This window comes from Tachyglossus aculeatus, chromosome 16 (genome assembly GCF_015852505.1).
Source record: "Tachyglossus aculeatus isolate mTacAcu1 chromosome 16, mTacAcu1.pri, whole genome shotgun sequence".
Classification (NCBI taxonomy): Eukaryota; Metazoa; Chordata; class Mammalia; order Monotremata; family Tachyglossidae; genus Tachyglossus; species Tachyglossus aculeatus.
The window spans coordinates 44,219,634-44,357,595 of record NC_052081.1 but is presented as its reverse complement, the minus strand read 5'-3'; the positions used below and the strand labels follow the sequence as shown (position 1 = coordinate 44,357,595).

The following is a 137,962-nucleotide window of genomic DNA, read 5'->3' as shown; positions in this document are numbered from 1 at the left end:
AGGTGTCAGTGTATATCGAGGACCTGTCTCATAGTGTACATGAGAGTCTATGTGGGTGTGCCTCTCCGTGTCTGAGCATATGTATTAGCGTTGCTGTGTGTGAGCTGTGTGTCTACCAGTGTGAGCGCTTCTGTCGGTGTGCATGTGTGTGTGTCTCCCCTCAGGCAGCAGCCAGAGGAAGCACAGGTCACAGCTGCCTTTCCCTCACACTAAGATTTCCTTCCTCCTATTGAGAGAAGCCTCAGAGGTGATAGCCAGGCTGTGGCCACCGGCTGGGGAGACCTGCCTGTCCTGGGGGTGAGGGAGCTGCTGGGGTGAGGGGCAGGAGAAAGGGGGGAATCCTGTCACTCAAGAAGAGACCCCATGGGCCTCAGACCTCCGGGCTTCCTCCCCCTCTGTGCCGGGTCACTGACTCTCCTCCGGAAAGAGGAAAGAAACGGGAATCCCCCAGAGTGGCCTTTCCTGAACCGTCACATCCGGGGTCTGGATGTGGCAATCCCGGAGGGGCCTCTGGGCCTCCACTTCCCCTTTGGAGGGGGCTGCCTCCCATTCATTCATTCATTCAATCGTATTTATTGAGCGCTTACTGTGTGCAGAGCACTGGACTAAGCGCTTGGGAAGTACAAGTTGGCAACATATAGAGACAGTCCCTACCCAACAATGGGCTCACAGTCTAGAAGAGGGGCTCCCAGGAGCCACCCCCACCCTGCCTGCCCTATCTCATGCCCCTCGGAGGAGCCCTGTGGCAGCTCTGGAGTCAGGGTGCCTGGATGCCGGCCCCCCAGAACTTGCTGAGCATCTTAGGCCCAGTTCCTTTCCCTCTCTGGGTCTGTTTCCTCCCTCTAAGGGAGAAGCTGCTTAGTTCTCCGCCGGCCCCACTCCACCTCTACAGCAGTGCTCACCCCTAGGGCCAGAACAGGGGAAAGTTCCCTGTTGCCACATGGGTTTTTTGTTTTTTTTTTTTTAGGGGGGGGTCATTTCCCGCTTGTGCGAGAGAAGGGATGGGAAAGTGGCGCAGCGGGGAAGGGAGGGATGGAGAGGAGGAGAAGGGAGGTGAAGGGGGAAGAGGGGAAAGGGAGAAGAAAAGAGAAGGGAGAGGGGGAGGGAAAGGGGAAAAGGGGAGAAGGGGGAGGGAGGAGGGGAGAGGGAAAGAGGGGAAGGAAGAAGGGGAAGGAAAGGGGAAAAGGGAGGAATGGGGAGGGAGAAGGGGAAGAGGAAAAGAGGGGAAAGGGAGAGGGAAAAGGGGAGAAAGGAAGGAGGGGAGAGAAAAGGCTCTCTGGGGGAGAGGGAAAGGTGTTTTCCCCGAGCCCCGCGGTCTGGTGTGGCCCAGGCCGTCCAGTTGCCTAGGGCCCACGTGTCTCAGGAGTCCATCCGGCACTCCCCGCACCTCCCACTTCCCCCACACCCCAACCAGAGGCCCCAGGAAACCCCTATCCAGTGACCCATGGATACGTAGGGAGGGAAGAAGCTTCTCCTGTGGGCGGAAATGGAGCCAGGCCCTGGGCAGCGAGCTCCTTCAGGGCCTGCCCACACCGCCTCTCCAAGCGCCCTAATGCAGATGGTGACTGGAAAGACCACCCCCCCTGGCGAGGATCCCAAAGCACTTTCTAGATGACCTTCCGGGGTCACTCCCGTGCTACTATCCCCGAGAGGCCTGGATCCTCCTTTCCCCGCACCCTGACAGGCCCACTGGGCCTACGGGGTCCAGCCTCAGCATCAGAGGTGGAGGTGACCGATAGGCAGGGAGGGCGGTGGGGGGAGGTGGCGGACCCTCGCCCTCCCTGGCCAGCCCTCGCCTGCCCCCGCCCACCCCTGTCCGGTCTCGTTGATATTCCGGGCAGGCCCCGGGCTAGCTGCAGAAACCATGGTTATCCAGCTTCCGCGGCTCCCCCCGCCCCGGCCCATGCTCCCCGCCACAGCTCCGGGGGTCCAGCAGGCCCATGCCTTCCACTCCGGGCACCGATTGCCTCCACCTGAATACCGTGGGCCTGCTCCTTTCCCCATGCCCCACTCCGGACCATAGCAGGCCGGACCCCAGCATGCTTTTCCTCCCTCCTGACTCATCTCCCCCCAGTTCCCTGTCTCCCCAGGGGCAAAAAGATCTGAGACATTCCCTACCCCCTTCCCACTTCACACCCACAGTGGGGCCCGCCTGCCCATCCCTGGACAGGGTGAGTCACGGGAGGGAAATAGCAGAGACCAGGGGAGGGGGCTCCTTCCCAGGACCCTGAAATAGAGATGGGGCAGCTGCTGCTGGGATTTCAGAATGGTTGGAGGGGGTGAAGGACGGTCCCAACCTGATCATGTCACCTTCCATCTCGGTGACCCCTTGGGGCTGGCCTAGGGACCGTGGAGAGCGTGCCTCCAGCTTGAGGTGGTGAAGCCAGGGGTAGGCTGGGCCTAGGGTCTCCTGTGTACCCTTTGGGTGGCACCTGGGCACTTCAGTCCAGGTGGCCATCTCCAGACCCTCAAGCCAGCTTTCTGCATCTCTCCTGGGGTCGGGGCTGAACAAGGGGGCCAAAAGGTGTAGGGAAGGGGAGGGGTCTGAAAGCACACACTCTATCCAAAAGCAGAGAACTCCTGCCTCACAGTCCTGACCCCAAATCCTTGCCAGAGAAAGGAGTCATGAGGGCAGGGTGGCTCACCTCTCCATCTGCTATGGGCTCACCTGTCCCCTCAACCACAGAAGGCCCCAGATCTGTCTGCTCTGCTGAGCTCTGTGGGAGAAAAGGGGATTGGTAGGTGAGTGGGCCTGCGTAGAATAGTATCATAAGTGTGTATCTGTGAGTACTGTATCTACCTGTGAGTGTGAGTACATGCATATCAATCAATGCTATTTACTAACACTATCCTAAGCGGTTGTATGATGTAACAGATTTAGTAGACAACTTCCCTGCCCATAAAAGCTGTAAATCATCTGGATGTGTAGGAGTGTGTGTAGTGGGGGTGGGGGTGAGGGGGAACCTGTCAGACAGACAGGGCCCAGGCTGGGGGGACTAGTAGGTCCCCCTGGCCACACCGAGAAGGGCCTGGACCCTGGGAGAAAAGCAGTCAGAGTTAGGCAGGCACAGAATTGGAAGCAGAGCTCGTCCTGTGTACTGGTGGAAAGGGCAACTCCAGGCGGGCCGCCTTCCCTTTGAAGTGTGGCTTTGGGGAGGGGGTGAGAGGGGAGTAGGTGGGGCCCGGAGAGGACCCATCACCCCACCTCTGCCCATCGAAGGATAAGAAAGCCTGGGACCGGTTGGGCTGAAACCTGAGGCTGGAGCTACGGCACAGTAACGGCCCCCAGGGAGGGGGCAGAGGCTGGGCTGGAGTCAGTCTCCCCTTATCCTGGGCAGGGGCTGGAGCTAGATTGAAGCTGAGGGTGCTGGACACCCTCTCCCCCATGGTCATCTGAGGAAGGCCCTTCCCAGCTTACTTCTCTGTCTCGTTGCCCCAGCCCAGAGGAGACAGCCCTGCCCCAGCCCATCCACCCAGCTGACACATCTTGCTAAAAACTCCCTCTCTCCTCTCTAGGGGAGTATGGGGTTTCGGAGCTGCTGGAGGCCAAGGAGCTCTGCTCTCCTTCTGCCCCACTTCCTGCCCCCCACCCGCCACCCCCTAGCTGGGCTATTAAAGTTGCAGAAGGCTCCTCAGAGCTCAGAGGAGACGGGGCCAGAGAAGTTAAGTGGAGACATGATGTTTCCCGAAACGGCCAAGTTTGTGGTCAACTACCTGCTGTCCAGGTGAGTGAGGGGTGGGGAGCTGGGGGTGGGGACTTGGAGACCAGCAAGGTAGGGGGGTCCCCCAAAGAAAATTTAAAGCTCCTCACGAAAGCAGAAGTCCATCCCTGGGGAAAAGACTAAAAGACAGGGTTCTGGAAGAGGAAAGTACCCATTCTCCTGGCCGTACCAGGGCCCTCACTACCCTGTTGCTGCTGCTTCCTCCTCCTCCCATCCCAGCAGCCAGACTTTCCTGATACCTTAGACTCCCATCTCTCCTTTTTCCAATCTCGAGCATCCTCCATGCTAAGTAAACTGCGTCCTTGAAACTCCCAGTGCTGTCGGGGCACAATTTTGGACACCCCTCTCGGGCTCGGTTCCCTTGGGGCCCCGCTGCCCAAGGCCAGAATGGCCTTCGACCTCCTTGAGCAGAGCCACCAACATGCTTGATCCCCTGAGCGGCCCCTGGCCCGACCGGTGGGGAAAGGGGATGGGGCAGTGGGGAGGGTGAGGAGGACAGGAGAGAGGGGTCCAGGCCCAGCCTGTCTTCTCTGTACCACCCAGGTGGAAGTACCATTGGCAGAGCCTCAACCACCGTTTCTTGGGCAAAAGGACGCGCCACCTGATACCACTGTACCTGTGACCAGCCCGGTGAAGGGGTGATGGGCTTGGAGGCAAGGAGACAAAGCATGCTTGTACACAGCCCAGCCCAAGGCCACGTGTGTGCTCTCTCCCCCACCCACCCACACTTCCAGGGCTTCCTTGCCCCCCTCCCGATTCCCATACCCAAGTGGATGACCAGCGGGTCCCTGTGTGTGCCGGGTGGGTGGGAAGGAGGGTCACCTACATGGGCACTCTCCCTCCCCCCACTCCGGGCCGGGCCCCCTCTGCTTCCCCGTTTCCTGTTGACCTTGGCTCCCGCCAGCTGTTTCCCGGCCTGGCTCCCGGGACTCCTCCTTCCGGCTCCAGTTCATCCCCGCCCCCCCCCAACCCTGCCTTCCCACAAGCTTCTCAGCCACTCCTCCCACTCCCTACCCTCTTTCGACTCACCCCCCCAAGGGTGCTGGGGGTGGGGGGAGATACCCAAGGGGATAAATTCCCACCTTGGGTTGGACCAGACATCCACTCCCTTCTGATTCTCTGAAGTTAACACACACACACTCACTCATCCACCATACCCACCCACACATGTACATGCTCACACCCTCTCTGGAGGGCAAAAGTCCGTTTCCTTCCCATATCTGGAGCCCTTTCTTCTCTCCTCTCCCTTCTTCCCTCTCCTCTAAGCCTCTTCCTGTTCCTTCTCTCCCTCCTCACTTCTCCCCAGGCTGTGGCCCAGCAAGGATGAACACTGTGAACTTCTCTGGGGGGTGGAGGAAGCGATTGTGCCTAGTATCCTTGGGGCAGATTCCGGGGCAGGACCAGGGATGAGATTGTATTCCTCAGCTAACCCCAACATATTTAGTGTAAAAGCCTCCACACTTACAGCCGAACTAGGTTGGCCTCCAACCTAGATGTGGTGTCTCTGTGCAACTGTGTGCATGTGTGAGGTGGGGGTGGGGGGGGTGTGAATGCATGTGTGTTTGTGGGTGTGAGTGTAAGCATTGCTGGAGGGCTCGGGGCAAAGAACCCGGCTCCGGGACTCAGGAGACCAGGGTTCTAGTCCCGGTTCTGCCTGCTGGGGCTGACCGGAAACCGCCTCGAGGGTTCTGCGGGTGGACGGGGCCGGCAGGAATTGGAAAAACATCTGGCTAACGTAGGAGGGTCTAAAAGGAGTCCCCCTTTTAGACTGTGAGCCCACTGTTGGGTAGGGACTGTCTCTATATGTTGCCAATTTGTACTTCCCAAGCGCTTAGTACAGTGCTCTGCACATAGTAAGCGCTCAATAAATACGATTGATGATGATGACGACGAGGGGAAGACCACGGCGACCACCGAGGCGGCCGCCTGTCGGGTCGCGGCTCTGAGGCCCAGCGTTGGCCTGGGCTGCATTCGCAGATGAGTCCTGCATGGCAGAAATCGTTCTAGGCGCTTCACCATGTGCTGCACCCCTGCTCGCCTACTCCCTCATTGCACTCCGACCCCCAGACGGGGGGGAACTCGACTGGCAGGAACCAGAGCGTCAGGGGGACTGCACGAGACTCCAGTGCTTGAATAACATCCTCAGGACAGGTTCTCGGACCTGAAGCCCTGGGACTGAGGTTCTGCCAGTGCTCCTTATGAGAGACTCCATCCCCCACATCATGTGGGTGGGACTGTTCTGCGTCTGTCTGGGTACGTGTGTATGTGTCTATATATGGATGAATGGGTGGGTCTGCCGTGGCTGGCACCTCAGTGTATATGTTTTACAGTTGTGTGTATGTGCCTGTGTGTAGGAGTGAGGTGTGTGTGTATATGTGTCCATCACTGCAGGATGGGGAAGTGGGGCTGGCCAGCCTAAGTCACCTGAGAAACCGGCAAGAGGTGAGGGGTGGGTGAGACCCGTTTGGGGGAGCCAATGGGGCAGGAAGTAGGGCGGAGGCCATCATCATCATCATCATCATCATCATCATAATAATAATAATAATAATAATAGCATTTATTAAGCACTTACTATGTGCAAAACACTGTTCTAAGCTCTGGGGGGTACAAGGTGATCAGGTTGTCCCATGGGGGGCTCAAAGTTTTAATCCCCATTTTACAGGTGAGGTAACTGAGGCCCAGAGAAGTGAAGTGACTGGCCCAAAGTCACACAGCTGACAATTGGGGGAGCTGGGATTTGAACCCATGACCTCTGACTCCAAAGCCCGGGCTCTTTCCCCCTGAGCCACGCTGCTTCTCCATAGGCCACGTTGGGCCAATATTAACAACTGGTTGGGTTCCATAATCTCCTGCTGGCAACCCAGCCACCAGCCTCTTCTCCATGTGGTCCTCTCCAGCCCCTCTCTCCACAACACACACACACACACACACACCTCATATACACACCACCAACATGCACATGAACCCCTCAAAATATACACACACACACTCACCCAGAAACCCCTGATCACACACCTACCCAAACCTGCCAAACATTCACATAAAGACTCACTAAGACATATTCACACACAGATTACCCACCCTCTCCCTCAAACCACACTCTCACATGCACAATCCCCCAGAACACAGGCTCAGCCCCCTGGGGCAGGAAGCCCACCACTAGGGCCATACCCAGTCCCCCTCTCCCCATCCCCCTCCACCAAGCTGAATCACACCCAGGTCATTTCCAGGTCACTGGCCCTGGGGCCTCTGACGACAAGAGGAAACAAGAATGTCAGGGCTTCCTTCCTCCTCAGGGGAAGTGAGTCCTGGAGGGGTTCTCAGAGGATCCCTCTGCTCCTGTCCCAGCCCAGAGAGAGCAGCGGGCTGGGCGGAAGGACACTTGGGCCCTGAAAACGAAGATGCCAAAGTCTTGTGCGGGCCTGGGGCCTTCTCCTGACAAAACTCGGATAACCCTGTCTTAGTGTGGAGGCAGGGGCTGGCCCCAGTGACCTCTGGAGGCCATATCCCTCCTAGGGTCCACTCTGTCCCTCCTCATCTGGATGATTTTCTTGGTGTGGAACCTCAATTCTTCTGACTGGGCCTGGCAGAATGAAAGGCAGGTTCCCAGCCTCCAATAACTCCCCCCACTCTGGCTTCCAGGGAGACCCCTCCCCATTACCCACAGCCTCCAGCAACCCCTCACCCTGGCCTCCAATGAGCCCCCCTCTCTCCAGCCTCTAGTAACCCCCTTCCACCAGGCCTCCAGTAAGCCCCCTCTCCCAAACTGACCTTCAGTAACTTCCCTACTCTGGCCTGCAGTGAGCTCCTACCCTCAAGCATCCAAAGAGCCTCCTCTAGTAAACCCTCCATTCCAGCCTCCGGTGAGCCCCTCCCCATCCCGCTTAACTTCCCCCACCCTCAGGCCTCCGGTAAGCCCCCTCTCCCAAACTGACCTTCAGTAACTTCCCTACTCTGGCCTGCAGTGAGCTCCTACCCTCAAGCATCCAAAGAGCCTCCTCTAGTAAACCCTCCATTCCAGCCTCCGGTGAGCCCCTCCCCATCCCGCTTAACTTCCCCCACCCTCAGGCCTCCGGTAAGCCCCCTCTCCCAAACTGACCTTCAGTAACTTCCCTACTCTGGCCTGCAGTGAGCTCCTACCCTCAAGCATCCAAAGAGCCTCCTCTAGTAAACCCTCCATTCCAGCCTCCGGTGAGCCCTTCCCCGTCCCGCTAACTTCCCCCACCCTCAGGCCTCCAGTGAGCCCCCTCTCCCCCGCAGCCTCCAATAATCCCCCACCCTCAGGCCGATAGTAACCTTTAGAGAGGCTGAAATTCCTGCCCTTCTCTCTCCCCCACCCTCTGAACTCCCTCCTTGTTCTCCTCCTCCTTCCTCCCGCAGCCTTCCCTTCTCCCAATTCCTTCCATCACCAGCCCTCTGCCTGCTGGGTGGATTCTGGAGCTGTCGCCCAGGCCGGGTGTGTGAAAGGGAACGCTGGACTTCAGGGGCAAGGGAGTAGTGGCAGAGGGGTCTTTCTCCTCTCACCCAATTTCAGAACATATGCCTTAATCTGGAGCCCTTTCTTCTCTCCTCTCCCCCTCCTCTTCTTTCTCTCCCCTCTTCCCTCTCCCCTAAGCCTCTTCCTGTTCCTTCTCTCCCTCCTCACTTCTCCCCAGGATTATGGCCCAGCAAGGATGAACACTGTGACCTTCTCTGGGGGGCAGAGGAAGCTCCAGGGGCAGGAAGCCCCACTGTCCTCCCCCATGCCCTTCTGCCAACCCCTGTCCGGACCCCACCCCTGCTGCCACCGGTCTCCCACACGCAAATGCACACACACACCCAAACAAACAAACCCTCCCCTCCCTCCTCGATATAGGGACATCATCAGCCACAGACAGAGGAAGGGGAGAGTGTTTGAGGTCTGGAGCAGAAGGAGAGGGGGCAGGTCCAGCCAGCCAGAGCTGGGGATGCCAGAGGGCAGCTGTGCCCAGCAGCCAGTCAATCCCCCATTCATGGGTGGCTTCTGGGCTCAGGACAACACCTTAAAGAGACAGAGTCCTGCCTGCCTGCCTTCCTTCCTCCTCTCTCCCACAGGCTGCCCCTCTTCCCTGCCGGGATCGCTCTTCAGGGCCCTGCCCAGTCCGATCCGGCCCAGGCCAGCAGCTGTGTATGGCGGCCGCCAAGGGGGAGAGATGAAGGCCCTCTGTGATTGCCTTTTCCCCTGGCCAGGATCCTCTTCCCACCTCCCTTAAAGAGGACCCCACCCCACCCCTAGGGCCGAGTAGAGATTCATTAAGGTGTTTTCCAGGTGGATGGATCCCAGAAGATCCCATGATGATCCTGCATCTTGCTCTTTGGGGATGGAGTTTGCTCCTCTGACCCGCATCGAGCTCTGTGCCCCCTCCCTCCCCTGCCCCGTCACACAAATAAATCAGCTTTGATCAGCCTGGTTCTCAATGGGGAGAGAAGGTGGCATGTGAGAGAGGGGACTGAGGGAGACCCAGGGCCCTAGCCTCAGGTTAAGGGACATTAAGCCCCCTCTTACCAGGACCCCTCCCTCAGTGAGAGCTGAGCCCCAGAGAAAAGAGCTCCTTCTCCGAACTCAGAGTTTGGGAGTAGAAGAGGTCAGGGGTCAAGGGGCATCACCGGGGCATCGGGAACCTCTAGATCTCCCCACTGGCTCCTCCTCTCCCCGACTCTCCGCTGCCCACAGCTCCCCCTCCCCGCCTTCCCCCAGCCCAGCCATTGTTCCTGGGCAGAGAGCTGGTGGGGAGGAAAAAATCAGGGTCTTGGTGGTGCCTGGGGCTTGCACCAGGGCAGATTCCAGCACTGCCAGGAGAGGGGGAGAAATGAAGTATTGGTGGGGGAGAGTGGGGGGGTTCCCTCTCCCCATGACTTCTGACCCCAAGATCTGAATCATCATCAATCGTATTTATTGAGCGCTTACTATGTGCAGAGCACTGTACCAAGCGCTTGGGAAGTACAAATTGGCAACATATAGAAACAGTCCCTACCCAACACTGGGCTCACAGTCTAAAAGACTGAATGAGAGTTCTAAGGGAGGAGGCCTGGAACTGCTGTTTCTTCCTCCCTCTCTGCTTCCCACCTCCCAACCCTGCCACCTCAGGTAAAGAAGGGCCCACCCACACGGGTACATGGCCACCGTGTTGAAGCGTGAAGAGGTGCCCAGCCCTGGCAGCTGGCAGCACTAGGCCTCAGGAGGCAGATTCCTGGGGACCTTGGGGCTCCCAAGGACCTTGTGAGGGGATAAGCCATGCCCAAAGCTGCCAACTACAGAGCCAGACTGGGAATCAGTGTCCAGCGTCAGGCTGGCAAACGACAATCCATCCCCCTCCTTGTCCTGGAAAATTAAGGGGGATGCCAAGGGTGACGGGAGCGTTTGCTCAACCCCCCACCCCGCCCCTCCCCGTTCCACAGCACTTGTGTGTACACATGTACATATCTATAACTCTAATGCCTGTTTACTTGTTTTGATGTGTATCTCCCCTCTTATAGACTGTGAGCCCATTGTGGGCAGAGGTTTTCTCTCTTTGTTGCTGAATTGTACTTTCCAAGCGCTTAGTACAGTGCTCTGCACACAGTAAGTGCTCAATAAATTCTTGCTAGAGGCAGCAAAGACCAACCTCTACTCTCCCTCCCGGACCCCGCAGTTATCCCCAGGCACCCACTCCCCTACCAGTCAGACCCAAATAAGATTAATCTTGATCTCGTTAGCTATTAGTGGTTGGATCTTACCAGCTGTCCCTGGGCAGACAGGTTTTTTGGCTCGTACAAAGCAGGGTAAGAGGCGGGCACATCCTGGAAGGCTGAGAGCAGGTTTTTGGCTACTTCTCCCTCAAAACAGGGCTGGAAAAGAAGGATTCAATACAACTTGAGGGGCGCGTACCACCAAGCCAGGGACTTCTAGACCCCAAGCATCACTGGGGTCTCTGAGATAATAATAATAATAATAATGTTGGTACTTGTTAAGCACTTACTATGTGCCAAGCACTGTTCTAAGCGCTGGAGTAGATACAAGATAATCAGGTTGACCCACGTGGGGCTCACAGTCTTAATCCCCATTTTACAGATGAGGGAACTGAGGCCCAGAGAAGCTAAGTGACCTGCCTAAAGTCACACAGCTGACATGTGAGGGAGCCAGGATTAGAACCCATGACCTCTGACTCCCAAGCCCATGCTCTTACCACTAAGCCACGCTGCTTCTCAGCTCTTTGAGGACAGAGATCGTGTCTACCAATTTTATTAGATTGGAGTCTCCCAACTGCTTAGTACAGTGCTTTGCACCCAGTGAGCGCTCAATAAATTCTGCAGATTGATTGATTGATTGGGTGCCACCTTCAAGACATGACCACATCATGTTTTGTTTTCCATCTCCCCCTTCTAGACTGTGAGCCCGTTGTTGGACCGTCTCTATATGTTGCCAACTTGTACTTCCTAAGCGCTTAGTACAGCGCTCTGCACACAGTAAGCGCTCAATAAATACGATTGAATGAATGAGGACGATCCTGTCGGGAAAGGAGAGAGAGTCTCCTCCCCTGGAGAGGGGTGGGACTAGTTGAAATGACAGCTTTCCCCCACACCATCAAGCAGCAGCATGGCCTAATGGATAGAGCACAGTCCTGGGAGTCGGAAAGACCTGGGTTCTAATCCCGGCTCTGCCACTTATCTGTTGAGTGACCTTGGGCAAGTCGTTTCGCTTCCTCTGTACCTCAGTTACCTCATCTCTAAAACGGGGATTAAGACTGTGAACCCCATGTGGGACGGGGACCGCGTCCAACCCGATTTGCTTGTGTTCACCCCAGCGTTTAGTACAGTACCTGCCACACAGTAAGAGCTTAAATATTATCATTGCTCACCCATCTTCAGTGCCAGGCACGCTGCTCGGTCCACGTCCTGCCGTGTCCGTTCTCATCTCCACTCCAGGCTGCTCCCTAAATAGGCACCAGCCTCCCTGCCCTCCAGCCTGTCGGGCACCCTAGTCCTCCCCTCCCTCTCACAATGGAACCAGGTGGGTGGCATTTAGGAGGTCTGGGATGTGCCAGGGGCAGGAGATCCAGGGAGGGACCCTGGCCCGATTTCCCCAGGGGTCAAGAGGGAGTGGGAAGGGTCTGCCACGGCAGGTTAGGGTGCGGGAGGGGAGGCTCAGGGTCAGCGCTAGGAAACAAACGGACATCGTCTCTGCTGAAATAAAAGCTCCAATTGTTTGCTGGAGCTGGGACAGGGTCCCCCCTCCCCTCTACTCCTCAAGCGTGCAATGCCACCGGCTAAACAATCTGCTCCTGTGAGATGTTTTCACCACACTGGGCACTGCTGCAGCAAGCGGGATGAGGCTGGTGGTCACCAGCCACGGTTGCTGGCCACCCAGTCCACGCCGACCTCCCTCTCTTTCTCCTTCTGGGGCCCACGTGCCCTCGCTCACAAACACCGGGCCCTAGGGACTCCTTGCCCAAAGTGCCCTTCACCGGGGCATCCTTCTGCATCACCACCCCTCAGCTTCCTGGTGCCAGACATAGAGGGTTCTCCCAAAAACTTGCCATGGGTCTAAAGTCCCATCAGAACCCCACCAAGTTCAGGAATAATAATAATAATGGCATTTGTTAAGCGCTTACTATGTGCAAAGCACTGTTCTAAGCGCTGGGAAGTTACAAGGTGATCAGGTTGTCCCACATGGGGCTCACAGTCTTCATCCCCATTTTCCAGATGAGGTAACTGAGGCCCAGAGAAGCAAAGTGACTTGCCCAAAGTCACCCAGCCGACAATTGGCGGAGCGGGGATTTGAACCCATGACCTCTGACTCCAGAGCCCGGGCTCTTTTCACTGAGACACGCCACTTCTCTAATGATTGTAATGTCTTGACTTGCAACCTAGGAGGGACAGCCCAAGAGACCAGTCGGTCAGATTTACTGAGCACTTAGTGCAGAGCACTGTACTAAGTGCTTGGGAGAGTACAATAAAAGAGGCACATTCCCTGCCCACAACAAGCTTACAGTCTAGACTAGGAGACAGACATTACAGAGAAGCAGCGTGGCTCGGGGGAAAGAGCCCGGGGTTTGGAGTCAGAGGTCATGGGTTCAAATCCCAGCTCCGACAATTCAGTCATTCATTCGATCGTCTTGTAACCTCCCCAGCGCTTGGAACAGTACTTTGCACCTAGTAAGTGCTTAATAAATGCCATTATTATTATTCAGTTGCATTTATTGAATGCTTACTGTGTGCAGGGCACTGTACTAAGCGCTTGGGAAGTACAAGTTGGCAACATAGAGAGACGGCCCCTACCCAACAACGGGCTCACAGTCTAGAAGGGGGAGACAGACAACAAAGCAAAACATGTGGACAGGTGTCAAGTCGTCAGAACAAATAGAATTAAAGCTAAATGCACACCATTAACAAAATAAATAGAATAGTAAATATGTACAGGTAAAATAAATAGAGTAATAAATCTGTACAAACATATATACAGGTGCTGTGTGGAGGACTGTGTGACTTTGGGCAAGTCACTTCACTTCTCTGGGCCTCAGTTCCCTCATCTGTAAAGTGGGGATGAAGACTGTGAGCCCCCAGTGGGACAACCTGATCACCTTGTAACCTCCCCAGAGCTTAGTAATAGTAATAATGGCATTTATTAAGCACTTACTATGTGCCAAGCACTGTTCTAAGCCCTGGGGAGGTTACAAGGTAATCAGGATTCTTAGAACAGTGCTTGGCACATAGTAAGCACTTAATAAATGACATCATTATTATTACTATAAACTACAGCTGTGAGTTCATTGTGGGCAGCAAATGACACAGTTTAGTGTTGTACTTTCCCAAGAGCTTAGTACAGTGCTCTGCACCCTCATATGGGCAGCAAATGGTGTAACTTAGTGTTGTACTTTCCCAAGCGCTTAATACAGTGCTCTGCACCCAGTAAGCGCTTAATAAATACAACAATGAATAATCTGTGTCTTCCACTCCCACCTCAGCCCCTCTGCGGAGCTCACCACTAAGGAGGGCAGAATCAATCAATCAATCGTATTTATTGAACACTTACTGTGTGCAGAGCACTGTACTAAGCGCTTGGGAAGTCCAAGTTGGCAACATACAGAGACGGTCCCTACCCAACAGCGGGCTCACAGTCTAAAAGAAGTGGGGTGGAAAGAAGGGAGTGGGAGGAAGCAGTGGTGGTGGGAACTGAACTGGCCCATCTCTACCCGCACAATTAATTGCCTCTCACCCCCACCACCCACGGCAACCATGCGCACACGGGTGGTTATAAATAGCCGCTGTCTATTTAACGCCCCAGCTGAGGTGTGAGTTGGAGGAGGCGGCAGCTGCCGGGATGCAAATCATCCCGGAGGGAAATCAGCCACCCTTAACCACTTCGGGCTTCATACTGTGAGCCTGTTGTTGGGTAGGGACCGTCTCTAGATGTTGCCAACTTGGACTTCCCAAGCGCTGAGTACAGCGCTCTGCACACAGTAAGCGCTCCATCAATACGATTGAATGAATAAGAAGAATCAGAATTGTGCTACTTGTTAAGCGCCTACTATATGCCAGGCATTCTATGAAGCTTCTCTGTATTAGAGAAGCAGCGTGGCTCAGTGGCAAGAGCCCGGGCTTTGGAGTAAGAGGTCCTGGGTTCAAATCCTGCCTCCGCCAGCTGGGTGACTTTGGGCAAGTCACTTTGCTTCTCTGGGCCTCAGTTACCTCACCTGGAAAATGGGGAAAAGGAGGTGTGTGAGCCCCCCGTGGGACAGCCTGATCACCTTGTAACCTCCCCAGCACTTAGAACAGTGCTTTGCACATAGTATGTGCTTAACAAATGCCATTATTACTATTAAGTGCTTACTATATACCAGGCACTGTATTAAGCACTGGGGCGGATACCAGCAATCCAGTCCCTATTAATAATGATGGCATTTGTTAAGTGCTTACTATGTGAGAAGCACTGTTCTAAGTGCTGGGGCGATACAAGGTGATCAGGTTGGGCTCACAGTCTTAATCCCCATTTTCCAGATGAGGGAACTGAGGCTCAGAGGAGTTAAGTGACTTGCCCAAGGTCACACAGCAGACATGTTGCCGACATACTTCCCAAGCGCTTGGTCCAGTGCTCTGCACACAGTAAGCGCTCAATAAATATGATTGAATGAATGAATGCGGCAGAGCCGGGATTAGAACCCACGACCTGACTTCCAAGCCCAGGCTCTTTCCATCTCTGAAATAGAGATAGAGCTTCTTATTTTCACAAAGGAAATGGGAAGCCCAGAGGCACCTGGGCTGTGCACTGGAGGCAAATATATGTTTGTAAGTATTTATTCCTCTATTTATTTATCTTACTTGTACATATTTATTCTATTTATTTTATTCTGTTAATATGTTTTGTTTTGTTTTCTGTCACCCCCTTCTAGACTGTGAGCCCACTGTTGGGTAGGGACCGTCTCTAGATGTTGCCAACTTGTACTTCCCAAGTGCTTAGTCCAGTGCTCTGCACACAGTAAGCGCTCAATAAATACGATTGAATGAATGAATGATTGAATAGGTGTGTACGGCCAGGTGTGAGCATCTGTACGCCTGTGCGTGGCTCAGTGGAAAGAGCCCGGGCTTTGGTGTCAGAGGTCATGGGTTCAAATCCCGACTCCGCCAATTGTCAGCTGTGTGACTTTGGGCAAGTCACTTAATTTCTCTGGGCTTCAGTTACCACACCTGTAAAATGGGGATTAAGACCATGGGACAACCTGATCACTTGTAACCTCTGCAGTGCTTAGAACAGTGCTTTGCACATAGTAAGAACTTAATAAATGCCAGCATCATTATTATTATTAGACTGTAAGCTCGTTGTAGGTAGGGAACGCTTCTACCAACTGTGTTGTACTGTCCTCTCCCAAGCCCTTGGAAATCAATTGTATTTATTGAGCGCTTACTGTGTGCAGAGCACTGTACTAAGCACTTGGGAAGTTCAAGTTGGCAACGTGTAGAGACAGTCCCTACCCAACAGTGGGCTCACAGTCTAAAAGGGGGAAAATAAGACTGATTGATTGAAAGCCAGTCCTGATTGACTGATTGAAACACAGTCCTGGTGGGATAGAGAGGCGGTTTCCCCAGCTCTCCCACCTGGAATCTCCGAGCACTCTGCTCCACCCTCTGGACCCATCATTATTATTATTATTATTATTGCACGTGTGAGCACGTGTGCAACCGACGACTGCATAGGATCTCTGCACAAACCCATAGGATGGCGGTGCCTGCGTGGGAGGAGCGGGTGTGGGAAATCGCAGCCGGCCGTGTAAGGACGGGCCCGGAAGGGGAGTGTGTCTGTGTGTGTCTCTGTGTGTGTCTGTGTGTGTGTAGTGTGGTGTGGGGGTGTGTGAGCAGAACCTGTGAGTCAGCCTGGGTCGGCCCTGGCTTTCCCGGGAACAGGGTTAGTGGGTCAGTCCCGAAAGCAGCGGAGGAGGAGGAGGCTGGGCCAAGAGGAGGGCTGCGTGGAGGAGGAGGCTGGCCCCCCATCCCAGCTCTCCCCACCTACCCCCTGGGAAAGCCTCCTGCTCCAACGCACCCTTCCTCTTTCCTGAGAGGAAGGGGGAGGGACACAACCTGCATAATTATAATAATAATAATGTCATTTATTAAGTGCTTACTACTACTACTACTAATAATGATAGCATTTATTAAGCGCTTACTATGTGCCAAGCACTGTTCTAAGCGCTGGGGAGGTTACAAGGTGATCAGGTTGTCCCACGGGGGGGGGCTCACAGTCTTTAGCTCCATTTTACAGTCGAGGGAACTGAGGCCCAGAGAAGTGAAGTGACTTGCCCAAAGTCACCCAGCTGACAAGTGGCGGAGCCGGGGTTTGAACCCATGACCTCTGACGCCAAAGCCCGGGTTCTTTCCACTGAGCCACGCTGCTGCTCTCAAAGCACTGTGTGAGGCTACAGAGCGATCAGGTTGTCCCACGGAGGGCTCACGGTCTTAATCCCCATTTTCCAGATGAGGTGACTGAGGCACAGAGAAGTGCCCAAAGTCACATAGCTGGCAACTGGCGGAGCCGGGAGTTGAACCCATGACCACTGACTCCAAAGCCCACGCGCTTCCCACTGAGCCACGCTGCATGTGAGGTGGGGGGGGTCTTCAGCCAGAGGAGGCCCTGTGGAAGTCCCAAGCGCTTCGTACAGTGCTCTGCACACAGTAAGTGCTCAATAAATACGACTGAATGAATGAGTTCAGGGCTGCAGCTTCAAAGCCCTACTGAGAGCTCACCTCCTCCAGGAGGCCTTCCCAGACTGAGCCCCCTCCTTCCTCTCCCCCTCCTTCCCCTCCCCACAGCACCTGTATATATGTTTGTACGGATTTATGACTCTATTTTATCTGTACATATTTATTCTATTTATTTTATTTTGTTAATATGTTTAGTTGTCTGTCTCCCCCTTCTAGACTGTGAGCCCGCTGTTGGGTAGGGACCGTCTCTAGATGTTGCCAACTTGGACTTCCAAAGCGCTTAGTCCAGTGCTCTGCACACAGTAAGCGCCCAATAAATACGATTGAATGAATGACACGTGAGGGGACACGTGTTCCTGGAATGCCTAGCCCTAACCACCCCCACTCTATTCAAGCACTCAATTCATGCATTCATTCAATTGTATTTATTACGAGCGCTTACTGTGTGCAGAGCATTGTACTAAGCGCTTGAGAAGCAGCGTGGCCCAGTGGAAAGAGCCTGGGCTTGGGAGTCAGAGGTCATGGGTTCTAATCCCGGCTCCGCCACTTGTCTGCCCACTGTTGGGTAGGGACTGTCTCTATATGTTGCCAACTTGTACTTCCCAAGCGCTTAGTGCAGTGCTCTGCACCCAGTAAGCGCTCAATAAATACGATTGATTGATTGTGTGACCGTAGGCAAGTCACTTCACTTCTCCGTGCCTCAGTTACCTCATCTGTAAAATGGGGATTAAGACTGTGAGCCCCACGTGGGACAACCTGATCACCTTGTATCCCCCCAGTGCTTAGAACAGTGCTTTGCACATAGTAAGCACTTAACAAGTACCAACATTATTATTATTTTTATTACAAATCGGCAACATATAGAGACGGTCCCTGCCCAACGACGGCCTCACAGTAAAAACGTTCGGCTGACTACAGTGCTCGACACATAGTAAGCACTTAACAACACACACATCCCCCCAAAAGTCTCCTCCCCAATGCACTCTCACTGTCTCACCTCGTCTTTTTCTCCCTCTTAGCTCTCACTCTGTCTTTATTTCTCCCTCTCTCCATCTTCCCACGCCCCACTTCCCTTCTTTCCTCCTTGGCATCGGTATCTCTGCCCGTCTCTGTCTCAGCTTCCTTCTCCCAGTCTCTCTCAACTCCACATCCCCGGGTCGCTCGGCAGTGGTTGCCATGGTTACGTGCGGGTGAGTCTCTGGGATGCAGAGCCTCCGCTGAAGTTTCCTGGGTGCTGGAGAAAGGGGGTGGGGGGGCAGAGCTTGGAGGCTTCGGAACCGAGTGGTAGATTCTAAGCGCTTAGTACAGTGCTCCGCACATAGTAAGCGCTCAATAAATACGATTGATGATTCGGATTCAACGCCCTTCCCCAGGCCGGGGGGCAAAGAGGGAGCTGAGGTAGAGAGGAGGGGGCTTTTTCACTTCCAACTCTTCCGTTGAGGGGGAGAGGAGAGGGAGGAGTTGCTAGGCATTGTTGTATCGTACTCTCCCGAGCGCTTAGTAAAGTGCTTTGCGTGTAGTAAGCGCTCAATAAATATGAATGAATGCATTAATGAATTGGCAGGATGGACCAAGGAGCCTCAACGTGGCTTCAGTGACAAGATGGCCTTATTTAAACGTCTCCGGAAGACCCGCTGTCGGTGACCTCGGCACTCCCGCTTCACGTGGGAAGAAGAGGTGGAGGGGAAATACTGAGCCAAAATCACCTGGCTGTTGCAAGCACCTCTGTGTTTCCCCCCCCCCCCATGCAATAAAACAGAGTAATTTCTGGCTGAAAAATGCTCCTGATCCCCTCTTTCCCCCATTCCCTGGCCTCAGCTCGGCCGTGCTCCGTCTCGTTTAGTTCTCTGAAAGCTTGTTCCATCTAGATCAGTTCCCTCATCTGTAAAATGGGGATTAGGACTGTGAGCCCCCCGTGGGACAACCTGATCACCTTGTAACCTCCCCTGCGCTTAGAACAGTGCTTTGCACATAGTAAGCGCTTAGTAAATGCCATCATCATCATTAATAAATCAGGCCTGCTTCCCTCCCTTCCCCAGAGCCCGGCTCTTTCTGGCCTCCCTCCCTCCACGGGACGTTACTGGAGTTCGGCCCGCCTGCCTGTGTTGCCGTTACTGCGTTACTCTGCCCTGCTGTGTGATCAAGGGCGTAGCTTGTGCCTCTCTGGTCCTGCCTCTTCCCTGCCTTCAGAGATGGCCTGAAAATGGAGAGGGGGATGAGATCATGAGAGTAAAAGGCTTTGAGCTCCTTGGGTAAACACACAGAGCTAATTGGTCACCAGAGTCCATCCCCAAACTCTCTTCAGGAAAGAAGTGGGCAGGGGCTAGAGGCCCCTGCCACTTCCAGTACCACATCAGTGCTGGTCAGGGGTGGAAATGATGACTGTGAGCCCACTGTTGGGTAGGGACTGTCTCTATATGTTGCCAACTTGGACTTCCCAAGCGCTTAGTACAGTGCTCTGCACACAGTAAGAGCTCAATAAATACGATTGATTGATATGGGTGGAACAGGGGTTATAAGGGTTGCTCCCAGACACCAGATCCTAAGCAGGGGTGGGCAAGAAATCTGGGGCTGGGGGCTTCCCAACCTGTGGAGCTTATACTCCCCAGATTGTAAGACTATCCTCTCCACGGTAGCCTTAGAAACAACTTTCGATGCCCGAGGATACCAGAGAGGAAGACTCAGAGAGAGGGGCAGAGTCCCAGAGAGGTGCCAGAGACCTGAGACAAGTTGTTGCCAACTTGTACTTCCCAAGCGCTTAGTACAGTGCTCTGCACACAGTAAGCGCTCAGTAAATACGGTTGAATGAATGAATGAATGAGACCACCCGAAAGAAAAGAGAAGGGAGAGATGGATGATATTCATTCAATCGTATTGATTGAGCACTTACTGTGTGTGGAGCACTGTACTAAGTGCTTGGGAAGTACAAATTGGCAATCAATCAATCGTATTTATTGAGCGCTTACTGTGTGCAGAGCACTGTACTAAGCGCTTGGGAAGTACAAATTGGCAACATTATAGAGATGGTCCCTACCCAACAACAGGCTCACAGTCTAGAAGACAATACAGATATAATAACTGCCTTCCCCTCTTTTCCACCAGAGCCAGATTGAACCTGATCAGTGAGAGGGTATCATAAATGCATGAATTTGTGTACATTAGAGTGTTTATTTTCTGCGTGCACAGGCATACATGTACATTTAGCCCGTTGTTGGGTAGGGGCTGTCTCTATATGTTGCCAACTTGTATTCCCAAGCGCTTAGTACAGTGCACTGCACACAGTAAGCGCTCAATAAATACGGTTGAATGAATTTATTGGAATATTGTGTGTATTACTGTGTGTGCTCGTGTGTGTGCATGTGTGTGTCTGTTCTACATCAGGGGGTGTCAGTGGCTGAAAACACATCCTCAATACATAGACTCTGTAGGCGTACAAGCCTGCTTGAATCCCCGTGTAAATCTTATGTGTGTGTGTTTGTTTGTGTGTGTGAATGTATACTGCTGTTTTAGTGACTCTGTATGTATGTAAACTTCCAAGTGTGTGGGTGTCTACTCCACGAAAAAGATTGTGTCTCAGGGGTGAATCTGGAGGTACTGAGGGGTGTCTGGAAAGGTGTGTTTAGAGTGTAGGTGTGTATGAGGTTGTTTTGGGGAAGTTATGCCTCAGAAGGATGATTGTGGTGGGGTGTCTGGGAAAGGTACAGGTGGGGAGAATGGGTTTCTGGAGGGTGGATATGAAAAGCATTTAAGTTTTATAACTGGGATGAGTGGTCTTTGGTGGAAGTAGCTGCGCTGTGTTCAGGAGGTGTGTCCAGGCAGGTTGCGTCTCTGAAGGGGAGAATCGGTTTTGATTCCCATTTCTCCTTATATGGACTCATCTTGAAGTCTAAAAACTTTCTTCCCCACTTAGCACCAGTGCCATTTCCTTCCCCGGCTCCCAGAGACCGTCACCATGGGAACGGATGCCTCGTCAACCCTGTGCTCAGCCCTGCGACGGGCTCCGGCGCCCTCGCCGCCAGTCCTCCGGGGCCCCTCAGGCACTCAGCTACCTTGGGCAAAGCTGGGGGGAGCCCGGATGGGCTTGGGAAGACCCCTCCCTCTGGCTCACCAGCGGGCCAGAGCAACAGGCTACTCCAAAGCTAGGGAGGGAGAGACACTCAAAGCCTCCTCATGATTCTGGGCCCCTCTCAGGCCCAGACCCCTAATTCGCTGCCCCGTAATCCCCCCTTTCTCCACCCACCCTGACTTTTAGACTGTGAGCCCACTGTTGGGTAGGGACTGTCTCTATATGTTGCCAACTTGTACTTCCCAAGCGCTTAGTACAGTGCTCTGCACACAGTAAGCGCTCAATAAATACAATTGATTGATTGATTCTTGTGTCCGGCCGTGAGGTCTCCTGATCTAGGACCCAGGGGTCCTTCTCCCAAGTGCTGGTCAGTCCCTTCAGCCACCTGAGAAAATAGTTTCCCTGTCTCTGACCGGACAGTGGGCGGGAAAGCCGGAGCCTTTGAGTCCTGCACCCCAGAACTGGACGTCCTGGTCTTGCTAAAACAGAAAACTTTGGATCGGCAGATGGGTTGGTGCCGGGAGATGAAGTGGAGGGAGGGGGAAGAGGAGGGAGAGATGGCGGGGGCAGTGGGGGTGTAAATCCTGGCTGCTCCAGGCTTGGAAGGGGGCTAGAGCTCATGAGACTTTTAGTTTCGTTCTGAGTCACGAGGGACTTTCCCTCCTAGGCTAGCATGGGGTGGGGAGGGACAGGGGGTTTTGGTTGGAAAGTTGGAAACAATCCTGCTCTCTCTGTGGGCAAACAGGAGGGAATTCCTGAAGAAAACAACCCTCTCCCCTCCCCATCCACTTTCTATTCCTCTCCCTGCCTCTCCCACCCCAATATGCTGGCCGGAGAAGAGAAACACAACTCAACTCATCAGTCCACCAACCAGTCGTGTTCACTGAGGGCTTACTAAGGTGTGCAGAGCACTGTACTGAGCTCCTGGGAGAATACAAGCAGAGGAGGTCCTTGTAATCAAGTGGTTTACAATTTATCTGGGGGAACAGACAGTGAAATCATTTACAGATAGGTGGAAGACGTAGTGGGTGTGCAATTGAGTTAGTGCTTAACGAGGTCCTTGTAATCAAGTGGTTTACAATCTAGTGAAGGGGGGAACAGACAGTGAAATCGTTTACAGATAGGTGGAAGATGTAGTGGGTTTGCAATTGAGTTAGTGCTTAAATTGTGGGGTTTGAAAATTAATATGTACAAAAGTGCCACTTAAGTTGTGAGAATACAACCCTCTAGACTGTCAGCTCCTGGTGGGCAGGGAACACGTCACCAACTGTTATATGCTCCCAAGTGCTTAGTACAGGGCTCTGTACACAGTAAGCGCTCAATAAGTACAGTTGTTTGGCTGGTACACATGAGCACAGTGGATGCAGAAGTACTGAAGGGGAACCTCAGGGTTGAAGATAAATTATTCGGGGATATAATAATAACTGTGGCTTCTGCTAAATGCTTACTCCGATGCCAAGCACCGTACGAAGCGCTGGGATAGATACAAGCAGATGGAGAAGCAGCGTGGCTCAGTGGAAAGAGCACGAGCTTTGGAGTCAGAGGTCATGGGTTCAAATCCTGGCTCCGCCAACTGTCAGCTATGTGACATTGGGCAGGTCACTTAACTTCTCTGTGCCTCAGTTACCTCATCTGTAAAATGGGGATTAAGATTGTGAGCCCCCCCCATGGGACAACCTGATCACCTTGTAACCTCCCCAGCACTTAGAACAGTGCTTTGCACATAGTAAGTGCTTAATAAATGTCATCATTATTATTATTGTTACTGAAGGGGAACCTCAGGGTTGAAGAGAAATTACTTGGGAATGTAATAATAACTGTGGCTTCTGCTACGCGCTTACTCCTATGCCAAGCACCATACGAAGCTCTGGGATAGATACAAGCAGATGGAGAAGCAGCGTGGCTCAGTGGAAAGAGCATGAGCTTTGGAGTCAGAGGTCATGGGTTCAAATCCTGGCTCCGCCAACTGTCAGCTATGTGACATTGGGCAAGTCACTTAACTTCTCTGGGCCTCAATTCCCTCATCTGTAAAATGGGGATTAAGATTGTGAGCCCCCCGTGGGACAACCTGATCACCTTGTAACCTCCCCAGCACTTAGAACAGTGCTTTTCACATAGTAGTGATTAATAAATGCCATTATTATTATTATTATTATTATTACTGAAGGGGAACCTCAGGGTTGAAGAGAAATTACTTGGGAATATAATAATAACTGTGGCTTCTGCTAAATGCTTACTCCTATGCCAAGCACCGTACGAAGCGCTGGGATAGATACAAGCAGATGGAGAAGCAGCGTGGCTCAGTGGAAAGAGCACGAGCTTTGGAGTCAGAGGTCATGGGTTCAAATCCTGGCTCCGCCAACTGTCAGCTATGTGACATCGGGCAAGTCACTTAACTTCTCTGGGCCTCAGTTACCTCATCTGTAAAATGGGGATTAAGATTGTGAGCCCCCCCGTGGGACAACCTGATCACCTTGTAACCTCCCCAGCGCTTAGAACAGTGCTTTGCACATAGTAAGTGCTTAATAAATGCCATCATTATTATTATTATTACTGAAGGGGAACCTCAGGGCTGAAGATAAATTACTTGGGGATATAATAATAATTGTGGCTTCTGCTAAGCGCTTACTCTATGCCAAGCACTGTACGAAGCGCTGGGATAGATACAAGAAAATCAGACCCCATATGGGGCTCACAGTCTAAGTAGGAGGGTGAACAAGTATTGAAAACCATTTTTCAGATGAGGGAAATGAGGCATAGAGAAGTTGTGACTTGCCCAAAGATCCCAGGTTCTCTGACTCCCAGACTCCTGCTCTTTCCACTAGATCACTCATTCAATTCATTCATTCAATCGTATTTATTGAGCGCTTACTGTGTGCAGAGCACTGTACTAAGCGCTTGGGAAGTACAAGTTGGCAACATATAGAGACGGTCCCAACCCAACAGTGGGCTCACAGTCTAGAAGATTATGCTTCTTCCCTGTTAGCGGATAGTGACTGGCACCTTCTGGGTGCAGTGAATCCTTCAAAGTGCTTGGAGACCAATACAAAGAGGTTAAAGCGCTTAGTACAGTGCTCTGCACACAGTAAGCACTCAATAAATATGATTGATTGATTGATTGATTAAAGACCTGATCTCTGCCCTCTTGGGGCTTACACTCCAAAGGGGAGGTAGTGGGTATAAATAAACTACTTGTTTTGTTGTCTGTCTCCCCCTTCTAGACTGTGAGTCCGCTGTTGGGTTGGGACCGTCTCTATATGTTGCCTACTTGTACTTCCCAAGCGCTTAGTACAGTGCTATGCACACAGTAAGCGCTCAATAAATATGATTGAATGAATGAATACTACTAAAAATAATAATAATAATCATGGTATTTGTTAAGCGTTTACTATGTGCCAAGCACTGTACGATGTGCAGGAGTAGATGCAAGATAGACCAGAAAATCGCTATCATTCATTCATTCAATCGTATTTATTGAGCGCTTACTGTGTGCAGAGCACTGTACTAAGCGCTTGGGAAGTATCCCATAGAGGGCTCAGTCTAAGTAGGAGGGAGAACAGATATTGGATCCCCCTTTCACAGAGAAGGAATCTGAGGCCCAGAGAAGTTAAATGGAAGCAGCGTGGCTCAGTGGAAAAAGCACAGGCTTTGGAGTCAGAGGTCATGGGTTCAAATCCCAGCTCCTCCAACTGTCAGCTGTGTGACTTTGGGCAAGTCACTTAACTTCTCTGGGCCTCAGTTACCTCATCTGTAAAATGGGGATTAAGACTGTGAGCCCCCCCCGTGGGACAACCTGATCACCTTGTAAACTCCCCAGCGCTTAGAACAGTGCTTCGCACATAGTAAGCGCTTAATAAATGCCATTAAAAAAAAAAAGGAGTTGCCTAAGGTTACCCAGCAGGCAAGTGGCAAACCGGGATTAGAATCCAGGTCCTCTGCTCTCCAGGCCTATTGTCTTTCCATAGTATTTAAGAGTGACAGAATAGAAATAATTCAAAAGCCTGAGGAAATAAATAAATTACAGATAAATAAACAGCTAACTAGCACTGAGGTGGGTGGAGATATGGCCTAATCAGGAAGCTGGGGGAGGATTATTCAGGGAAGACCTCCTGGAGGAGGAGCTTTTTTAGAAGGGCCTTAAAGGAGCTGAGTTGAGTGGTTCAGACAGACTCTGGGGGAAGATGTGAGTAATGGGCCAGAGGCAGGAGTGTAGAGTCAGCCAGTGGCATTTATTGAGCGCTTACCGTGTGCAGAACACTGTACTAAACTCTTGGGAGAGAATACAGCAGTAGAACAGCCGCAATCCCTGACCACAACGAGCTTACAGCCTAGGAGCCTGAGAGGCCAGTGGCCATAGCCAGAAGCTGAAGGACTGATCCCAATCCCTCAATCAATCTATCATTCATATTTATTATTATTAATAATAATGATGCTGGCATTTATTAAGCACTTACTATGTGCAAAGCACTGTTCTAAGCACTGGAGAGGCTACAAGGTGATCAGGTTGTCCCACGGGGGCTCAGAGTCAATCCCCGTTTTACAGATGAGGTAACTGAGGCACAGAGAAGTTGTGACTTCCCACAGTCACACAGCTGACAAGTGGCGGAGCCGGAATTTGAACCCGTGACCACTGAGTCCAAAGCCCGTGCTCTTTCCACTGAGCCACGTGGCTTCTCTTTTTTATTTATTGAGTGCAGAGCACTGTGCCAAGTATCTAGGAGGGCAGAGTATAACAGAGGTGGTAGACATGTTCCCTGTCCACAGTGAGCTTACTCATGAGGGATTGTTAAAGAGGTTTGCTTGAGAAGAGTGGAAACCACTGTGGGTACAGAGGGAACTGAGGAAATTGAGGCACCAAAGCCACTGTGGGTTCTGAGGGATTGTGGTGACTAAAAGGCATTTGGGGCATCAAGGGCACTGTAATACAGTGTAGTGGATAAGAGCGTGGGTCCGAGAGCCAGGAGGTCATGGGTTCTAATCCTGCCTCTGCCACTTGTCTGCTGTGTGACCTTGGGCACATCAGTTCACCTCTCTGGGCCTCAGTGACCTCACCTGTAAAATGGGGATTGAGACTGTGAGCCCCACGTGGGACAGGGACCATGTCCAACCCGATTTACTTGTGTCTACCCAGTGCTTAGTACAGTACCTGGCACATAGCACTTAACAATTTTACCACAATTATTATTATTATTAGACACTGAGGGCCACTTGTGCTACTTGAGCACAATTAATTCACCCACAATGTAAACTGCTTGTTCTTCCCTGGCTGGTCCCCAAAGCCTAGAGCCAGAGGGAGCCCAGAGAGGTAGCCCTGGACCCCCAAGTCCTACCAGGAGCCCTTGGGCCCGACCACCTCATTCCAACTTATTATTAATAATAATAGTACATATTGAGCACTTATTGTGTGCAAACCACTGTACTAAAGGCTTGGGAGAGTACAATATAACATAAAACAAAACTTCCACCCTCCTCTTCCCCCATGCCTCTGGGGGGAAGGGCACAGAGAACTAGTTCTTCTGCTGAGTTGATGAGACGGGCATGGGGGTGTGAGAGCCACGGCAGTAGAGGGGTTGGTGGTGCTCCCTCTGTACCCTATATTGACTCTCCCCACCTTTCCTGCCAGCCCTGCCCAGGCTGGGTGGGTATGGAGAGGCCGGGACCCCCAAGGCTGAGCCCGCCTAGCCAGGTTAAAGTCCGGCATCTCCAGCGCCAGGCAAAGAGCGAGCGAGAGCTCTCTGTGCGGAAGGGAATCCAGGCGGGGTGCAATGTGACCCCGCGCCTCGTCCCGCGGTGCCCTGGACACGTGACTCGTGGGCAAGGTGCCCAAGGCGGGGGAGGAGAGAAGGACCTGATTCTTCGAAACCCGGCTCTTTCCCGGATGGGCACCGGGAGCGGGATGAAGACTTCGCTCGAGGCCTCGGAGACGAGGCCCCGCGGCGGCGGGCGGGAGAGCGGCTGGCACCCTGGGGTGGGCATCCCGCTCGGGTCACCCTTCAATCAATCAATCGTATTTATTGAGCACTTACTGTGTGCAGAGCACTGTACTAAGCGCTTGGGAAGTACAAGTTGGCAACATATTGCCAACAAGTTGGCAACACCCTTCAGGGGTGCCGTCCACCAGCTGAGGGCACGAACGGCGTGCACCCTCCTCCCCCTCTCCCCCCATGGACCCTCTCTCTCCCACCTCCCTTCCCCTGCCCCTCTGGGGTGCACACACACACACACACACACACACACACACACACACACACACACAGAGTCACCCAGAGCCTCCCTCCCTCCATCAGATGTTGCTGAGGGGGAACAATGGCCAGAATTGTCTCCGGCTCCAGGCCTCCCCGAGCCCAGAGCGCAACAAAAAGCCACATTGACTAGAGCGGAGAAAGGGACCCATAGATGGTGGAGCCACTTTGAATGGAGGCCCAAGACACACACACACACACACACGCACTCCAGCTCCCTCCAGTCCCATCGGGGAGGCAGGAAGGATGCTCCCTCCGAGGAGCTTTTGAGGCTCCGATCGTGGGCCCTGGGAAGCCGAGGATGGTGATTTTGGAGGGGTAACTCGGGCGGACGGTTCCTTCTGCCCCGGTTGCCAATGGCCAGAACCCCCCCACCCCAGTTCCACCCCTGTTGACTCTCCCCCTAGTCAGGTCTGCAACTGTCCAGGGAAACGGGGTCTGGGGTCTGAGCGTGACTGGTTGTCTTCCTACCGTGTGCCTCGGTTTCTCCTTCTGGAAAGTGGGAGCAGGGCATCAATCAATCAATCATATTTATTGAATGCTTACTCTGCGCCTAGCGCTGTATTAAGCGCTTGGGAGAGTACAATGCGATGGAATTAACAGACACGTTCCCTATCCATAATGACCTTATAGTCTAGGGGGCATCAAGGCGGTCTGAAAAGCATTAGACTGTGAGCCCGTTGTTGGGTAGGGACTGTCTTTATATGTTGCCAACTTGTAATAATAATAATAACGAAGGCATTTATTAAGCGCTTACTAGGTGCAAAGCACTGTTCTAAGCACTGGGGAGGTTACAAGGTAGTCAGCTTGTCCCACAGGAGGCTCACAGTCTTACAGATAAGGGAACTGAGGCTCAGAGAAGTGAAGTGACTTGCTCAAAGTCACACAGCTGACAACTGGCGGAGCCGGGATTTGAACCCATGACCTCTGACTCCAAAGCCCGGACTCTTTGCACTGAGCCACGCTGCTTGTATAATAATAAGAATAAGAATATAATAATGGCATTTATTAAGTGCTTACTATGTGCAAAGCACTGTTCTAAGCGCTGGAGAGATTACAAGGTGATCAGGTTGTCCTACGGGGGGCTCACAGTCTTAATCCCCATTTTACAGATGAGGGAACTGAGGCTCAGAGAAGTGAAGTGACTTGCCCAAAGTCGCACAGATGACAGTTGGCCGAGTTGGGATTTGAACCCATGACCTCTGACTCCAAAGCCCGGACTCTTTGCACTGAGCCATGCTGCTTGTACTTCCCAAGCGCTTAGTACAGTGCTCTGCACATAGTAAGCGCTCAATAAATATGATTGAATGAATGAATTGGGCCTGGGAGGGGTCAGTGAATTCTGGGCTCAGGGAAAAGGGGAGCCTGAGAGAGTGGGATTCGGTCTCCCTGGGCCTGTGGGGGGATTCCTGGACCGAACAGACACTCACCTGGGCTGGAGCCCACGGATGGCCCCGGGAGAGGGGCTACCTGGGTCCCTAGGGCTGGAAATTGGAGCCGATTGGCGTGACGCTGAAGAGATGATCTATGATTAGAAACGGGAGTCCAGGAGGCAGGGAGTGGGAGGGCCAGGACACCACAGGGCAGAAGTTGGAGTGCGCCCTGGGCGACAACCGGGCATCCTCAATCTGGGGACCACCGAGTCAGGGCCGTGCCCTCCGGCCCGCGTGTGACTTTGGTGTTCCAGTTGCCTCGGGAGAGAAGGAGGCAGGGCGGGGGCGACGGTCTGGCGCCCGGCCCGGTTGCCTGCCAGGGCTAGGGTGGGCAAGCGGGAATCTCTGGGACCAGGTTCCCCGGGATGCGGGGGTGGTTCCACCCAGACATCCCAGTGAGGACAGCGCCTGCTCCCGCCCCCGCCCCCTCACCTCCCCCTGCCCGAGGCCCAGCAACTGGTAACTTTCTGCTGGTCAGGGTCAGGGAATCGTCCCAGGATGGACTGAGGGAAAGGAGATAAGGGCTGGGGGCTGGGCAGGGATGCTCTAGGCTAGTGGTGTGAGCCCTGGGCAGGAGAAGGAGCTGGCCCGAGAGGCCTAGCCTAGCTGGGGTCTTAGCAAGTCTGCGATAGGGAAGGGAGGGAGAGAGAGGGAGAGTGTCTAAGGACACAGGACGAAGGAGAGCCATACCAATCTCCCCTGGAACAGAATCTGCTCCAGTGGCTCCTTCATTGACCCCTCACTGAGAAAAGAGAGGTACTTCCTCCCTGGATGGTGGGTGGACTGATCTCAGACTCCTTAATCGATGCGTACACACACTCCCAGACTCCTCCCCTCCATCAGTGTAGCCTTCTTCCTGGCATCTCCTGCCTTGCCCAGGAGACCTGCTTCCTTGGCATCTTTAAGTCGGTGTTGGGGCAAGGTGGGTACCTGGTTGAAAAAAGGAGATAGGAGTTGAAGACTTCACCCTGGCCCCTGGCAGAGCTGAGACTGTGTGGGGGTGTTCCCACTGCTCCAGGAGGCCTTCCCAGACTGAACCCCTTCCTTCCTCTCCGCCTCGTCCCCCTCTCCAACCCCCCATCTTACCTCCTTCCCTTCCCCACAGCACCTGTATATATGTTTGTACATATTTATTACTCTATTTATTTTATCTGTACATATCTATTCTATTTATTTTATTTTGTTAGTATGTTTGGTTTTGTTCTCTGTCTCCCCGTTCTAGACTGTGAGCCCACTGTTGGGTAGGGACTGTCTCTATATGTTGCCAACTTGGACTTCCCAAGCGCTTAGTACAGTGCTCTGCACACAGTAAGCACTCAATAAATACGATTGATTGATTGATTGATTGCTTCCCTGGCCCACCCCCACCCCCCCAGCCTTCAGAACCTCTCCGGGTTCTGCCCTCCCAGCCGTCCATGGTGTCCACCGCCCCCCAACCCCCAGGACCCTTACTTTGCACCTTCCCGGAAGAGATGGCGGCTACTGCCGTTACTGAGAGTGAGAAGCAGCGTGATTCAGTGGAAAGAGCCTGGACTTTGGAGTCAGAGTTCATGGGTTCAAATCCCGGCTCCACCGCTTGTCAGCTGTGTGACTTTGGGCAAGTCACTTCACTTCTCTGGGCCTCAGCTACCTCATCTGTAAAATGGGAATGAAGACTGTGAGCCCCCAGTGGGGCAACCTGATCACCTTGTAACCTCCCCAGCACTTAGAACAGTGCTTTGCACATAGTAAGCGCTTAAAAAATACCATCATTATTATTATTATTATTACTGCTGCTGCCCTCTAGGCTGAGCTCATTATGGGAAGGGAAAGTATACCTGCTAATTCTGTTGTATTGGACTTTCCCAAGCTCAGAGCATAGTGCTCTGCACATAGTAAGCGCTCATAAATGCCATTGATTGATGGATTGCTCAGCTCCAGCCCAAGTCAGAGAAGCAGCCCCCTGGGCTCACCCCAGTCCAGCTTCAGAGACCAAGTCACACCCAAATTTCTGTGGTCCAGCTCATCATTACCAGCAAGGGTCCTCCCGGAGTTCTTCCTCCCTGAATGGACAGCCCCCCTACTCTGGGCCCTGCCTTTCATTCATTCGTTCATTCAATTATATTTAATAATGATAATGGCATTTATTAAGCGCTTACTATGTGCAAAGCACTGTTCTAAGCGCTGGGGAGGTTACAAGGTGATCAGGTTGTCCCATGGCGGGGGCTCACAGTCTTAATCCCCATTTTACAGATGAGGTATCTGAGGCACAGAGAAGTAAAGTGACTTGCCCAAAGTCACACAGCTGACAATTGGCGGAGCTGGGATTTGAACCCATGACCTCTGACTCCAAAGCCCGGGCTCTTTCCACTGAACCACGCGCTTACCATGTGCAGAGCACTGGCTGGACTTGGGAGGGTCGCAGCACCTAGGTACACGGAGCTCTTATGTACATAGCTGTAATTATTTATATTAATGGCTGTATCCCCCTCTAGACTGAAAGGTCATTGTGGGCAGGGAACGTATCTTCCAGCCCTCTTATAATTCATTCAACTGTGTTTATTGAGGGCTTACTGTGTGCGGAGCACTGTACTAAGTGCTTAGGAGAGTACAATACAAGAATAAACCGACACATTCCCTGTCCACAGTAACAGTCTTGGTGCGGGGAATGTACTCTCTCAAGAGTTTAGTATAGTGCTCTGCACACAGTCAGTGCTCAATAAATGCGATTGATTAATTACTGAGGTTCCTCTGACCCCCTTATGTCTGGTCAGGTGGAGTCAGAGGGAAGGTGGGGGCCTGTTAGAGCTGGGGTAGGACTCTTTAAGAAGAGGCAGGGATGGGGGCTCAGGGTCTGAGATTCCCTATTCCTCTATCCCAGCCCTTCTCCTGTCTCCCCTCTCCCCATCTAGCAACAAGAAACCAGCAGACCGTTCCCCCACCGCCCAGCGCAGCCCACTCCCTTCTGCTTTACCCTGATTTGCTCCCTTTATCCAACCCTTCTCCCAGCCCCGCGGCACCTACTTCCATATCCGTCATGTATTTATTTCTATAAATGTCCGGCTCCCCCTCTAGACTGCAAACTCGTTGTGGACCGGGAATGGGTCTGTCGGAGTGATGTGATGTACTCTCCCAAGCACTTGGTACAGTGCTAAGCACACAGTAACCGTTCAATAAATATGACCAACTGGCTGATTGAAAGAGAAGCGGTTGGAGGGTTGAGGAGCCAAGATGCCTCCCTGCGGGCTCCGGACTTCTACCCTGCGGTCAGGCCACGCGAGTTTTTTTCCGTCGAGGGTCGGAGGTCGGCTTGGAGGGGAGAGCAGCCGTGTGGATGCTTGCAGCAGGGGATGGGAACAGCTGTCTGGCCGGCTCTGATGCCCTTTTGTTCTCTTTTTCTGCTCTCGCCCTCCGGGAGTGGCGAGTTTGAAGGGGCAACGTCTCGAGGGGGGCCTGGGAGGGGTCGCCCGAGCCTCCTGGGGAGACCCCCAAGGAGGTAGAAGCCTCCCTTTCTGGGCCATCACCCTCTGTCCTTTGCGAAATGAGTCCCTGAGGTTGGAGAGAAGGCCTTGGGAGAGGCAAGGGATGAGATAATAATAATAATAATAGCATTTATTAAGCGCTTACTATGTGCAAAGCACTGTTCTAAGCGCTGGGGAGGTCACAACGTGATCAGGTTGTCCCACGGGGGGCTCACAGTCTTCATCCCCATTAAACAGATGAGGGAACTGAGGCACGGAGAAGTGAAGTGACTAGCCCAAAGTCACACAGCTGACTAGTGGAGGAGCCGGAATTTGAACCCATGACCTCTGACTCCAAAGCCCGGGCTCTTTCCACTTAGCCACGCTGCTTCTCTGGATGAGATGGGGACGGGACCCCAGGGAGGGCCTCAGGACAGCTTGGGGGGCCGGGGGGCACGGGGTAGTACATCCCCCTCCCCAAGTGACTCTCCAATCTCAACTCCAACCCGAGCCTAAACTTTAATCCATCCCCTTCCCACCACGGGGGCTGCTTTGCGGATGAGGAAGGGAGAAGGGGATGAGGAAGGGTAGAGGAGGGGGCCCTGCGGGCTCTTTCCACTGAGCCACGCTGCTTCCCTCTTCGCTGCTGCTGCTTCTCTCGGGTAGAGAAGCAGCGTGGCTCAGTGGAAAGGGCACGGGCTTTGGAGTCAGAGGTCATGGGTTCAAATCCCGGCTCCACCGACTGTCAGCTGTGTGACTTGGGCAAGTCACTTCTCTGGGCCTCAGTGACCTCATCTGGAAAATGGGGATTGACCGTGAGCCCCCCGTGGGACAACCTGATCACTTTGTAACCTCCCCAGTGCTTAGAACAGTGCTTTGCACATAGTAAGCGCTTAATAAATGCCATTATTATCATTATTATTATTAGAGGCCTGGCAGGAGCGCGGGTCTGGGTTAGTAGGCGGCTCGGGGCTCATCATCATCAATCGTATTTATTGAGCGCTTACGATGTGCAGAGCACTGTACTAAGCGCTTGGGAAGTACAAATTGGCAATGTATAGAGACAGTCCCTACCCAACAGTGGGCTCACAGTCTAAGAGGGGAGACAGAGAACAAAACCAAACATACTAACAAAATAAAATAAATAGAATAGATATGTACAAGTAAAATAAATAAATAAATATAGATAAATAAATAAATAATGAATGCTCATCCCGGGAGGGGGTGCAGTCGTCGGTTATATTAGAAGGTGGGCGGCTCGCGGTCCCCAGCAGACCTGGAGGTGACCCAAGTTGGGCCCACGATCCCGGCACGTAGGAGTAGCCCATTCTGACTCCATCAATCAGTGGTATTGACTGAGCATTTAGCAGGCAGAGAGCACTGTACTAAGCAGTCAGGACAGTATAATGTGGCAGAGTTTGAGGACACATTTTCTGCCCGCAAGGAGCTTATAGTCTAGAGGGGGAGACTGACGTTAATAGAAATTATGGATTTGGACATGAATGTGAAGAACAGGACAATAAATACGAGCGAATGAATAATATGTCCCCTTCTAGACTGTTGGGTAAAGACCGTCTCTATATGTTGCCATCTTGTACTTCCCAAGCGCTTAGTACAGTGCTCTGCACACAGTAAGCGCTCAATAAATACGATTGAATGAATGAATAATGGTGTTACTGATGCCTATTTGCTTGTTTTGTTGTCTGTCTCCCCCCTTCTAGACTGTGAGCCCGTTGTTGGGTAGGGATTGTCTCTTTCTGTTGCCGAATTGTACTTTCCAAGCGCTTACTACAGTGTTCTGCACACAGTAAGCGCTCAATAAATACGATTGAATGAATGAATGAATAATGGTGTTACTGATGCCTATTTGCTTGTTTTGTTGTCTGTCTACCCCCCTTCTAGACTGTGAGCCCGTTGTTGGGTAGGGATTGTCTCTATCAGTTGCCGAATTGTACTTTCCAAGCACTTACTACAGTGTTCTGCACACAGTAAGCGCTCAATAAATACGATTGAATGAATGCCCCTCCCCACCCCACAACACTTGTGTACATATGTACATATTTATAATTCTATTCATCTATATTAATGATGCACCATCTATAATACTTTTCATTTATATTGATGCTATTGATGCCCGTGTACTAGTTTTGATGTCTGTCTCCCACTTCTAGACTGTGAGCCCATCGTGGGCCGGGATTGTCTCCATTTGCTGCTGACTTGGACTTCCCAAGCACTTAGTACAGGGCTGTGCACACAGTAAGCGCTCAATAAATATGAACGAATGAATGAATGAATGTACATATTTATAATTATATTTATCTATATTAATGATGCGCCTCTATCTATAATACTTTTTATTTATATTGATGCCCGTGTACTAGTTTTGATGTCTGTCTCCCCCGTCTAGACTGTGAGCCCATCGTGGGCCGGGACTGTCTCCATTTGCTGCTGACTTGTACTTCCCAAGCGCTCAGTACAGGGCTGTGCACACCGTAAGTGCTCAACAAATACAAACGAATGAATGAATGTACATATTTATAATTCTATTCATCTATATTAACGATGCACCTCTATCTATAATACTTTTTATTTATATTGATGCTATTGATGCCCGTGTACTAGTTTTGATGTCTGTCTCCCCCGTTGCACATCTATCTATAGTACTCTTTATTTTTATCGATGCTATTGATGCCCGTGTACTAGTTTTGATGTCTGTCTCCCCCTTCCAGACTGTGAGCCCATCGTGGGCTGGGATTGTGTCCATTTGCCGCTGACTCGTCCTTCCCAAGCGCTCAGTACAGGGCTGTGCACACCGTCAGCGCTCAATAAATACGACCGAATGAATGAATGTACATATTTATAATTCTATTCAAATGAATGAAAGGGTCCGGGGCTGGTGGGCTGGGGGGGATGAAGACCCTCCACTGTCCGGCCCCCCGTCTCTGCGTCTCTGGGGGTAATTCGGAGGGGAGCCGGGGGGGGTCCCCATTGTGCGGGCGGGGGGGGCGCCCGGAGGCCCCGCCCCTCCTCCCTGATTGGTCGGTGCGCGCCGGGAGGCCCCGCCCCCTCCCCTGATTGGTCGGCGCGCGCCGGGTGGCCCCGCCCCTTCCCGCTGATTGGTCGGGGGCGCTCTGGGGCCCCGCCCCTTCCCCCTGATTGGTCGGTCATTTAAATGCCCGGCCCCGCCCTCCTGCCCCGCCGCTATTTAAGCGCGGCGGTGGGGCGGTGCTCGCATTCCGGCGCGGAGCGGCTCGGGGGGCGCCGACGCGGAGGAGGCGGAGGAGGTGGTGGTCGCGGCCCCTCCCACCGCCCCCTCCTCCATTGGAGCCCGTTCTCCCCTCCTTCCCCCCCGGTCTCCCCCCACTTCCTCGGGCTTTGGCGGCCGGACGGACGGGCGGGCGCGCGCCTCCGCTCCCCGTTTCGGGTTCCCCGGTGTGCGCCCCGCCCCGCCCCGCGCCCCCAGGATGGGCAGCCAGGGCTCCAAGGCGCCCCGGGCCGATGTCAGCGCCGAGGAGGCGGGAGACGCGGCGGCGGCGGCGGCGACTCCTTCTAAAGCCAACGGGCAGGTGGGTCTGCCTTCTTTGTTTGATTTTTTTTGGGGGGTGAGGCTGTCCTCCCTCCCTCCGTGTCTCCCGTCCCGTCCCCCGCCCCCCGGGCCGGGCCGTGGGCGCGCTTTGTGCCCCCAACGCGGAGCCTTTTGTTCTCGGCCCGCAGCCCCCGGCGGCAGGCTGGGGAGGGGGCTGAGGCGGACGCCCCCTCCCCTCCTCCCTCCTTTTCTCCCTCCTCCCTCCCTCCCTCCCTCCCTCCCTCCTTTGTTCGAAGCCCCCCCCCGGCCGCCCAGAGCGCAGCGCGGGGAACAAAGGAGGAGCCGGGGCCGCGCCGCGCCGCTCACACCGATACAAAGAAGGGGGAAGGGAGGGGGGCGGTGTCTCCGGGGAGCGGCGGAGTAGCGCTTAGTACAGTGCTCTGCACACAATAAGCGCTCAATACGATTGATTGATTGGGTGGAGCGGACCGAACCACCGCGCGCGCGCTGCCCATCTCCTCCCCCTCCTCCTCCTTTTTTCCCCATCTTTTGGGGGCGCGGAGGAGGGGAGGAAACCTCGTCGGTGGGTGGGGGGGGGGAGCGCGGAGAGCGTTAGAGCGGGGGGGGGGCGTCGAGCGGACGCCGAGCCCCCCCCCCGCGGCGCGCGCACGTCGGGGCAGCGGTGGCGAGGCCCCCCCCCGAGGCGCGCGCACGTCGGGGCAGCGGTGGCGAGGCCCCCCCGAGGCGCGCGCACGCCGGGGCAGCGGTGGCGAGGCCCCCTAAGGCGCGCGCACGTCGGGGGCAGCAGTGGCGAGGCCCCCCCAAGGCGCGCGCACGTCGGGGGCAGCGGTGGAGAGGCCCCCCCCGCGGCGCGCGCACGTCGGGGCAGCGGTGGCGAGGCCCCCTAAGGCGCGCGCACGTCGGGGGCAGCAGTGGCGAGGCCCCCCCAAGGCGCGCGCACGTCGGGGGCAGCAGTGGCGAGGCCCCCCCGAGGCGCGCGCACGTCGGGGGCAGCGGTGGCGAGGCCCCCCACAGCGCGCTTAAGTCGGGGCAGCGGTGGCAAGGCCCCCCCCCCCGAGGCGCGCGCACGTCGGGGCAGCGGTGGCGAGGCCCCCCCCGCGGCGCGCACGTCGGGGCAGCGGTGGCGAGGCCCCCCCCCCGCGGCGCGCGCACGTCGGGGGCAGCGGTGGCGAGGCCCCCCCAAGGCGCGCGCACGTTGGAGGCAGCGGTGGCGAGGCCCCCCCCCCCCGAGGCGCGCGCACGTCGGGGCATTGTTAGCGCGCGCGCGCGCGCCGGAGTCCTCGCTCCGCGGACACAGCACCTGTATATGTATATATGTTCGTACGTACTTATTACTCTATTTTATTTGTACATGTTTATTCTATTCATTTTTTGTTAATATCTTTTGTTCTTCGTCTCCCCCTTCTAATAATAATAATAATGATGATGGCATTTATTAGCCACTTACACTGTGCAAAGCACTGTTCTAAGCGCCGGGGAGGTTACGAGGTGATCAGGTTGTCCCACGGGGGGCTCACGGTCTTCATCTCCATTTTACAGATGAGGTCAGTGAGGCCCAGAGAAGTGAAGTCACTTGGCCAAAGTCACCCAGCTGACAGTTGGCGGAGCTGGGGTGACCTCTGACTCCAAAGCCCGGGCTCTTTCCACTGAGCCACGCTGCTTCTGTAGACTGTGAGCCCACTGTTGGGTAGGGACTGTCTCTCTATGTTGCCAACTTGGACTTCCCAAGCGCTTAGTCCAGTGCTCTGCACACAGTAAGCGCTCAATAAATACGATTGAATGAATGAATGAAGGGCCGCCGTCGCCCCCTTCCGGCCGCGCCCTGCGCCCCCCAACCCACCCCCATCACTCTCACCCCTGAGGGGGGCGAAGAAAGGGGCCTCAGGCCTTGGGGGGTGGGGGCACGAGCCCCTGGGGACCCCCCACCAAGGGCTGGGGACAGCCTTCAGGGGAAACCCCATCATCGCAGACCAACAGCCGCTCCTAACTCGGTCATTTTCCCTCTTTTCTTCTTCTTCCCCAGGAGAACGGTCACGTGAAGAGCAATGGGGACCTGCCCCCCAAGACAGAGGGGGATGCCACCCCCCTCAACGGAACCGGCGCCGCCGAACCGGCCAAGGCCGAAGGCAGCGGGGACGCCATCGAGCCCGCCCCGCCGGCCGAAGGCGGCGAGGCCAAGCCCGAGGGGCCCGCCAAGGAGACCCCCAAGAAGAAGAAGAAATTCAGCTTCAAGAAGCCGTTCAAGCTGAGCGGGCTGTCCTTCAAAAGGAACCGGAAGGAGGCCGGGGGGGACTCGACCGGCTCCTCGCCCACCGAGGAGCAGCGCGAGGCGGAGACCAAAGGCGGCGAGGCCGCGCCGCCCGGCGAGGGGGAGCCCAACCAGGCGGGCAAGGCGGAGGAGAAAGCGGGCGCTGCCGAGGGGGCCGAGGCCAAGCGAGAGGAGGCTGGGGAAGCCGAGGGGGAAGAGAAAAAGCAACAGCAGGAGCAGGAGGAGGCTGCCAAGCCCGAGGAGCCCTCCAAGAGCGCGGAGCCCGAACCCAGCACGACGCCCGCGGCCGCTGAGCAGAAGGAGTAAACGCGCCCTTCGCTCGGCGATAAAGGAAAGACTCTGTGGGCCCCTTCCGGCCGGCCCCGACGCGGACTCGCTGTCCCAGCCGCTCTCCCGTGTTCAGAGTAGACCAGGCAGGAAAACGTGGGCTCGTCCTGTTTCTCCGCCCCTCCCGTCCCCACCGCTGTCCCTCACTCTTCCCTCTTAAACCGTCCACCTCAAGACTGAACTGTGTCTCTCATCCCCCCCCACCGCCCCGCCAACCCTCATCCCCATCCCACCCCTCCACCCCCAGACCCTTGCGCTCTCTCTCTCTCTCTCTCTCTCCCCACCCAAGTAGTTTCCCGAATTCTTACAAATAGTGGAGGAAGATGTGATTCTGGACCCGGACTGTAGTTCTCAAAGCATTTCTCTGCGCTCAGCTGCGCACGGACATTCCCGTGTCTCGGCTCACCCACCGCTGGTTCGCTACTAATTTTCCCAATCAGGTTTTTCTTTGTGTTTCTCTCAAGACTCTCAGAGCAGTTGGATGTGTGATAGGGTCTATTTTTTTCTCTCTCTCCTTCCTCCCCATCCTGACCTACTGTTTCATTTTAAGTATTTGTGCTTGAAGAAAACTGACTTTTTTTTTTTTCCTTCTCCTCCAAGCTAATCGGGTTAGGTTTTTATAAGTGTCTTGGCGAATGGTTTTAAAACTCCGGCTTGTAAATCAACCGTGTGTCCATTTGACTCTAACATCTCTCTTTGGGCTTTCCCCCCAGGGGGTGGGGAGGGGGAAGCAGCATAATGTGAAACGACTGTTTTTGTCTCATTTTCTCATTGTAAATAATTTTTTAATGGCCAAATGTTTGATTTGTGATTTTTTCTAACACCACGTGTCTGGGTTTTATTGTAACATTTGGAGAGGAATAAACGGCGATCCCTCTGTAGTGGTGGTCACGAGCTGTCATTTGCCGAGGAGGAGCAGGTGAGTGTCCCGGCAGCTTGTGGACTAGCCCGGAGGAGGGAGGGGGCCAGCCTCGGTGGTGGCAGTAGCCATAGCCTTGGCTTTGGTCTTAAATTTCTTGGCTTTCCTACAGTGACTTTTTTTAGTGGGGTTTTCCCCCTCCACCTCAAGCTTTGAGGCTGGCAGCGCTTGACACCACCCCCTTCGTCGGCCCACTCCAACAGTTACTGCCAGGCTGAAGGTTGGGAGGGGATGAGGCCTTGGCAGTGAAGCCAGGAGGCTCCTTAGCCAGGGTTGCCAGCTGCTGTTTTGGGCGGAAGGTCAGGGCCTGCCCCCATCTGCTGCTCAGAAGCTCTGGCTCCTCCTTCCCCTCTATGGAGCAACCCCGGGGAAGAGTGGGGAGAGAAAGTTTTGCCAGGTTTCCCTGGTGGGTGGTGGGGGAGCTAATCCTACTCACTTCCCATAACAAGGATCCTCGAGGCTGGAGCAGGAGGGACTCCGCTTTGACCCCCTGCAGGACCCGAGCTTGGCCACAACCTTCACATTCCTCAGCATCTCGCCAACGGAAGCCACAGAGAGGGGTAGAAACGTACCAGTTTTATTACAAATATTTGCCCCCCAAATGAAAATAGTATATCTCAAAACCCAGCATCTCCCCGCCCGCCGCCCCTCCCCACCCGCCTCACCCCACCCACACCATACACAAACCAACCCAGTCTCTCGTATTCAAAAAAGAAATCAAGACAACAGGAATCCCGGCCCCCCAGAAACTCGGGTGGGGGCACGAGGACCTAAGGCATCAGCTGTGGGCCATAGCAGCATGATTGGCGGCCACGCTCCGGAGAGGGAGGCGGGAAGAGCGGGCAGGGTGCCCGTCCCAGGAGGAGGCTGGGGAAAAGGCACCCCTGGGGGTATTTTTCTGCCCTGCCGACGATAAGGGAATCCACCTGTCAGTGCAGGGGCCAGCTGCATTTTCCCTGCATGGGCGGGGGCGAGGGGAGGCCCACATTCCTATCCACTGGCCAAGCGGGGAGTCTCGGGATAGAAACCACAGCTGCCACGGGCGGGAAGCCCCTTTTTGACCTCAGCAGGCCGTGCTTTCTCTGCACCCCCGGACACGGATACGCGCCCTTTTCCCTTTCAAAAATACGCTGAGAACAGTGGCAATGGCTTTGCACTCTGGGGGAGCTGAGGAAGCGCCTCTGGGGGGGATGGGGAGGAGGGAATCTGTCTTCCTCCAGGTGCTGAACCCGTTCTTCCCTCATTTCCCACACCCAGGGAGTCTGCCCCCCAGTCAACCGCGGGCCGGGGGCCGGATGGCTTCCGCCCAGCCGGTCTCACATCCTATGCAAGCTTAAACACAACGGTGGGGGGCTGGTTTAAAACAAAGCAAGAGAAAGGAAGTGGGGGGGTGGGGGGGAGGAAGGAGGGGAAATAAGTGAATTACATTTCCTCCCTTAACCCCCCCCACCCCCGACCCCTCCACCGTGGCACACGGGGGAGGCAGTTGGAAGCTCAAGTTACTGTGGGCGTCTCATTCCGGCCTCAGACCCCACACGTGCCCCCTCTTCTGCTCCAGGGGGGACGTTTATATTTTATATAAAAGTATATACAGGAACATACAGAAAATATAAACTCTGGGGAGGGGAAAGGGAAGGGAGAGGGTCGGAGATGCAGACAGCCGGGCCACCCAGCGCAAACTGCTCAGATGGACTTGGTCTCCTCCTTCACCCTATGGAGTTGGAGCAGAAGGTGGGCTCAGCCCGGGGTCCGGGAGGGAAGACCCCCTCTGACTCGGGGGGACTGGGCAGGGGCTCGGGGGGTCACTCTCGGTCGCAGGGGTGGGGGCCCCGGGCTGGGCTGGCCGAGGCGACCTCTCCTCCACCCACCCCGGCAGGCAGCAGGACTCCTGGGACCCAACGCCAACCCCGCAGCGAGGCACGCACGGGGCCCGGCTAGTCTGTGGGCTCTTCCCGGCCCAACCCCGCTCCTTTCCGAAGGGGCCCCTCACCCTTTGGCTTCCGGCTTCTCCTCTTTCTGCTTCTCTTCCTCTTTCACTTCTACAAGACGGAATTCCCAGGTTGGGGCGAGCCCGGGAGGAGGTGAGTCCACGAAGGGGCCAGGCCCCTGGGCGGACCCACCCCCCCCCGCCCCGGGGTGGGGCAGAAGGATCAGGGTCCACACCTCCTCACCCGCTCCTGCCACCACCAGCACCGGGGACCTGGGCCCAGGCGGAGGGGGCCGCTGGGAACCACCTTGGCAGTGCCCCGGCAGAGGGAGATGGGCGGTGCCCAGACGGGTTTAACCGGTTCCCACAGCAGCTGGGAGAGGGAGGGGGGAGCCCGGCGCGTGGAGGGGGCCAGGCAGTTTCTCTCTTCCTCTCCCTCTCCCTCTCCTTCCAGGGGCTTGGCCCCAGGAGGCCAGGTTGGCATCCTGGATGGGGCCTCAGTGAACCAACCCGGGGAGTCTCAATCTTTGGTGGCCTTCGGCCCTTTTCAGAACCGTGGACCGGAAGAGACCACGGAGGGTCCCTCGGGGCCCGGAGCACTGAGCCAGCCCTTCTTCTCCCCATTAGAGGGAAACCAGAGAAGCGCTCAGTGTCCCACATTCCCGTCCACCTCTGCCGCCCGTGACCCACATCCGCCACTCCACGGCTTGCCCAGTAGGCATGGAATGAGTCTACCAGCTCTGTCGAACTCATCCAAGCGCTCGGTTCAGTGCTCTGTACACACGGTAAGCGCTCAATAAACATCACCGATCGACCGAACCACGGCTCCGGGGCCCGACTAAGAGAGAGGCTCCGCATCCCTCCTGGCCGCTCCTCCTCCATCCAAGGGCTACCTACCCTTTTTCTCCTCTGGATCCTTCTCGGCCTCCTCCTCCGTTTTCACCCGCTTGGCTTTCTTGAAGTTGGCCGAGTTCTTGCGGCCGCCTTCCCCCTCCTCGTCCGAGTCGGAGAACTCCTCCTCGCAGGCGATCCTCTTGTCTGAGGAGCAGACTGGGGACGGGGTGGGTGGAGTGGGAAGAGAGAGAAGGGAGGCATCTAGGGGGTGGACGTGACCCACTGCATCCCCGGTGAGGCCCGGGCAGCCCCCTGAAGCCCGAGGCTTTCCCCACGTCCAGTCTGGGGCTCCCCTTGAGCCCCATACGCCTCCCCAACTAATGCACTGCTCCTGCCACAGGTCCCAGACACCAGGAATTCCCACTCCTCGAAGCCATGGGCACGTGTGCCGTGGGCTGCTGGAGGGGGAGGCGGGGAACTCACCCTCGGCACACACATCTGCCCTTGCAAACGTGCATGTACGCGCGCACGTGTACACCCAGCGGTGGCAGGTCAGCACAGAGTCCCTTGGTGAGGGGGAAGCGCCCGGGGTTGCCACCCCCTGGAAGTGAGCGCGATGCCTCTGCCAGGCTGCCAGGCGGGGGGTCAGGTTTTGACACTCCCAGGTGGCCAGCGGGCAGAGTGGGTGGTCCCCAGGAGGATGGCCGTCGCCGAGCCAGCCGGGCACTCACTGGAGATGCGCTTGTCGGGGTCATCCTCGTCCTCGTCCCCGCTCTCCTCCTGCACGGCGTCCTCGGGGATGGCCTGCATCTGGACCCCGGGGGCGTGCGGCAGCATGCGCAGGTTCTCGAACAGGCGCTGCCTACGGGGATGGGGATGGAGGTGGGGAAAGGGCCGGGGCCGGGACAATGGGCAGCCGGCTGGGTCTAAGTCAATGGCCACCAGAGCCGAAACCACTGGGGGTGGGAGGAGGGAGGAGGAGGACGATAAAAGAGGAGATGGAAAGGGGAAGAGGAGAAAGGGTGTGGAAGGGAACGACAAGGAGAGAGGAGGAAGGAACGGGGAGGGATGGAGCCGCTCACTTGATCTTCTCCAGGTACTCGTTGGTGTTCTGGTTGGTCATGTTGGAGGGGCTGATGTGCAGTTTGAAGTCAGGCCCGAAATACTCAAAGTAGTCGTTGTAGGGCAGCTCTGCAGGGGAGAAGGCAGCGGCCGGTTATCGGGCGGGCTCCTGAAGACATCGGCTCCCTCTGGGCCCTTGGCTGCCGCGGGCAGATCGGTGCCGAGCCCACCCGGAGAGAGGCCCCCCCCCCCCCCCCCCGCCCACCCGTACCGTTGGGGATCTCCGTGTCCAGGGCCACGGCCGTCTCGTACGTCCAGCAGCGGGCTACATTGCGGATGGTGTAGCCGCCGCCCCCCAGCATCAGCATGGGCAGGTTGAAGCTCTTCACAAACTCCACACACTTGGCGTGACCTGTGGGGCGGGAGGCGGTCACGTCGGCCCGGGACTCCCACCCTCCGCGGCCCCACGGGGGCAAGGCCGGACCCTCACCTTTGATGGTCAGATTGAAACAACCCAGCCGGTCCCCGGATAGCGAGTCGGAGCCGCACTGCAGTACCACGGCGCTGGGCTGGAACGTCTCCATCACCTTAGACATCACCTGGACGAGAAAGCACATCCCACCCCCCCAGCCCCGGTCAGCTCCCGGGCCGCCCCCACTCCGACGGGAACCCGGTCTGGGCCCGCCCCCCCGGGCCCACGGCGAGGACGACACACACCGGCTTGAAGATGGCTTCGTAGGACTCGTCATCGATGCCGTCCCGGAGGGGGTAGTTGACCGCGTAGTACTTGCCTTTCCCCGCCCCGATGTCCTGGACGAGGGAAATCGGAGCGGAAAGGAGCCGTTAGGTGCCGGGGGCCCGGCCGGGACGGCTCTTCTCTCAGGGCCGAGGGATTCCCAGGGCTGGGAGAGAGGGGGTAGGGAGGAGACCGCGGACCACAGAGCAGAAGCCAGCACAGGTGTCGGGACAGGTCTTCATCTGGCAGTGTGGCCTCTGCCAGCTCCAGAGATGTGGCAACACCAAAGACCAGGGTCTACAGCCACTTTGCGGGCTCACTGGGTACGGGGGACGTGACCAATCAGCCACCAGCCCCTCAGTGCCGGGTTGGGGAGGAGAGTGAGAGGAAGAAGGAAGCAACCCAGGGTAACTCGGGACCCCACGCTCAGGGGTCAGCGGCCAGGGCTCTCGGCGAGAGTCGGCACCCACTGTTCCTCCACCTCGCCCCCGGAGCCAACCTCCGGGCCCCACCAGGCCCTTACGCTCCATCGCCTAGCTTCCAAAGTTGCGTTGGAGGCAGAACTGGGCCAAGCGCTGGTTTCCCAAGATGAAACCAAGAGCTGAATCCCCTCCGTGGAGGACAGCGTGCCAGAGAACCGGGCCGACGGCAGCCTCCGGGCAGCCCCTTGCCGGGGGGCGGGGAGATGGTGGGTGGATGGGCGCACCCATCCCACTGTCCCTCGAGGGCCGGCCCGGGGTGTGGGGGGCCGGTTTTAGAGCCTCCCGGGATCGGGGGCCTCCGGGCTGAGAGAGAAGGGCAGCAGAGCCCCATGCCTCACCAAGACCCCGCTCGATCCAGCCAGCGGCCCGCGGCGGAAGGAGGGAGCCACGAGACCCCAGCCTCCCCTTCAACGTCTGTTCCGTCACCACCTCTGGGGCTCCCCGCGGGGGGCCGTTCCGACGGCAGCAGGCAGGGGAGGCTTTCGCACCGCGAGGTGTGGGGAGCGCTAAGAGGGGGTTTGGCAGGCGGTGGCCGCGGGGCCACCCTTCTCACCCGCAGGTCCCCGGTCCCGGGAAAGTACTCTCCATACTTATGGAAGGACACGGTCATGACCCGGTCGGTGGTGTAGAAGGCCTCCTCCACCCCGTCGCCATGGTGAATGTCAATGTCAATGTACAGTACCCTCTGGTGGTACCTAGGATCAGAAGGGGGTCAGGAGGGGGGCGGGCCGGGCAGACGGAGCGGGGAGGGGGAGGCACGGGGCTGGGGGAGACCCCGGGGACGTACTTGAGCAGCTCCAGGATGGCCAGGACGATGTCATTCACGTAGCAGAACCCGGAGGCCTCCGATTTCTTGGCGTGGTGCAGCCCCCCGGCCCAGTTGATGGCTATGTCCGTCTGCTGTTTGTTCAGCTTCACGGCACTGGCTGCAGAGACGGTCGAGGAGATGGGGGGAGAGCGTAAGGGGGAGCCGCCTTAGTGTGGAATCACCGCCTCCCACCCAGCTTCTCCTACCTCCGGGGGGGAATGCTGGGGAGAAGCTGTGGCTTCCAGGAGGGAGACGGCGGCGGCCCCAAAGCTCGCCCGGCTAACCCCAAAGACCGACCGAAGGGTTGCCGTCCGTACCTGCCGACCCCCTGTTTTATGAGCCCCGTGTGCGGGCTCTCCAGGACTCAGCAGGCGGTGAGACCTTCAAGGGCCGGGGGGCCAACCGAGCCTCGAGGTCAAGACGGAGTCTTCCCCAGTGCAGCCCGGGGAGCGGGGGTACCTCACTCACCAACGGAACCTCCGGTGGACAACTGGCAGAACTCAAACAGTCCGTCAAACACCGGGCAGTCTTCCCCGACGTTGACTGAAAGAGAGAGATCGCCGAATCCACCCCTTGTCGCCGCCTCCTCCTCCTCCGGCTCTCGGCCGATCTTTCCCCACCACTAACCGAGGGGTCAGATTCCAGTGCTCTCCTGGCAGGAAGTGGAGTAAAGTGGAGTGGGGAGCAGGCCCAGGGGACCCCCCTCCCCCCAGCCCTACGATGGATCAGGGGAGCGAGTTACCACGAGCAGTGATGCTCGAAGAATACCATTCCTGGGCCTGCCCCATCTGAAAAATGAGGCTAATAATGAGAGACTGAAATCGAAGGCAACTCGACAAATGAGGGTTCAGCAAAGAACCAGACAGTTTCGCTCTCGCTTTCCTGAAATGACAGGTTTTCGGGGCCAGGGTGGATCCTTGGGCTCTCCCCATCTCTCCTGGGCAAACACGGCCAAGTTTGTGTCAACATGAACCTTGCTATCGAGGGCCCTGGTGTTTACCCATCTCCGACTTCCTTTCCTACGTGACACTTCCGCCTCAGGCGGGTGGCTGGGAGAGTGTGCGTCCCTCGCCCGCTGTGGGGTGAGGCCAGTGCTCTGCACACAGTCAGCGCTTAATAACTACGATTGAATGAATGAGTGGATGAATGACAGAGGTCAGACCGGGGAGAAGCTCCAAAGGGAGGTACCATCAGCTCCGGGGGGCCGGCACGTCCAGGGCTCCGGGTGGGGGGGAGAGGGCAGGAGGGGCAGAGTTGGGACTGAATCTTGGGCTCATGCGTCCCCTGGCAAACACCAGGCACTTGCCTGGGTTTTTGAGTCTCTGCTCAGGGGGAGGGGGGGTTGTGGAAGGAGACCCTCTTGGGCAAGGGACAAGAGAGTCCCGAAATCCCTACCCAAGAGATGCACCTCCACCTGGGGGCTTGGCCATCGGTGAAATTTAAGCTGCTTGTGCCAGCGGGACTGGGGTGGGAGGGGAACAAACCCCGTGGGACACACGACTTCCTCGCCCCCACCGACCCACGGGCCCAGAGACACCTTCCGCCTCGACTCCTCCGGCCCCCGAGCGCGCAGTGGCGGGAGAACTCGGAGCCACAGTAAGCGGGCAGAGGGAGAAGCCGGGACCGGGGGAGCCCACGGGCCGGGACCTCGCTTACATCTCTGCATCTGCTTGCTGTACTCGGACATGTTATCGGGGCGGATGGATCGCAGGAACTTAATGTAGTCGTCGCTGTGGTACTTGGTCATCTCCTCGGCATTGGCCTTGTGGGGCCGCTACGAGGTCAGAGAAGAGGGGTCTGTTCCGGAGCGGGCTCTCTCTCCTCCCTGGCGACTCCGCCAGCCTGCCCTCGGCACTAACTGCCCCCCCTTCCCACCCTTTCCTGGCATTTCACTCCCTCCTACCGCTGCCACGCGCCCCGGTACTTCCTGCTGCCCCCAGACCCCAGAGGAAGTGAAAGACTTCACGGTTCTGTTGTTCCCAGCCGCGGGCAGCCTTCTGCCCTCCTTGCCCTCAAGAGGACAACTGAGATTGGAGGTGGGAAGCTTTATGGGATGAGGAGTTCTTCATCACTGGGCCCCGTCCGGGGACAGCAGAACAGAAGGGACTTTGGATTCCCCTCCCCCAGGGGGACTTCCACAATGCTCCCCCGCCCCAACCTCCCACGGCACCCTCTCTCAGAAGGGTAGGGGGCTGCCTCTTAGGAAAACACCCCTGAGCTGCTGGCAAGTAAGGAAGGATGCAAGGGCCCCATTTATTCCGGAGAACCGTTGGGGTTTGCTGTGCCCTCCAGCTGCCCCCACTCCCCAGCTATAGGAAGGGGGCCACTGGACCCCTGACTGGGCTCAACGACAACAGTGACATCTCCGCTCTGGCTGCTGCAGGGGAAGCCACTGGGGATCCTCCCTAGCCCAAAGCCGCCCCTGCCCCTCAACCTCAGCATCTACCAGGTCATCGCCGCTGCCGGCGGCTAGGGAACCCTGCCCTGGAGGCAGCCTCCGGTAGAAAGCTGTGGCCCTGGGGGAAAACCAGTGCCTGGCCCTGCCCTCCGGTCCTCCTGCCCTCGGTCCACTGGCTCCCGGCTGCCGCCAGGGACTCACATAGATCTCCATCTTGCGGTAGAGGCCATAGTTGAGCAGCAGGTTGTGGGTCATGCGGATGCGGTGGGGCTTCATCGGGTGGCCCTGCCCGTAGTAGTAGTTGCCCACGTCCCCTGAAGAAGACAGGTACACCGTTGGCAAGATGCCAGGGGAATGGGGTGCGGAGGAGGGAGTGGGGGGTGGGCAGGTGGACATGGAGACACACACACACACACACACGTATTCTCCCTGTGCCAGGGGTGAGGCCAGACCCAGCCTTCCCCCGAGGACAGGAAGGTAAGTGTGCAAGGATCTTCAGGGTGACAAAGAGAGAAGGCTGGGAGGATAGGTGGGCCTTGTCAGAGGGCAACTGGTCTTAGTGCCCTGGCCGACCTGCAGAGCGACCAGGGCGGGCTCGACCCTGGCAGGGGGGACGGACGGACAGACAAGCAGACGCACAATGTCGGGGAAGACCCATCTCTCTCTCTCAGGCCTCCTCGGGCTGGACTGGACTCTATCCCCCACCACCGGCACGGTCTCCGCACCCCCTCCCCGTGCCTCAAAACGTAAGCCCGTGTCCAACCGGGGTCAGGGGAAGGTGGGGGTTAGGGTCTTAGCTGATGTCAGGGGAAGAGGGGGAGCGGGGGGACCAGGTGTGGTGTCCCATTCCCCAAGGCCGCTACAAGGCACCACCAAGAGGTTGGAAATCAAGCCCCCTGGGCTCGGGGGGGGTCACATGACCTGGCTCCTTTTAGGGCTCAGGAAGGAGCGATGGATGCATCGTGGGCGCCCAGAACCGCTCTCTTTCCAAACTGCAACACAAACAGGGGGCATGAAATGAGCACGACCCTGCCGCTGCCCCAGTTCCCTCTAACGCTGGGGCCGATCCGGGTGGCAGAGGAGCATCTAAGACTTCGTAATCTGCCTTAGGAGTGGCGGGGAGAAGTCCCCTGAGGACAGAGAAATTGTCTCCTCTCCCATTCTTCCCCACTGGCGTCCCGGAAAAGAAGGCAACCGACACGGTGGGTGGCCACCCGCCCGGCTCGGGATCGCGATGACGGTCCGGTTTTCAGCCGGTCTGTCCTGGCCGGCAGTGAGATGGCACCAGGGTAGAGTCTCCCACAGCAATCTGGGAGGGGACTGCACAGGCACCGAGGGCGAAGGAGGGGACTCTCCCCCGCGTGACGCATTCGGCATCTACACAAGCTCCACAAGCTTCCGCAATGAACCTTCCTGCGTGCAACCTTATGACACCACTGATGTCTTGGGGGTGGCAGGGGGAGCCACCAATAAGTGCCCTGTGAGGGAAAGGCCTTGTGTCATCGTGAACACTCATTTGTGACTAGGAAGAATATTCATAATAAGAAAAAGGACCGCATTTACTGAGTGCTTACCATGAGCCAAACACTGTGCTGAACACCAGGGAAGACGCAAAATAATCAGCTCAGATACAGTCCCTATCTCCCCCGGGGCTTTGAGTTTAGGAGAGGATGAGTGACTTGCCCAAGGTCCCATAGCAGGCAAGTGGTAAGAGCTGGGATTAGAACTCAGGACTCCTGACTCTCAGTCTCGTGATATTTCCACTAAGACACTCTGCCCCTCCAAACTCGGCGAGGGCACTACCCACCCGCGGCCCGGGGAACGTGCGGTAAACTCTGGGTCTCAATATGACGGCGTCATGTGCCTCGGGCCCTCAGTTGGCTCCGATGATTGAAAGGAGACTTGTTACAGGGTGGGGGGGCAGGGAAGAGAGGGGAAGTGCTAAAAAGATGCTCAGGGTAGAGGCTGCTTCAGGCCTCGGGCCTCAACTCTGGCTCCCCAAAGACCAAGTGAAAGGAGAGGCTTGGGGATGATTTCTATGGTTTTACTTGCGAGAAAGCAAATTTCCTTTAACTACACTGATGATGGCCCAGTGAAGAAGGGAGGGGAGGACTGGATGTGGAGGGGAGGAGGAGGAAAAGGGCAAAGCAGCAGCTAAAGCAGCTGTCTCCCACCTCCTCTACTGGACCCCGGAGGCAATGGAGCCTAATGGAAAGAGCACAGAGCTGGGAGTCTCTAGTTCCAGATCCACTTGCCCTCTGCGTGACCTTAGGCAAGTTGCTTAACATCTCTGGGCCTCATCCGTAAAATGGGAATAAAATACCTGTTTCCCCCTCCCTTGGTCTGTGAGCCAGTCCCAGGGGGGGAAGGACTGCCTCCACACTACTTATCTTGTATCTACTACAACACTTGGCATAGAGAAAGCACTTAATAAATACCATCATAATCATTACCACTGTGACCGAGACACCTCTACAAGCTGACTTGTCCTGTGGCCATTCAAACCGGCCCCAAGCCACGTCCTGGATCTGGGGTTCCCTATCCGTGTAGCTTTCATTCCCGCTCTCAGCCCTACCCAGCCCCTTTCATTCATTCATTCATTCATTCATTCAATCGCATTTATTGAGCGCTTACTGTGTGCAGAGCACTGTACTAAGCGCTTGGGAAGTACAAGTTGGCAACATAGAGAGACGGTCCCTACCCAACAGTGGGCTCACAGTCTAGAAGCGGGAAGCCATGTATATATGGATATCACCTGTATATATGTATATATGTTTGTACATATTTGTTACTCTATTTTACTTGTACATATCTATTCTATTTATTTTATTTTGTTAGTATGTTTGGTTTTGTTCTCTGTCTCCCCCATTTAGACTGTGAGCCCCCTGTTGGGTAGGGACTTTCTCTATATGTTGCCAACTTGTACTTCCCAAGCACTTAGTACAGCGCTCTGCACACAGTAAGCACTCAATAAATACGATCGATGATTTCGCCTCAAGAGCAAGCTGATAAATCCTCCCAAACTTCCCATAGCTGGGCTGGGGTCCTCGCCCACGGGGGAAATTCTGACTGTGTTTTCTAACCGTGACACAAGGTGGGAGCTGAGCGGGAAAGAAGAAGAGGTCCCTGAATTACACTCGGTACCAAAGAGACTCTAAAGCTGTTGACTTCCAAATAGGACGAGCCATGAGCAAGTCTCTCGAATAGTGGGAAACCCCAAAAGGAGGTCACTCTGGTTTTCTCTGCCTGCTTTTTTCTCTCTGACAGTGACGTCTAGGCCAGAGAGAAGAGAAAAGGCAGCACTGCCTAATGGAAAGATCACCGGGCTGGGAGTCAGGAAACCAGGGTTCTCACCCCAGCTCCGCCTCTTGCCTGCTGGGTGACCTTGGGGCAAGTCACTTCACTTCTCTGGGCCTTAGTGTTCATCTGTAAATTCAGGACAAAATACGTGTTCTTCCCTCTTAAGCTGAGGGCCCCATGTCAGAGACTGTGTCCGTTCCGATTCTCTTGCACCTACCTCCGTCCTCAGCACAGTGTTTGGCACAGAGTAACCACTTGATACATACTGCCATTATTATTAGTGCAAGGGCAAGCCCTCCCAGAGGGAGAAGAACGGATTCATTACATCAATAAATACGATTGATTAATTGATTGATCAGTCTCCCCTGTTCTCACACAGAGTTTGGGAAGTACCTGGGAGACAAGCGTTCGGTCTCTAGAAATCCCAGCTCAATCAATCAATCAATCGTATTTATTGAGCGCTTACTATGTGCAGAGCACTGTACGAAGCTCAAACAACTGTACCTAAGCCTTCTGTGGGGCCAAAGCCCTGAACCAAAATCCAGAATTCCAAAAATAAACTTTCTCAGGTTGCCTCAGGGAAGTTAGGGAAGTAACCCCTTCCCAAATTTCCTCCTCTACACACCTGTGATTGCTCTTCTAAGACATCTTCCCTATTAATCTATCAATCAATGGCGCTTACTGAGCACTATGTACAGAGCACTACACGAAGCGCTTAGGTGAGTATCATGGAGTCAGGAGACCTGCTCCCTGCCCTCAAGGAGCTTACAATCCAGTGGGAGAGGCACATATTAAAATAAATTACAAGTAGGAGAGGCAACCGTATATAAGAGAAGCAGCATGGCTCAGTGGAACGAGCCCAAGCTTGGGAGTCAGAGGTCATGGATTCTAATCTGTATATATGTATATATGTACATATGTCTCTATATGTTGCCAACTTGTACTTCCCAAGCGCTTAGTACAGTGCTCTGCACAAAGTGCTCAATAAATACGATTGATTTATTACTCTATTTATTTATCTTACTTGTACATATCTATTCTATTTATTTTATTTTGCTAGTATGTTTGGTTTTGTTCTCTGTCTCCCCCATCTAGACTGTGAGCCCACTGTTGGGTAGGGACTGTCTCTATACGTTGCCAACTTGTACTTCCCAAGCGCTTAGTACAGTGCTCTGCACGCAGTAAGCGCTCAGTAAATACGACTGATTGATTGATTGATTAATCTCGGCTCTGCCGCTTGTCAGCTTTGTGACTCTGGGTAAGTCACTTAACTTCTCTGTGCCTCAGTTACCTCATCTGTAAAATGGGGATTAAGACGGTGAGTCCCAGGCAGGACAGCCTGATTACTTTGTATTCCCCCAGCGCTTAGAAAAGTGCTTGGCACATAGTAAGCGCTTAACAAATGCCATCATTATTATTATAAGGCAAAGCGCTAGTGCGGGGATTGAATACCTAAGTGCTTAGAGGGTACGGATCAGCATTTAGGAGTTGATCCTTTGGGAAATACCAAGGAGCAAGGCGGAGAGTTGGAAAATAGCCTCATCCCACACACCTTCCCCAAGTTGTCTACAGTTGTGTTCTTTCAGGGTAGGGATCCTTCTGCTCCCCCAGTGAACCCCCCCACTGAGACCACCTCCCTGCCCCCAGACCCAAGACCCACTGTTGGGTAGGGACTGTCTCTATTTGTTGCCAACTTGTACTTCCCAAGCGCTTAATACAGTGCTCTGCACACAGTAAGCGCTCAATAAATACAATTGATGATGATGAGGAGGGGGAAAGTTGGGGGAAGTAAGCCTCAGGTGAGGAGGGGTCCTGAAGCTGCCTTTCCTTCCCCCCTGGAACTCCCCCTCATAGAGAAGCAGCATGGCTCAGTGGAAAGAGCCCGGGCTTTGGAGTCGGAGGTCATGGGTTCAAATCCCAGCTCCGCCACTTGTCAGCTGGGTGACTTTGGGCAAGTCACTTCACTTCTCTGGGCCTCAGTTCCCTCATCTGTAAAATGGGGGTGAAGACTGTGAGCCCCCAGTGAGACAACCCGATCACCACAAGGTAACCTCCCCAGTGCTTAGAACAGTGCTCGGCACACAGTAAGCACTCAATAAATGCCAGCAACCTGGCTCAGTGGAAAGAGCCCGGGCTTTGGAGTCAGAGGTCATGGGTTCAAATCCCTGCTCTGCCAATTGTCAGCTGGGTGACTTTGGGCAAGTCACTTCACTTCTCTGAACCTCAGTGACCTCATCTGTAAAATGGGGATGAAGACTGTGAGCCCCATGTGGGACAACCTGATCACCTCGTAACCCCCTGCGCTTAGAGCAGTGCTTTGCACATAGTAAGCGCTTAAACTCCATTATTATTTACTATTATTACCTCATCTGAAAAATGGGGATTTAGACTGTGAGCCCCCCGTGGGTCAACTTTCTATCAACCCCAGCGCTTAGAACAGTGTTCTGCGCATAGTAAGCGCTTAACAAATACCATCATCATTATTATTATTATTCTCTAGGCCTCAGTTCCCCCATCTGTAAAATGGGGATGAAGACTGGGGGCCCCCTGTGGGACAACACGATCACCTTGTAACCTCCCCAGCGCTTAGAACAGTGCTTGGCACATAGTAAGTGCTTAATAAATGCCGTCATTATTATTATTATTATTATCCTTCCCTGTGGGACCCTTTCCCCCTCCCCCTCCCATTCATTCATTCATTCATTCATTCATTCAATCGTATTTATTGAGCGCTTACTGTGTGCAGAGCACTGTATTAAGCGCTTGGGAAGTCCAAGTTGGCAATATATAGAGACGGTCCCTACCCAACGGTGGGCTCACAGTCTAGAAGGGGGAGACAGACAACAAAAAACAAAACATACTAACAAAATAAAATAAATAGAATAGATATGTACAAATAAAATAAAAAAATAAATAGAGTAATAAATATGTACAAACACATATACAGGATATATATATACCGGATATAATAACAATAATAATAATGATGGCATTTATTAAGTGCTTAGAGAAGCAGCGTGGCTCAGTGGAAAGAGCCTGGGCTTTGGAGTCAGAGGTCATGGGTTCAAATCCCGGCTCCACCAATTGTCAGCTCTGTGACTTTGGGCAAGTCACTTCACTGTGCCTCAGTTCCCTCATCTGTAAAATGGGGATTAAGACTGTGAGCCCCCTGTGGGACAACCTGATCGCCTCGTAACCTCCCCAGCGCTTAGAACAGTGTTTTGCACATAGTAAGCGCTTAATAACTGCCATCATTATTATTATTCATTTACTTTACTTGTACATATTTATTCCATTTATTTTATTCTGTTAATATGTTTTGTTCTCTGTCTCCCCCTGCTAGACTGTGAGCCCACTGTTGGGTGGGGACCATCTCTAGATGTTGCCAACTTGTACTTCCCCAGCGCTTAGTACAGTGCTCTGCACACAGTAAGCGCTCAATAAATACGATTGAATGAATGAATGAATGCGCAAAGCACTGTTCTAAGCGCTGGGGAGAGTACAAGGTGATCAAGTCATCCCACGTGGGACTCACAATCAATCAATCGTATTTATTGAGCGCTTACAGCGTGCACAGCACTGTACTAAGCGCTTGAGAAGTACATGTTGGCAACATAGAGAGACAGTCCCTACCCAACAGTGGGCTTACGGTCTTCATCCCCATTTTCCAGATGAGGGAACTGGGGCCCAGTGAAGTGACCCGCCCCAAGTCACCCGGCTGACAAGTGGCGGGGCCGGGATTTGAACTCACGACCTCTGACTCCAAAGCCCGGGCTCTTTCCACGAAGCCACGCTGCTTCTCTAATATATATAGGATATATATATGTACATAATAATAATAATGACAGCATTTATTAAGCCCTTACTCTGTGCAAAGCACTGTTCTAAGCGCTGGGGAGGTTACAAGGTGATCAGGTTGTCCCACGTGGGGCTCACGGTCTTCATCCCCATTTTCCAGATGAGGGAACTGAGGCACATTCCTGTCAGGGTCCCCCCTGCCCCTCATCCCAGCTTTGGCTGTCCCTTCCCTCCACTTTTTCCTAGTTGGCCCTGAGCCCTCCCCACTTCCCCATTTCTGTATATACGTTTTGTCCACATTTATCACTCTATTTATTTATTTTACTTGTCCATATCTATTCTATTTATTTTATTTTGTTAGTATGTTTGGTTTTCTTCTAGACTGTGAGCCCGCTGTTGGGTAGGGACCGTCTCTATCTGTTGCCAACTTGGACTTCCCAAGCGCTTAGTCCAGTGCTCTGCACATAATAAGTGCTCAATCAATACAATTGATCGATTGATTGATTGATTTCTGGGCCTCCCCGTTTCTTTTCCCCTCAGGCCCGTGTCGGGCGCCCCCCGGCCGCCCTCATCGCCGCCTCTCACCGTCGTAGTAGTAGCAGACTTTCCTCTTGGTGCCCTGAGTCAGCGCCATCTTGCCCCCGCGCGCGCGCCCGTCCGCGCGCGCGCCCGCCTGCCTCCCCTCCGTCCGCCTCCCGCGCGCGCGCGCGCGCGCGCCTCGGGGCGGGGCGGGGCTCCCCCCTTCGGCCCGCCCCGGCCTCGCCCTTCGACCAATCGCATCGCCGCACACGAGACCCGGGCCTCGGAGCGACCAATCGGGCGGCGGCGCGCGGCTGGGCCAGGAAGTGACAGGGGGCAAGGGCTGCCCAGGTGGAGGCGAGCGGCCGCAGGGGGCGCCCCGGGCAGAACCGTCGTCGGCCGCAGGGGGCGCCACGGGCAGAACCATTGTAGGAGATAGGGGGCGCCCCGCGCAGAACCATTGTCGGCGGTCCGGGCAGAACCATTGTCGGCGGTAGGGGGCGCCCTGGGTAGAACCATCTTCGGCCGCAGGGGGCGCCACGGGCAGAACCATTGTAGGAGATAGGGGGCGCCACGGGCAGAACCATTGTCGGCGCCCCGGGCAGAACCATTGTAGGCGATAGGGGGCGCCCCGCGCAGAACCATCGTCGGCCGCAGGGGGCGCACAGGGCAGAACCATCGTCGGCCGCAGGGGGCGCCACGGGCAGAACCATTGTCGGCCGCAGGGGGCGCTCTGGACAGAACCATCGTCGTCCGCAGGGAGCGCCCCGGGAAGAACCATTGTCGGCGATAGGGGGCGCCCCGCGCAGAACCATCGTCGGCCGCAGGGGGCGCCCAGGGCAGAACCATCGTCGGCCGCAGGGGGCGCCACGGGCAGAACCATTGTCGGCCGCAGGGGGCGCCCCGGGCAGAACCGTCGTCGGCCGCAGGGGGCGCCCCGGGCACAATCAATCAATCAATCAATCAATCAATCAATCAATCAAGCTGCTTGGGGAAGCAGCGTGGCTCAGTGGAAAGAGCATGGGCTTTGGAGTCAGAGGTCAGGGGTTCAAATCCCGGCTCCGCCAACTGTCAGCTGTGTGACTTTGGGCAAGTCATTTAACTTCTCTGGGCCTCAGTTACCTCATCTGTAAAATGGGGATTAAGACTGTGAGCCCCTCGTGGGACAACCTGATCACCCTGTAACCTCCCCAGTGCTTAGAACAGTGCTTTGCACGTAGTAAGCGCTTAATAAATGCCATCATTATTATTATTATTAATCAATCGTATTTATTGAGCGTTTACTTTGTGCAGAGCACTGGACTAAGCGCTTGGGAAGTACAAGTTGGCAACATATAGAGACAGTCCCTACCCAACAGTGGGCAGAACCGTCATCCCCCCTCGTCCCCATCTCCATCCCCCTCATCTTACCTCCTTCCCTTCCCCACAGCACCTGTATATATGTATATATGTTTGTACAGATTTATTACTCTATTTGTTTATTTATTTATTTTACTTGTACATATCTATTCTATTTATTTTATTTTGTTGGTATGTTTGGTTTTGTTCTCGGTCTCCCCCTTTTAGACTGGGAGCCCGCTGTTGGGTAGGGACTGTCTCTCTATGTTGCCAACTTGGACTTCCCAAGCGCTTAGTACAGTGCTCTGCACACAGTAAGTGCTCAATAAATACGATTGATTGATTGATTGAACCGTCGTCAGCCGCAGGGGGCGCCACGGGCAGAACCGTCGTCGGCCGCAGGGGGCGCCCCGGACAGAACCGTCGTCGGCCGCAGGGGGCGCCACGGGCAGAACCATTGTAGGCGATAGGGGGCGTCCCGGACAGAACCATTGTCGGCGGTAGGGGGCGCCCCGGGCAGAACCGTCGTCGGCCGCAGGGGGCGCCCCGGGCGGAACCATCGTCGGCCGCAGGGGGCGCCCCGGACAGAACCGTCGTCGGCCGCAGGGGGCACCACGGGCAGAACCATTGTAGGCGATAGGGGGCGCCCCGGGCAGAACCATTGTCTGCCGTAGGGGGCGCCCCGGGCAGAACCATTGCCGTTGGTAGGGGGCGCCCCGGGTAGAACCATCGTCGGCCGCAGGGGGCGCCCCGGGCAGAACCATCGTCGGCCGCAGGAGGTGCCCCGGGCAGAACCATTGTAGGCGATAGGGGGCGCCACGGGCAGAACCATGGTCGGCCGCAGGGGGCGTCTACTACGTCGTGCAGAACGGGGTGTGGGGGGGAAGGAGATAAATTGGCACTGAGCCATTTCGGGAGCGCCAGAACTCCGGGACTACATCAGTTCGAATTCCGACTCCGCCACATGTCTGCTGTGTGACCTTGGAAAAGTCACTTAACTTCTCTGGGCCTCAGTTACCTCATCTGTAAAATGGGGATAAAGACTGTGAGCCCCACGTGGGACAACTTGATCACCTTGTATCCCCCCAGCGCTTAGAACAGCGCTCTGCACATAGTAAGCGCTTAATAAATGCGATTATTAGTATTATTATTATTATTTGTTAAGCGCTTGCTATGTGCAAAGCACTGTTCTAAGCACTGAGGGGGAAACAAGGTGATCAGGTTGTACCACGGGGGGCTCACAGTCTTAATCCCCATTTTACAGATGAGGGAACTGAGGCTCAGAGAAGTTAAGTGACTTGCCCAAGGTCACACAACAGACATGTGGCGGAGCCGGGATTCGAACCCATGACCTCTGACTCCAAAGCCCGGGCTCTTTCCACTGAGCCATGCTGCTCCCAGCCCCCTACCCTCTGCCAATCAAAATCCAATCTCCCCAGGAGATTTTCTCTGAAGCTGCTCTGAAGCTCCATGAGGGCAGGGATGGTGTCTACTCTATGGTACTCTCCCAAGAGCTAAGTTCAGTGCTCTAAATGTCCAGTAAGCATTCAGTAAATACCACGGATTAATGGAGGATCAAGACTCTCTGATCTAGTTCCAGAAGTTTATTTGTGACCCCAAATATCCCACATCCTGGAATTTCAGTACCCCCAACAGTTATGCAAACTTCAAGGGGCAAAGCTGGGGTGGTGGGAAGAGAGCCCGGGAGAGGCCCTGGCTCAAATTTAGATGGATCCCTAGGTGCTTTCTGGAAGCCGGAGGTCTGAGGCTTATGAGAGTGGGAAGGATTTGCAGGTCTGGATAGGGCCCCCACCCACTCGTCCCTGGCTCAGCAAGATGGCAGGACAAAGTAACGTAGACTCCCTGGGAGTAACAGAGGAAGCTGGTCGTGCCTGGTTCCCGCAACAGATAGAGGGGAAGTGGAATGGCCACCAGACGCCTGACCTGGGCATCCAGCTTGACCCTCTTGGGCACACTTAGGCTCTGGGAGGGCAGGTGACCCCTGCAGAGATAAAGATGGGGGGAAGACTCTGAGGGGGCTGGGTGGCGGCCAGAAGGAAAGAACTTTAAAAGTGCTGGAATGGTGACTACACGAGCATCGGGGATACGTTGGAGGTTGGGGGCGAATGGTGAAGAGGGGTATCATATGTTAGGGAAAAGTGACATCCTGAGGGCCTTGGCTTGAGTCCTCCCCATAGACTGTAAGCTCCCGGAGAACAAGGTCCGTGACTTCTAGGACTTCACAGTAATATTCTCCTGACGGCCGGGCCAGAGCTTAGCCCTCCGAGGATGCTTAGTGAATGACTCCTTGATCGAAGCATCACTCACTGGTCAAGAATAGGTGGTTTCTCGACAGAGCCAGTCCACGCGCTTGGCATGCTGCGTATATGTCCGAGGGTGGTGGGCCGCCGGGCCGGGCCGCCGGGTTCCCGGGCTCGGCGGGGACTCAGGCCGCTCCTGGGGGCAGATCCGGGCAAGGGCCCTCAGGGCTGCTGTTGGTATTGGCCCTCGGTGGCTGTGAAGAAGTCCTCTAGAACGCTCTTCATGTACTCGAAAGTGGGTCTGTTCTCCGGTTTCTCCTTCCAGCACAGCTGCATCAGGTCATACAGCTCCTCCGGGCAGTTTTCCGGCTGGGGCATGCGGTAGCCCCGCTCCAGGTTCTGGATTACCTCGGGATTGGTCATACCTGCAACCCCAGGGCCGGTGAAGAGAGGCGGGAGATCAGCCCCTTCGGCCACCCTCCATTCCGCCAGAAATCACCGCCATGGGCTTAGTTCTATCCTCACTGGGGCAGAGCTGCTCTCCGCTCCCCGAGACCCTGTGTTCTCCCCTCTGCCTGGCATGGATTCTGGGAGATTTGAGCTTGAAAATAATCAATATGTTCAAGATACCATTTTTTCATGGCATTTCCCTGAAGGCCCTCCCCAGTTCTCCCTCTGTGACAACCTGTTGGAAGTAGTAGTGGGCTCGTCTGTCTGTTCTTCATTCAATCAATCAACCAATCAATCATACTTATTGAGTGCTTACTGTGTGCAGAGCATTGTACTAAGCACTTTGGAAGTACAAGTTGGCAACATATAGAGACAGTCCCTACCCAACAGTGGGCTCACATTCCTAACTCTCTCTCCCCCTCTCTCCTTCCTTTAGCCAGTCGCCATTCCTGGAGCAGATTAATGGCCACCCAGTCCAGAGTTCTGTCTCCAATGGGACGCTTGGAGAAGCCGTGTGATGGTTTTCCTAATGGTTAGGGACGTGCCACCCAACACGGCTAACTTTCCCTCCGGTGATCCAGTACGGCTTGCTCACCCCTGAATTAATCCACGCCCCCATCAAACCCACTGCTATTTCTGCTTCCTGACAGGGCCTTGTAGGACCCCTGGGGGTCTCTCCTCCCCGCCTCCCGGGATGGGAGACGGAGGTCCTGACCTGGGTACGGTATCCGCCCGTAGGTGACAATCTCCGTCAGCAGGATCCCAAAGGACCAGACGTCCGACTTGATGGTGAAGGTGCCGTAGTTAATGGCCTCGGGGGCCGTCCACTTGATGGGAAACTTGGCTCCTGTCAGGGGCGGGAGAGGGAGGAGGGGTGGCAGTGGAATTTGAAGAGAGGACGACGAGGGTCCCCTGGGTCCTTCCAATAATTGGCCTGTAGTCGCCACCCGGCCAGGACCAAAAGGGTTGAGTGGCCTTCCCATCTCTGTCACCAGGATGTGAGGCTGCCTTACTGAGGCGGACCAGTGACCCGCAGCGGGGAGGGATGGAGGCTCCAGGAAAGGGTTGGTCAGCAGATCTTGGGGGGCATCGGGGACCCCTTTGGTAGCCTCCCCCCACCCCCGGGAGGCTCCCCAAATCCTATCCTCACCCTCCCGGGCCGTGTACTCGTTATCCTCAATGAGCCGGGCCAGCCCAAAGTCCGCGATCTTACAGCACAGACTCTCCGACACGAGGATGTTGGCCGCGCGCAGGTCCCGGTGGATGTAATTCTTTTCCTCGATGAAGGCCATGCCCTCTGCGATCTGGGGGAGGTGGGCGGACAGGTGGGAAGGGAGCCCTCCCACCCTCTCCAACTCCCTCCGGGGTCCTCGGAACTCATTATTAGTATTACTACTACTACTAATAATAATAATGCTATTTGTTAAGCGCTTACTATATGCCAGGCACTGTTCTTAGTACTGGTGTAGATACAAGATATTCAGGTTGGACACAGTCCCTGCCCCACGTTGGTCTCACAGTCTTAATCCTCATTTTACAGGTGAGGTAACTGAGGCACAGAGAAGTGAAGTGACTTGCCCAAGTTCACACAGCAGACAAGAGGCAGAGCCCGGATTAGAACCCATGACCTTCTGACTCCCAGGCGATGCTCTATCCACTACACCATGCTGCTTCTGTGATGATAATAACTACAGTATTTGTTAGGGACCTACAGTGTGCCAAACACTGCTCTAAGCACTGGTCGCTAACCAGGACAGATCCAGTCCCTGTCCCACACTGGGTTCACAGTTTAAGTAGGAGAGCAAACAGGGATTGGATCCCCATTTTCTAGATGAAGAAACTGAGGCACAGTGAAGTTAAGGGACTTCTCCAAGGTGATTCAGCAGGTAATAATACTAATTAATAATCATGATAATAACGGTACTTGTTAAGCACCTTAGTAAGCACTGGGGTGGATACAAGATAATCTAATTGGACACAGTCTCTGTCCTACAGTCAAAAAAGGAGGGAGTAGGATTTCATCCCTATTTTACAGATGAGGAAACTGAGGCACAGAGAAGTTAAATAATTTGGCCAAGATCACACGGCAGTCAAGAGATAGATGCAGAATTAGAACCCAGTTCCTCTGCCTCTCAAGTCTGCACTCTTTCCACTAGGACACACTGCTTCTCTGCCCCACCCCCTCTCCCAGACGCAGACCCGTCCCCGGGCTCAGTTTTAACCACCTGCTTTCTCCCTTTGCGGCCTCCTCCTGAGTCAGCTGCCCCTTACCTGTGCCGCCATGTCCAGCAGCTTGCTGATGGTCAGTTTGACACCCTCGGAGGTCTTGAGGAAATCCACCAGGCTCCCTGCGAGCCCCCCAGAAAGGTTCACTGCGGTTCCCCCACTTCTCCCCGCCCTGACCTCTCCGGTCCGGGAAGAATCAGGTGGGGAACTGATCCAGTCCAGAAATGGGGGAGCGGTCAAGGTTAACACACCCGTTTCCACCCTACACACACATACGTACACTCACCCATTCACTCCCTCACCACCCCCCCCACACACATGTACGCGCTCACGCTCACCCAGATACATACCCCTCACACACAGAATCACAACCCCATTCTTTACAAACACTTCCACACAATCACGTGCAGACTAGGGTGTTCAGTCATGCACAACCGTGCACACGGGAGTTCTGCAGTGATAAGCGGTAGGGAGAGAGACCCCCCAGTGATTAAGCGGTAGGGAGAGAGACCCCCCAGTGATAAGCGGTAGGGAGAGAGACCCCCCAGGAGCCCTACGGCTCAAGAGGGGGTGGGTTCTGGGGGCGGAGGAGCAGGGGTAGTTTACCCAGTGGCCCGTGAATGGCTGCATTCACCCTACACGTGCACTCACACACCGCCACACTTCCAGCAAATCTCTCATCCTCCACGGGCTGACCTCAAGCCATGAAATACCTCAACCATGAGACCACCCAGGGAAATCCCCGGAAAGAGAAATCTCCCGTCCTGTGGCAGGAGTGGAGGAAACTGGGGCTCAGCTCGGAGATCATGACAACCCAACATAGAGGCCCTGCAGCTCCTGGAACAGGTAACCCCAGTACCCAGTCGTCCACTGCATTTCGGGGAAGAGTGGCGAGACGTGGGGACTGGTGGAGAGCTCCTGGGAGTTTCTGAGAGAAAAAGCAGGCCCAGAGGATCGGGATCCCGGCTCCTCCATTTCCTACTCTGAAAAGCCTGGGGGGAATCCTTTCTTTTTACTCTGCACCAGAGAGGCAGGGCCTGGGAATGTGGGCAAGCCCAGGGGTTGGACGAGGCCTGATGGGGCAGACGGGGTCAGAGGGAGGGCAAGATCCGGGAGGGCACAGATTTGGGGGAGGAGGGGAAGGCAGGTCCGGTCCGGGGGGGTTGGCGGGTCTGGGTGGCCCACCGTTCTCCATGTACTCGGTGATGATGTAGATGGGCTCCTGGGTGACCACGGCATACAGACGGACCAGCCTGGAGTGCTGCAGGTTCTTCATGAGGTTGGCTTCCGCCAGAAAGGCGCTGGGAGACATACTGCCGGGCTTCAGGTTCTTCACTGCCACTTTGGTGTGTCCGTTGTAGTATCCTAAGGATGGGGTAGGGGGGAGTGGGGCAAAGTTGCCACATGATAGCATTAGAAGCCAGACCCATCCCCCGACACTCTCCCTGTCCCCCTAACTCCTGCACTCCCCCCTCTCCTTTAGGACTGCTGGGTCCTCCTCCAGGAGGCCTTCCCAGACTGAGCCCCCTCCTTCCTCTCCCCCTCCCCCCCATCCCCCCGCCTTACCTCCTTCCCTTCCCCACAGCACCTGTATATATGGATATATGTTTGTACATATTTATTTCTCTGTTTATTTATTTATTTTACTTGTACATATCCTATTTATTTTATTTTGTTAATATGTTTGGTTTTGTTCTCTGTCTCCCCCTTTTAGACTGTGAGCCCACTGTTGGGTAGGGACTGTCTCTATATGTTGCCAATTTGTACTTCCCAAGCGCTTAGTACAGTGCTCTGCACATACTAAGCGCTCAATAAATACGATTGATGATGATGATGATGATGTTTTGTTTTGTTCTCTGTCTTCCCCTTCTAGACTGTGAGCCCACTGTTGGGTAGGGACCGTCTCTATATGTTGCCAACTTGTACTTCCCAAGCGCTTAGTACAGTGCTCTGCACACAGTAAGCACTCAATAAATACGATTGATTGATTGATTGATTGGGTCGCCCAGTGACGAGAGCACAGGGCCGGGAATTGGGAAACATGGTTCTAATAATAATGGTGGTATTCGCTAAGCACTTACTCTCTACCAAGCTCCGTACTAAGCCCTGGGGTAGTTACAACATAATCAGGTCGAACGCAGTCCCTGCCCCACATGGGACTCCTTCTACAGGGGAGGGAGAACAGGTGTTTCATCCCCATTTAACAGATGAGGAAACTGAGGCACAGAGGAGTGAAATGACTTGTCTGAGGCCATATAGCAGTCAAGGTGCCGATCTGGGATTAGCACCCAGGTCCCCTGACTACCAAGTCCGGGGTCTTTCCACTAGGCACATGTGAAAAGTGCTTTGCCACTTGAAAGCACGAGGCACATCCATGATGTTATTAGAAATGTTAGAAATGGGGGGGTTGGTGTCCACCCCAGCAGCAGAAATCAAGGTGCAGAGGTCCTCCCTGATTAAGCCCTCAATTCCTCTACTTGCTTTCCTTGCTGTATCACCTTTGCCCTGTCTCTTTTTTTAAAAAAATGGTATTTATTAACTGCTTACAGATGTCCCACCATCACCTCAAACTTAACGTGACTAAAAGAGAACACCTTATCTTCCTACCCAAACCCTGTCCTTCCCCTGACTTTCCCATCACTGTAGATGGCACCACCATCCTTCCTGTCTCACAAGACTGTTGCCTTGACATTATCCTTAACTCCTCTCTGTCATTCAACCCACATATAATAATAATAATAATAATAATAATAATAATAATAATAATAATGGCATTTATTAAGCGCTTACTATGTGCAAAGCACTGTTCTAAGCGCTGGGGAAGTTACAAGGTGATCAGGTTGTCCCTTGAGGGGTTCACAGTCCCATTAATCCCCATTTTACAGATGAGGTAACTGAAGCACAGAGAAGCGAAGTGACTTGCCCAAAGTCACACAACTGACAATTGGTGGAGCCGGAATTTGAATCCATGACCTCTGACTCCGAAGCCCGGGCTCTTTCCACTGAGCTATGCTGTTTCTCATATTCAATCCATTACTAAATTCTGCGGTTCAACCTTCACGACATCACTAAAATCCTCCATTCCCTCTCCAACCAAACTGCCAATGTATTAGTCCAAGCACTTATCCTATCGCACCTTGATTATTGTCCTAGCCTCCTCGCTGACCTCCCTGCCTCCTGTCTCTCCCCACTCCAGTTCATTCGTCACTCTGTTGCCCAGATCATTCTTGTACAAGAACATTCAGGCCTCAAGAACCTCCAGTGGGTGCCCATCCGCCTCCGCATCAGACAAAAACTCCTCACCATTGGCTTTAAAACACTCAATCACCTTACCCCCTCCCACCTCACCTAGCTGTTCTCTTACTAGAACCCAGCCGGCATATTTCGCCCCTCTAATGCTCAACCTCGAATTTGTCTATCTCGCCCCTGACCTCTGGCCCAAGCCCTGCCTCTGGCCCTGAACGCCCTCCCTCTTCATATCCAAAAGACAATTACTCTCTCTGCCTTCAAAGCCTCACTGAAGACCCATCTCCTCAAAGAGCCCTTCCCTAAGCCCTCATTTTCTTTTCTCCCACTGCCTTCTGCCTTGCCCTGACTTGCTCCCTTTATTCATCCCCCCTCCCAGCCCCACAGAACTTAACCGCAAATCTGTAATTCTATTTATTTACATTAATGTCTGTTTCCCCCTCTAGACTGTAAGCTCTGCTGTGGGCAGGGATATGTCCGTTTATTGTTATATTGTACTCTCCCAAGCACACTTAATGAATACTACTGAATGAATGAATGGATCACGTCTACCAACCCTATTGTACTGAAGCAGTTAGTACAGTACTCTGCATACAGTAAGTGCTCAATAAATACCACTGGGCGAATCGACTGATTGACCGAGAGAGGGAAGGGCCTCTCCGGAGGGGTGGGCTAGGGACATTTCCCACCCTAAGATCTGAGGGACCCCCTTCCCCGGGGGGGTTCCCACCTCTATGAGTTCCAGGGAGGGCGCAGACTGGCATGGGATGGGGGAAGGACCCTGGCACGACTCACCCATCCAGACCTCCCCAAACTGGCCGGCTCCCAGCCTCTCCACGAGCTTCAGTGTCTCCCGTGGGACCTCCCACTCATCCTGCCACCAGGGCTTCTGTGGCTTGTGGGTCTGGCATGGCTTGCTGAGACGGGTGCAGAGCCCATCCGTGTTGTCTGCAGAGGGCAGAGGTCACGGAGGGGGCAGGGGCCAGTCCGGCCCCGAACCCCTCCCTCCAGAGCCAGCTGTGGGGGTTCGACCCTCCCCGGTCACCCGGTCTCTCACCGTGGGCCAAAAAAGACAAGGATGGCCGAGGCGTGGCACCTAGGGCCGGGGGAAAGAGTGGGCAAGCCCTAGGGTACAGGGCACCAAGGGGGCAAAGGGGACCTGGAGAGGCGCGAAATGTGCCCGCAGGAGGGAGGAATGGAGGGAGATGGGGGTGGGCCCTGCAGGAAGCGCCAGGGTGAGGGTGGGTGACGGGGGGGTGTCTCACTGGTATAATGCTTGACCAGATCCTGCAGGCTGCGAAAGGTGATTCGGGGGGAGATGTAGTAGCCGCCCTTGTCCATGTTGCGGATCTTGTAATGTTTCACGACTTCTCCCTGGGTTTGGTCGAAGTCCCTCACCGACAGCGAGTAGGAGCCTGGGAGAAACCCCAGTGGCCGGGACCCCCCGGGACCACCGAGGAGAGAGGGCAGGGATCAGCTCCCCTCTTTCAGGCCGACCCCAACCCTCAGGCCTTCCAGCCCTGCCCTCTCCGGCGGCCTCCGCCCCCTCACCTTTAGTGGTCTCGCTCTCCCTCACCAGGAAGGAGCCATGCATGTTGCCCGGAGCCAGCAGCTGCCTCTCCGCGTCTTTTCTGCTCAGATCTTTAAAGAACCAACTGGGGAGGGCGTAGAGAGGGACAGAGAGAGGGAGGAGAGTCAGCCCAAAGAGCCCGGGGGGGTGGGGGGTCAGAGGTCGTGGGTTCTAATCCCCACTCCAGTCACTCGTCTGCCCCCCCCCCCCCCTTTTAGACCGTGAGCCCACTATCGGGTAGGGACTGTCTCTATGTGATGCCAATTTGTACTTCCCAAGCGCTTAGTACAGTGCTCTGCACATAGTAAGCGCTCAATAAATACGATTGATTGATTGATTGATTGATTGATTGATTCCCTTCTCTGGGACTCGGTTAACTCATCTGTAAAATGGGGATTAAGACTGTGAGTCCTACGTGGGGACAACCTGATCACCTTGTATCTCTCCCAGCACTTAGAACAGTGCTTGGCACATAGTAAGCACTTAACAAACACCATTATTATTAGTAGTATTATTCTATTCCCCCCTCTCCCCGGGGTCTCCAGTGGGAGGCCCCTCCCCGACCCCCCAATGCCTCCCCCTGACCCACGCCCCCGGACCAACTCACGGCTCCGGCTCCAGGCTGTTGGCTCGGGCCACGAAGTTGAAGGGGATGAAGCCTTCCTGGCCGGTGGTGAGAGACTGGGCCTTCCACCACTCTCCGTTCCTGCCACAAAAGGCCCCTGCCACTCATCGCTGCCCACGCCGGGCACTGCCCCCGCCAAAGTGATGCCCACCCCGCCTTCCCAACACTGACTCTCAAAGCTGGCTCAGGAACTGTTCCAGGCACTGCCCCCAATAATGCTGCCCATCCGGGCACTGCTTCTCTCCCCCAACACTGGCCCTCAGGCACTGCCACCCAAAGCTGCCCCAGGCTCTGGTCCTCCCACCCCGCAGGCCCCCGGGAATGCCGCGGCCTACAGTTTCCCAGGCACCGCCATCCCCGGGCTGAGCCCCCAGCTGGTACGGGCGGTGGAAACCAGGAGGGGGGCAGAAGGACGAGGCAGGGGGCGAGGGCTGGAACTCACTGCTCCAGGATGCGGAGCTGCTCGCCCTTCTGGAAGCCCAGGTCCCCATCGTGGACTGGCTCATAGTTGTGCAGGGCGACCACCAGGTTGTCTGGAGAGAAAGGCGGGACAGGCCGGTGGAGGAGGCCCAGGGGGTCCTGGGGGGTCCCAGGGGAGGGGAGACAGGGCCAAGTCCGAGGCCAGACGACCCCAACGCCCCAGGGGCTGAGTGCGGGGGACGGGGAGGGTCCCAGGGCCCGGGGGATGGAGGTAGGCCAGGGATGGCGGGGTCCGAGTACCTTGCAGCGGGGAGACGGGCGGGTGGGAGCCCTCGTAGGAGACCAGAGGGTCCCGCACTTCGGAGCCGTTGCGGAAGGGGAGCTGGAGGAGGGGGCGTGGGCGTGGGGAGGGGGCATCCACCTCCTCTCTTCCACCCCCAAAGCCTCCAACCCCCTGCCTCCAGCCCCGTCTCCAGCTCGCCTTGCCCCCCCCACCCCAGAGACCCCCCCCACCCTGCCGCGCCCTCCCTTGCCTTGGGGGGCCTCCTCCGGCTCAGGATCAGGCTCCCCCGTCCCCTCCCACCCCCCAAACACACACACACACACACACACTCACAAACACTCCACCCCCGCCAACCTGGGCTTTGCTTTCCGGGGCGATGGGGTAGTGGCAACGGTCGCACAGGTCAATGTTTTCCATCCAGTCATCATCATAGTCAGAGCTGCAGTTACAGCCCATGGCCCCTGCAAGGGGAGGGGGTGAGAAGGACAGCCGACCGGGCCCCTCCACCCGCCGAGACACACATTCTTCTCCAGACCCTTCCCCAGACAGAAACAGGGGCGTTTGGGTGGGACAGCTGAGTGCCCGGGCACTGCCAGCTTTCCTGAGCCCACAGGGTATGTTAAACAGATCCACCTTGCCCAGAGCCGTGGGTCTTCTTTCCCCCCAGGCCCCCATCACACCCCACCCTGCTTCTGCTCCCACTTCACCCAGGCCTTTCTGAGCACTGCCGATGCCGCTCCCTGAGCGACGAGTAGACTGGGCAGAGGGCCGAGAGCATCCCGGGCACTGCCTGCCTGGTAACCTAGGGGCTGCCTGCCTGGTAACCTTGGGGAAGCCCCTTTCTGGGCACACGGTCTGAGCATCGGGTGTCCCCAGGACCCTCAGATGGCCCAAGCGGAGGCCTCTGGGTTGGGGAGTCGGGGAACAGGCTGGAACCGTCGGCCCCTAAAAGAGCTCACCCTCTGATCACCGGGTCTGTACCACATGACTCCACATGTATGTAATAACGATAATAATAATTGTGGTATTTGTTAAGCACTTACTACGTGCCGGGCACTGTACTAAGCACTGGGATGGATACGAGCAAACCCGATTGAACACAGTCCCTGTCCCGCATGGGGCTCACAGACTTGACGATGATAGCATTTGTTAAGCGCCTACTATGCGTCAAGCACTGTTCTAAGTGCTGGGGTAGATACGAGCTAATCAGGTTGGACACAGTCCCCGTCCCGCATGGGGCTCACGCTCTTAATCCCCGTTTTAAAGATGCGGGAACTGAGGCACAGAGAAGTGAAGCGACTTGCCCAAGGTCACACGTCAGAAAGGTGGCGGAGCCGGGATTAGAACTCAGGTCCTTCTGATTCCCAGGCCCGTGCTCTCTCCACTAGGTTATGTTGCTTCCCTTTGTACCACCTAAGCCCGTGGGTGTACAGCTCCATCCTGCGTGTACCGCCTGATCACCGGGTGCACACGTTCCGTCTCTATGGGTTGCCAACTTGTGCTTCCCAAGCGCTTAGTACAGTGCTCTGCACACAGTAAGCGCTCAATAAATACGATTGAATGAATGAATGACCCCGTGTGTGAGTAACCGGCTCCTACTTGCAGCCAGTGATAAACTCTTGCGAGAGCGCCATACTACAGAGATGACAGACACTTTCCCTGCCCACGACGAGCTTACAGCCCATCCAACAAGCACCGCATACCTCAACAACAAGGTGACATTTGGGGAAAAGTCTGCAAGTTCCTTGGGGGCAAGGGGCCTGTCTACCAGCTCTATTGGATTGTACTCTCCCGAGCGCTCAGTACAGTGCTCGGCACAGAGTAAGCGCACAATAAATATCACCGGTCGGCTGGCGGATGGATGGCAAAGATGGAGATGAGCAAAGACATAGGAGAGAGAGCGGGGAAGGGAAAAGAGGAGGGAGACGGAGGCAACGATGAAGTGAGTTTGGGCTACTAGTCCCCATCTTACCTCCCTCCCTTCCCCACAGCACCTGTATATATGTATATATGTTTGTACATATTTTTTTTTTACTCTATTTATTTATTTATTTAATTAATTTATTTCTACACATCTGTTCTATTTTATTTTGTTAGTATGTTTGGTTTTGTTCTCTGTCTCCCCCTTTTAGACTGTGAGCCCACTGTTGGGTAGGGACCGTCTCTAGATGTTGCCAATTTGTACTTCCCAAGCGCTTAGTACAGTGCTCTGCACATAGTAAGCGCTCAATACATACGATTGATGATGATGATGATGATTTCTCCCCCTCCCGCCCCAATCTGGGCTTACGGAGAAGGCTAAGCCCAGCCCCCACCATGGGAGCGGAAGCCGCCATCAGACAGAAGAGCAGCGTGACTTATTGAAAAGAACGCAGGTTTGGAAGTCAGAGGAACTGGGTTCTAACCTCAGGGCCGTCACTTGCCTGCTGGGTGACCTTGGGCAAGTCATTTACTTTCCCTGTGCCTCAGTTTCCTCAATTAATAATAATGATGGCACTTATTAAGCGCTTACTATGTGCAAAGCACTGTTCTAAGCGCTGGGGAGGTTACGAGGAGATCAGGTTGTCCCACGGGGGGCTCACAGTCTTCATCCCCATTTTCCAGATGAGGGAACTGAGGCCCAGAGAAGTTAAGTGACTGGCCCAAAATCACACAGCTGACACTTGGCAGAGCTCAATTGTAAAATGACTTTAAAATACCTGCTCTCCCTCTTAGTTAGACGGAGAACCTGATGTGGGACAGGGATAGCATCCGACCTTATTACCTGTAACTACCCCAGTAATAATAATAATAATTGGCATTTGTTAAGCGCTTACTATGTGCAAAGCACTGCTCTAAGCGCTGGGGAGGATACAGGGTGATCAGGTTGTCCCATGTGGGGCTCACAGTCAATCCCCATTTTACAGATGAGGTAACTGAGGCCCATAGAAGTTAAGTGACTTGCCCAAGATCACACAGCTGACATGTGGTGGAGTCGGGATTCAAACCCATGACCTCTATCTCCAAAGCCCGTGCTCTTTCCACTGAGCCATGCTGCTTCTCTACTTAGTTCAGTGTTTGGCATATAGTACGTGCCTAACAAATACCATCATCCTCAGAGGATTTCACGGTGAGGTCAGGATAGCTACTTGTCCCCCCGGTTCTCCCCCATAGATACCTTCTGGGGTGTCCCCTCCTACCTCTCAGTCTCACCCCAGTATACTCAGGGCTGGGCTGACTGGGACCCCCTTTCCCTGGAGGAACCGGGCTCCTGGTTCCTTTCTGTAACTCCCTAATTTCCCACCTATGACAAGCAAGCCTGGACCCCAAGGATCTGACTCTGCTCCCAGGACCTCTCCCCCTAGACTCAGTTTCCTCCTGTGGGAGTGGACATGTGTTTCCTTTGGGGGAAGCTCCTCAATTCCTCCTCATTCCCGGGCCTCTCCCCTCTTCGCCCTGAATCATCTCTTGTTTTGGACCTGGGGGTTGGAGGAAAGGGGATGGGGAGAGGAGCTGAACTTTGGGGAACCCTGATTCTGAGGGAAGGAGGAGAAAAGTAGTGTACTCTCCCAAGCACTCAGTACAGTGCTCTGCACACAGTAAATACAACTGAATGAAAGAATCAATGAAAGAAGCAGGAAGCAGGTTTCCCTAGAGGGATTCGATGTGTGTGTGTGTGCTCGTTGTAACATTCATTCATTCAATCGCATTTATTGAGCGCTTACTGTGTGCAGAGCACTGTACTAAGCACTTGGGAAGTCCAAGTTGGCAACGTATAGAGATGGTCCCTACCCAACAGCGGGCTCACAGTCTGGAAGGGGGAGACAGACAACAAAACAAAACATATTAATAAAATAAATAGAATAAATATGTGCAAGGAAAATAAATAGAGTAGTAAATACGTACAAACATATATACATATATACAGGTGCTGTGGGGAGGGGAAGGAGATAAGGCGGGGGGGATGGGGAGGGGGAGGAGGGGACAGGGAAAAGGGAACGTGCCTATCGGTTCTGTTATATTGTAAGGATGATGGTATTTGTTAAGCGCTTACTATGTGCCAAGCACTGTTCTAAGCACGGGGTAGATACAAGGTAATCTCCCAAGCACTAAGTAGAGTGCTTAGTGCTTTCCACATAGTAAGCACTCAATAAATATGATGGATTGATTGTGTGTGTGTGTGTGTGCGGTCTCCTTTGTATATGACCCTGAGCCAGTGAATTGTGTTTGTGTACTCCATCCCTGCTGGGTAGGACTAGATGCATGCGTCTGTGTGCGCGGGTAAGTGTCCACATGTCCATGTATGATGTGTACGTGTGTGTGCATGCGGCCTCATTTGTATATGACCCTGAGCCAGTGAATCCAAGTTTGGGAACACCATTCCTGCTGGGTAGGACTGGATTTGTGTGTCTCTGTGTGCGGGTACGTGTCCATGACTACACGTATGATTATGTGTGTGAACCTGAAGATTTGCCCATACATCTATGCGTGGAGCCCAGCAAAACGGTGGGCAATCTATGCCCAATCCCCATGTGGACGGGTTGTGGCGGGTTTGCCCATCAGCCCTTCAAGCCACACGTGCACACGTGGTTAACACATCTCACCAGAGCAGCAACCAGAGTTGAGGCCCAAAGGGTGGCTCCGTGGACCCTGAACTCTTCCTGCCAGGGTGTGCGCCTTTCTGGTGGCAGGGCTTGCATATGAAACATGCGGATGTGTGTTATGGGTGTGTAATTCTATCTGTGGGTGCCCACGTTCACGGGGTTATAAAAGTCTGCAGCGGGGGAGAGTGGGTACAGCGTGTGTTTGTGTGGGTACACGAAATTGCGTGTGTGCATATACAAGACTACGACTTCTGTGTGAGTGTATTTTGGAAGGGTACAGATGAGTGGTGCCTGCATTTCGTTATGAATGTGATGCGACATTTCTGTGTGTGTATTCGTGGTTGATTCTCTGTGTGGTGTATATAAACGTATAGGTCGGGTGGAGGGTGCATCCAGTTTGTGTGTGTGTGTGTATGTGTGTGTGAATGTGTATACGTTCGTATGTGTATGTTCAAGGGTGTGCAATTCTATGTGTGGGTCCAAACTGTTCATGTGTGTACTGAACTACGTGGGAGTGATTCTGTGTTTTGAAGGAGGAGGGGGATGCCTCAGTTTTCATTCAATCGAATTTATTGAGTGCTTACTGTGTGCAGAGCACTGGACTAATTGTATGGGTCAGTAAGTGTGTGCATTTGGATACATTTAATTCTGTGTGGATGTGTATATAAAGGTGGGCTTCTGCGAGCGTGTTCATTCATTTATTGAGCGCTTACTGTGTGCAGAGCACTGGACTAAGCGCTTGTGTGTGTGTGTATAGTCACATGTACATGTGACTCGCCAAGGATTCAGCTCACCCAGTGCCTGGGAACCCACGGAGCCTGGGTTCCAATGGTGACTTGCTGCCTTGGGTCACTTCTTCAGTTCCCCTGTGACTTCTATACAATAAAGAGCATCCTATGGGCTTGTCTAGGCCCTTCCCATGATGATTTGAGTTGCTGAATGTCACAACCTGCCTCAGGTTGGGCTGCTCTGGTCTCCCCCATAATAATACTAATGATGGCATTTGTTACGCGCTTACTATGTGCAAAGCACTGTTCTAAGCGCTGGGGGAATAAAAGGGGATCAGGTTGTCCCACGTGGGGCTCACAGTCTTAATCCCCATTTTACAGTTGAGGTGACTGAGGCTCAGAGAAGTGAAGTGACTTGCCCAGTGTCACACAGCAGTCAAGTGGTGGAGCCAGAATTCGAACCCATGACCTCCTTCTCCAAAACCTGTGCTCTTTCCACTGAGCCGTGCTACTTCTCTACAGCATCCCATCCCATCCTACCCCGGGCTACCCTGGTCTCCCCTTTGCTGCCCCACATCCCATCCTACCCTGCCCCCTGTCTGGATCCTAAGTGCTTAGTACAGTGCTCTGCACACAGTAAGCACTCAATAAATACAACTGATTGATTGATTGATTGATTGATTGATTGATTGATCCCCAGGGCCTCCAGGGCCTGCCACCTCCCTTGGCCCAGACCCTATCCCTTTAAACTAGTCATGTGGGTCTCTTGAAAGGCACATGCTCCAACATCCATGACAGGGCCTGTGCCCAGTCCGGTAAACAATGCCTGTGGAGGGAGAGCAGCTGATGGGGCGGGGGAAGAAGGGTGCTGCTTCAGCAGCAGTTAGACATTCAGGGTTGGGTGGTCAGCGAGACCAGGAAGAGGACGCAGGGGAAAGGATTGAGAGACGCCCTGCGGCCCACCCCATCCCCACCTGACCCCAGTTGGGCCTGGGCAAAGGGGGAGAGGGCGGCCCAGACCATTGAGTCCCCCGACCCAACCTCCACGCTCTCGCGTGAACCACGGAAGGGGTCCTTTTCTGGGGAAGAGGGGGAGCCGCCATAACCCCACTGAGAAGAGAAGTCAAACAGAGCTGCAGGCAACAGGAAAAAGCACCCAACCTGTTGACTCCGAGGAACAAGTGACGTTTACCGTTCGGCCGCATAAGTTTTCTTGCGCTTCGCTTAATGTCACCCTGCCCAGAAAAACTCCCCGCCTTGAATCCTCTCCCGACTTCATCTCTGGCTCTTTTCATCTCTTCCCTAGTGCCCTCCGTCTCTGCCCTTCTCCGCTGCTCGCACGTGCCTTCCTCCTCAGTGCCCCGAGCCCCTTTTCTGACCTGCTAGGTCAGAAAAGGCAGGCAGAACTGGAAATGGCTCAAGTCAACACTCGGAAACTGTGAGCCCCGCAAGGGATAGAGACCATGGCTAATTTGTGCACCCACATATTCTCTCCCAGCTCTTAGTATAGCTCCCTCCACTCAGTAAGCTCTTAAATACTACCCCTTTATTCATCCCCGCTCCCAGCTGCACGGCACTTATCTGTAATTTATTTATTTCTATTAATGCCTGTCTCCCCATCTAGACCGTAAGCTCGATGCGGGCAGGGAATGTGTCTGTTATATTGTCGTATTCTCCCAAGGGCTTGCTACGGCGCTCTGTGCACAGTGAGCGCTCAACAAATACGATCGACTGACAGATAGGATTGAGCGACAGACTATCGCCACTGGACTTTGTCTGTGCAGAGCTTGGAGTTGGAGAGGAACCCAGGGCGGAGCTGGGCAGATCTGGGACTCAGAAGGACCTTCCAAACAGGAAGCTCTGGGGGTCAGGCAGCCAGCGAGGCCGGGTGCCCCGTGGGCAAAAATAGCCAAAAGGCCTCCCGTTGCCTCCACTCCTCCCCCACAGGAAGTTCGTCCAGGCCTGGCCCTGGTTCCTCCAGCACCCCCGGCCCCATCCCTGCCCAAAGCCCTCATCTGCCCTGGATCGGAAACTCTCTCCGGAAACGGTCTCGAGGATGTCAGAAAAATGTCGGAAACCCTCCCTCCGGCTTTCGGGAATCTCTGAGCAGTGAGGTGGAGGGGGGATGGGGTGTGGAGAGGGCAGGGCTCGGAAGCTCGGGTTGCTTGAATCCCAGGGCCTGGCTCTGTTTCCCGGGACCCCTCCCCTGTGTCTCGGTTTCCCCCCGTGGGAGCCGAAGCCGCAGCGATGCGGGGGCCGGGAGGGTGCTCTGAGGTCTTCCGAGAGGCTCATCATGGAATTAAAGTTATTCCGCTGCTTCTCAGAGATCTCCGCCCCCGCCCCAGCCATGGGTGACCTCAGGTGAGAGGCCCTGGGGTTAAGACCGGGGTGCAGGAGGGAGTCAAAGGACAGTCAGGAAGACCCCCCGAGGTCTCAGCAGTGGGGAATGTGCTTCTGCCAACTGGAGGAGGTGACAGCTTTAGTCCAGATTCAGAGAGCCTAGAGCGGTGGGTGCCCTCCACCTGCATGGGTGGGGAGAGGCCAGAATTGGGGACTTGGCCCTCAGTGCCTGTCTGTGCCCACCTCTCCCCACCATCCCTTTCCAGAATGGCATCTCGCTGGAGATCCCACCGCACATAATGAGAGGTCAACACAGCGGCCCCCCCAACCCAACTCCAGCGGTCCTTCTCACCTGTCCGTGACCGGGACCACGTCGGCCCCCACCCCGTCCGGTGTCCCTGGCCGGATCTGGCTCACATTCTCATCTCCGGCCCGTCCCCTCTGGTCAGCGTGTCTCCCGGAAGGGCCCTCGGCCTCCACTCACCTCGCCACCCTGCCTCTGCCTGCACCCACGTCCGTCCCCAACTTCCTGCCCCCGTCAAACTCTCGGCAGCCAACCCCGGACCCTCCCGCGCCCACAACCCCCGTCAGCGCCCAGAAGTTTCCTCCTCACCCCACCTCTCCCCCGCCCCCCGGCCCCCCGCCTCCACCTGCCCCAGGCACCCGGGAGGGTGGGGGGCTGCTCTGACATTCGCCAGGTGTCTCGCCTCAAGGAGGGGTGCAGGGAGGCTGCTGGGAAGAGGTGGGCAGCAAAGGAGGCTTCCCGAACGAGAACCACATGGCGGGCCGCCCGCTACTCGGAGGTGATGGCTGAGATGTACCTGAAAGGCCGGCAGGCACTGTAGGGTGAAGGCCGGGCGAGGGTGACGCCTCGGCCCCATGGTCCCCTTTCTGGCCCCGAGATGGAGAGAGGGCACTAAACCATTGGGGGTACAACTGGCATGGGAAGGTGGGCAGCATCCATCAGTCTCCCAGAGAAAGTCTTCTCGCTCAGGCAGAGGGTTGGCCACCAACCGGGCATTAGCGAAGGCCAGACGATGCCCTGGGCCTGGGCGGCGGAGAAAATGATGCGGTCCATCAGGCAGGTGATGCCCGCCCTCTGCCAGATAAAACCACGGTCAATCGGGCAGTCCGCCTGAGGTCAAGACCACCACCTGGGCTCACCCCAACCCAAGCATAGGGCTCCCTACAGGGGTCTGGGGTAGAGGGGAAAGTACCAGAGGGGCCCACATCCTCTCGACCTCTGTCTTTGTCCCTAGGCCCATTGGCGGGGAGCTGGGTGGAAAGGCTTGAGAGAACTGATCTCTGAGTATTTGAGCTGCCGCTGCCGCTGCTGGGGTGAGTGGAGACCACAGAGCTATTGTAGGGGTTTGTGAGGTGGAAACTGTCGCTGAGATCACCTTGGGACCAGAGGCTTGAGGCTTGGGGAGGAGGTGGGGTGAGGCAGGAAATGGTGGGGGAGGTGGGGGAGAGAGGGAGGGGAAGAAGCCAAAGATGAAAAGTCAGACAAAGAAAGGGGAGCAGTAACAAAAGAAGTTGGGGGGGGGGGGGGGCAAGAGGGGAGGAGAGAGAGAGAGAAAGAGAAGAGGGGGTGGGGGAGCCAGAGAATGAAACCAAGAGAAACAGAGATTAAGAGACATGTAAAGAGAGACACACAGATGGAGAAAAATAAACAGAGAGGCAGACGTGGAGACGGAGGCAAAAAGCAAAACACAGACTTAGAGATGTGAGCATGCGGGGATGCATTCATTCCATCGTATTTATTGAGAGCTTACTTTGTGCAGAGCACTTTACTAAGCGTTTGGGACGTACAAGTTGCCGTCATATAGAGACGGTCCTTACCCAACAGCCGGCTCACAGTCTGGAAGGCTGTGATACACACACACACCACACACATACGCTTTGAGAGCTCCAGAGCTTGTGTGTCAAACCAGGCAGCTGTGATATGAAGCGGGGCCCTCACCACCTGCCCGTCGTCTGTTGATCTTGGCCCAGCCACAGGCCGGTGACCACCGCGGGGTAGGGGCTGACAAGGGGAGCAGCAGCTGTTGGGGGAACCGCTGGGCTGGAGAGGGGGCGTGTGAGGATTTCAAGGGGCCCGTCGAGGCAGAACCCCCAGGCTCCAGGGTCACGCGTGTGAACACGCGTGTCTGAACGCACGGGAGCACGCGCTCGGCTCTGGGTCACAGGCCACCCCCCCGTCCTCCCTGCTGTTTGTCTTCCTGGAAATAGGCCCGGGAGCCGTCAGCTGGGAGGAATGTCACTTTATCCCTGGTGAGTTGCGTTGGTATCCATTTCCTTTATTCTCGCTCTCCTTCAGCCCTTCCCCGGCATCCCCTGGTCCGCCCGGCTATCGGCTACAAAACCTTAATCCCACCCTCTCCTCCGAGGCCAGGAATGGGATCACGATAGACGCACCCCTTCCAGCTCCATCTCTTCCAAGACGGGCTTGGCTCAGCCCCTGACAATCCCGGGAGAGAGAGAGAGAGAGAGAGAAAGAGAGAGGGGGGAGTGTGTGTATGTGGGGGTGGGAGGGTGTAGTATTTTAGTGTGTGTATTGTGTGTGTGTGAGGGTGATGTGTGAGGTTTGTATGTGCGTGTGTGTGTGGAGATCTTAGAGCCTTGCCCCCCTCCCCACCGCCATCCCCTGCGGATCCCTCCAACGTCCTCCCCCTGGCCTGGAATAATAATAATAATAATAATGGCATTTGTTAAGCGCTTACTATGTGCAGAGCACTGTTCTAAGCGCTGGAATGCCCTCCCTCCACACATCCACCAAGCTAGCTCTCTTCCTCCCTTCAAAGCCCTTCTGAGCGCTCACCACCTCCAAGAGGCCTTCCCGGACTGAGCCCCCTTTATCCTCTCCTCCTCCCCATGCCCCCCACCCTACCTCCTTCCCCTCCCCACGGAACCTGTAATTACATTTGTACAGATTTATGACTCTATTTATTTTACTTGTACATATTTACTAATATATTTATTTTAATGACGTGCATCGAGCTTTATTTCTATTTGTTCTGACGACCTGACACCTGTCCACATGTTTTGTTTTGTTGTCTGTCTCCCCCTTCTAGACTGGGAGCCCATTGTTGGGGAGGGACAGTCTCTCTATGTTGCCGACTTGGACTTCCCAAGCGCTTAGTCCAGTGCTCTGCACATAGGAAGCGCTCAATCAATAAGACTGAATGAATGATAGCTCCCATTCCCCTCTCACCAGACTCCCCTGCCCCCTGAGACCCCAGCTGGGAAGTCAGAGTTCCTGAACCCCCTTTTTTGACCTCTGATCTTTCTCTCCTCCCCGCCACCGCCGCCCCACCTCTGCCACCAACGGGTGCAGCTGGCTACAGTTTGCCCAGGTGTGGGGAGGGGGAAGAGGGAGGCAGGGTGAGAGATGCGGCCAGTGGGGTGGGGGGCGGAGGCAGGGGAAGCGGAGGGTCCGGGGAGGTGGGCACCCCCCTCAACACAGGGAGAAGCGGCGCGAGTTGATATTCATGCGGGTGAGGCCGATGTGCTTGAGCGGGGTGGAGAGGAGGAAGGCGGCCCGGGGTGGGATGGTGCACAGCAGGTCCGAGTCTTCCTCCTGGCAGCCCTCCAGCCCGAACGTGGCCTCGTCCAGCAGCTCTTTGTGGCGCCGGCACATCTGCTCCACCTTCAGCCCGTGGATCTGCCCACGCAGACGCATCAGCCGCTGGGCCAGCTGCTGGTCCTGGGCCTCTATCTCCCGCTGGCCAGGGAGGGGACGGAGGGACGGAGGCCGAGAATCAGTGCCTGCGGCAAACCCGCACTGGGCCTCTAATGCTAACCTTCTCCCTGGGCCTCCATCTCGTCTGTCTCGCCTCCGACCTCTCGCCCACGTCCTGCCTCCGGCCTGGAACGCCCTCCCTCCTCCTAACCGACAGGCAGTTACTCTTCCCCCGGTCTAAGCCTGACTGAAGGCCCATCTCCTCCGAGAAGCCTTCCCCGACTAAGTCCTCCTTTCCTCTTCTTCCACCCCCTTCTACATCACCCTGACTTGCTCCCTTTATTCATCCCCACTCCAAGCCCTGCAGCACTTACGTATGTCTATCATTTAATCATTTATATTCCTATGCTTCTCCTCTGTAGACTGTAAGCTCCTTGTAGGCCGGGTATGTCTGTTTATCGTTGTAGTGTACTCTCCCAAGCGCTTAGTACAGCTCAATAAATACGACTGAATGAATGAATGAGACCGGAGAGTGCTCGGGGGTCCCCCCGGCTTAGAGAACAGATTCGGTCCCTGCCCTCAGGGGAGTCTGAGAGGGAAGACAGGACAGACCCCCGCCAACCCCAGGCCACCCCCAGGGGCAGGGTGACACAGTTGTCGCTGGTGGGAGTCAGTAAGGAAGAGGAAGAGCCATCGTGCAGACCGGGGAAGAAAAAAAGGGTTAAATCCCTGCCAGCAGGACACAGGCCCTTTCTGTGACTCAGTTTCTCCCTTCAGCCACCCACTGATATTTCCCTCCTGTGGGCTGAACGCTGTTAGTTCCTCCACAACATTTCCCGGATCCACCTTTCCTCTCCACCCAAACAGCCACCTACCTGGCTCCGGCTCTTACTATATCGCTTACAACTAGAAAAACAGTGTGGGAAAGAGCATGGTCTGGTAATCAGAGGATCTGGATTCTAATCCTAGCTCTGCCACTTACCCACGGGGTGACCTTGTGAAAGTTATTTACGTTCTCTGTGCCTCAGTTTCCTCATCTGTAAAATGAGGATTCAAAACCCGTTCTTCCTCCTACTTAGACGGAGAGCCCCGTGTGGGACTGTGTCCCTCCTGATTATCTTGTATCTACCCCAGCACTTAGTACTACGCTTGGCACCAAGTAAGTGTTTAAGAAATATTATTATTATTATTATTATTTCACTCTTCCACTTGGATTCACATCCTTTATTCGCCCCTCCCTCGGCCCCACAGCTCTTATATGCACATTTGTCATTTATTTATAGTGATGTCTGTCTTTCCCCTCGTCGTGGACAGGGAATGTGACTGCCAACTCTGTTAGAGCATACTCTCCCAAGCATTTAGTAGATTGCTTTGCACACAGTAAGCGCTCAATAAATACAACCGACTGACTGATTAAACTAGGGGTTGTACATATCTATTCTATTTATTTTATTTTGTTAATATGTTTTGTTCTCTGTCTCCCCCTTCTAGACTGTGAGCCCACTGTTGGGTAGGGACCGTCTCTTGCGAACTTGTACTTCCCAAGCGCTTAGTACAGTGCTCTGCACACAGTAAGCGCTCAATAAATACGATTGATTGATCGATTGATACTTTATCAATCTACCATATTGTAACGGCTCCAGCAGCCTCCTCTTTGTCTTCAACTTCTCCCCGTCTCCAGCTTCTCCGTGCTCAGTCCAGACAGATAATTATTATTATCCTCACAGCACTTATGTTAAAATCCTGATACTCTACTAGTTCCCCTCTCTGTAATTTATTTTAATGTCTTCCTCCCCCTTTAGACGGTAAGCTCCTTGTGGGCAGGGATCACATCTACCAACTCTATAGTACTGCATTTTCCCAGCGTGGCTCAGTGGAAAGAGCACGGGCTTTGGAGTCACAGGTCATGGGTTCGAATCCCAACTCCGCCACGTCTGCTGTGTGATCTTGGGCAAGTCACTTAACTTCTCTGGGCCTCAGTTACCTCATCTGTAAAATGGGGATTAAGACTGTGAGCCCCACGTGGGACAACCTGATCACCCTGTATCCTCCCCAGTGCTTAGAACAGTGCTTTGCACTTAGTAAGCACTTAACAAATGCCAATTATTATTATTATTATTATTTTCCCAAGCCCTTGGTACAGTGCTCAGCGCCCATTAAGCGCTGAATAAATACTATTGATCGTTGTCCTTTCCCAAGCACTTAGTACAGAGCTCTGCAGTCAGTAGGTGCTCAATAAATACCACTAGTTGATGGATTAATTGAGGCTGGGAAGAGTCAATTCTAGGAGGCTGATGGGAGTCACAGAAGTCCAATCTCCAGTTCTCTCGGGAGATTTAGGGGGATGGGGGGATTCGGGGTCCCGGGGGGCTCCAGTTGCTTTGCCATCAGTGTCCTGGGAAGATGTGGGAGCAGTGAACTGGAGGATCTGGGACTCAGGCCCCTGGAGGTGGGGAGGGAGTAATAGGGTTTTGTTCTCTGTCTCCCCCTTCTAGACTGTGTGCCCACTGTTGGGTAGGGACCGTCTCTATATGTTGCCAACTTGTACTTCCCAAGCGCTTAGTACAGTGCTCTGCACACAGTAAGCGCTCAATAAATACGATAGAATGAATGAATGAATGACCCACTCTATTACTCGCCCAAAGTCTCACAGCTGACACGTGGCAGAGCCGGGATTAGAACCCATGACCTCTGGCTCCCAAGCCCGTGCTCCTTCCACTGAGCCACGCTGCTTCTCATCCTCCCTGTCTCGCAAACCCATAACCTTGGCATCATTCTCATGACACTCTCATTCAACCAGCACATTCAATCTGTCACAGAATCCTGTCTGTTCTCTCTTCACAACATATCTAGAATCTGCCTTTCCCTCTCTATCCAAACCGCTATCACGCTGATCCAAACACTTACTATATCCTAATTCGACTATTGGATCAGCCTCCTCCCTGGCCTCCTTGCATCCTGCCTCTCCCCTCTCCGGGCCACACTTCCCTCTGCATTTTTCTGAAAAACTCTCCAGTCTACATCTTCCCGCTCCTCGAAAACCTCCAATCGTTGCCCGTCCACCTCGGCCTCAAACAGAAATACCTCACTATGAACTTTAAGGCACTCAATCAGCTCCCTCAGTCGATTGATCCATCAGTGGTGTTTATTAAGCACTTGCTGCTTGCAAAGCACTTTCTAACCTGATCTCCTACTACAATCTAATCCGTGCGCTCTGTACCTCAATCTCACCTCTCTCACCCCCAGCTTCTTGCCCAGCTTCGGGCTTGGAACTCCCTCAAGGGAAAGAGCCCGGGCTTGGGAGTCAGAGGTCGTGGGTTCTAATCCCGGCCCCGCCACTTGTCAGCTGGGTGACTTTGGGCAAGTCAATCCACTTCTCTGTGCCGCAGTTACCTCGTCTGTAAAATGGGGATGAAGACTGTGAGCCCCACGTGGGACAATCTGATCACCTTGCATCTACCCATTTCCCCTACCGGTAATGTATTTTAATATCTGCTTCCCTCGTAGACTGTAAGAGCTTTGTGGGCAGGGATCACGTATACCGACTCTTTTGTATTGTACTTTTCCAAGCACTTAGTAAGTGCTCTGCACAAGGTGCTCAATAAATACCACTGATTGATTGGAGCCAGAGCCCACGTGGCTCCCCGGGGGCTCCCCCGACACTCATTTCGTGGGTTCTTACTGGGTGGCTGTGTACTGGGCTGCTACCCAGAGACGGCTGCACGTCTGGGATGGCGAAAACTCTGGGCTTCAGTAATCCAAGACGTTGGGGGCCTGGGGCTCTGCTCTCCAACCCACTACAGCCTGCCTTCTTCCTGGAGCTCTGATGGATGATGATGATGATGGCATTTGTTAAGCGCTTACTATGAGCAAAGCACTGTTCTAAGCGCTGAATGCAGGGGGTCCCAGCTGTGACACAGGGTAGGAGGCATCGGGATGGCCCCATTGGCAAGAGTCCAGCCCTGGGCCCACTCTCGGCTCTTTGCCTCCAGGGAATTTGAAGGTTAGAGGGAGAGGCTCCAGAGGAAATCGATCAATCGATCAATCGATGGTATTTATTGAGTGCTTACTATGTGCGGAACACTGTACTAAGCGTTTGGAAGGGCATAATGCAACAGAATTAGCGTTTCCCGCCCCAGAACCAGCTTACAGTGGAGAGGACGGGGCAGGACAGAGGTCTGGATCACCTCGGGGGGGCCACATCCCGCTCGGCACCCAGCTTGATGCCCTCTGCCCATCCCGCCGCCCCGTACTCACCAGCTCGTTCCGGAGCCACCGCAGGGCGTCGTCCATGGTGTCGAAGCCACAGATGCCCCGCCGGGCCGTGGCCTGGCTGTCCCCCGGGGACCCCTGGCCGGACCCTCCCTCCAGCCAAGCCCGGCTCTGCACCCGGGCGGCCCACTCCAGGTACGACGGCCTCCGGGTCTGCAGCTTCAGCTTGGCCGTCAGCGCCTTGACGCTGTCCAGGTTCTTCTCCTCCTCCTCCTCCTCCTCCTCGCCCAGATCCTTGAACTTGAGGGGGCCGAGGGCCATGGTGGGGGTGACCAGAAGGCCGGGAAGGGGAGCGGGGCCGAACGTGTGAGGGCGAGTGTGCCAAGGTGAGTGTGCGAGGGCAGTGATTTCCCTGCAACTCTATAAAGCCGGGCCACACGTGATGACCCGGAGGGAGGCCCTTTTTCCTCCTTCGGTCCCTTCGGCTGATTTCATTGTCTGTCTCGGCGGGAAGGAGACACCCCGTTCTCTGAAAGGAAGTTTCTCCGTGGACACGAAAGCCGCCAAGAATGCCAGAGCCACCGACCCCGCCCCGCACACCCTCTCTGCCCGCTCTGCTCCTTCACCTCCCGTCACCTCCCCCTCTTCCTCTCACCCCTTATCTCTCTGACAATGCCCGATGAGGCCAGAGCTGAGCCCGGGGGACCACGGGTGCCCAGAGCAGGAGCCAGGCCGGGGGCAAAGGTCAAGAGCGTGATGGGGACCCGGGGTTGGGGGTGGATGGTCCCAGAGGAGAGCTGGGATGCCCGGAGGCAAGGAGGCTGTGGGCGGGGAAGGGAGGGAGGGCACAGAGGGGACGCGAAGGGTGGAGGTGAGAGGCACAGGGGAAATCAATCAATCAATCAATCGTATTTATTGAGCGCTTACTGTGTGCAGAGCACTGTACTAAGCGCTTGGGAAGTCCAAGTTGGCAACATCTAGAGACAGTCCCTACCCAACAGTGGGCTCACAGTCTAAAAGGGGGAGACGGAGAACAAAACCAAACATACTAACAAAATAAAAGGAGCGGGGTGCCAGCCCAGAATCAATCAATCAATCAATTGTATTTATTGAGCGCTTACTGTGTGCAGAGCACTGTACTAAGCACTTGGGAAGTCCAAGTTGGCAACATATAGAGACGGTCCCTACCCAACAGGGGGCTCACAGTCTAGAAGGGGGAGACAGAGGACAAAACCACCAAACATATTAACAAAATAAAATAAATGGAATAGATATGTACAAGTAAAATAAATAAATAGAGTAATAAATCCGTACAAACATCTATACATATATAGGTGCCTTCCTCTCCCCCTCGTCCCCCCTCCATCCCCCCCATCTTACCTCCTTCCCTTCCCCACAGCACCTGTATATATGTATATATGTTTGTACAGATTGTCACTCTATTTATTTTACTTGTACATTTCTATTCTATTTATTTTATTTTGTTAGTATGTTTGGTTTTGTTCTCTGTCTCCCCCTTTTAGACTGTGAGCCCACTGTTGGGTAGGGACCGTCTCTATATGTTGCCAACTTGGACTTCCCAAGCGCTTAGTCCAGTGCTCTGCACACAGTAAGCGCTCAATAAATACAATTGATGATGATGATGATGATGATGTGGGGAAGGGAAGGAGGTAAGGCGGGGGGGTGGAGGTGAGAGGCACAGGGGAGAGGAGCGGGGTGCCAGCCCAGAATGTGCCTGGCAGCCCGCCAGTGCTGGGGGTGGGCCATGCCAGGTTTCTGGCAGGGGGTGGGCACAGACCCTGGCCCGGGGCTGGGTGGGGGCTCCCGGGGAGGGTCGGAGAAGGGCAGGCGTTGGCTGGGGGAACGTAGAGGCCTCCCCAAGGCCCACCCCACAGGGAGGCCGCCCATTGAGCGGGGCCTTCCAGCTGTGCTGTGCTTTTAGACTGTGAGCCCACTGTTGGGTAGGGACTGTCTCTAGATGTTGCCAACTTGGACTTCCCAAGCGCTTAGTCCAGTGCTCCGCACACAGTAAGCGCTCAATAAATACGAGAAGCATTGTGGCTCGGCGGAAAGAGCATGGGCTTTGGAGTCAGAGGTTCAAATCCCGGCTCTGTCAGCTGTGTGACTTTGGGCAAGTCACTTCACTTCTCTGGGCCTCAGTTACCTCATCTGTAAAATGAGGATTAAGACCGTGAGCCCCCCATGGGACAACCTGATCACCTTGTAACCTGAACAGTGCTTAGAACAGTGCTTTGTTTTTTTTTTTTTTAGACTGTGAGCCCACTGTTGGGTAGGGACTGTCTCTAGATGTTGCCAACTTGGACTTCCCAAGCGCTTAGTCCAGTGCTCCGCACACAGTAAGCGCTCAATAAATACGATTGATTGATTGATTGTGCCCGGGTGCCCCAAGGCAGGCAGCTGCCCCCCACTAGTTGCTGGGCCTTTAAGGTGGCACCGAGCGGGCCGCCCACACGCAGCAGGGCCGGCCCACAGGGGAAGGGGCGGGGAGACTGAGGCCGGCCCCCGGGAGGCTCAAAGACACCCCCACCCTCTTGCCCACGAAAGGACCTGGAAGGGGCGAGGACGGACAGGGTCTCCTGGGTCTCCTCCTCCTCCGGGCGGGCCCCGTGGGTTTCCGGCCCATGGAGTTCTCGGAGCTGATCCGCACGGGCCGGGCCGAGGCCAAGCTGCTGCCGGGGCCCGGGGGGCGGCGGGGGGGACCCCCCGGCCCCACTCCGGGGGACCCTCTGCCTCACTAGCCACCACCTGCTGCTGGTCGCCAGGCCCGGGGGACCCGCCCACCTCTGGCTGCTGCTGCGCAACGTGGATGCGGCCGAGAAGCGGTGACTGAGCCCCTTCCTTCCTCTCCCCCTCTCCATCCCCCCACTTTACCTCCTTCCCCTCCCCACAGCACCTGTATATATGTTTGTACATATTTATTACTCTATTTATCTTGTACATATCTATTCTATTTTATTTTGTTAGTATGTTTGGTTTCGTTCTCTGTCTCCCCCTTTTAGACTGTGAGCCCACTGTTGGGTAGGGACTGTCTCTAGATGGTGCCAACTTGGACTTCCCAAGGGCTTAGTCCAGTGCTCTGCACACAGTAAGCGCTCAATCAATACGATTGATTGATTGATTGATTGATTGAAGCCCCCGGGGGCTGGGGGGACGCGGCGGCAGGCCCGAGGGCCAACCGGAGGAGGAGGAAAAGGAGGCTCCGCCTGACGGGGCGGCCGCTGCCATAGCCAGAGGGCCAAAGCCGGGTTTCGACGGGTGGCGGGCAACACGATAAGAATACCTGTATATATATATATATATGTGCATATTTATTACGCTATTTATTTATTTTACTTGTACATATTTATTCTATTTATTTTGTTAATATGTTTGGTTTTGTTGTCTGTCTCCCCCTTCTAGACTGTGAGCCCAATGTTGGGTAGGGACCGTCTCTATATGTTGCCAACGTGGACTTCCCAAGCGCTTAGTACAGTGCTCTGCACACAGTAAGCGCTCAATAAATACGATTGAATGAATGAATGAATGAGAATAATATCCGTATTTGGCAAGCGCTCACCGTGTGCCAACCACTCTTCTAAGCGCTGGGGTGGGGTGGGGTGGGATACAGGGCGACCACGGTTGGCCCACTTGGGGCTCCCAGTCTTCACCCCCGTTTTACAGATGGGGGAACTGAGGCCCAGAGAAGTGAAGCGACTTGCCCCAAGTCACACAGCCGACAAGCGGCGGAGGCGGGATTAGAACCCGCGACCTCTGACTCCCAAGCCCCGGCTCTTGCCACTGAGCCAGGCTGCTTCTCCAGAGCAATCAATCGATCAATCAATCGTATTTATTGAGCGCTTACTGTGTACAGAGCACTGGACTAAGCACTTGGGTAGTACAAGTTGGCCACATATAGAGATGGTCCCTACCCAACAGTGGGCTCACAGTCTAGAAGGGGGAGACAGAGAACAAAACCAAGCATGCTAACAAAATAAAATAAATAGAATAGATATGTACAAGTGAGATAAATAGAGTAATAAATATGTACAAACATATATACAGGTGCTGTGGGGAAGGGAAGGAGGTAAGATGGGGGGATGGAGAGGGGGACGAGGGGGAGAGGAAGGAAGGGGCTCAGTCTGGGCAGAAACAAAAGCTGGACCCGAATAATAACAATAATAATAATAACGGTACTTCCTGGGAGCTTCCCTTCTAGACTGTGAGCCCACTGTTGGGTAGGGACCGTCTCTGTATGTTGCCAACTTGGACTTCCCAAGCGCTTAGTACAGTGCTGTGCACACAGTAAGCGCTCAATAAATACGATTGATTGATTGGGTGCCGGGCACTGTATCAGCTGTGTGACTTTGAGCAAGTCACTTCACTTCTCTGGGCCTCAGTTCCCTCATCTGTAAAATGGGGATTAAGATTGTGAGCCTAACCCCTTCTAGACCGTGAGCTGTGGCTCAGTGGAAAGAGCCCGGGCTTTGGAGTCTGAGGTCTTGGGTTCAAATGCCAGCTCTGCCAACTGTCAGCTGTGTGACTTTGGGCAGGTCACTTCACTGGGCCTCAGTTACCTCATCTGTAAAATGGGGATTAAAATTGTGAGCCCCCTGTGGGACAACCTGATCACCTTGTAACCTCCCCAGCGCTTAGAACAGTGCTTTGCACATAGTAAGTGCTTAACAAATGCCAACATTATTATTATTATTATTATTGTTAGGGATCATCTCTATATGTTGCCAAGTTGTACTTCCCAAGTGCTTAGTACAGTGCTCTGCACACAGTAAGCGCTCAATAAATACGATTGAATGAATGCCCTTGGATTCCCCACACCCCAGCGCTTAGAACAGTGCTTGACACATAGGAAGCATTTAACAAATACTCTTACTATTATCATCATCATCATCATTATTATTATTACTAAGCGCTGGGGTGGATCCAAGCAAATCGGGGTGGCCGCGGTCCCCGTCCCACATGGCCCTCACAGTCTCAATCCCCGTTTTACAGATGAGGGAACTGAGGCACAGAGGAGAGAAGCAGCGTGGCTCAGTGGGAAAGAGCACGGGCTTTGGAGTCAGAGGTCATGGGTTCAAATCCCCACTCCTCCAATTAGCTGTGTGACTTTGGGCAAGTCACTTAACTTCTCTGGGCCTCAGTTACCTCATCTGTAAAATGGGGATGAAGACTGTGAGCCCCCCCGTGGGACAACCTGATCATCTTGTAACCTCTCCAGCGCTTAGAACAGTGCTTTGCACATAGTAAGCGCTTAATAAGTGCCATTATAAAAAAAAAAAAAGGGACCTGCCTAAGGTCATACAGCAGGCGAGCGAAAACCCGCGCCGCCCGATGCCCTCCCAGCGCTGGGGCTCTGGGCCTTCCTGCCCTCCCACCCGCAGTGGCTCGGGCCCCCTGCTCTCCCAGTCCTGGTTGGCACCCCATGGCCCCCGGCCGGCACTGAGCCCCCACCCCGTCTACCGCCAGGGTCGCCAGCAACTCGGGCACCATCACCCTCAAGTGCAAGGACCTGCACGTGTTGCAGCTGGAGATCGCGGGCATGGAGGAGTGCCTCAACATTGCCAGCTCCATCGAGGTGAGCGCTGCCGGCCCCCTCTGCCCTAGGGCTTGGGGTGACCTAGGCCGGAGAGCCTGAGCCCGTGCCCTTCCTGCCCGCAGGCCCTGTCTTCGCTGGAGTCGGTCATCGCCTCGTACCCCTTCTTCTACCGCCCCCAGACCATGAAGCTGGAGGACGGGTGGCAGCTCTACCCCTACGACCTCTACTACCAGCGGGTCAGCCGCCAGGTGGGCAGAAGGCTGGCTCGGGCTCTGCCCAGGCCTGTTTGGGAAGGAGGGAAGTGGGCAGGGGCACCAGGGGGAGGGGGTCAGGCGACACCCATGCCCTCCCTGGCCCACCAGACCGACGCCTGGAGGCTCAGCACAGTGAACGCGGACTTTAGCGTCTGTGCCAGCTACCCGCCCTCGGTCATCGTGCCCGGCGGCGTGGAAGACGAGGCCCTGGTCCGCAGCGCCCGCTTCCGCCAAGGGGGCCGCTTCCCCGTCCTCTGCTACTACCACGGGCGCACTGGAACGGTGAGTCCCCGTGGGCCGGGTCGCGGCTGCTTCTGGGGAGGAGCCTCTGGCCGCCCCCCGGGGCCTCGGGCCGGGCTCCGGGCCCTCACCTGCCCGCCCCGGCCCCCCAGGCGATGCTCCGCTCCAGCCAGCCCTTGGTGGGGGCCAACCGGCGGCGGTGCCGGGAGGACGAGGAACTGCTCGGGGCGGCGCTGGGGGGCCACCGGCGCGGCTACGTCCTGGACACGCGCTCCACCCAGGCGGCCAAGCAGGCCCGGGTGACCGGCGGTGGCACGGAGGCCAAGTCCTGCTACCTGGGCTGGAAGCGGCTGCACCGGCCCCTGGAGAGGTAACTCGCGCCTCCCTCCCTCGCCTCCCCGTCCAGGAGGCCACCCGGCCTCAGCCCCCTCCGGTTCCCCGCAGGGGCCGGCCCCTTCAGGACAGCTTCGCGAAGCTGGTGGAGTCCTGCAATGACCCGTCCCTCAGCATGGACCGCTGGCTGTCCCGCCTGGAGGCTTCCAAGTGGCTGGCACACGTGAAGGAAGCGCTGGGCGCCGCCTGCTTGGCAGCGCAGGGCATGGACAGGTGAGGCCCCTAAGGAGGGGGCCCCCGAGGGAACACCTGGGCATAGGGGAGATGGGGCGGGGTGCTGTCCGGGCAAGGGGCTCGGAGCCCCTCATCCCTAGACACATTTACATCTGCCTCTTGTGGGAAGCGGCAGAGAACGAGGGTAGCCTTCGCCGACTTCCCAACCACGAACCTCAGCTGTGCCAAGTGGCTGTCGAGCGCCGGGGGAGGGCAGAGGGAGGTGTGAGGGCCGGCTCCGTCGCGGCACCTCACCCAGCGGACTGCGTCGCCGCCCCTGCAGGGAAGGGGCCTGCATTCTGGTGCACGGGCCGGAGGGAACCGACACCACACTGTTGGTGACGGCCCTCGCCCAGGTCATCCTGGACCCCGAATGCCGCACGCTTCAAGGCTTCCAGGCGCTCCTGGAGCGGGAGTGGATCCAGGTAGGGCCCCGGCCTCTATCCTTCGTGGGGACGGGACACCGCCCCTCCTCAAGCCTGCGGTCCACGGGGCCCCTCGGGCAGGATGGGCAAGATGGGCCACTCCCAGCCCCGGACCCCGCCTGCTGCCCTCCCCCCAGGCCGGGCACCCCTTCCAGCTGCGCTGTGCCCGCTCGGCCTACTCGCACGCGCGGCCCAAGCACGAGGCCCCCACGTTCCTCCTGTTCCTCGACTGCGTGTGGCAGCTGGGCCGCCAGTTCCCCCTGGCGCTCGAGTTTGGCGAGGGGCTGCTGCTGACCCTGTTCGAGCACGCCTACGCCTCGCCCTACGGCTCCTTCCTCTGCAACAGCGAGAAGGAGAGGTGAGCCGCGAGGGGCAGGGGCGGGCCGGGCCGATGCCCGCTGCCGCCCTGGCCTGGCTCTGACCCCCGCCTCTCCTGGCAGGCGCTTGTGCCAAGTTCAGGCCAAGACCCACTCGCTCTGGTCGTGGCTGGGCCAGGCGGGCCTGCAGCGGCGGCTCCGCAACCCGCTCTACACCCCCACGGCCTTGGCCATCTGGCCCTCCGTGGAGCCCCAGAGCCTGCGCTTGTGGCAAGGTGAGGCATAAAAACCCAAGCCCTCCCCCGGGCCCCCGAGGGGGCCGGAGCGTGGGGGTCCATCGGTGGGTTGGGGCTGGGTCAACCACCTTCCCCCCGCCTCGCCTCCCTAGGTCTGTTCCTCCGCTGGCTCCGCGCCCCCGAGCCCACAGAGGAGGCCTGGGCCCAGCTGTGGAGCGTCACCTCGCAGCAGGACACCGGACCCCGGGGCCAAGATGACTGGCAGACCCTACCCCCGCAGACCGCGGCCGCCGACAGAGGGGATGAAGGCTAAAGCCCTTGACCCCGCGGGTACTTCCAGTTAACCCAGCTCAGCGAGGCCCCGGTGGGGCCTGTCTGGGCCGTCTAAGGCAGAAGGAGCCACGTGGCAGGTGGCAGTCGCGGCGGGCTGAACATGGGCACCCTGACCCACGGCTCTCCGGGCGGCGCCGCGGTGCGGGCCAGAGATGACAATAAAGAAAGCTGTGCTTGCTGGCTAAATTCGACCTCCCCCCGTCAGAGGAACCACCTGTCTTCGACGCCCCCAACCCACACCCCATCTCTACACACGCACGGGAAGCCACTTCCAGGCCAACCCTCGCCCTCTCCCCGACGTCTCTACGCATGCACGGGAAGTCATTTCCTGGGGAAATTTATTTCTCAACGTCCACGGTTCTCTGACAGACCCCCGGCCAAGAGGTCCCCCGGGGTTCTGGCCTCGCCCCCTCCCCGGCGGCACAGACTCCTCACGCCTCAAACTCAAACTCGAAGTACTGGGGGTCGAAGTAGTGGATGCGGACGTAACCGTCCTCGCCGCCGCTGCTGTAACTGGAAGGGGCGGGGGGACACGTCGGGGATGCAGCCTGGGCATTGCTCCACCCCGCTCCCCTCACCCTCCCGCCCCCACCCCGGGCCAGGCGCCTACCTCTTGCCGTCCGGGTGAAAGGCAACACTGTTGATGGGCCCGAAGTGGCCCTTGATCCTGCCAAACTCCTCCTCGAACGCTAAATGGAAGAACCTAGGAGCGGGAAGGAGGGAGGGAGAGAAACGCTGAAGTTGTAATGGTCTGATGAGGCACCCTACCCTGGCACAGATCCACCCCACCCTCCGGCCCCCATCATCATCAATCGTATTTATTGAGCGCTTACTATGTGCAGAGCACTGTACTAAGCGCTTGGGAAGTACAAATTGGCAACATAGAGAGACAGTCCCTACCCAACAGTGGGCTCACAGTCTAAAAGGGGGAGACAGAGAACAAAACCAAACATACTAACAAAATAAAATAGAATAGATATGTACAAGTAAAATAAATAGAGTAATAAATATGTACAAACATATACATATATACAGGTGCTGTGGGGAAGGGAAGGAGGTAAGATGGGGGGGATGGAGAGGGGGACGAGGGGGAGAGGAAGGAAGGGGCTCAGTCTGGGAAGGCCTCCTGGAGGAGGTGAGCTCTCGGCAGGGCCCCCGCAATCAACAGCATCCTGCCAGGCCCCCAACTTACCGCGCCTCGAATTTCCCGATTCTGGTGGAGGTGGTGGTTACATCCATGGCTTCCTGCCCACCCCCGAGGACCACCTGAATGAGGAAGGAGGCCCAGACCAGTCAGCGGGCCCAACCCCTTCCCAGACCCTGCTCCCCTCAACCCCATCCAGGCCCCGGGCTGGTTTCTGGCCTCTCGGAACAGGTTTGCACGTTCCCCGTTGTTGACTACAGTTTAGAAAACTAAAAACGGGTCTTTATCGCCTTTTCTCCCAGAGAGGGTGGAGGGGGACGGACGGAAGGACGGACAGGCCCTGACCAGCCCCGACCCCCACCCCTGGGGCCTTACGTGGTCGTAGATGGGGGAGAGGGCAGCAGAGTTGACAGGCCGCTCCGTCCGGAACGTCTTCTGGTGGTCGAGGGTTGTGGAGTCAAAGAGCTGCGGGCGGACGGAGAGAGGGTTAAGGCTTCTTCCAGAGAGGACGGGGGGTGGGGTGGCGAGGGAGTCTCTTGTCCCCAATCAGACCCCACCTTGGCCGTGTTGTCCTTGGAAGCGGTGACGAACATGGTCATGTCACGGGAAGTCTGGATGTCGTTGATCTGCCGTGAATGCTCCTTGACGTTCACCATCACCTCGCCGGACTGCGGAGGCCAGGGGGGTCACCGGCGGTCGGGAGCCCCGGCCGACGGCCCGGAGCCCTGCCCCCCTCACCTCCCCGCCCGCCTCGTGTCCCCCTACCTTGGCGCTGAACTGGTTGAGCTCGCCGTTCTCGTGGCCGGCGATGATGAACTCCCCCAGGGGCCCCCACACGGCGCTGGTGATCTTGGAGTCGTTACAGGGGATCTTCATGTAGGGCTCGTTGCTCTCTGCCCAGAGCAAAGACGAAACGCTTGCCCCCGGGTCTGCGGCCCTGCCACCCCCCCCACCCCCAAACCCCAGCTCCCCTTCCTCACCAATCTGGCTGGGGTCGCGCAGATCGAAGAAGCTCACGAAACACTGGTAGCCCATCTGCTTGTCCGTGGAGAACATGACGATGTTGCCGCCGAAGTCGAAGCCGCAGGTACGGACGGCCGAGTTGGTCTTGAGGAGGGCAAGCTGCTTCCCTGGGGGCCGCGCTCGCACGCATGAGATCCGGTCCCGAGCCGTCGGGGAAGCCTATTTCCCCCGTCCCGGCCGCCCGGTCCCCGCCTGGGGGCACGGTGGGTGCTCTGGGCCCTCAGGCCTAGTGCTCCCGCCAACCTAGGGCTCTTGGAGGGAACGCTCAGAGGCGACTCTCGGGCGGAACCCGGGGCCGGTGGTGGAGGGGAGACACCGGCTGGACTGATTCACGGCCTGCCCGAGGCTCTAGTCTCCCTCTCCACCCCTCAAGGGGCCCAGTCGATGCCCCAGTAGGCTCCAGGCGACGACCCGAGCCACCGAATCCTCCACTTTCATGGCACTGAGGACCAAGCTCTGGGTCTTACCTGTCTCGCAGTCCCACAGGCGGCAGCTGTTGTCGGCTGAGCCGGTGAGGACGTGCTTGGTGTCCCCTGTGGGGGACGGTTAAGGAACAGCAACCAGGTCCCTCCCTTGCCCTCCCACCAGCGCGGGGAGGTGAGGAGAAGGGGGCTGCTCCGTTTCTAAAGCGGCGTGGCCCTGCCACGCCCCTGTCTCCGCTTCTCAAGGCGGTGGCGATCCAGGGCCCCAGTTTAACCGCTCAGTCATGGGGGATTTGGACTCCGAATCTCTCCCCAGTCTTAGCGGGGAGGCTGGCGGGCAACCCCCGGCGGCCCCGTTTAACTCGAGAAAGCCACCGGCCAAAGGATACAGTCGGCATCCACGCACCACACGGCTCCGGTGTGGCCGGTGTAGGTGCCCAATCTCTCCCCGTTGACAGAGTACCACACATTGACAATCTGGCAAAGAAAGGCGGCCCATCACACCTGGGGTCGGGCAAGACCCTCCTGGCCCCTGCTATGGGGCAGGTACAGAGAGATGAGTGGGGTGCCCGGGGGGTGGGAAAAGATGAGACAATCAAATTTACTGAGTGCTTACTACATGATGATGACGGCATTTGTTAAGCGCTTACTACGTGCAAAGCACTGTTCTAAGCGCTGGGGAGGTTACAAGGCAATCAGGTTGTCCCACGTGGGGCTTACAGTCATCATCCCCATTTTACAGATGAGGTAACTGGCTCCGAGAAGTGACTTGCCCAAGGTCACACAGCAGACATGTGACAGTCAGACAGTCTTTTAGACTGTGCGCCCACTGTTGGGTAGGGACCGTCTCTCTATGTTGCCAACTTGTACTTCCCAAGCGCTCAGTACAGTGCTCTGCACACAGTAAGCGCTCAATAAATACGATTGATTGATGTGGCGGAGCCGGGACTCGAACCCATGACCTCTGACTCCAAAGCCCGTGCTCTTTCCACTGAGCCAAGCACTTTTTTAGTGACTGGGAGAGTACATCATGGCACAATTAGCAGACACGTTCCCTGCCCGTAACGAGCTCGCACTGGAATGGCATCAGCGAAGGAGGGTGGCAACGAGGCAACAAGCTGGCCCGTGAGCCCGTTGTGGGTAGGGATTGTCTCTGTTGCTGAATTGTACTTCCCAAGCGCTTAGTACAGTGCTCTGCACGCAGTAAGCGCTCAGTAAATACGACTGAATGGAATGAATGACCGACAGTAAAACAAGGAAAGGGGGAAAAGAGGAATCCCAATAATCCCAATTATTATTAGACTGTGAGCCCACTGTTGGGGAGGGACTGTCTCTATATGTTGCCAACTTGTACTTCCCAAGCGCTTAGTACGGTGCTCTGCACACAGTAAGCGCTCAATAAATACGACTGATTGGTTGATTGATTGATTGATTGAGGAAGACGGTCAAGGAGATGGGGGGCAGGGACCGGGTCTGTAATTGGGTCTCAGTGGGGGCACGATATGATGCTGGCCCCACCCTGGAAGAACGCACAATTTAATGAGAGGGGTAGGGGAAGGGGAGAGAGAGGACCATCACAGAAAGGCAACATGAGGGCTACTTTAGCGTGTTGTGGACTCATTCATTCATTCACTCATATTTATTGAGCGCTTACTGTGTGAACAGCACTGTACTAAGCGCTTAGGAAGTACAATTCGGCAACAGAGACGGTTCCTACCCCACAGCGGGCTCAGTCTATAAGGGGGAGACAGACAACGAAACAAGTAGACAGGTGTCAATACCATCAAAATAGATAAGCAGAATTATAGATATGTACACAATCTGAGTATTGTGTGTGGGGGGGGGGGGGGGTGTGGGGGTGGAGTCTTCTAGACTGTGAGCCCGTTGTTGGGTAGGGACCGCCTATATATGTTGCCGACTTTGTCCTCTCCCAAGCGCTTAGTACAGTAGAGAAGCAGCGTGGCTCGGTGGAAAGAGCCCGGGCTTTGGAGTCAGAGGTCGTGGGTTCAAATCCCGGCTCTGCCCATCGGCAGCTGTGTGACTTTGGGCAAGTCACTTCGCTTCTCTGGGCCTCAGTTCCCCCATCTGTAAAATGGGCATGAAGACTGTGAGCCCCCCGTCGTCGGACAACCTGATCACCCTGCAACCTCCCCAGCGCTTGGAACAGTGCTTTGCACACAGTAAGCGCTTAATAAATGCCACCATCATTATTATTATCCTCTGTGCCTCAGTTCCCCCATTTGTAAAATGGGGATGAAGACTGTGAGCCTCCCCGCCGTGAGACAACCTGATAACCTTGCAACCTACCCGGCGCTTGGAACAGCACTTTGCACAGTAAGCGCTTAACAAATGCCACCATCACTATTATTATTATCCTCTGGGCCTCAGTTCCCCCATCTGTAAAATGGGGATGAAGACTATGAGCCCCCACTGTGGGACAATCTGATCACCTTGCGACCTCCCCAGCGCTTGGAACAGTGCTTTGCCCATGGTAAGCGCTTTAATAAATGACATTATTATTACTATTGCAGTGCTGAAGACTATGAGCCCCCACCGTGGGACAACCTGATCACCTTGCAACCTCCCAGCGCTTGGAACAGTGTTTTGCCCATGATAAGCGCTTAATAAATGACAGTATTATCATTACTGCAGTGCTGAAGACTATGAGCCCCCACTGTGGGACAAACTGATCACCTTGCAACCTCCCCAGCGCTTGGAACAGTGCTTTGCCCATGGTAAGCGCTTAATCAATCAATCAATCACTCATATTTATTGAGCGCTTACTATGTGCAGAGCACTGTACTAAGCGCTTGGGAAGCACAAGTTGGCAACATATAGTGACAGTCCCTACCCAACAGTGGGCTCACAGTCTAAAAGGGGGAGGCAGAGAACAAAACTAAACATACTAACAAAATAAGATAAATAGAATAGATATGTACAAAATAAATAAATAAATAGAATAATAAATATGTACAAACATATATACAGGTGCTGTGGGGAAGGGAAGGAGGTAAGATGGGGGGATGGAGAGGGGGACGAGGGGGAGAGGAAGGAAGGGGCTCAGTGTGGGAAGGCCTCCTGGAGGAGGTGAGCTCTCAGTAGGGCCTTGAAGGGAGGAAGAGAGCTAGCTTGGCGGATGTCATTAATAAATGACAGTATTATTACTATTGCAGTGCTGAAGACTATGAGCCCCCCCACCGTGGGCCAACCTGATCACCTTGCAATCTCCCCAGCGCTTGGAACGGTGCTTTGCCCATGGTAAGCGCTTAATAAATGCCATCATTATTACTATTGCAGTGATGAAGACTACGAGCCCTTTCCGAGGGACAACCCGATCACCTTGAAACCTCCCCAGCGCTTGGAACGGTGCTTTGCCCATGGTAAGCGCTTAATAAATGGCATTGTTATTACTATTGCAGTGATGAAGACTATGAGCCCCCACCGTGGGCCAACCTGATCACCTTGCAATCTCCCCAGCGCTTGGAACAGTGCTTTGCCCATGGTAAGCACTTAATAAATGACAGTATTATTACTATTGCAGTGCTGAAGACTACGAGCCCTTTCCGTGGGACAACCTGATCACCTTGCAACCTCCCCAGCGCTTGGAACGGTGCTTTGCCCATAGTAAGCGCTTAATAAATGCCTTTATCATTACTACTGCAGTGCTCTACACACAGTAAGCGCTCAATAAATAGGACTGACTGAGTGACTGGAGGGTCGGGGCGCGGTTGGGGAAGGGGCAGGGGGCCTAGCTGGCCGTCGGCGGCCTCTGGGGCCTGGTCCCCCTCCCCCAGTCCCGGCGAGGGGCTCACGGGGTCCTTGGCCACGGTGAAGAGCAGGTCGCCCTCGCGGTTGTACTTGATCTGGGTGATGGAGCGCTCGTGGCCCTGCAGCAGGATCGGCTTCTGCGGGGCCGGGCAGGGGGCAGGGACACAGACGACAGAGCTGAGACGCGGCCACGACAGGGTGTGTGTGTCCCCCGTCCCCGATATACATCCTTCAATCGTATTTAGACTGTCAGCCCACTGTTAGGTAGGGACTGTCTATGTTGCCAACTTGGCCTTCCCAAGCGCTTAGTCCAGTGCTCTGCACACAGTAAGCGCTCAACAAATACGACTGTCCCCGATATACATCCTTCAATCGTATTTAGACTGTCAGCCCACTGTTAGGTAGGGACTGTCTATGTTGCCAAATTGGCCTTCCCAAGTGCTTAGTCCAGTGCTCTGCACACAGTAAGCGCTCCATAAATACGACTGTCCCCGATATACTTCCTTCAATCGTATTTAGACTAGCAGCCCACTGTTAGGTAGGGACTGTCTATGTTGCCAACTTGGCCTTCCCAAGCGCTTAGTCCATTGTCCTGCACACAGTAAGCGCTCCATAAATACGACTGTCCCCGATATACTTCCTTCAATCGTATTTAGACTGTGAGCCCACTGTTGGGTTGGGACCGTCTCTCTATGCTGCCAAACTTGGACTTCCCAATCAATCAATCAATCGTATTTATTGAGCGCTTACTGTGCGCACAGCACTGTACTAAGCGCTTGGGAAGTACAAATTGGCAACATCTAGAGACGGTCCCTACCCAACAGTGGGCTCACAGTCTAAAAGGGGGAGACAGAGAACAAAACCAAACATACTAACAAAGTAAAATAAATAGAATAGATGTGCTTAGTCCAGTGCTCTGCACACAGTAGGCGCTCAATAAATACGACTGTCCCCCATATACATCCTTCAATCGTATTTAGACTGTGAGCCCACCGTTGGGTAGGGACTGTCTCTATTGCCAACTTGGCCTTCCCAAGCGCTTAGTCCAGTGCTCTGCACATAGTAAGCGCTCAATAAATACGACTGTCCCCGATATACATCCTTCAATCGTATTTAGACGTGAGCCCACTGTTGGGTAGGGCCTGTCTCTCTTTGTTGCCAACTTGGCCTTCCCAAGCGCTTAGTCCAGTGCTCTGCACCCAGTAAGTTATCAATAAATACGATTGATTGAGGTTTTAACGTATTTTATCGCATTTCTACACCGCCCCAAGATGCCCAGTCCCGCGCGAGGCCCGCACCATGGCTGCTCCCTGGCAGGCCCGGCCAACGTGCGAGGCAGCGGAAGGGGCCGCCAACTACTTCCGGGTCACGGGCCCGCGGGGGCCGGAAGTCGAAGCGGCGGGGTGGCGCGGGTTGCCATGGCGGCCGGCCTGACCCCGGAAGTAGACTTTTAGACTGTGAGCCCACTGTTGGGTAGGGACTGTCTCTCTATGTTGCCAATTTGTACTTCCCAAGCGCTTAGTACAGTGCTCTGCACATAGTAAGCGCTCAATAAATGCGATTGATGATGATGATGAAGTAGGAGCGGCGGGAAGGCGCCGGTTGCCATGGCGACCGGCCTGACCCCGGAAGTAGAAGCGGCGGGAGGGCGCCGGTTGCCATGGCGGCCGGCCTGACCCCGGAAGTAGAAGCGGCGGGAAGGCCCCGGTTGCCATGGCGGCCAGCCTGGGTGAGGCCCCCTCCGTCGGACAGATTCATTCATTCATTCGTATTTATTGAGCGCTTACTGTGTGCAGAGCGCTGTACTAAGCGCTTGGGAAGTACAATCAATCAATCGGTCGTATTTATTGAGCGCTTACTGTGTGCAGAGCGCTGTACTAAGCGCTTGGGAAGTACAATCAATCGTATTTATTGAGCGCTTACTGTGTGCAGAGCACTGGACTAAGCGCTTGGGAAGTAAAAGTTGGCAACATTTAGGCTATTGGCAACTTCTAGACCGTGAGCCCGCTGTTGGGTAGGGACCGTCTCTATATGTTGCCAACTTGTACTTCCCAAGCGCTTAGTCCAGTGCTCTGCACACAGTAAGCGCTCAATAAATACAATTGAATGAATGAATACAAGGTGATCAGGTTGTCCCACGGGAGGGCTTACAGTCTTCATCCCCATTTTACAAATGGGGAAACTGAGGCACAGAGAATAATAATAATAATGGTGGCATTTATTAAGCGCTTACTATGTGCAAAGCTCACAGGGGTGGGCTCACAGTCTTCATCCCCATTTTCCAGAAGAGGGAACTGAGTCCCAGAGAAGTTAAGCGCCTTGCCCAAAGTCACCCAGCTGACAGTCACTTCACTTCTCTGGGCCTCAGTTCCCTCACCTGGAAAATGGGGGTGAAGACTGTGAGCCCCTCGTGGGACAACCTGATCACCTTGTATCCCCCGCAGCACTTAGAACAGTGCTTGGCATATAGTAAGCGCTTAACAAATGCCATCATTAATTAAATTAATTAATTAAAGAGCCTGGGCTGGGGAGTCAGAGGTCGTGGGTTCTAATCCCGCCTCCGCCACTTGTCAGCTGGGTGACTTTGGGCAAGTCACCTCGCTTCTCTGGGCCTCAGTGACCTCATCTGGAAAACGGGGGTGAAGACTGTGAGCCCCACGTGGGACAATCTGATGACCTCGTATCTACACCAGCGCTTAGGACAGAGCTTGGGACATAGTAAGCGCTTAACAAATACCAACATTATTATTATTCCTCAGCGCTTAGAACAGTGCTTGGCACATAATAAGCGCTTAACAAATACCATTATTATTGTCATTATTATTCCCTCCTTCCTTCCTGCTTGCCTTCCGCGGGGGGCACCCAGTGTGGCCACCTCCAGGGAGGGGCGGCCCGTCCCTGCCCTTGCACCCACCCCCCTGCCCCAGCCAGCCCCCCAACCCCACCCGAAGCTCTCCCGGGTGCCAGTCATTCATTCATTCATTCATTCATCAATCAATCAATCAATCAATCAATCAATCAATCGTATTTATTGAGCGCTTACTATGTGCAGAGCACTGTACTAAGCGCTTGGGAAGTACAAGTTGGCAACACATAGAGACAGTCCCTACCCAACAGTGGGCTCACAGTCTAAAAGATTCATTTAATCGTATTTATAATAATACTTATTATGGTATTTGTTAAACGCTTACTATGCGCCAAGCACCGTTCTAAGCACTGGGATAGATACAAGGTAGGTTGCCCCACGTGGGGCTCACAGTTTTAACCCCCATTTCACAGGTGAGGGAACCGAGGCCCAGAGGAGTGCAGTGACTTGCCCAAGGTCACACAGCAGACAAGCGGCGGGTCCGGCGTTAGAACCCATGACCTCCGACTCCCAAGCCCGGGCTCTTTCCACTGAGCCGCCCTGCTTCTCTTAAGTGCTTTATGGAGCAGTTACTGTGTGCAGAGCACTGTACTGAACGCTCGGAGAGTACACTTGGGCCATAAGGACAGACAATCCCTGCCCTCACCGGGCTTCTAGTCCTGCCCTCGTCTCACCACCTCCCGAGCGCCCCCTTCCCTCCCCTCCCACCGCCCCCGTCTGCCTCAAGGTCGCTGGGTGGGGGGCGGTGGGTGGAAGGCCCGGGCCGGTTGGGGGGTCTCGGAGGTGAGCCGGTCTCCCCCCGGCCGCAGGGGAGGTGTGCGCCCTGCTACTGGTGTCCCTGCTGTGGGGCGGCACCAACCCGCTGCTGAAAGCGGGCACCGCGGGCCTGGACGCCGTGCGGAGCCAAGGCCGGGGGCCCGGCCGAGCTCAGCTGCTGCAGCTCTTGGAGGAGATGAAGTTCTTGGCTCTCAACTACAAGGTACCGAGTAAGCGCTCAATAAATACGACTGGTGGTGAAGAGCAAGAGAAGCAGCGTGGCTCAGTGGAAAGAGCATGGGCTATGGAGTCAGAGGTCATGGGTTCGAGTCCCGGCTCCACCACGTGTCTGTGGGCAAGTCGCTTAACTTCTCTGAGCCTCAGTTACCTCATCTGCAAAATGGGGATTAAGACTGGGAGCCCCGTGTGGGACGACTTGATCACCTTATAACCCCCTCAGCGCTTAGAACAGTGCTCTGCACATAGTAAGCGCTTAACAAATGCCATTATTATTATTATTATTAAGAGCAGACCGGGCCAGGCCGGGGTCACCGGAGACGGCCCGCTGGCGCCGGGGGGCCGAGGGGGTGGGCTCTTGCGGCTCCCATCCTCTCCCCGGGATCTCGGAGCCGTTCTACCCAGAAAAGGGCCTAAGGATTCCTGGGGGACGCAGGGAAACCTGTCCCCCCAGCTCTGGGCGAGTTGCCTCAGTTTCTCCCTCTGAACCCAACCTTTTGGGATTCTCTCTATACTGTAAGCTCACTGCGGGCGGGAAACAGGTCTACCAACTCTGTTATAGCGTACTCTCCCAAGTGCTTAGTGCAGTGCTGTGCACACAGTAAGCACGTAGCAAATATGATGGATTGATCGCAGGTGGGGTGGGGCGGGAAGGGCAGGGGTCAGCGCTGACACTCGCCTCCTTTTCCCCACCCAGTACATGGTGCCCTTCGTCCTCAATCAGTGTGGCTCCCTCCTCTTCTACATCACGCTGGCCTCTGCAGGTGGGTCTCTCTGTGGGTGCCTGGCGGGCGGTTGGGACTCTTTCCAGCCCAGGGCTGACTTAACACCTCTGCCTCAGTTTCCTCATTGGTAAAACGGGGGCTCAGTAACCACTGCCCCTGTTCTGGCCACACATCGGAGGAGGGGGGCAAGCACATAGTGTTTGGCGCGTCGTTAGCACTTCAATACCACGGCTATTCTCCCTGATTAGCTTATACCTACCTTAGTACAGCACCTGGCACATAGTGAGCCCTTAACAAATACCTTTTTTTTTTTTAAAAAAAAAAGGGCCACAATGGGCTGTGGTGACAGGTCATACACACACCTGTAAACTGTGCACCCAGGCTCGAGGCAGAGCGGCAGAAGGGAGGGAGAATACAGGGGAAGCGGCTCGTAGAGGAGGTATTTCATTCTGGAAAGGTTGAGCTTTAGACCCTTCAGCCCCGCGTCTCCCTGCGGGAAGCCCGTCCCACTGCTTCGTTTGGTCCGGTCCCTTTCTTTAGCTTCGCCGGGGCCAGGAATTTTGTACATATTTATTACTCTATTTATTTATTTATTTTACTTGTACATATCTATTCTATTTATTTTATTTTGTTAGTATGTTTTGTTTTGTTCCCTGTCTCCCCCTTTTAGACTGTGAGCCCACTGTTGGGTAGGGACTGTCTCTGTATGTTGCCAACTTGGACTTCCCAAGCGCTTAGTACAGTGCTCTGCACATAGTAAGCGCTCAATAAATACGATTGATTGATTACACACACCTGTAAACTGTGCACCCAGGCTTGAGGCAGAGCGGCAGAAGGGAGGGAGAATACAGGGGAAGCGGCTCATAGAGGAGGTATTTCATTCTGGAAAGGTTGAGCTTTAGACCCTTCAGCCCCACGTCTCCCTGCGGGAAGCCCGTCCCACTGCTTCGTTTGGTCCGGTCCCTTTCTTTAGCCGGGGCCGGGAATTTTGTACATATTTAATACTCTATTTATTTATTTATTTTACTTGTACATATCTATTCTATTTATTTTATTTTGTTAGTATGTTTTGTTTTGTTCCCTGTCTCCCCCTTTTAGACTGTGAGCCCACTGTTGGGTAGGGACTGTCTCTGTATGTTGCCAACTTGGACTTCCCAAGCGCTTTGTACAGTGCTCTGCACATAGTAAGCGCTCAATAAATACGATTGATTGATTACACACACCTGTAAACTGTGCACCCAGGCTTGAGGCAGAGCGGCAGAAGGGAGGGAGAATACAGGGGAAGCGGCTCGTAGAGGAGGTATTTCATTCTGGAAAGGTTGAGCTTTAGACCCTTCAGCCCCGCGTCTCCCTGCGGGAAGCGCGTCCCACTGCTTCGTTTGGTCCGGTACCTTTCTTTAGCTTCGCCGGGGCCAGGAATTTTGTACATATTTAATACTCTATTTATTTATTTTACTTGTACATATCTATTCTATTTATTTTATTTTGTTAGTATGTTTTGTTTTGTTCCCTGTCTCCCCCTTTTAGACTGTGAGCCCACTGTTGGGTAGGGACTGTCTCTCTATGTTGCCAACTTGGACTTCCCAAGTGCTTAGTACAGTGCTCTGCACATAGTAAGCGCTCAATAAATACGATTGATTGATTGATTACACACACCTGTAAACTGTGCACCCGGGCTTGAGGCAGAGCGGCAGAAGGGAGGGAGAATACAGGGGAAGCGGCTCGTAGAGAAGGTATTTCATTCTGGAAAGGTTGAGCTTTAGACCCTTCAGCCCCGCGACTCCCTGCGGGAAGCCCGTCCCACTGCTTCGTTTGGTCCGGTACCTTTCTTTAGCTTAGCCGGGGCCAGGAATTTTGTACATATTTATTACTCTATTTATTTTACTTGTACATATCTATTCTATGTATTTTATTTTGTTAGTATGTTTGGTTTTGTTCCCTGTCTCCCCCTTTTAGACTGTGAGCCCACTGTTGGGTAGGGACTGTCTCTCTATGTTGCCAACTTGGACTTCCCAAGTGCTTAGTACAGTGCTCTGCACATAGTAAGCGCTCAATAAATACGATTGATTGATTGATTACACACACCTGTAAACTGTGCACCCAGGCTTGAGGCAGAGCGGCAGAAGGGAGGGAGAATACAGGGGAAGCGGCTCATAGAGGAGGTATTTCATTCTGGAAAGGTTGAGCTTTAGACCCTTCAGCCCCGCGTCTCCCTGCGGGAAGCCCGTCCCACTGCTTCGTTTGGTCCGGTCCCTTTCTTTAGCTTAGCCGGGGCCAGGAATTTTGTACATATTTATTACTCTATTTATTTATTTTACTTGTACATATCTATTCTACTTATTTTATTTTGTTAGTGTGTTTGGCTTTGTTCCCTGTCTCCCCCTTTTAGACTGTGAGCCCACTGTTGGGTAGGGACTGTCTCTGTATGTTGCCAACTTGGACTTCCCAAGCGCTTAGTACAGTGCTCTGCACATAGTAAGCGCTCAATAAATACGACTGATGATGAAGGAACCGGGTTCTGTCCATCTTCTCCCTCCCGGCAACCAGCATGCGAAGTCGGGGGGCTGGGCCTCTTGAGCCCCCGGCTGATACCCCGCCTCCTCCCTCTCAGATCTGACCCTCGCCGTGCCCCTCTGTAACTCGCTGGCCCTGCTCATCACGCTGGGAGTCGGCCGGCTCTTTGGGGAAGACATCGGTGGGAAACGTAAGTCAGAAGCCGGGAGGGAGGGAGGGAGGGAGCCCACGGCGGGGGGCCGGGCAGGAAGACTCGGGGGGCCAGCTGGGGGTAGAGGCAGACACAGCAGCGAGGTAGTGATCTCCCAACCCGCAAGGTCCTGGCGGCCCCAATCTAACTCTCCACACTATCCCCGCTACCCTTCCCCTGTCACTGCTGCCTGTTGCCTGAGCCTGGGACTCAGAAGGACCCGGGTTCTGATTCAGCGTGGCCCAGTGGAAAGAGCACAGGCTTTGGAATCAGAAGTCACAGGTTCAGATCCCAGCTCCGCCACTTGTCAGCTGTGTGACTTTGGGCTGGTCACTTCACTTCTCTAGGCCTCAGTTACCTCATCTGTAAAGTGGGGATTAAGACTGTGAGCCCCACGTGGGACAATCTGATCACCTTGTCACCTCCCCAGCGCTTAGAACAGTGCTTTGCACGTAGTAAGCGCTTAATAAATGCCACTATTATTATTATTATTATTCCCAGCTCTGCCACTTGTCAGCTGGGTGACTTTGGGCAGGCCACTTCACTTCTCTAGGCCTCAATTACCTCATCTGTAAAGTGGGGATTAAGACTGTGAGCTCCACGTGGGACAGCCTGATCACCTTGTAACCTCCCCAGCGCTTAGAACAGTGCTTTGCACATGGTAAGCGCTTAATAAATGCCACCATTATTATTATTATTATTCCCAGCTCTGCCACTTGTCAGCTGTGTGACTTTGGGCAGGTCACTTCACTTCTCTGGGCCTCAGTTCCCTCATCTGTAAAATGGGGATTAAGACTGTGAGCCCCACGTGGGACAATCTGATCACCTTGTAACCTCCTCAGCGCTTAGAACAGTGCTTTGCACATAGTAAGCGCTTAATAAATGCCACCATTATTATTATTATTATTATTATCATTATTATTATTATTATTATTCTTCCCAGCTCTGCCACTTGTCTGCTGGGTGACCTTGAGCGAGTCACTTCTCATCTGGAAAATGGGGATTAAGCCTGTTGAGCCCCGTGTGGGACAAGGATTGTGTCTGATGTAATTAGCTTGTTTCTACCCCAGCGCTCAGTAGAGTGCCTAGTGTTTAGTAAGAGCTTAAATACTGTAAAAAAGGAGGGACGGGGCAGCGGTGATCCCACTGTTGTGTGACGGTCTGTGTCTCCCCAGGGGCGGCGGCGGGCCTGCTGCTCACCATCTCCGGCCTGGCCCTGTGCATAGCGAGCTGTGTGAGCGACAGTCAGTGACCGTGGCCCGGGACCCCGCAGAGCTCCAAGGAAGCAGGCGGGGATCCGTGGATGGTGGGGGTCCGTGGCCTTGTGGAGGCGGAAAGCTGAAGGGCCCGTGGCCGCGAGCTGGTCCCCGCCTGCCGGCCCCTCCCGCCCACCCCCGCCCCCGCATCCAGCCCCGTGACTCACTGAGGCCCAGGGCAGAGCCGCCGCCACCGCCAAACACGGCTGACGCTCGCCCCGACCACCATCCCTCCGCGGCCAAAGGGCGCCGGTTCCTTGGGAGCCCGTCTTGCCTGCATGTCAGAGGTGGGGGGGGCCGGGGCCCCCTCTGCAGATCAGTGGGTTTCCTCAGCCGCAGCCCCCGGCCAAGCCAGCCCCGGGACGGAGGGGAGGCGGGGGCCGCTTCCGCTGACGAGACGGAGCAGGCCGACCCGCGGACAAAACGGCTGCACCGGTGCCGCTCCTCCAGAAGCTTCAGAGGCCCCGGCCCTGGCACGCGCTTAGCCTTCGGCGAAGCCAGACTAGTGGAGGGAGGCCGAGGTCCTGGGTTCCAATCCCGGCGCTGCCCCTTGCCTTGGGCAAGTCGCCGCCCTTCTCCGGGCCTCAGTTTCCTCATATGTAAAATGGGGGGTCATACCTATTCTCCCACCTACTTAGACTGTGAGCCCCCAGTGGGATAAGGGACTGTGTCCAATCTTACATCATATTCATTCAGTCATCTTTGAACGCTTACTGTGTGCAGAGTACTGTACTAAATGCTTACACTTGGCACTTAATAAATGCCGCAGTGATTAAGTCGAGGTTCCCGATCAGCTCTGCAAGCAGGTGGGGCCGCCGGTGGGGGGAAGGAGGATGCCCCTTCAAAGCGGCCTGGGCCGTCTGGGTGCTGCTTGCAGAGGGGGCCTGTGAGCCCCGGCCAGTAGCCCCCCGTGGTTCGGGGTCCTTCGTGACTGGAGAGCATCCGAGCCGATGGCGAGGGTCGTGGTGTGGAGGGGCCGTGGGCCCCGCGTGGGGCAGCTCAGGGACGGGGCCCCGGGGAGGTGGAGACAGGGCACGGACCACCCTAGGGGTGGAGGGGCGAGGGGGTGGGGGGCCCGGATGAGGGTTTGAGGAGCTGCTTCCTTGAACCTGCTGCGGTCTTCTAGTCCCTGTCTTCCCTCAGCTGGGGGAGGAGGGGCCATGCTGCAGTAGGCCTGACCCCAGGGCACCTGCCCCAGGAGAGTGGAAAGTCCCTTGGAAGGGCCCCAGAGAAGAGTGCCCAACCCTCTCCTGGGGCTGGCAGCCTCACACCCACTGACCATCAGCCTGACCCCAGTCCCCTCCTCCACCACAAGCAAAAGGATTCTGTTCATTGTTTTATGCAGGCTAGGTAACCGTGGTGGCAAACAGAAGGTCTGACAGAAAGCCACAGTCTTCAGCGTGGGGCACCCGGCGCGGGAGGCGGAGGTGGAAGGGAGAGGAAACTCCAGCCCCCTCCCCCGGGGCTTCGGAGACAAGGTCTTCCCTCCCAGGAAGCCAGGCGGAAGGTGGCTGCGGGACCGTGGGGATGCCGAGGGCTGTGGCCCAACTGGTCAGCACCTAGCAGGAAGCCGAGCTCCTAGGGAAACTGAGGCCCACAAGCAGTGAAGGCATGGCCAAAGTGGGAGCGGACACTGGGATTCCAGGCGAGGGGGTCTGCTCCTCCCCAGCCGGCTCTTTGTCCATTTCGTGACGGCTTGGCTCCCCGGTGGCCCCAGGCCGTGGTCAGTGGCCGCGGTCACTGGGCGCCGGGCCCTTCGCCTTCAGGAAGGGTGGCCTCGTCCGCTGCTTCCGGACCCCTCTGCTGGGACAAGCGGCGCGGCCCGGCCCAGCTCCATCCCAGCCCTCTTCTCCCCCATCTCCCAGGGGTGCGGTGGCCGTGGGGGCTTCCCTCTGGGCCCGAGAGGCCAGAGGAGGAGGCCAACTCTGCCTGACTAGTTGCCCACCCTGGGCCTCCACTGCGGCCACCAGCCCCGAGGGATCAGGAAGCGGGACGGCAGCCTCTACTGCCGCTGCCCCTGAGAACCTCCGCTGGATCTGAGGACGGGGGGCAGAGGGATGAAGAGGGGAAACAGGGCCCAAACCTGGTCCAGCAGAACCTCCGTCCGCGTAGCCTCGTCCTCCGCCACTTCCTGTGCACCCCTGACCTCCCTCCTCGTGTCTCTGGCTGGGTACACGCTCCCCTCCGCTGCAGAAAGAAGTGGGGTCAGGGGCCTGCCCCTCTGATGCCAAGCTCTGCCCCTTCAGGCTCCTGCCACCTGCATTCCCCAGCCCTCCATCCCACCTCTCCTTGCTGAATGCGTTCTCCTGTGCCAACATCCGCCCAGCAACTCTTTCTTCGCCCCCATCCCTGGCTAGGTGGGGAGGTTCCCAGACCCCAGTGAGGGACCAGGCCCCACAGAGCAGTGCCAGGAGGAGAGAATAAGATGCCCCTCCGGGGGAGGAGAAGAGGCCCGAGAGCCAGCCGTGGTCCATAAACTCCTGCTGTCCAGTGCCGCTCACACCCCACCCCTCGCCAACCCACAAGGGCATTGGGGAATCCAGCGGGATGGGCTCACCGGGCTCAGAAGGCAGGGGTCTGCCCCCATGGAGCTCCACGCCACGGGGCCCGGCATAGAAAGCCGACGTGTCCTCTCCTGGGGCTGGCTCCCCCGTGGGCAGGCACCACAAGGACGACAGAGGGGAGGCCCCAACTCCGCCCACCTCCCTTGCTCCAGTGAGCCGAACCTGCTTCCCTTTAACCTGAGAGGAGAGAGAGTTGGCCGATACTCCGCTCCCACGGAGACGGGCCCACCCTGTGGTCCCAGCGGCTTTAGTCTGTCTCTGACTGATGCTGTGGGGCTAGGTAGGGCCTGGCAATTGGAGGCTTAGCCAATTCTGGCTGGCATTAGGTGGAAGAACGATGCCAGCCCTCATCCCCCCCGCAAGCCTGCTTCCTCTGACCCTGGGAAGGTGCAAGGGTGGAACTGCCGAGGCCGCCCTGATGGACGCTGGAGGGTTCTCACGCGGCGAGGGTCACGCCTTGGGGTCACTCCGAGGCCTTCCCCCTCAAACTGGCTCCCCGTGGGTGGGAGTCCGCCCCAGCTGGGAAAGGCCCAGCAGCTCAGCACTTGGGCACAGTCTTCCTCTCAGCCCAGCCCCACCTACCCCCTGAGGAGGTGCCCGGGGGACCCGGCTTTGCTGGCGCCTGCAATACAAGAAGAGTCCAAGTTTGGCCCACCTTCTTGGGCCTCCATCAGCCTTCCTCCACCTCGGCAGCAGGAGCACCAGCGGCCCTGGCTACTCCCAACCCCCAAAGGGCAGGGGCAGCGCCAGGCCTCTCTCAGCCCCCACCCAGCCCCCCATTACCCAGCCGGGCTGCCCCTCACCCTGGGTACCGGGGTCCTGTGGGCAGGGAGGGGGTGGGCGGCAGCAGCATCTCGGAGTAGGGCAGGGCCAGATAGTCCTCCTCTCCCACGGCCACGTAGTAGCCTCCGTTGACCAGCGCCGTCTCATCGGAGATGGGGACCCCGGCCAGCGTATAGAGCCTGTAGGGAGAAGAGAGGAAAGAGGATCCCCTGCAGAGACGGGGCAGAGATCCGGGCCGAACACCCACGCTCCCAGTTAGCGAGCAGAGTTGGGATAGGACATAGGAAACTGTCTCAGAACCCTTTAAGAGTGCGGGGAGCGGCGAGCCGGACTTTCCAGGAAACTGAGATCCAGGATTTCCACTCATTCAATCATTTATCAAGTGCTTGCTGTGTGCAGAGCACTGGACTAAGCGCTTGGAAAGTACAATTTGGCAACAGATAGAGACAATCCCTACAACAACAGGCTCAGGGTCTAGAAGGGGGAGCCAGACAACAAAACAAGTAGATGGGCATCAATAGCATCAAACCAGATACATTCATTCAATCGTATTTATTGAGCGCTTACTGTGCAAAGCACTGCACTAAGCACTTGGGAAGTACAAGCAGCATGGCTCAGTTGAAAGAGATCAGGCTTTGGAGTCAGAGGTTGTGGGCTCAAATCCCAGCTCCGCCAATTGTCAGCTGTGTGACTTTGGGCAAGTCACTTCACCTCTCTGTGCCTCGGTTACCTCATCTGTAAAACGGGGATGAAGACTGTGAGCCCCCCGATGGGACAACCTGATCACCTTGTAAACTCCCCAGCGCTTAGAACAGTGCTTTGCACATAGTAAGCTTAATAAATGCCATTATTATTATTATTATTATTATCACCTTGTAACCTCCCCAGCGCTTAGAACAGTGCTTTGCACATAGTAAGTGCTTAATACATGCCATCATTATTATTATTAAGTCGGCAATATATAGACCCTACCTAACAATGGGCTCACAGTCTAGAAATAGAATTAGAGCTATATGCACATCATTAATAAAATAAATAGAAGAATATGTATAAATATGCACAAGCAGCGTGGGGTGGGGTAGGGGGTAAAGCAAAGTCAGGGTGATGGGGAGGGCCATCCCCCCCGCCTTACCTCCTTCCCCTCCCCACAGCACCTGTATATATGTTGGTACATATTTATTACTCTATTTTACTTGTACATATTTATTCTATTGCTTTTATTTTGTTAATATGTTTTGTTTTGTTGTCTATCTCCCCCTTCTAGACTGTGAGCCCGCTGTTGGGTAGGGACAGTCTCTAGATGTTGCCAACTTGGACTTCCCAAGCGCTTAGTCCAGTGCTCTGCACACAGTGAGTGCTCAATAAATACGATTGAATGAATGACCTCTGACTCCAAAGCCCGGTCTCTTTCCCCTGAGCCACGCTGCTTCTCTCTGGGCCTCAGTTCCTTCATCTGTAAAATGGGGGTGAAGACTGGGAGCCCCCCGTAGGACAACCCAATCGCCTTGTAGCCTCCTCAGCGCTTGGAACAGGGCTTCTTTTACTTGTACATATTTATTCTATTTATTTTGTTAATATGTTTTGTTGTCTGTCTCCCCCTTCTAGACTGTGGACCCGCTGTTGGGTAGGGACCGTCTCTCTGTGTTGCCAACTTGGACTTTCCAAGCGCTTAGGCCAGTGCTGTGCACACAGTAAGCGCTCAATAAATACGATGGAATGAATGACTGAGTGAAGCCCTACTAAGGGCTCACCTCCTCCAAGAGACCTTCCCAGACTGAGCCCCCTCCTTCCTCTCCCCCTCGTCCCCCTCTCCATCCCCCCGCCTTACCTCCTTCCCTTCCCCACAGCACCTGTATATATGTATATATGTTTGTACATATTTATTACTCTACTTATTCTACTTGTACATATCTATTCTATTTTATTAATATGTTTGGTTTTGTTCTCTGTCTCAATCAATCAATCAATCAATCGTATTTACTGAGCGCTTACTGTGTGCAGAGCACTGGACTAAGCGCTTGGGAAGTCCAAGTCGGCAACACATAGAGACAGTCCCTACCCAACAGCGGGCTCACAGTCTAGAAGGGGGGAGACAGACAACAAAACCAAACATACTAACAAAATAAAATAAATGGAATAGATATGTACAAGTAAGATAAATAGAGTAATAAATATGTACTAACATATATACAGGCGCTGTGGGGAAGGGAAGGAGGTAAGATGGGGGGATGGAGGGGGGACGAGGGGGAGAGGAAGGAAGGGGCTAAGTACGAAAATAATATGTACATATCTACGTATATACAGGTGCTGTGGGGAAGGGAAGGAGGTAAGATGGGGGGATGGAGAGGGGGACGAGGGGGAGAGGAAGGAAGGGGCTAAGTACGAAAATAAATAAATAGAGTAATAAATATGTACACATATACATATATACAGGTGCTGTGGGGAAGGGAAGGAGGTAAGATGGGGGGATGGAGAGGGGGACGAGGGGGAGAGGAAGGAAGGGGTTAAGTATGAAAATAAAAAAATAGATAGAGTAATAAATATGTACATATATACATATATACAGGTGCTGTGGGGAAGGGAAGGAGGTAAGATGGGGGGATGGAGAGGGGGACGAGGGGGAGAGGAAGGAAGGGGCTAAGTATGAAAATAAATAAAAAAATAAATAGAGTAATAAATATGTACAAACATATATACATATATACAGGTGCTGTGGGGAAGGGAACGAGGTAAGGGGGTGGATGGAGCGGGGGACGAGGGGGAGAGGAAGGAAGGGGCTAAGTATGAAAATAAATAAAAAAATAAATAGAGTAATAAATATGTACAAACATCTATACATATATACAGGTGCTGTGGGGAAGGGAAGGAGGTAAGATGGGGGGATGGAGAGGGGGACGGGGGGAGAGGAAGGAAGGGGTTAAGTACGAAAATAAAAAAATAGATAGAGTAATAAATATGTACATATATACATATATACAGGTGCTGTGGGGAAGGGAAGGAGGTAAGATGAGGGGGGATGGAGAGGGGGACGAGGGGGAGGGGGCTTTTAGACTGTGAGCCCACTGTTGGGTAGGGACCGTCTCTCTATGTTGCCAACTTGTCCTTCCCAAGCGCTTAGTCCAGTGCTCCGCACACAGGAAGGGCTCAGTAAATACGATGGAATGAATGACCGGCAGGGTGGGGGAAGCGTGGGCGGCGTCTTTCCCGGCGCCGGTCAGCAGGGGGCGGCCGAGCCCGCGGGCGCCCCCGGCCCCCGTCCCCGCCCCCCCCCGGGCACCTGCGCACGGGCCGGCCTGGCGGGGCGGCGCGGACGCTGAGCCGGGGGAGCAGCGCCCCCCAGCGCCGGAGGCCGCGAGGAGCGCCGGGCGGCAGCGGCAGCTGCAGGCGCAGCGGTGGCGTCTGCAGGTCTCCGTTCCTCAACACGCTGGGGACAGGACCGGACCGGACCGGACAGGACCGGACAGGACAGGACAGGACGGACAGAGGGACAGAGGGGGAGGACGGAGAGCCCAACAGCCCCCACCCCCGGTCAGGGCGCGCCCTTCCCCTCCCCCGTTCTCCCCCCAGAGCCCAACCACCCAACCACTTCAATCAATCAATCGTATTTAATGAGCGCTTACTGTGTGCAGAGCACTGGACTAATTGCTTGGGAAGGCCAAGTTGGCAACATAGAGAGACAGTCCCTACCCGACAGTGGGCTCACAGTCTACATATTTATTATGGTTGTACATATTTATTACTCTTTATTTTACTTGTACATTTCTATCCTATTTATTTTATTTTGTTGGTATGTTTGGTTTTGTTCTCTGTCTCCCCCTTTTAGACTGTGAGCCCGCTGTTGGGTAGGGACTGTCTCTATGTGTTGCCAATTTGTACTTCCCAAGCGCTTAGTACAGGGCTCTGCACATAGTAAGCGCTCAATAAATACGATTGATGATGATGAGAAGCGGCGGGGGGGGACTTTGGTCCCCACCAGGGCCAACCTCATCACCTTCTATCTCCTCGGCTCCTCTTCCCCACCTGGGACAACCTCATCACCTTCTATCTGTTAGACTGTGTATTGTATCTTGTATCTTTGTATCTTTTGTATCTTTGTATCTTTTTATCCTTGTAACTTGTATCTTTGTATCTTGTATCTTTTAGACTGTGAGCCCACTGTTGGGTAGGGACTGTCCCTATATGTTGCCAACTTGTACTTCCCAAGCGCTTAGTCCAGTGCTCTGCACCCAGTAAGCGCTCAATAAATACGATTGATTGATGGATTGATTGATTGATCTATCTCCTCCCCCCACCCCGCGCTTAGAACGCTGCTTGGCACATGGCAAGCGCTTAACAGATCGCATCATTGCCCTCCCTCCCCACATCCGCCAAGCTAGCTCTCTTCCTCCCTTCAAGGCCCTACTGAGAGCTCACCTCCTCCAGGAGGCCTTCCCACACTCAGCCCCCTCCTTCCTCTCCCCCTCCTCCCCCTCTCCATCCCCACAGCACCTGTGTAGATGTATATATGTTTGTAGACTGTGAGCCCACTGTTGGGTAGGGACCATCTCTAGATGTTGCCAACTTGGACTTCCCAAGCGCTTAGTCCAGTGCTCTGCATACAGTAAGCGCTCAATAAATACGATTGATTGATTGATTTGTACGGATTTATTACTCTATTTATTGATTTATTTTACTTGTACGTATCTATTCTATTTATTCTGTTAATATGTTTTGTTTTATTCTCCGTCTCCCCCTTCTAGACTGTGAGCCCGCTGTTGGGTGGGGACCGTCTTTATATGTTGCCAACTTGGACTTCCCAAGCACTTAGTACAGTGCTCTGCACACAGTAAGTGCTCAATGAATACAACTGAATGAATCATTATTAGTATTAGGATTGTTCATTCAATCATATTTATTGGAGCGCTTACAGTAAGCACTTAACAGATAGCATCATTATTAGTATTAGGATTATTCATTCAAACGTATTTATTGAGTGCTTACAGTAAGCGCCTAACAGATGGCATCACTATTAGTATTAGGATTATTCATGCAATCATATTTATTGAGCGCTTACAGTAAGCACTTAACAGATAGCATTAGTATTAGGATTATTCATTCAATCGTATTTACTGAGCACTTACAGTAAGCACTTAACAGATAGCATTAGGATTAGGATTATTCATTCAATCGTATTTATTGAGCGCTTACAGTAAGCACTTAACAAATAGCATTAGTATTAGGATTATTCATTCAATCATATTTATTGAGCACTTACAGTAAGTGCTTAACAGATAGCATTAGTATTAGGATTATTCGTTCAATCGTATTTATTGAGCACTTACAGTAAGCACTTAATAGATAGCATTAGTATTAGGATTATTCATTCAATTGTATTTATTGAGTGCTTACAGTAAGCACTTAACAAATAGCATTAGTATTAGGATTATTCATTCAATCATATTTATTGAGCGCTTACAGTAAGCGCTTAACAGATAGCATTAGTATTAGGATTATTCATTCAATCATATTTATTGAGCGCTCACAGTAAGCACTTAACAGATAGCATCACTATTAGTATTAGGATTATTCATTCAATCGTATTTATTGAGCGCTCACAGTATGCACTTAGGAAGGACAAGTTGGCAACAGATATCTGTAATGTATTAATTTATCTATTTTATCTACTTATATTAATGTCTGCCTCCCCCTCTGGACCGTGAGCTCGTTGTTGGGTAGGGACCGTCTCTGTACGTTGCCAACGTGGACTTCCCAAGCGCTTAGTCCAGTGCTCTGCACACAGTAAGCGCTCAATAAATATGACTGAATCAATGAACAGATAGAGACGGTCCCTACCCAACAAGGGGCTCACAGTCTAGAAGGGGGAGACAGACAAGAAAACATATCAACATAATAAAATAAATAGAATAGTAAATATGGACAAGTAAAGTAAATAGACCCGAGGACCAGGACCCAGCGGTGGCACTTACTGGATGGTGCAGGGCATCGGGGCCGGTCTCTTCCACGGCGGAGACCCGCTGGGCTGGGCGGGGGCGAGCGGGAATATCTGCTTTCCCCAGTCCCCCGGCCCAGGGATTGGAGTCAGCGACATGGGCAGGGGAATGGGCAGACCAGAGCGGGCAGGGCCCAGGCCTTGGGGCAGGGAAGGGGGGCACGGGTGAGGGGACCACCCTCTGTCCATCACAGGGCTGGAGGGACACATACTAAACGGGTGAGGGGACCACCCTCTGTCCATCACAGGGCTGGAGGGACATATACTAGTGAAAATCCAAGGCCAAAGCCCTGCTCTGGTCACCAGGCTGGGGCCCCTGGAGCTCTTTCTGCCCATCCCCTTCCCTCCAAGTCACGCCGAGGTCTCCAGGGCCGGGGTGATGTTTCCTCTGGCTGGGCGGCTTCTCCACGCCCGGCCGGCTGGCGGGAGTCCAGGTCAGCTCCTCCCCAGGCAAGGACCCCAGGGCTGGGGGACAGGGGGAGGGAGAGAGGGACGAGTAGCCCCTTACCTGTCTTGAGCTCACCTGGCCTCCGCGGCCACCACGCCCACCGCCAATAGGCCTTCCTCCTGGGTTTAAATAGCTGGGGGTGAGAGAGACGGGGGTCCGCTCACACCATGCGTCTGCCACCCGCCTCCACCACCTGTCCATGCTTCACATCCCGAGGCCCTACTGAGAGCTCACCTCCTCCAGGAGGCCTTCCCAGACTGAGCCCCTTCCTTCCTCTCCCCCTCGTCCCCCTCTCCATCCCCCCATCTTACCTCCTTCCCTTCCCCACAGCACCTGTATATATGTATATATGTTTGTACGGATTAATTACTCTATTTTACTTGTACATATCTAGTCATTTTATTTTGTTAGTATGTTTGGTTTTGTTCTCTGTCTCCCCCTTTTAGACTGTGAGCCCACTGTTGGGTAGGGACTGTATGTGCTGCCAACTTGTACTTCCCAAGCGCTTAGTACAGTGCTCTGCACACAGTAAGCGCTCAATAAATACAATTGATTGATTGGATTGATTTGTTCTCTGTCTCCCCCTCCTAGACTGTGAGCCCACTGTTGGGTAGGGACTGTCTCTATATGTTGCCAACTTGTACTTCCCAAGCGCTTAGTTGAGTGCTCTGCACACAGTAAGCGCTCAATAAATAGGATTGATTGATTGATTGAGGCCAATCGGTGGCAGTTCCTGCCGGCCTGGAGGGCCACCGGATTGGAGGTGCTGCTCTTGCCGGTACCGAACGCCCTCCCCGCAGCTCTCCATTGCAGGGCTCAAAGATGAGAGGCGGAGGAAAGGGAGGGCAGATTTTCACGTGCCCCAGCGCAACCGCTCGCCCGCTCTTTGCTTCTTTCAGGCCTGGCCGTGAACCGGACTGGCGAGGGCCAGGCCCGGAGCGTCTCCGAGCCAACAGGCTGGCTCCCACTCTCGCTGCGCAGGAGGCAGAGATGCCACTCATATTCCAGGGAGGGGTATGGAGAAGAAGGAGGGAGAGGAGGAAGGGAAGCAACAGCCTTCACATCCCCCTCCCCACCTCCAGAAGGGAAGCGATGGGGAGGACGTGGGGCATGGGGGAAGTACGAAATGACCCACCCCACCCCCCGCCCCCCAGACTCACTCAAGCCTCTTGAAGCGCTCAAAGCCGGCGGCCACGTAGCCGCCCCCGGCCTGCAGCTGGCCCAGCTCGGTCACGCGGTGGCCGCGTTGCGGGGTGTACAGGGCCCGCACGGCCGTGGGGGACCCCACGGAGCCGGTGACCTCGGCCAGGAAAGCCTCAAAGGTCGGGACCCGGCGTGGGTTCACCACAAACCGCCGGCCCCGGAAGAAGGGGTCCCCGTTTCGGTAGATGACCACCCTCTTGGCCGCCGGCGTCACGAAGCTGGAAGGCATGGTGACCGGGGTCAGCTAGGACAACCCGTGTCTCCAGGGACTCTGTGGTTGCCTTGGCTGCAGGCAAGGAGGGAGCTGGGCGGGCCCGCACCGTGTCAATCAACACCCAGACGCTCTGAGGACCGCAACTGGTGCCAGCCGCCCTGCTTTTACTGTGGGCCACTGGGCCGGGCTTCTCCAGCTGACTCCTTCCCACTTCATTCATTCAATCATATTTATTGAGCGCTTACTGTGTGCAGAGCACTGGACTCAGCGCTTGGGAAGTACAAGTTGGCAACACATAGAGACGGTCCCTACCCAACAGTGGGCTCACAATCTAGAAGGTGGGCTCACAGTCTAGACGATGCCCACGATGCCCTGGAAGGCGGTGGCTCGACGGGAAGTTGAGAGGGGGAAGGAAAAGGAAGCGAGAGCCCAAGAGGAGAAGTGGGCACCCACTGTAAACCTCCCCAAGCCGGGCCTGGCCTTGACAAGCGGGACAAGACAGAGGGACTACCCTTGATGAACTAACAGGTCACTGGTGCAGACACGCGAGCGAGGACCAACAAACACCCACGAGAAGTAGCTGAAACATATACACGGAACCACACAGTCACCAGCGGGTCCCCATCTGAGCCAGGTTCTGGTTCCGACAGGGGCAACGGGACTCTCTTTCCTGGTCATCATCATCATCAATCGTATTTATTGAGTGCTCAGTATGTGCAGAGCACTGTACTAAGCGCTTGGGAAGTACAAATTGGCAACATACAGAGACAGTCCCTACCCAACAGTGGGCTCACAGTCTAAAAGGGGGAGACAGAGAACAAAACCGAACATACTAACAAAAGAAAATAAATAGAATAGATATGTACAAGTAAAATAGAGTAATAAATATGTACAAACATATATACATATATACAGGTGCTGTGGGGAAGGGAAGGAGGTAAGAAGGGGGGGATGGAGAGGGGGACGAGTGGGAGAGGAAGGAAGGGGCTCAGTCTGGTCGAGGGATGGACCATCCAAAGTACCACCCTCGCTCTCCCTTCTAGGGGTCCGGTGGGACGGTTCATCTGTAGAGTTTACTGAGGGACGGGAGTGGACAGAAGCCCGGGGAAGGCAGCTACAGAAGAGGAAAGGTGTTCGTTCTCTGTACCTTAGTTTCTTCATTTGTAAAATTGGGATTCAATACCTGGTCTTCCCTGGACTTAGACAGTAAGCCCCTTGTGGGACAGGTACCGTATTCAACCTGATTACTTTGTATCGATACAAGGCTTGACACATAGGAAGTGCTTAACAAATACCACTGTAATTCATATCACTCTCACCCTGTGCAAGGAAAACTGAGGAGGGGCTCTTGGGTTTCAAAGGTGCGGCTGGGAGAGAGGGGAGGAGAGATCTGGAAGGGAAGGAGGAAGGGAAAACCTTGAAGTCTCAGTCAGGAAAGAGCAAAACTAAATCCGGCCCTGCCCGCAATCACCCGGCCCGGTCCAGCCCGGCACAGAAGCAGTGACACACCCAACCCTGGGGGAAAAAAAAATATCCAGCAAGCCCCAAGGTGGGTGAGAAAGTTTTATTTCCCCATAACCCACTTTCACCCTCATGCCCCATCCAGCTTGGTATCTGTTCCCCACCTCCCAGTTCAGGAGTGGGACCCCGGCCTACATGTGCAAACCCCCTTCCAGCTGGGCCCACAAAAAGCCAGAGCCCCAAGGGGCTCCATCCTCTGGGAACTTGAGGCCAGGAGCTGCCCGGGATAAGGCTGGGGTCTCCTGCACCCTGCCCGCCCGCCCCAGCTGTGAGGGTTCTGGAGCCAGGGGAGGATGAGGCTCAAGCCCCCCAACCACCCCCAACCCCTTGGTGCTCCCGGAGGTCCGTGGCCTCCTCAGCATTGCCCGAGAGAGCAGGCGCTTGCTGACACGGGCCAAGGGTCTCCACTCGGGCTGACGCTCTTCCGGCCAACTGGGCAGCACTCGGGTTGCTGCGGAGAGGCGTGGGGGGCTCAGACCTAGCCCTCCGGGGGGCCCAGCTTCTGTTTCAAGAGCAGATACTACCAGAGAGAAAACCCGGGCTGTAGTGAATGAAGTCTGTCTACCCCGATCCTAGATACACCCCAGGCTAACCTCTTGCCAGAGAGGAATTCCCACCTCCCCCCAAAACTGCAATCCCCTTTCCCCGCAACCTGAGCCCTCCGCCGGGGCCCCTTGTTGGCCGGCTCCTGGCTTGCAGGCAGGGCAGGGGGTGTGGATTGGGGGGCTGGGGTGAGGGGGGAGAAGCGGGAGTGGGAAGAGAGGTCAGTAGCTCATGTCTCTCTTACCTCCTTGCGGCTGGCGATCGCCTGCTGCAGCCAGAGCAACTCCATGGCCAGGTGGCTGCGGTGCCGCTGCAGCTGGGGCAGGTCGGAGGGCAGCTGGGAGCCTGTGGCAAAGAGACCGCGGGTACAGCAGGTCCCAATCCTCACGGGTCGGACGGTTTCACGGGGCCTCCGTCCAACCTGATTACCTTGGATCGGTCCCAACGCTTAGAACAATGCTTGACGCAGAGCCAAGACTGAGGACCCCAGAGATTCCCTTTCTCAGCCCCTACGGGGTCAGGGTACGGATGTAGGAGAAATAATACTAACTAAAGTATTATTACTGAGAGGCAGCAGGAGGGATGAGAGTGGAGAGAAGCCCGGGGAAGGCAGCTAGAGAAGAGGAAAGGTGTTCGTTCTCTGTACCTTAGTTTCTTCATCTGTAAAATTGGGATTCAATACCTGGTATTCCCTGAGACTTCAAGGTTTTCCCTTCCTGCTTCCCTTCCAGATCTCTCCTCCCCTCTCTCCCAGCCGCACCTTTGAAACCCAAGAGCCCCTCCTCAGTTTTCCTTGCACAGGGTGAGAATGATATGAATTACAGTGGTATTTGTTAAGCACTTCCCATGTGTCAAGCCTTGTATCGATACAAAGTAATCAGGTTGAATACGGTACCTGTCCCACAAGGGGCTGACTGTCTAAGTCCAGGGAAGACCAGGTATTGAATTCCAATTTTACAGATGAAGAAACTAAGGTACAGAGAACGAACACCTTTCCTCTTCTCTAGCTGCCTTCCCCGGGCTTCTCTCCACTCTCGTCCCTCCTGCTGCCTCTCAGTAATAATACTTTAGTTAGTATTATTTCTCTTACATCTGTACCCTGACCCCGTAGGGGCTGAGAAAGGGAATCTCTGGGGTCCTCTCCGGGGTCTCGAGTCAGGGTAGGGGGCCGCGGTTCTGGCTGAGGGGGTTGGGGTCACGGAGAGGGTGGGTTCAGCCCTGCAGTCGCAGCGACCCTCGGGGCAGGATGTGGATACCTGGATAGCTGCCTCGGTCTCCCCCTGCCCGGGGGTCCGCGGCCTCTGTCTCCCAGGTAGCACTGCTCCACACGGACGAGGCGTCGCTCAGGTTAGCCTCACTCCCAGGGTCCTTTGGGGCTCCGGACCGGCTGCGTTCCCAACTGGATAGGTCTCCTGGGCCCGGGTCCGGCCCCCTCGCTCCGCCGCGGTTCGGGGAATGTCTCTCTCTGGGCAACTGGGCCGGGGTCTCCCCATGGCTCCGGTCAGCACAGTCTCTCTCAGGTTCTTCATCCAGGGGGGCACGTGGCTGGTCCTGCCCTCCTCCCGGGCCGCTCTCCACTTGGGAAACCACCTCCGGGGCACCGACTGGCTTGGTTTTCACCTTCTGGTGGAGCAAAGGGAGGTACAAAGGGGCAAGGAGCCGATCGGCCGGGGTCCCGATTCCCCGCTGTGAGCAGGGGGAGGCTCTGAGGGACCGAGGCAAGGCTTGGAAGAATTGGGGTAGGGGGCTCAAGCCTCCCTAAGTCCCACTTCCCCATCCCAAGCTTCCTACAACGCGAGGGAACCCCGGGAGGTCTAGGCTGTAAGCTCATTGTGGGCAGGGAAAGCATCTGTTACAGTGTCAATCAATCAATCGTATTTATTGAGCGCTTACTGTGTGCAGAGCACTGGACTAAGCGCTTGGGAAGTACAAGTTGGTTGTCCTCTCCCACGCGCTTAGTTCGGTGCTCTGCACAGAGTAAGCGCTCAGTAAACACAACGGACTGAATGAGAACAGTGCATATTCATTCATTCAATCGTGTTAATTGAGTGCTTACTGGACTAAACGCTTGGGAAGTACAAATCGGCAAAATATGGAGCCAGTCCCTAACAAGGGGCTCACAGTCATAGTAAGCGCTTTTAGTGGAAAGAGCCCGGGCTTGGGAGTCAGAGGTCGTGGGTTCTGATCCCGGCTCTGCTACTTGTCAGCTGCGTGACTCTGGGCGAGTCACTTCGCTTCTCTGGGCCTCAGTGACCTGATCTGTAAAATGGGGGTTAAGACTGTGAGCCCCCACCGTGGGACAACCTGATGACCACATATCAACCCCAGCGCTTAGAACATAATAAGCGCTTAACAGCTACCCCCATCATTATCATTATTATTACTATCATGCCATTTCTAGACTGTGAGCCCGTTGCTGGGTAGGGAACATCTCTCTATGTTGCCAACTTGGACTTCCCAAGAGCTTAGTCCAGCGCTCTGCACACAGTAGGTGCTCAATACATATGATTGAATGAATGAATGATGATAATAATCCTCCCCTCCCCCTCTCCATCCCCCCATCTTACCTCCTTCCCTTCCCCACAGCACCTGTATATATGTTTGTACATATTTATTACTCTATTTATTTATCTTACTTGTCCATATCTATTCTATTTATTTTATTTTGTTAGTATGTTTGGTTTTGTTCTCTGTCTCCCCCTTCTAGACCGTGAGCCCACTGTTGGGTAGGGACTGTCTCTATGTGTTGCCGACTTGGACTTCCCAAGCGCTTAGCACAGTGCTCTGCACACAGTAAGCGCTCAATAAATACGATTGATTGATTGATTGATTGATAATAATGATGGCATTCATTAAGTACTTACTATGTGCAAAGCCCTGTTCTAAGCGCTGGGGAGGTTACAAGGTTGTCCCACGTGGGGCTCACAGTCTTAATCCCCATTTTACAGATGGGGTAACTGAGGCCCGGAAAAGTGAAGTGACTCGCCCAAAGTCACACAATTGGCGGAGCCAGGCTTTGAACCCGTGACCTCGGGCTCCAAAGCCCGGGCTCTTTTCCACTGAGCCACGCTGCTTCTCTGCGATGATGAGGATGAGTGCCGGGTGGCGTGGGGTCTGCGGCCGAGGAAAGGGTGTGGGGGTCTCGCACCTGTTGGAGGAAGACGGGGCGGGGGATGGCTCGGCCCCGCCACCGCAGCAGGTCCCCGTGTCCTTCGATGGCCCGCACCAACTCCTCGTAGTCTTCGCGGAGGCTCCGGAACCGGCGCCGCACCAGCCAGCCGCGCACACGGGCCTGGGCCAGGGGAGGTCATAATAACAAAAATAACAATAATAATAATGGTATTTATTAAGCGCTTACTATGTAAGAACAGTACTATGTAGAACAGTGCTCTGCACATAGGAAGTGCTTAATAAATGCCATTATTATTATGATTATTATGTACAAAGACTGTTCTAAGCGCTGGGAAGGTTGCAAGGTGATCAGGTTGTCCCACGGGGGGGGCTCACGGTTTGAATCCCCATTTGACAGATGAGGTCACTGAGGCGCAGAGAATAATAATAATGATAACAATGATGGCATTTATTAAGCCATTACTATATGCAAAGCGCTGTTCTAAGCGGTGGCTCACGGTTTGAATCCCCACTTGACAGATGAGGTCACTGAGGCCCAGAGAATAATAATAATGATAACAATCATGGCATTTATTAAGCCATTACTATATGCAAAGCGCTGTTCTAAGCGGTGGCTCACGGTCTGGATGCCCACTTGACAGATGAGGTCACTGAGGCCCAGAGAATTATAATAATAATAATAATGATAACAATGATGGCATTTATTAAGCGATTACTATATGCAAAGCGCTGTTCTAAGCGGTGGCTCACGGTTTGAATCCCCACTTGACAGATGAGGTCACTGAGGCCCAGAGAATTATAATAATAATAATGATAACAATGATGGCATTTATTAAGCCATTACTATATGCAAAGCACTGTTCTAAGCGGTGGCTCACGGTTTGAATCCCCACTTGACAGATGAGGTCACTGAGGCCCAGAGAATAATAATAATAATAATAATGATAACAATGATGGCATTTATTAAGCGATTACTATATGCAAAGCGCTGTTCTAAGCGCTGGGGGGATACAAGGTGATCGGGTTGTCCCACGGTGGGCTCCCAGTCTTCATCCCCATTTTACAGATGAGGGAACTGAGGCCCAGAGAAGTGAAGTGGCTTGCCCAAAGTCACCCAGCTGACAAGTGGCGGAGCCGGGATTTGAACCCATGACCTCCGACTCCAGAGAACTGAAGTGACGTGCCCAAAGTCACCCAGCTGACAATTGGCGGAGTCGGGATTTGAACCCATGACCTCTGACTCCAAAGCCCGGGCTCTTGCCACTGAGCCACGCTGCTTCATTCCTTCGTTCAATCGTATTTATTGGGCGCTTACTGTGTGCAGAGCACTGTGCTAAGCGCTTGGGAAGTACAAGTTGGCAACATCTAGAGACGGTCCCTACCCGACGGGGGGGGGGGGGGGCTCACGGTCCTTCTCACCGCGGGGGTCACCGAGAGGTCACCGAGAGGTCACCGCCCTCCCCCCGTCCCGAGCCGCCCCCCGACCTGCAGCGCCGTCACCCGCCGGACCAACTCTTCCGCCTCCATCACCCCACAACCGGGCCGCCGACAGACGTCATCAGACCGCGCCCCTCCCTCCTCGTCCCCGTGGCAACGGCCCAACCCCGCCCCGGCACCCCCTATATACGTCATCAGACCGCGTCCCTCCCTCCTCGTTCCCGTGGCAACGGCTCAGCACCGCCCCCTACGCCTCTCCTCACGTCATCAGACCGCGCCCTTCCCTTCTCGTCCCCGTGGCAACGGCCCAACCCCGCCCCGGCGCCCCCTATATACGTCATCAGACCGAGCCCCTCCCTCCTCGTTCCCGTGGTAACGGCTCAGCCCCGCCCCCGGCTCCCCTATATGTCATCACACCGCGCCCTTCCCTTCTCGTCCCCGTGGCAACGGCTCAGCCCCGCCCCCGGCGCCACTACATACGTCATCAGACCACGCCCTTTTCTTCTCCTCCCCGTGGCAACGGCCCAACCCCGCCCCCGGCGCCCCCTACGGACGTCATCAGACCGCACCCTCCTCGTTCCCATGACAACGACTCAGCCCCCCCCCAGCCCCTGCTCATCATTCATTCATTCATTCATCATTCATTCTCCCCCTTCTAGACTGTGAGCCCACCGTTGGGTAGGGACTGTCTCTATATGTTGCCAACTTGGACTTCCCAAGCGCTTAGTCCAGTGCTCTGCACACAGTAAGCGCTCAATAAATACGATTGATTGATTTATTCATTCATTCAGTCAGTCAGTCAGTCATCCAGTCATTCATTCATCCAGTCATTCAATCGTATCTATTTGGCGCTTACTCAGTAAGAAGCAGCGTGGCTCAGTTGAAAGAGCCCGGGTGTAGGAGTCAGAGGTCATGGGTTCAAATCCCGGCTCTTCCAACTGTCAGCTGGGTGACTTTGGGCAAGTCACTTCACTTCTCTGGGCCTCAGTTCCCTTATCTGTAAAATGGGGATTAAAACTGTGAGCCCCCACCCCCACCCGTGGGACAACCTGATCACCTTGTGACCTCCCCAGCGCTTAGAACAGTGCTTGGCACATAGTAAGCACTTAACAAATACCATCATCATTATTATTATTACTGTGTGCAGAGCACTGCACTAAGCACTTAGGAAGTACAAGTCGGCAACAGATAAAGACGGTCCCGACCCAACATTCATTCATTCATTCACTCATTCATTCATTCATTCACTCATTCATTCATTCATTCATCCAATCGTATTTATTGGGTGCTTACTGTGTGCAGAGCACTGCACTAAGCGCTTGGAAAGTACAAATCGGCAACAGAGACGGTCCCTACCCACATTCATTCATTCATTCATTCATTCATTCATTCACTCACTCATTCATTCATTCATCCAATCGTATTTATTGGATGCTTACTGTGTGCAGAGCACTGCACTAAGCGCTTGGAAAGTACCAATCGGCAACAGAGACGGTCCCTACCCAACATTCATTCATTCACTCATTCATCCAATCGTATTTATTGGGCGCTTACTGTATGCAGAGCACTGCACTAAGCGCTTGGGAAGTACAAATCGGCAACAGAGACGGTCCCGACCCAACATTCATTCATTCATTCATTCATTCATTCAATCGTATTTATTGAACGCTTACACTGTGCAGAGCAGTGCACTAAGCGCTTAGGAAGTACAAATCGGAAACAGATAGAGACGGTCCCTACCCAACAACGGGCTCACGGTCTAGAAGGGAGAGACAGACAACAAAACAAAACAAGTTGACAGATGTCAGTACCGTCAGAATACACATCATTAATAAAATAGAATAGTAAATATGCACAAATAAAATAGAGTAATAAATAAGTACAAATATATACAACTCCTGAGGGGCGGGGAAGGGAGTACGGCGGGGGTTGGGGGGGGGTCACAGTCTAGAAGGGGGAGACAGACAGATTGGGGGTCGCTCATCCCCACCGAAATGGCTCAGCTCCCCGCCCCTGCTCATCACCACGAAATAATAATAATAATAGGTATGCTGTTTGTTAAGCGCTTAGTCTGTGCCAAGCACTGTTCTAAGCACTGGGGTAGATACAAGGTAATCAGGTTGTCCCACGTGGGGCTCACAGTCTTCACCCCCATTTTACAGATGAGGGAACTGAGGCCCAGAGAAGCTAATCGGCTTGCCCAAGGTCACACAGCAGACAAGTGGCGGAGGCGGAATTTGAACCCACGTCCTTTCCTTTCCTTTATTTAGTTTACTTGTACCTATCTATTCTATTTATTTTATTTTGTTAGTATGTTTGGTTTTGTTCTCTGTCTCCCCCTTCTAGACTGTGAGCCCACTGTTGGGTAGGGACTGTCTCTAGATGTTGCCAGCTTGTACTTCCCAAGCGCTTAGTACAGTGCTCCGCACACAGTAAGCGCTCAATAAATACGATTGACTGATTGATTGATAAGCCACGCTGCACCGCGCCCCTGCTCATCCCCATGGCGACGACGCCCCGCCCCTGCTCATCCCCATGGCAACGGCTCAGCGCCCCCGCTCATCCCCATGGCAACGGCTCAGCGCCCCGCCCCTGCTCATCCCCATGGAAACGGATAAACGGCTCCTCACTGTTCATCCCATGGAAACAGTTCTGCTCTCCACCCGTCTCTCCTCATCTCCTTGGCAACGTCCCTCTGACAGCCTCCCATTCCGACCGAACGGGAACGGAGACGGGAATGGGAATGGGAATGGGAACTCTAGGGCGCTCTAGGGTCAGTAAATCTCCTCTCCCCATCTCAGGCTCCCTGTTGAAGCGTCAGGACGCGGGCGAAGGCATCACCACAGTACTCCAGCAGCGTGGCTCAGTGGCAAGAGCCTGGGCTTTGGAATCAGAGGTCATGGGTTCAAATCCCGACTCCACTTAATAATAATGGCATTTATTAAGCGCTTACTCTGTGCAAAGCACTGTTATAAGCGCTGGGGAGTTTACAAGGTGATCAGGTTGTCCCACATGGGGCTCACAGTTTTAATCCCCATTTTCCAGATGAGGTCACTGAAGCCCAGAGAAGTTAAGTGACTTGCCCAAGGTCACACAGCTGACAAGTGGCGGAGCCGGGATTTGACCCCATGACCTCTGACTCCAAAGCCCGGGCTCTTTCCACTGAGCCACGCTGCTTTGTACTCTCCCAAGCGCTTAGTACAGTGCTTTGCGTACAGAAGGTGCTCAATAAATACGATTGAATGAATGACCCATCTTGTCAGCTGGGTGACTTTGGGCAAGTCGCTTCACTTCTCTGGGCCTCAGTTCCCTCATCTGTAAAATGGGGATTAAGACTGTGAGCCCCCCCGTGGGACAACCTGATCACCTTGTATCTCCCCAGCGCTTAGAAAAGTGCTTTGCACATAGTAAGTGCTTAACAAAAACCATCATTACTACTCCCGAGTCACCCCAATCGAGGGTATTTATTGAGCGCTTACCGTGACTGGAACACTGTGCTAAGCGCTTGGGAAAGTACACTCTAGCAGAGGTGGAAGTTCAAGGCTGGGGTAGGAGACTTTGGTGCTCCCATGGCCCAGGTTAAAGTGGATCACCATCAGGGATGTTGGGGTACAGGGGTATCTGTTGGGGCGAGGAGAGGGGCGGAAGGCTTCTCTCTCCCCCAGCCCCCTTCTCCGTGGTCCAGCAACGGGGGGAAGAAGGTGCAACTTCAGCAATGGAGGTCAGACGGCAGGAAGAACTTCCTGAGCGAGTGGAAGATTCTGGAAGGCAAACCGGAGGACAGAGGAGCCTCCAGCGCAGAACAGATCTTGGGCTGACCCAAGGTGGGTGAGGAACCGCCCTGGTCGCTGGCAGGGAGGTGGATAAAACGATCTCATCTCATCGCTGGAGACAAAGAAAGACACAGAGGCAGCGGACTGGGCGTTTAATTCAACCTGTCCAGATTCCAGGATAGCCAAGAGACAGCACACAACCAGGGGAAGAGAGAACCTGCCAGGGTCTTGGGGCAAGGTGGGTGGCCAGGGCAACCGTCATTGGCAGCACCCATTGCCTCTAATAATAATGTTGGCATTTGTTAAGTGCTTACTATGTGCAAAGCACTGTTCTAAGTGCTCGGGGGGGATACAAAGTGATCAGGCTGTCCCACGTGGGGCTCACAGTCTTAATCCCCATTTTACAGATGAGGTAACTGACGCTCAGAGAAGTTAAGTAACTTGCCCAAGGTCACACAGCAGACATGTGGCAGAGTCGGGATTCAAACCCATGACCTCAGACTCCAAAGCCTGTGCTCTTTCCACTGAGCCACGCTGCTTCTCTAGTCTGGACCCAGACTTTCCATCTGCCCCCTCCTGTAACACCAAAGGGTACGGAAACACCTTACAAGCAGCCCACTGGTGTCAGGTGGGCCGGGTGGCCGGTGATGGTGGTGACGGTGTGAAATATACCCATATTGCCGTACAAAAGTCACAGTCGTGTGCGGTGAGGAAAGCACCGGGTGGTATGGGGCTGGAAGACGGCACACCTGAGTGTGGGGGAGGCCCCAGGGGAGGGGGCTCCGGCACAGTGTAACAGGGTTGGGGGGGCCAACAGATCCCCGGCTCCTACCCTCCACTGGGTCTCGGCTCGTTGAATATTTTGGGGAGCAGAGCCCCGGGGACCCAGAATCTGGGCCTCAGGGTGGGCAGGAGGGATGGAGCTCGATTCCGGCGCCCACCCCCTCAGTCCCACAAGGGTTTCTCCAGCCAATTCGAGTGAGGGGAAGGAAAACTGAGGCAGAGCTGGGGGGGGGGGGTGTCTCTCCCTCAGGGCTCAAACCCTTCATGCAGCGCTCCCTCCCTCCCCTTGTCCCATATGAGCCACGTACTACAGAGGCTGGAGTTGGGCCCCGGTTCTCCCTGAGCTCCCTTCCTCTCCCGGCTGCTGCTGTTCCTTCTCCTGACTGGTCCCCCACGGAGTCCGGGGCAGGTTTTGCCCCCTGCTAGGCTAGACCGTGGGGGGCTCCTCGGGCTGGGGGTTCTCCGCCAGGTGCAGCTTCTGTCTGAGTGGGAAGTTAAGGGAAATAGGAGCTGCAGCCCCCCTGGGGAGGGCCCCGGGCCCATTTCCCCCACAAGCCAGTGCCTTCCAACGTGGCCGGCCCTATCTGGCCCCTTCCCCAAGGAGTGTCCCTTTTCCCAGCTTCTGCCCTTCCCCCTGCCGTAAGTGGCAGCCAAAAAAATCCCCGTCCTAATCTGAACTCCCCTCCCAGGGGTCTCCAGCCATGAGAGGGGTTCTGTTCCTCTCCACCCCCCACCCTCCTTAACTGCCCCTGCCTTCCCCTCCCCCTGCTCACTGCCCCCTCCTCGCCCACCTGGTCAACCTGGCTCACTCTACCCCCCATATTCAGACCTCCCTCTGCCACTCCCTCCCCCTCCTATATAATAATAATAATAATGATGGTATTTGTTAAGTGCTTACTACTACTACTAATAATGGCATTTAATAATGATGGCTGCTTACTACTACTGCTACTACTACTAATAATGGCATTTATTAAGCGCTTACTAAAGCTTACATGCTGCTTCGGGGAAGCAGCATGGCTCAGTGGAAAGAGCCCGGGCTTTGGAATCAGAGTTCACGGGTTCGAATCCCGGCCCTACCCAATTGTCAGCTGGGTGACTTTGGGCAAGTCACTTCACTTCTCTGGGCCTCAGTTCCCTCATCTGTAAAATGGGGATTAAGATTGGGAGCCCCCCATGGGACAACCTGATCATCTTGTAACCTCCCCAGCGCTTAGAACAGTGTTTTGCACATAGTAAGCGCTTAATAAATGCCATTATTATTATTATTACTATGTGCAAAGCACTGTTCTAAGCGCCCGGGAGGTTACAAGCTGATCAGGTTGTCCCTCAGGGGGCTCACTGGGAAGCAGCGTGGCTTACTGGAAAGAGCACGGGCCTGAGTGTCAGAGGACGTGGGTTCTAATCCCACCTCTGCCACTTGTCTGCTGAGTGACCTTGGGTAAGTCACTTCACTTCTCTGTGCCTCAGTTACCTCATCTCTGTAAAATGGGGATTAAAAATGTGAGCCCCACATGGGACAACCTGATTACCCTGTATCAACCCCAGCGCTTAAAACGGTGCTTGGCACATAGCAAGTGCTTAATGAATACTATTATTATTAGAGAAGCAGCGTGGCTCAGCGGAAAGAGCACGGGCTTGGGAGCCAGAGGTCATGGGTTCTACTCCCAACTCTGCCGCTTGTCAGCTGTGTGACTTTGGGCAAGTCACTTCACTTCTCTGTGCCTCAGTTACCTCATCTGTAAAATGGGGATTAAGACTGTGAGCTCCCTGTGGGACAACCTGATCACCTCGTATCCCCCCAGCGCTTAGAACAGTGCATCGCACATAGTAAGCGCACAATAAATACCATCATTATTAATTATATGTATATGTTTGTACATATTTATTACTCCATTTATTTATTTATTTATTTTACTTGTGCATATCTATTCTGTTTTATTTTGTTGGTATGTTTGGTTTTGTTCTCTGTCTCCCCCTTTTAGACTGTGAGCCCACTGTTGGGTAGGGACTGTCTCTATGTGTTGCCAATTTGTACTTCCCAAGCGCTTAGTACAGTGCTCTGCACATAGTAAGCGCTCAATAAATACGATTGATGATGATGATGATGATGATTAATCCCCATTTTACAGATGAGGGAGCTGAGGCACCGAGAAGTTAAGTGATTTTGCCCAAAGTCACACAGCTGGCAATTGGCGGAGCCGGAATTTGAACCCACGACCTCTGACTCCAAAGCCCGGGCTCTTTCCACTGAGCCACGCTGCTTCTCGTAAAATGGGGGTTCAATTCCTATCCTCCCTCCTACTTAGACTGTGAGCTCCGTGGGGGACAGGGACTGAGTCTGACCTGATCATCTCAAATCCACCCCAGCACTCAGAGAAGTGCTTGACATACAGTAAGCACCAAACAAGTACCACAGTAAATACTATTGATTAATTGAACGATTGATCGACTGCAGCCTTCATAGCACTTCATGTGCTCTCCCTGGCCCCGGGGTTTGAGCCCTCCCAGCCAGGCCTGGCTCAAAGAAAGCGCTGCCACTTCCCACCCTCCCTTTCATTCATTCGTATTTATTGAGCGCTCACAATGTGCAGAGCACCGTACTAAGCGCTAATTTTTTTTCTAGCCAACTGGCCCTTGTTTTAGCTGCCCTCTCCCGCTCTCCTACCGCAGAGCCGTTTCTTCTGCAGGCGGCTGTGTCCTTATTTCGCCCACCACCCTTCCTCCTCCTTTAAATCCCAGCTGAGACTTTTCCTTCAGGCAGAAGGGCGCTGACTTTTCATTTTGAGAGTGGGGGCGAAAATGGAGCAGGGATTTTAACGGGGCTGCAGAGGGAAGGCAGGCTTCCAAGCGCTCATCGGGGCAGAGAGCTGCCATTCTGGATCTTTTCGGCCTTTACTGGAAACACCGCCCTACCTCATCATCATCAATCGTATTTATTGAGCGCTTACTATGTGCAGAGCACTGTACTAAGCGCTTGGGAAGTACAAATTGGCAACATATAGAGACAGTCCCTACGCAACAGTGGGCTCACAGTCTAGAAGGGGGAGACAGAGAACCAAACGAAACATACTAGCAAAATAATATAAATAGAATAGATATGTACAAGTAAAATAAATAAATAAATAGAGTAATAAATATGTACAAACATATATACATATGTACAGGTGCCGTGGGGAAGGGAAGGAGGTAATATGGGGGGGATGGAGAGGGGGACGAGGGGGACCTCCTTCCCCACCCCACGGCATTTGTATATATTTGTACAGATTTATTACTCTATTTATTTTACTTATACAAATTTACTATTCTATTGGTTTTAATGATGTGCATATAGCTTTAATTCTATTTGTTCTGATGATTTTGACACCTGTCTACGTGTTTTGTTGTCTGTCTCCCCCTTCTAGACCGTGAGCCCATCGTTGGGAAGGGACCGTCTCTAGATGTTGCCGACTTGGACTTCCCAAGCGCTTAGTACAGTGCTCTGCACTCAGTAAGCGCTCAATAAATACGATTGAATGAATGAACGAATGAATCCCTAACTCTGGGAGAAAGAGTTTAAGACGGCAGCCCTCACGCGACTCCTCCAAACATCCTGTTGCCCCCATCGGAATCAGAATCCAAGACTGAATGGACCATGGTCTCAATCTACTGCTCATATAGAGATGAATCCATGTTCCGTTATTTAGTACTTAGTATGTGTCGAGCACAGTTCTTAAATTTTGGGGTAGAGACAAGTTATTCAGGTCGGACACGGTCCCTGCCCGACACGGGGCTCGCAGCCTAAGTACGAGGGAGGACGGGAATTGAATTCCCACTTTGAAGTTGAGGAAACTGCGGCACGGAGAAGTTAAGTGACTTGCCCAAGGTCACACAGCAGGCAAGTGGCAGACCCTGATTTAGAATCCAGGCCCTTTGGCTCCCAGGCCCATACTTTAGCTATTAGTTCATGCTGCTTCCCCATTCCTGCATTGATTGGAAATTCCCTGAGAGGAGGATTTGGAGCAAGAGGCAAGGATTTTCTGTGAGGCTGCCTTAGCTCTGTCTGATTCTGCTTACTTTGAGTGCAAAGGCTGTGTCTGTTCTGTAACATGGACTTCAAGCAGCAATAATAATTAATTATTATGAATTGCAATAATAATCTGTTAAGGACTTACAACAGATCAAGCATTGGGAAGCAACCGTGGCCTAGTGAATAGAGCACAGGTCCGGGAGATAGAAGGATCTGGGTTCTAATCCCGGCTCCACCGCTTGTCTGCTGGGTGACCTTGGGCAAGTCACTTGACCTCTCTGGGCCTCAGTTACCTCATGTGTAAAAGGGGGGTTAAGACTGTGATCCCCCTGTGGGACGGGGGCTGTGTCTCACCTGATTAGCTTGTCTCTACCCCAGTGCTTAGTACAGTGCCTGGCACATAGTAAGCACTTAACAAATACATAAAAAAAAAATCAATAATTATGGCACCCCCCAAAAAAAACCACGCTCCACTGCCAGATCCCGGAGCCGCTGCCCACCGCCCCCCTAGAAAGGATACATGGAGTTGCTCAGGTCTTCTAGCTGTGGAGGGAATATGAGAGGAAGGGAAGGATCAGAGGAGAGAGCAGGTCCTGGGGGACAGAGGGAGGGATTTGGGTCAGGGTGATGAGCAACGGGGAGGCAACAGAGGGGTGAGGGGGTGCATCCCCTCCCAGTGTTTAGGGTCCCCCCAGCCCACGTGAGCCCCCCGAGCTCCCCGCTTCCGCCGGGCCCCCGCGGCTCACGTTGCTCAGCAGCTGGTCCAGGTTGCGGTCGGCCACGTTCTTCTTCTGCTCCTCAGGCAGCTCCTCTTCCTCTTCCTCCTCGTCCTCCTCCCCGTCCCCGCAGACATCCAGGCTGAAGTGCAGCCGGGCCAGCTTCTCCTGCATCTCCCGCACGTGCTCCAGCTGCTCGAAGGAGCACTCCTTCCCTGGCGCCCAGAACGCCTCAGCTCCCGGGACCCCCTCCGGCCCCCTCCCCGCAAGCCCCCCGGCCCGGCCCATTGGGAATCTCTCTGGACGTGTAGGGGATGACAGGTCGAGATGGGGCCACTTTGGGGGCCCCCGGGGCCTCCCCCCAGCCCCGCTCACCGAAGGCCTGGAGCCGTCCCGAGTGGAAGTCATTGAGCAGGTTGAGCAGTCCCCCTTCCATCTCGTAGACGTCGGTCACGTCGGTGAGGAACGAGTGCTGTAGGGGGGCCCCCGGCGTGCCCACTCCCCCACTGGCCAGCACCGGGCGGCATTTCTCCTTGACAGCCCTGCGTGCCCCCACAGACCCGCTCAGGGTCAGCTCCGCCGGAGGCCTCCCAGCCCCATCAATCAATCAATCAATCAATCATATTTATTGAGCGCTTACTGTGTGCAGAGCACTGTACTAAGCGCTTGGAAAGTCCAAGTTGGCAACATATAGAGACAGTCCCTACCCAACAGTGGGCTCTCAGTCTAAAAGGGGGAGACAGAGAGCAAAACCAAACATACTAACAAAATAAAATAAATAGAATAGATATGTACAAGTAAAATAAATAGAGTAATAAATATGTACAAACATATATACATATATACAGGTGCTGGGGGGAAGAAAAGGAGGTAAGATGGGGGGGATGGAGAGGGGGATGAGGGGGAGAGGAAGGAAGGAGCTCAGTCTGGGAAGGCCTCCTGTAGGAGGTGAGCTCTCAGTAGGGCCTTGAAGGGAGGGAACAGAGAAGAGTTTCAATTTTGGGGGGGTGAGGTGGGAAGGAAGTTCTGAAACAGGCCGTGAAGGTGGAGGGGATGAGCCTGGAGCTGGGGCTTTGGAGACCTGGGATCTGGCCCCAGGTAGCGCTTAATGATAATAATAATAATAATAATAATAATAATGATGGCATTTATTAAGCGCTTACTATGTGCCAAGCACTGTTCTAAGTGCTGGAGAGGTTGTAAGATGATCAGGTTGTCCCACGGGGGGCTCACAATCTTCATCCCCATTTTCCGGATGAGGGAACTGAGGCCCAGAGAAGTGAAGTGACTTGCCCCAAGTCACACAGCTGACAAGTGCCGGAGCCGGGATTTGAACCCATGACCTCTGGCTCCAAAGCCCAGGCTCTTTCCACTGAGCCAAACTGCTTCTGCTTAATCCGTTCCGCTGGGTGACCCCAGGCAAGTTACATAACCTTTCTGAACCGATTCTCCATCGGCGCTCACTTTATTAATAATAATAATGGCATTTATTAAGCGCTTACTATGTGCAAAGCACTGTTCTAAGCGCTGGGGAGGTTACAAGGTGATCAGGTTGTCCCACGGGGGGCTCGCAGTCTTAATCACCATTTTACAGATGATGTTACTGAGGCCCAGAGAAGTTAAGTGACTTGCCCAAAGTCACACAGCTGACGATTGGTGGACCTGGGATTTGAATCTTTCAAACACTTAAAACCGACTGAGCCCCAGACTGAGCCCCCTCCTTCCTCTCCCCCTCCTCCCCCTCCCCATCCCCCCTTACCTCCTTCCCCTCCCCACAGCACCTGTATATATGTATATATATATTTGTACGTATTTATTACTCTACTTATCTTATTTGTACATATTTATTCTATTTATTTCATTTTGTAATACGTTTTGTTCTCCGTCTCCCCCTTCTAGACCGTGAGCCCACCGCTGGGTAGGGACCGTCTCTAGATGTTGCCAACTTGGACTTCCCAAGCGCTTAGTCCAGTGCTCTGCACACAGTAAGCGCTCAATAAATACGACTGAATGAATGAACCCATGACCTCTGACTCCAAAGCCCATGCTTTTTCTACTGAGCCACGCTGCTGCTGCTTAATCAATCAATCGTATTTATTGAGCGCTTACTGTGTGCAGAGCGCTGTACTAAGCGCTTGGGAAGTCCAAGTTGGCAACATATAGAGACAGTCCCTACCCAACAGTGGGCTCACAGTCTAAAAGTTTGTTAGGATTAAGTTTGCTTCATCTGTTCCGCTGGGTGACCCTAGGCAAGTTACGAAACCTTTCTGAACCGATTCTCCATCAGCGCTCACTTTGGTCCCTCCCGCCCCATTCCGCCCCCCGACCCCGGTGAGCCCACTGTTGGGTAGGGACCGTCTCTCTATGTTGCCAACTTGTACTTCCCAAGCGCTTAGTCCAGTGCTCTGCACACAGTAAGCGCTCAATAAATACGATTGATTGATTGATTGATTGACGCAGGAGAAGAAGCCGCCGCTGGCCCCTTCTGCCCCGGCCAGGCCCGAGCGCTCCCTTACCTCTTGAACTTGGCGCGCTGCTTGGGGGAGGGCAGGTGAGGGAGGCCGAGGGAGAAGGAGGCACTCTTGCTGGGGGGGACGGGCACTTTGCGCAAGGCGCTGGCCGAGGCGGGCTGGGCCAGGCCGGCCTTGGGGCTCCGCTTCTTCTTCTTGTCGTCCATCGCGGGGACTCGACGGGGGGCCCGGCCGGCCGCGTTCCTCGGGGGCCGCGGGCTGCTCAGACCCGAGCGAATCCCAAAGTCCACCTTCAGAGAGCAGAACGTGCACCTTAGGGTTGGAAGCTCCCCAAAACCACGTGCTCGGAACCCCAAGGGGATTCTCCTCACCGTTAGGCCTCGTTCTCGCCTGTCCCGCCATCGACCCCCGGCCCACGTCATCCCCCGGGCCTGGAATGCCCTCCCTCTGCCCATCCGCCAAGCTAGCTCTCTTCCTCATCATCAATCGTATTAATTGAGTGCTTACTGTGTGCAGAGCACTGTACTAAGCGCTTGGGAAGTACAAGTTGGCAACATATAGAGACAGTCCCTACCCAACAGTGGGCTCACAGTCTAAAAGGGCCTCCCTTCAAGGCCCTGCTGAGAGCTCACCTCCTCCAGGAGGCCTTCCCACACTGAGCCCCTTCCTTCCTCTCCCCCTCGTCCCCCTCTCCATCCCCCTCATCTTACCTCCTTCCCTTCCCCACAGCACCTGTATATATGTATATATGTTTGTACATATTTATTACTCTATTTAACGTGTACATATCTATTCTATTTATTTTAGTTTGTTAGTATGTTTGGTTTTGTTCTCTGTCTCCCCCTTTTAGACTGTGAGCCCACTATTGGGTAGGGACTGTCTCTATATGTTGCCAACTTGTACTTCCCAAGCGCTTAGTACAGTGCTCTGCACACAGTAAGCGCTCAATAAATATGATTGATGATGATGATGATGGTTCAGGCTCCGACTGCTTCTCCTGCCTCCCTGCCTGCCTGGGCAGAGAAGCCCTAAAGGAAGCAGCGTGGCCTAAAGGAAACTGCCCGGACCTGAGAGAGTCAGAGGACCTGCGTTCTAATCCTGGCTCTGCCCCTGGCCTATTGCGTGACCTCGGGCAAGTCACTTCACTTCTCTGTGCCTCAGTTTCCTCAACTCTAAAACGGAGTTTTCCCTGTTTTCCCTCCTACTTAGACTGTGAGCCCCACATGGGTCAGAGACTGTATCTCACCTGATTAACTTGAATCTACCCCAGCGCTTAGAACAGTGTTTGACACATAATAATAATAATAATAATAATAATGACATTTATTAAGCGCTTACTATGTGCAAAGCACTGTTCTAAGCGCTGGGGAGGTTACAAGGTGATCAGGTTGTACCATGGGGGGCTCACAGTCTTAATCCCCATTTTACAGATGAAGGAACTGATACTATGTGCAAAGCACTGTGCAGGTTAAAAGGTGATCAGGTTGTCCCACGGGGGGCTCACGGTCTTAATCCCCATTTTACAGATGAGGTAACTGAGGCACAGAGAAGTGAAGTGACTTGTCCACAGTCACATAGCTGACAGTTGGCGGAGCTGGGATTTGAACCCATGACCTCTGACTCCAAAGTCCGTGCTCTTTTCCACTGAGCCACACTGCTTCTGTAACTATGCTTCACATAGTAAGCCTTAACAAATACTTTAATTTTTAATTTATTTAATTTTTTTTACAAAAGTTGTCCTTCCTACTGCATGGGCTATTTCCCTGGGGCTGGGGAGCCCCGGGACACACCGCGCCCCACAATTTTCTTCCTTTTCCAGCCACCAAGACCCCTACCCTGCCGCCCTGGGGGCCTGGAATCTTGGTTGGAAATATCTCAGTGAGATTGGTGATCAATCAGTCAGTCGTATTTATTGAGTGCTTACTGTGTGCAAAGCACTGTACTAAACACTTGGGAGAGTTCACTATAACAGACACATTCCCTGCCCACAACAAGTTTACAGTCTAGAGGGGGAGGCAGACATTAATATAAATAAATAAAATTACAGCTATGTACATAAAGGCTGAGGAGCTGGAGGGGGGGATGAATAACGGGAGCAAGTCAGGGCGACGCAGAAGGGAGTGGGAGAAGAGCAGCGTGGCTCAGTGGATAGAACCCGGGCTTTGGAGTCAGAGGTCATGGGTTCAAATCCCGGTCAGCTGTGTGACTTTGGGCAAGTCACTTAACTTCTCTGGGCCTCAGTTACCTCATCTGTAAAATGGGGATTAAAATTGTGGCCCCCCCCGTGGGACAACCTGATCACCTTGTAACCACCCCAGTGCTTAGAACAGTGCTTTGCACATAGTAAGCGCTTAACAAATACCATCATTATTATTATTATTATTATTAGGAAAGGAGGGTTTAGTCAGGGAAGGCCTCTTGGAGGAGATGTGCCCTCAAAAAGGCTTTGAAGGAGGGGAGAGTAATCGTCTGTCGGATATGAGAAGGGAGGGCGTTCCAGACCAGAGGCAGGACGTGGGCAAGAGCTCG

The 137,962-nt window shown here is 54.6% G+C and overlaps 9 protein-coding genes across 10 annotated transcripts; 3 read left to right on the top strand and 6 right to left on the bottom strand.

Moving 5' to 3' along the window:
* The first annotated feature begins 35,484 nt into the window (after positions 1-35,484).
* On the top strand, positions 35,485-39,118 carry MARCKSL1 (MARCKS like 1). The gene is made up of 2 exons (XM_038758483.1): positions 35,485-35,660; positions 37,665-39,118. The coding sequence occupies exons 1-2, from the start codon at positions 35,559-35,561 to the stop codon at positions 38,214-38,216; spliced, it is 654 nt and encodes a 217-aa protein (XP_038614411.1). The 5' UTR covers positions 35,485-35,558; the 3' UTR covers positions 38,217-39,118.
* A 714-nt stretch (positions 39,119-39,832) lies between these two features.
* On the bottom strand, positions 39,833-55,149 carry HDAC1 (histone deacetylase 1). 2 transcript variants are annotated; one of them, XM_038758018.1, is made up of 14 exons: positions 55,087-55,149; positions 47,605-47,717; positions 46,662-46,779; positions 45,474-45,548; positions 44,985-45,123; positions 44,751-44,892; positions 43,697-43,789; positions 43,470-43,578; positions 43,251-43,391; positions 43,000-43,108; positions 42,649-42,779; positions 41,981-42,133; positions 41,147-41,195; positions 39,833-40,867 (listed from the first exon to the last, which is right to left on the bottom strand). In XM_038758018.1, exons 1-14 carry the CDS (start codon positions 55,133-55,135, stop codon positions 40,840-40,842), a joined length of 1,449 nt encoding a protein of 482 aa, XP_038613946.1. In that variant the 5' UTR covers positions 55,136-55,149; the 3' UTR covers positions 39,833-40,839. The 2 variants fall into 2 exon arrangements, with proteins under 2 accessions (XP_038613946.1, XP_038613945.1); XM_038758017.1 differs by having other exon boundaries at positions 47,605-48,395; positions 55,087-55,117.
* A 3,545-nt stretch (positions 55,150-58,694) lies between these two features.
* On the bottom strand, positions 58,695-75,493 carry LCK (LCK proto-oncogene, Src family tyrosine kinase). Its single transcript, XM_038757831.1, has 13 exons — positions 75,443-75,493; positions 67,794-67,900; positions 67,457-67,538; positions 67,179-67,269; positions 66,719-66,817; positions 66,093-66,196; positions 65,807-65,956; positions 65,337-65,489; positions 62,481-62,660; positions 61,341-61,417; positions 60,220-60,373; positions 59,785-59,916; positions 58,695-59,044 (listed from the first exon to the last, which is right to left on the bottom strand). Exons 2-13 carry the CDS (start codon positions 67,893-67,895, stop codon positions 58,842-58,844), a joined length of 1,527 nt encoding a protein of 508 aa, XP_038613759.1. The 5' UTR covers positions 67,896-67,900; positions 75,443-75,493; the 3' UTR covers positions 58,695-58,841.
* Positions 75,494-78,303: 2,810 nt separating this feature from the next.
* Positions 78,304-83,448, bottom strand: FAM167B (family with sequence similarity 167 member B). Its single transcript, XM_038758420.1, has 2 exons — positions 83,030-83,448; positions 78,304-78,814 (listed from the first exon to the last, which is right to left on the bottom strand). The coding sequence occupies exons 1-2, from the start codon at positions 83,303-83,305 to the stop codon at positions 78,548-78,550; spliced, it is 543 nt and encodes a 180-aa protein (XP_038614348.1). The 5' UTR covers positions 83,306-83,448; the 3' UTR covers positions 78,304-78,547.
* Positions 83,449-85,569: 2,121 nt separating this feature from the next.
* Positions 85,570-91,247, top strand: LOC119938464 (myotubularin-related protein 9-like). Its single transcript, XM_038758301.1, is given in 11 exon segments — positions 85,570-85,701; positions 85,703-85,827; positions 88,466-88,574; positions 88,658-88,783; positions 88,898-89,071; positions 89,182-89,399; positions 89,474-89,635; positions 89,919-90,060; positions 90,198-90,418; positions 90,501-90,652; positions 90,766-91,247. Coding segments are annotated over 11 exon segments (1,665 nt in total). The 5' UTR covers positions 85,570-85,626; the 3' UTR covers positions 90,927-91,247.
* Positions 91,248-91,267: 20 nt separating this feature from the next.
* Positions 91,268-98,689, bottom strand: EIF3I (eukaryotic translation initiation factor 3 subunit I). The gene is made up of 11 exons (XM_038758302.1): positions 98,602-98,689; positions 97,348-97,440; positions 93,925-94,012; positions 93,581-93,646; positions 93,071-93,220; positions 92,856-92,983; positions 92,648-92,758; positions 92,466-92,555; positions 92,139-92,212; positions 91,557-91,649; positions 91,268-91,459 (listed from the first exon to the last, which is right to left on the bottom strand). Exons 1-11 carry the CDS (start codon positions 98,602-98,604, stop codon positions 91,378-91,380), a joined length of 978 nt encoding a protein of 325 aa, XP_038614230.1. The 5' UTR covers positions 98,605-98,689; the 3' UTR covers positions 91,268-91,377.
* A 327-nt stretch (positions 98,690-99,016) lies between these two features.
* Positions 99,017-105,996, top strand: TMEM234 (transmembrane protein 234). The gene is made up of 5 exons (XM_038758268.1): positions 99,017-99,032; positions 100,979-101,148; positions 101,860-101,926; positions 104,499-104,591; positions 105,767-105,996. The coding sequence occupies exons 1-5, from the start codon at positions 99,017-99,019 to the stop codon at positions 105,841-105,843; spliced, it is 423 nt and encodes a 140-aa protein (XP_038614196.1). The 3' UTR covers positions 105,844-105,996.
* Positions 105,997-109,249: 3,253 nt separating this feature from the next.
* Positions 109,250-123,876, bottom strand: IQCC (IQ motif containing C). Its single transcript, XM_038758642.1, has 8 exons — positions 123,730-123,876; positions 122,261-122,404; positions 120,369-120,735; positions 119,357-119,457; positions 115,692-115,764; positions 115,161-115,237; positions 112,472-112,618; positions 109,250-109,373 (listed from the first exon to the last, which is right to left on the bottom strand). Exons 1-8 carry the CDS (start codon positions 123,874-123,876, stop codon positions 109,338-109,340), a joined length of 1,092 nt encoding a protein of 363 aa, XP_038614570.1. The 3' UTR covers positions 109,250-109,337.
* Positions 123,877-127,936: 4,060 nt separating this feature from the next.
* On the bottom strand, positions 127,937-135,719 carry CCDC28B (coiled-coil domain containing 28B). The gene is made up of 5 exons (XM_038758197.1): positions 135,479-135,719; positions 133,338-133,504; positions 132,993-133,177; positions 132,767-132,789; positions 127,937-128,719 (listed from the first exon to the last, which is right to left on the bottom strand). Exons 1-5 carry the CDS (start codon positions 135,637-135,639, stop codon positions 128,665-128,667), a joined length of 591 nt encoding a protein of 196 aa, XP_038614125.1. The 5' UTR covers positions 135,640-135,719; the 3' UTR covers positions 127,937-128,664.
* Between the last annotated feature and the right edge of the window lie 2,243 nt (positions 135,720-137,962).

Bases quoted from the DNA above. Each gene is read 5' to 3' on its own strand.
- EIF3I (XM_038758302.1), bottom strand. The intron at 91,650-92,138 runs GTAAGTTGGGGG...TCCCGCTCCTAG, and splicing joins ATCGGGAAATTCGAGGCGCG to GTTCTTCCATTTAGCGTTCG. The intron at 91,460-91,556 runs GTAGGCGCCTGG...CGCCCCTTCCAG, and splicing joins TTTCACCCGGACGGCAAGAG to TTACAGCAGCGGCGGCGAGG.
- TMEM234 (XM_038758268.1), top strand. The intron at 101,149-101,859 runs GTACCGAGTAAG...TTCCCCACCCAG, and splicing joins TCTTGGCTCTCAACTACAAG to TACATGGTGCCCTTCGTCCT. The intron at 104,592-105,766 runs GTAAGTCAGAAG...GTGTCTCCCCAG, and splicing joins GGAAGACATCGGTGGGAAAC to GGGCGGCGGCGGGCCTGCTG.
- LCK (XM_038757831.1), bottom strand. From the start codon at position 67,895: ATGGGCTGTAACTGCAGCTCTGACTATGATGATGACTGGATGGAAAAC. The intron at 65,957-66,092 runs GTGAGGGGGCGG...GGTTTCTCCCAG, and splicing joins GGAGAGCGAGACCACTAAAG to GCTCCTACTCGCTGTCGGTG. The intron at 60,374-61,340 runs GTAAGGGGCAGC...CACCTCCCCCAG, and splicing joins TGCTGGACATGGCGGCACAG to ATCGCAGAGGGCATGGCCTT.
- FAM167B (XM_038758420.1), bottom strand. From the start codon at position 83,305: ATGGCCCTCGGCCCCCTCAAGTTCAAGGATCTGGGCGAGGAGGAGGAG. The intron at 78,815-83,029 runs GTGAGTACGGGG...CTCCCTGGCCAG, and splicing joins GGTGGCTCCGGAACGAGCTG to CGGGAGATAGAGGCCCAGGA.
- HDAC1 (XM_038758017.1), bottom strand. From the start codon at position 47,799: ATGTCCACCTGCCCACCCCCCACTCCCTCCTCCGCACCCCATTCCCCT. The intron at 46,780-47,604 runs GTGAGTCCCTGG...CTGACCTCGTAG, and splicing joins ACCGCAAGATGGAGATCTAT to CGGCCCCACAAGGCCAATGC. The intron at 41,196-41,980 runs GTAGGTAGCCCT...TCCGTCTTGTAG, and splicing joins GGATCCAGAGGAGAAAAAGG to AAGTGAAAGAGGAAGAGAAG.
- MARCKSL1 (XM_038758483.1), top strand. From the start codon at position 35,559: ATGGGCAGCCAGGGCTCCAAGGCGCCCCGGGCCGATGTCAGCGCCGAG. The intron at 35,661-37,664 runs GTGGGTCTGCCT...CTTCTTCCCCAG, and splicing joins CTTCTAAAGCCAACGGGCAG to GAGAACGGTCACGTGAAGAG.
- CCDC28B (XM_038758197.1), bottom strand. From the start codon at position 135,639: ATGGACGACAAGAAGAAGAAGCGGAGCCCCAAGGCCGGCCTGGCCCAG. The intron at 133,505-135,478 runs GTAAGGGAGCGC...GGGGGCACGCAG, and splicing joins CAGCGCGCCAAGTTCAAGAG to GGCTGTCAAGGAGAAATGCC. The intron at 133,178-133,337 runs GTGAGCGGGGCT...TCTGGGCGCCAG, and splicing joins GGGACGGCTCCAGGCCTTCG to GGAAGGAGTGCTCCTTCGAG.
- IQCC (XM_038758642.1), bottom strand. From the start codon at position 123,876: ATGACGTATATAGGGGGTGCCGGGGCGGGGTTGGGCCGTTGCCACGGG. The intron at 115,238-115,691 runs GTAAGGGGCTAC...TGGGGAAAGCAG, and splicing joins GCCAGGTGAGCTCAAGACAG to ATATTCCCGCTCGCCCCCGC. The intron at 112,619-115,160 runs GTAAGTGCCACC...TCCTGTCCCCAG, and splicing joins CCGATGCCCTGCACCATCCA to CGTGTTGAGGAACGGAGACC.